Source organism: Tenrec ecaudatus, chromosome 4, assembly GCF_050624435.1.
Source record: "Tenrec ecaudatus isolate mTenEca1 chromosome 4, mTenEca1.hap1, whole genome shotgun sequence".
Classification (NCBI taxonomy): Eukaryota; Metazoa; Chordata; class Mammalia; order Afrosoricida; family Tenrecidae; genus Tenrec; species Tenrec ecaudatus.
In genome coordinates, this window is record NC_134533.1 from 30,125,326 (window position 1) to 30,269,504 (window position 144,179).

Below are 144,179 nucleotides of genomic sequence, written 5' to 3' on the forward strand. Positions count from 1 at the left end.
ACTGGAGAACGTGGTGGCAGTCTGCTCACATAAACATTACAGCTTTCACGGTGTCTGTGGCAGTGCTGCCTTGTCCAAGAAAGTTTCAATAAATTGGAATTTACTTGATGGCAAAAGGGTTCGCCTGCTTTAGTTACACCCTACTTAGCAAATTGCTAAGTCTTTCTTCCACAAGCCATTGGGGAGTTCAAACTTCCAAGTGTCGAGTTAGCAGGTGAGTTCTTCACCATTGAGCCACCAGGACTCACGGAGGAAGCAACACGGGGATTTAAATAGAATGCATATCAGGTCTGGGTTTTAGGAAGCTCGCCCTGGGAGTGCTGCAATCTTAATTGGATGGAGGGAAGAATGAGAAGAACAGCAAAGAGACAGTTTTTCTTATTACAAAGGGAAATCAAAAGGAAAGCTGAGAGAAGAGAGAAGATGTGAGGTTACTGCCCTCCATTTATTTGATTAACTTCAGTCAAGAAGGCAATTTCCAGACTTCATCACTTTCTTAGAAAACAAATGATAGAGTACAAGAAAAATCAGTTGCCTTCTTATTTTTCTGGTTACTCTGAAAGGGGTCAATTGAGGGTGAATAGTGTTACTTCTGAGGAGCTCTGGTGGCATGCTGGTTATTCTTTCTGTGACTAACTGTTAAGTCAACAGTTGGAAGCCAATGACCACTCTTTGGGAGAAAGACAGGGCTCTATAAGCCAATAAACAGTTACAGTGTCAGAAACTCGCAGTGGGTAGTTCCACCCAGAGGTCAGTATGATTTTGTATTGACTCGATGGCAGTGAGAGAGGCAGTGTTCCTTCTACCATCCCATAGTTGTTTTTTTAATCATTTTATTGGGGTACCTACAGCTCTTATCACAATCCACCCATCCATCTTGTCAAGCACATTTCTATATATGTTGCCATCATCATTTTCTAAACATTTTCTTTCTACTTGAGCCCTTGGTATCAGCTCATTTTCTCAAGTCCTTATGAACCCTTGATAATTTGTAAATGATCATTTTATTTCACATCTTACACCGACCACTGTCTCCCTTCACCCACTTTCTGTTGTCCGTCCCGCTGGGAGGGGGTTCTAAGTCAATCATTGTGATCACTTTCCTCTTTCTCCCCCACCTTCTCCTTCCCCTCCTGATATCAATACTCTCATTATTAGTCCTGAGGAGATTATCTGTCCTGGATTCCCTGTGTTTCCAGCTCTTATCTGTACCAGTATACAAGCTCTGGTCTTGCTGGATTTGTAAGGAAGAATGGGGGGGTCATGAGTGTGGGGGTGGACGCACTAAGAACTAGAGGAACCTTGTATGTTTCATCCGTGCTATACTGCATGCTGACCGGCTAGTCTCTTCCTTGTGGCCCTTCTATAAGGGATGTCCAATTGTCTACAGATGGGTTTTGGGACTCTACTCCACCCAACCCCTTATTCACATTAATATGATTTTTTGTTCTGGGTCTTTGATGCCTGATACCTGATCCCATCAATATCTCATGATCACACACACTGGTGTGCTTCTTCCATGTGGGGTGGTTGCTTCTCAGCTAGACAGCCGCTTGTTTTATTTAAGCCTTTAAGATCCCAGAGGCTATATCTTTTGATAATCAGGCACCTTCAGTTTTCTTCACTACATTTGATTATGCACTCATTATGTCTTCAGTGATCCTGTCAGAAAGGTGAGCATCACAGAATGCTGAGTTATTAGAACAAGGTGTTCTTGCATTGAGGGAGTACTGGGAGGTCCAATGTTTGTCTGCTGCCTTAGTACTAAACAACTGTTCATGGACCTATTTCCCTATTGTTATATATAAATATATTTACATATGTACATGACTGCATTTAGACTGCTGTAAATGTCCTTTGCCCCCTAGTTCTTTCCTCTATTTTCTTCTACTTTCCACTCTCATGTTTGGCCTTCCTTTGGGTTTCAGTAATTCCTCTGGACTACATTACCCTTGATCAAGTCTCACCAGGTGTCCTGCGCCCTCCTCACCAGAAATGTTAGATCACTTGTTGTTCCCTTGTCCCTGGATTTGTTGGTACTCCCTTTCTTTCCCCCACCTCCCCTCACCTGTGTCCCCCAGGAACCATCGTTCCTGTTATTGTCTTCTCCAGATTGTTTATCTCACCTATCTTATCTAGATAGACAGACATGCAGAGACAATAAAGAACACAAAAACAAGACAAAGCAAAACAAAACAACAAAAGAACCCTCCCCCTCACCCCCCCCCAACATCAGAAAGAAAAGCCTATAAATAGTTCTAGGTTTGTTTGTTGACTTTTATGAATGTTTTCCAGTCTAGTCTGATGGGGTGACATGCCCTAGGCCCAAAGTCTATTTTTGGTTTTCCTTGGGGAATTCATTGCTTTGCATCCCTTGCTGCTCCTGTTGTATGCCCTTAGTGTTTCTCCCTGCTGTGGTGGGGTCAGATCAGGCACATTTCTCCCACTGTCTCTCTAGTGTTGTTCCCTGTAGCACTGTGGGTCAACAAGGGACACCATGTCTTGTGATGGGGCTGGCCCTATGGTCCTCTCTGTGCACTGGCTGCTCTGAACAGGAATATTGTCCTCAGGACTTGGTAGGCCAGGATGTGTTCCACTCTCTCTCCCTCCCTCCTTCTTTGCTTGCTCTGTGTGCTCTGATCAGATGTGTCTTTCTCCCTGGGCTGTAGCTTCAGTGCTGTCCTTTGATGTGCATCCTTCTGGTTGTGGGATTCTTCTGAGCGTGGGGATGCCCACTTAGTTGGGATTTGGGCCAGCCCAGCAGATCTCTCTATTGGTTCACTGTTTCGTGCTGGTATGTAGCATTCATGTTTGGGCACACTGGGTTGAAATCTGGTCCCATGCGCTCTCTCCTGTGGAGATATAAACAATACCCTCCCCTTGGGTGGGTTAGTGCCCTGGTCCTCTGCTACCCATTTATATTTGTTTGTTTTTCTTTCTTTTCCCCTCCTTTTTTAGTTAACTGCCATATGTGTCTCTAGATTGGGTCTGACACCTGCCATAGTACCTGGACCTCACCCCAGGAATATCATCCCATGCTTCATTGTGCAACATCTTAGTTATTATTGTGCATTCCCCACCAATAAAAGGAGAAAGCTGTGGCAGTGTGAGACTCCTATGCAATCTTTTTTTACTGGGAGGCATTTACTAAATAACCAATATAAAACAGAGAATAACAATATCACTGTCTCTTAAATACACTTTGTTAACAAAATACATAATAAGTAGTTACCTGAATGAGACTGCTTTCAGGTTGAACCCCTTTTTGTCTAAAATAATGAAAATTTATTCATGCTTCTTTGACTTTTTATTTGTATCTCTAATGTACTATTTCATGTCCCACAATGAAGACCAATTTTGAGCAGAAGGTTTATTTTCCTTGCGTATTATTCTTATGATTGCAATAAAACATCAATTAAATCAATGAAATTTAGGGAGAGGAAATGATTTCAAAATACTTTTCCATCTGCCTCCTTCCTGTCAGGGGGGCAGTGTTTGTGTCAGAAAAGTAGTTGACCTAAGGCCTTTAAAGGGGGTGGGGGTACAACTCAAGCCCACTATTCTGATTTTTAACTACTTCACCTACTTCTTATTTTTTAGTGTAGTTCCTTATAAAGAAGGATGTGGGGATGGAGTTTGACCAACTCTGACTCATGGTGGGGAAGTAAAATCAAGCTCAACATTTGCCTAAGGCTGATTCCTATTACACAGAGTTCACACATAGTCCCACCCTCCACTGTTCATTACCAACTATTCCTCTTCTCAGGGCATGCTCTGCCTTTCTGCTGGGTTTGATAATCCACACAATGGTCACCCAGAGCTGATAGACCACATGCAGAATTATGAGATTGATTAAGGAAGCTTACAAGTTACAATTCTGGATCAGAAATGCTCAGGATATAGCACTTTTATCAGAAGTACCTCTTCTCATCATGCCCATAGGACACCCCTTTCTCTCTCTCTGACCTTTGGCTTCTCAGCCCTATTGACCTTTGGTATATGGCCTGGCCATGCAAAGCTCTCGTACTGGTGCTTGTGAACACCCCCAAAACACTCCACTCTGCCCTAAAGGAATCCTCAGCTCCAAAGTGCTAATCCTCAGCTTCTTGGGTCTGCAAACTCAGTTTCCCAGAAAAAATGCCTGAAAGAAAATCACTTTTTTTAAAAGGAAAAGTCAGAAGTAACCTTTTTAAAACATTTTTCATTTAAATTTTATTAACATTTTTATTGGCACCTAATCCACCTATCATTTAATTTAATAGTTCAATCATTCAATCATATCAAGAAGAATTGTAGGATCATTACCACAATCGATTTTTGAACATCCCCTCCCTTCCAGGGTTAAATCACCTTTAAAATCAGTTGTGTGATCACAATCAGTTCTGCACATCACCCTTCAAACAAGCCACCTGCCTAAACACTTCAACCCTCTGCTTCTCTGTCTCCTGTTCTTGGTTCTGCTACAGCTGCTTCTCTGTCAGTCTCCTGATATCATTTGTCATTTCTTTTTCTCCTGGGTGAGGAAGGTTCAGGGTAGGACACTTAAAGCCCCAAACATGATCCACTTCTGGCTCTTACTTCTCAATTTTGGTAAAATATCCATTCCTACTTATTAGGTGGCTCATTTTCTACTTGACAGGATAGGAAATTTCCCCTAGTTGTACTCCCTTACAGCTTATTTCAATGGTTTCATCCCCTACACCGAGTCCTGTACCTAATTGATATTATCAACTCCCTGCCCATTCTCCTTGATGGGTCACAAACATCTCACATTTGCATAATCCTGCAGAGTCCTCTGTTAGGAATTTAAGAAACAATTACTAGAGTAGTCATATCAAGCAATCCATGGCACAAGCTAATCTCCAGTGACGCCTCACACAAATACAGTGGGAGGCAAGGCACAGGGAAGGCTGCAGAGATGGACTTCTTTTCTTATCTCTGAATTCAGAAGCAGATGGCAGGAGTTCAAGGTCAGAATTACAGCTCAGCTTTACTGAACAAAATTCACTCTCATCTGGAACTTCCCTTTCCTTTCACGTATGTTTTCTCATAAACTTCTATTTTTCACATCTGAAGATGCTACATATGTAATGGACTTTTTCATTTGCTGGCTAATGCACTCATAACAGAGCAGTTTTGCATAAACCACCTGCAATGAATAATAACCACAACCATATGCAGTGTCCAAAGAATTGAATAAACATTGCTTGACATTTCCTGCATATCTAGGAGTAACTTCTCCAAGAACACTGAGAATATGAGTTGCAAGTGTCCAAGGAAACGAGAGAGCCATTGGCATATTATAGAATAAGACGGTATACCACCCAAAACAATAAATCCCAGAATTTTTTCAAAGCCATGTATTTTGTTTCTTACAAAACAACCTTATCACCTTCAAAGGTGGTACATTTGTCCTTTACTTAATACGTTTGTCAAGTCTGCAATTCCATTCCTGGAAACATTTGCAAACTCATCTGTTTGAATGGCTGACAGCACCTCCCTCGTTTTTTTCTTCACCTCTTCTGCTTTGTTACATTGCTGCCCTTCATGTCCTTCTTCATTCACAGAAACGAAAATGTCCGACAGAGTGAGGTCAGGTGAGTAAGGTGCATGGGGCAAGAAGAGGCATGCTGTGTTTTTGCCCCAAACTTCCATAGGAGATGGCTGCTTGAGCAGGTGCATTGTCATGTATCAAAACCAGTCCCCCATCTGCCACAAATCAGGTCTTATTTTTATTGCTGCACACCATTATACAATCTTTTCAGAACCCCCAGAATGAACTCCAAATGTACTACTAGTCAACATTTTCATCTGTTTGGGAAGTTGACAGGCGTCCAAATTGAGGTTTGTCATCAGTTGGCATTCCACCTTTTTCAGAAACGAGAAAATCACTCATACACTTGAGATTTTTCCATTGTGCTGTCCTCATAGCCTACGTTCAACATCACAACAGTTTCTGTGGCATTATTCTCACATGAGAAACAGATTTTCACAGCCACAGCTCTTCTCTTAAATCAGCCACCACAAAGAGGCAAGGTTTGAGTGAAACTGCTTCTATGAAAAAATTCACCGTGATCAGAAAGAAACCTTCTCAGGTGATGTCACTGGATGCACTCAGAGTGAGTTGCTTGATGCTTGTCTAGGGGGAAAATGCTTACTCCTAAAGCGTTTTGCTGTTGGGGAGAGGTGCCCCTTTGTATTGCATTTTTCTATCCTAAGCAGCATTGTTTCACGCTCTTTTCTCCCCTGGCTCCTCTTGGAAGCAAAGAAACAGACTGAGAACTAGGCTGTAGACCAGATCATTGTACTAAGGGGAGAGCAGTAGCAGAAGATGAGATCCAGCTCAGAATTTTGTGGGAAAATGTACTAAACCAAAAGACAAAATGCTATCCACGGGTAGAAGACTAAACTTCTAGTTATAGGGACAAATGCATACAGTTTATATTTTCACTAAATTTTATTAATAGATGACCTGTTGGGGTAGTTCCCTGAAACAATAGGTTGTGAAGAAAATTGAGGCTCCCTTTCGGCTTAGTGAAAGAATTGAACCGATGTAATAGAGGTATTGATCGTGTAACTGAGAATGGATACTGGAGACACCCAGGCGTTCATTCATGACCCTAAATCTGCTCCAAGCTTCCATTAATAAAGCTCATATATGAAGTGCAGAGATTCTCCCAATGTTCCTGAATTTAAGTAAGTCACCCAATGGAAGAGCCTACTCTAGAAGGTGTTTTACTGGCCCCAGGAAAGTGGTTAAGATACTAAGACTGCTAATGCCACGCATGCACTAGGAGAGTTTGAAATGATTTGTTACTCCAAATGAGCCATTCTTAGCTTAGTCTGGCAAGCTCAAAAGCAGACGCAAAGGTAGCTTCAGAGAGAAAGGAAGAACCACTAGCTTATTCTTTTATTATGGGCAAATGTTGGAGTTACAGCTCAGGTTTTCAGGCAGGAACCAGAGTTTTGTGGGTAGAGCTTCCCGTCAATAGTGGATTCTCTTACTGGCTTGCCTAGATGCAGGACAACAGGAACAGATGCAGCTGGTGACTTGAAAGCATTTGCCAGCAAACATGGAAAATAAGGAGGTCAGGTTTTTATTACAACAGCTCTTATGCTTTCACTTAGTTTATTTTTTACTTAGTTAACTAGATTTCTCTGTAAGAAGGATAAGCCTGGAATTTTCCTTTCAATTTTAGAACCTTAGGATGGTGAGAGAAGGGTTCTATCTTTAAAAACTGTGTAGCATTTGGTTATCGACATGACCATAACACTACTTTACCCAATGATACATGAGAGTATATTCAAAGATATTTTGCAGGGAGAGAGATACATCAATTAAGTAGTTGATTTTCCATAGTACTGGTCATCATATAAATAGGGAAGGGAGCCTAAGAATTAACAAGATCCAAGCTACAAGTCCTCCTAGCTTTCAGCAAGCAAGGCTGTATCATCTACATATTGAAGGTTGTTAATAAGCCTGCCACCTGCCCTGATGCCACAATCTGTGTCATATAAAATAGCTTCTATAATGATTTGATCAGCATATAGATTGAATACGTATGATGAGAGTATGCAACCCTGTCACACCCCTTTCCTGATTTTAAACCAGGCAGTTGTCCCTTGTTCTGTTCCCCCAACTGCGTCTTGACCCATGTACAGATTCTCCATGAGCACAATGAAGTGTCCTGGAATCCCCCTTGTTTTTAAAGCTATCCGTAGTCCTTTATGATCCACAAAGCTGAATGCCTTTGCATAGTCAATAAAACACAAACACAGAATACTTTCAGCCAATAACCATGTGACTTCAGCAATGATATTCCTTGTTCCTTGTCCTCTTCTAAAATTTGCCCTGAATCTCTGGAACTCACTGTCAATGTACTGCTGCAACAACTATTGGATGGTCTTCAGCACAATTTTACTGGGACCTGATATCAGAGATATTGTCCTATAGTCTGAGCATTCTGTGGGGTCACCTTTCTTTGGAATGAGCACAAATATGCATCTCCTCCAGTCAATTGGTCAAGTAGCTATCTTCCATATTCCCTTGGAATATGAGTGCTTCTGTTACTTCATCAGCTTGTGAAAACATTTCGATTCATATTCCATCAGTTCCTGAAGTCTTGTTTCTGGCTAATGATTACATGCAGCTTGAAATTCTTCTTTCGGCACCAATGATTCTTGCTCATATGCTACTTCCTGAAATGGCGGAATATTGACTGGTTATTTTTGGTACAGTGACTCTGTTTATTCTATCCATCATCTCTTGTTGCTTTCTGCATCAGTCAATATTTTGCTCATAGAATCTTACAAGATTGCAACTTGAGGCTTGATTTTTTTTCTTATCACTGAGGTTGTGATGGCGGGGGTGAGGAGGCCTCCAGCGAACAGAGGTATATTGAGTGACCCATTAGTGCTTTACTGCACCCTGATTGACTCATCCCCTCCTGCGACCCCTCTGTGGGGGGATGTTCCATTGTCCATAGATGGGCTTTGGGTCTGCGCTTCAACCCCCTCCCTTCTCACAAATGCATTTTTGTTTGTTTACTGTTTGTTGTGAATCTTCTGATGCCCATTGCTCAGTTTCGATGACACCTCACGATCACACTGACTGATGTGCTTCTTCCATGTGAACTTGTTTCTTCATGGTTGGATGGCCGCTTGTTTAAACAAGCCTTTAAGACTCCAGACACTATGTCTTTTAATAACTGGGCCCCATCTTCTGTTTTCATCACATCTGCTTATGCACCTATTTTGTCTTCAGCAATCGTGTGTGGCAGGGAGGGGTGGTGGAGGTAGGTGGAGCATCACATATGTCAATTAGTTAGAACAAAGTGTTCTTGTATTGAGGGAAGGTATGAACTGAGGCCCAAGGCCCATCTTCAGCTTCAGTGTATTGCCTTATAAATATATTTACATAGGCCAATACCACTAGTGTTAAGGATTAATGTATTTGCATAAGTGCACACCTCTGTTAATCTCCCCATCTATGCCTTTGTTTCCTAGAGCTTGCCTCTGTTTCCTTTTGCCTCCTCCTGCCCAGCCATCACTTTCCCCCTTCTTCCACCTCTTAGTGCTTCCTCTCCACTAGCTTGGTGTTGCTCTAATACTCACAGGATCTCTACCCTCTCCTAGATGCCGGTTCCTCTTCCCTAGTTGTTCCCCTGTCCATGACGCCATCCACTCACCACACCCTTCTCCCCACCTCCTTCTTCCCCCCCTACCTTCAGGGACCACTGGCCCCATTGTCTTCTCCCCAGGCTTCCCTCCTATGGTCCAATCCATATAATTAAGGAAAACCATCTATTTCCTAGTCCAAACAATAAGAAAACCTGCAGTTGACGAAAGAAAAGGAAAGAGAAAAAAATGAGAGAAAAGAAAAAAAGAAAGGAAGAAAGAAAGAAAGAAAGAACGAACGAAAGAAAGAAAAGAAACCTTACATAGATCTAGGTCTGTTTGCTGGTCACCATGAGACCCTTCCCCTGGTCCTGAAGGAGACCCGGGGGCTGCCCCTCCTTGCCTGAAGTCCATTCTTGGGGCTCCTCAGGGGCTCTGTGTTCAGCTTTACTCCAATTGCTGATCTGTTATGCCCCATTCCCCCACTGTCTCCTTGCCATGTGTCCCCATTATTGTCCCTTGTCTCCGTATGCTCCAGTTAGGGGACAACATGTCTTGAGCTGTTGGTAGTCCCACAGTCCTCTCTGTGTCCCAGCAGGTCCATGCAGGGACCTCATCCACTGGGCTTGGTGTGCCCATGTGGAGTCTAGGCCAACTGTCTCTTCCTCTTATTCCTTCTTGGTTTGCTTCCGCCTTGGTGTGGTAGGTCGGTTCTTTCCCCCACCAGAAGGTCTAGTGTCGTTCTCTGTGGCACACACTTCCACGGTGGGGTCAGGTTGGCCCTGGCTGGGCCATCATTTTCAAAACATTTTCTTTCTACTTGATCCCTTGGTATCAGCTCCTTTCCACCCACTCCCCCATTTCCCACTCTCCCTTCCTCGTGAATCCTTGAGACATTATTAATTATTACTTTCATATCTTATAGCCGCTGTTGTATCCTTTCACTCATGTTTTTGTGCTTGTCCCTGGAGGGGGAGGTAATACATCTATCATTGTGATCAGTTCCCCATTTCTCCCCTTTCTCTGTTTCCCCCCATCTCTCCCCTGCTTTAGTAAACACGATCTTTTTACTTTATTAGTCTTTTCTTATGAAATGTCCAAATAAGTAAGACAGGCCCCTTACATAACAAATATTTGTAATTGTCCTTTGCTTTCCAGAACTAAAATGCATGGTTAACAAGACATATTCCATATAATTAAATAATACATCAATATTAAAATATAACCTTTAAATTTTTTGTGCTGATAGGAAATAGCCAGACTCATTTATCTCAGAAACAAAACAACTCTCTGCCAGAGAATGACTGCCGAATTCTAACTACCCTATAGAGCAGAGTAGAACTGCCCTGCTCAGGTAGGTTTCTAAGACTGTAACTCTTTGCGGGAATAGAGACCCCAGGAAATAACAAAACAGGCAGATGTCTTAATTTAAATTTGAACCAGGTCATGAATGATAACTGGATCTATCAGTCCATTGAGTTGGTGACTTCAAAACCAAGAGTGGCATGATCATTTCGGATATAATTTTCTGAAATGATGAATTACTCCTAGTAAATGCTGAATGTAACATAGTGCTGTCTTCTTTTTATTTACATGACTTTGAATTGTTGGGGGGAAATCATTGTGTATTTAAAGTTTTCAAAAGTCTTTTAATTTGTATTTTAAAGTGACTTTAGCTTTAGATATTTAATAAAAAGTTTATTTTTTTCTTCTTCACCTGTTTGTATGTCTGATGGGACATCTTGGTTTTCAACAATTATTATGACAACCAAAGTTACCGCTACAATCATCTAAATGCTCCCAGGACCCCTCAGAATAGATTACTTCAAGTTTCTAGCTATAGAGAGAATGTAGTTCTACCTAGATAGCAGGTGCTTACTGACAATTTTTCATGTAATTTTTGAAAACTGCCAATTAAAACCAATTTTTAACAGGTTCTGTCAGTCACTGAAATTAAAATGCCCTCACCTTTCTAGCTTAGGTTTATTTAATGCTATGAAAACACTTTGCTCAGCGGAGAAAGGGAGACTAATGTCTGTTGGGGTTTGTTTGGCTTAATCAAATGGAGATTAGGGTCACCCAGTAAATATTGATGTGGATAAGACCATGATGTCCCGAATAGCTTGTGATGGAGAAATGGCAGCAAAATTTTGATCTGATATTTATAAAGCTAGTGATCATAGGCAATATATTCCAGATTTATTTTTGTAAAGGAAGTAGATACGGAGTTCAGGTTGGTGTAATCTTATGTCCAGAAACTACAGGAAAGGGATTGAAATCTATCTTAGACCTCAGAAGTGCAATTAATAAAAACACACACTGATTCTTCTACTGATAAAGAGTATGTGTAAACACACACACACTATATTTATGGTCTTGTTTATAAATTATATCTATATATCTCATCCCTCTTAATCTATTAGACATTGTTAATAGAAATACAGTGTGTAGAATCAAAGTTTTCTTCTTTGAGCATATCTTCTCTACCAATAGGTTTATATATTGTTAACAGAAATACTGTATCTAAAATCAAAGCCTTCTTCTTTGAGCACATCTTTTCGGCCATTAGGTTTATAGCACATTTTAAGATGATAGACTGAAACATGGCCAAAAAGGAGCAGCAGGGAGGAAATGGCCTGAAATGCCTCCGTGTGTGCTCTCAGAGGTACATCCACATTTCTGAAGCACGCAGACCATCCTGAAAGAGGGGAAAAGTCACACTTCACATTCTTACCATAACATCTCACCCAATAAGGGCAGCAGCCTGTGGTCACAATAAAAATGACCATATTTCTCATGAAAGCATGCACACGGGGGCTTCTAAGAATCCATAGAAAGATGGAGTAAAGAGAGAGAGACTTTCCCACCAACTATATAGAACAATATAGAATTATTAACACCTATATAAATAGACCCAGACTGCTCGCATTATGAATTATTGTACCTTCTTTAAGTCTCTGTATGAGACTTCACTTTTTTCTGAAATGTGTGCTGTCCTATAACAGTTCTCCACTTCTCCACTTCCCGTTTATTCTAAGCTGTCGTGACCCGGGTATCAGATAATCACTTAAGTGACATGTGGGTCTAAATTACAAGAAAATGGGCTCTCAGGCCTGAGCAGCTCTTCTGTGTTATAAAGTTAGCGCGCTTGGCAAAGTCCTTTTCTGTCACGTAGAGGCACAGACTACTGTATTCTAGGTTTTTAGCCACATTCTAGAGAATCGGTGTTGCCTGATTCTCTATACATTATCCATATCTGCTCATTAGCCTGTGCTGACATTTAGCTACCGTCTGCTAGGTACATGAGCTTTGCTTTTTCCATCAAGGCTGTTAAGATGGGTATTGGATTTTCTACATTAGCATTCCAAGTTTGTGTCTGCACACCTCCCATGTCGTGTTGCTGGGAATTAAACTCACTTGACTATTAGGACCGGAGCCAACACAGTCACAAGATGTGACTGAAGCCCAGGAAGCGAGGCTTGGCAGTAAGCAGTTCTTTTCCTTGCCTGCTTGGGCAGGTGCCCAGCTACCCACTTCAACTCAGACATCAATCTCTAAATGATAATTCATTTGGTAAATATCAAGAGTTGTTCCTGGTGTATTTTTTGGAGGGAGAATTATGCCCCAGTGGCTTACATTGTATGTTTAGTGTTCAAATGCAGATACACTCCTATCTGTGTCATTAGTGAAGAAGCCCTGAAGGCGTAATGGCTAAATGTCCGGCTGTTCATTGAAAGGCTGGAGATTTGATCTTCCACAGTAGAAAAGATCTAGGGATTGGATCATAACAATCTTTCCATCTAGGAAACCATCTAGGAAGTTTTACTGTGTCCCATAGGGTTCAAATGAGTCAACTAGCCAATTAACAGCATTGTTAATAATTGCCCTCAAGCATACTTCCTTTCTCTACCAAGTCATTGTCTTTTGCCAGAGTTCCATTCCCGTTAGTCAGAGTGCCTTTGGTGTCTCAGGTATAAGGTCTCACAATAATAAACAGAGAGTTAGATTGTATTTTGCCTTGGTCTTTTAAAGATCCTCCTTTCTTTTGGTCTGTGTTGTGAATACCCTTCTCTGGGAAGTCACAACCAGTAGGGGACCCAAGTGCAAGGCACATTCAAGCATTTCTGGGGCTCCTAAACAGAATAACATGAATAGCCATGAACAAAAGTGGTTATATTGTAATAATAATACAAATGAAATGTTTAACTTCTTACTTACAGGATGCCTTTCAATATCAATACTTAATGTATTACTGTGAATTATTTTACTTAAAGAAGACTCTAATTAGAATAAACTGTATCTGTTATAGAGTCTAGCCTTTATAATCACTAGGTGCAAATTCCATAAAGATTCTTGACTTTTTTCTCTTTCCTTTCTCACTTTGCTTTCAACTCCCATTATCCTTAATTTTATGCACTCTGCTTTTGGTAGCTATCTTCTTTAGTATTTGTTTTTTTTTCCTTTCTGTCTTACAATAACTTTGTGCAAATTTTTTCTTTCATAGTTACCAAAAGTGTATAGAGGGTACCTCCCAAAAACCTGGAATTGTGCAGGGTAGAGAGGAGCTTTCATAGTATGCATTTTTCTCGCTAGGCAACCATCAAGCAACTGGCTCTGAGTTAGTGCACCCAGTGGCATTACCTGAGAAAGTTCTCTCTAGTAACAGTGAATTTTATCATAAAAGCAATCTTGCTCTAACCTAGTGTGTTGTGATGGCTGATTTAACAGGACAGCATGCAGTTGTGAGATTTTCTTTCTTGCTCGGGGAAAATGCTGCAGAAACTGTTGTAATTTTGAACACAGCTTACAAGGACAGCACTCTGGGAAAAAGTCAAGTGTATGAGTGGTTTTCTTGTTTCAAAAAATGTGAAATGTCAACTGATGAAAAGCCTCAGTCTGAACCTCTGTCAACTTCCTGAGTGGATGAAAATGTCTACTTGTAGTGCATTTGGAGTTTGTTCCACCAGGCCAGACTCTTAATCAAGCTTTCTATTTGGAGGTTCTGAAAGATAGCATAACAGTGTGTGACAAAAACGTCTGATTTGTGGCAGATGGGTCACTGGTTTTGCTACCACGACAGCATACCTGCTCACACAAGCATCACAGTATGCCCGTTTTGGGCAAAAAAAAAAGCATGCCTCTCTTGTGCCACATACCTTATGCACCTGAACTCACTCAGTGCCACCTCTTTTTGTTTCCACAAATGTTGAGGGACATGAAAGGACAGCAATTTGGTGACATAAAAGAGATGAAGGGAAAAAAAATGAGAGAGGTACTGTCAGCCATCTAAACATGAGTTTGAAAATGTTTCCAAGAATGGAATCACAGATTTGACAAATGTATAAAGTTTAACAGAGAGTACTTTGAAGGTGATAAGGTGGTTTAAATAAAAATTTAATACATAGCTTTGAAAAAATTCCATTTTATTTTGACGCCCCCTCGTATTTATTATTTAGATTAAAAATATCCTTCCTTCAGTAGACTAGCATTCATTTTCACTTTGATTCTTTTCACATGAACACAATTTACACACATGGATTTTCACCTTTATCAAAGCTATACAGAATGTGTCTCCAACTGAGATTTCAAATGAGATTATCAGGATGGATCCCACAATATTTGTACCTGCTAAATTATTTTGTGAGACCAGCAGAGTACAATAATACAGCTCTGTTCAAAGTTTCTGAAACTTAGTACCCTTAGAAGTCATCTTACTTTTTTTTTTAGACAAAAGGGAGCTCTAACAAGTGTCCATTAAAAAATTTGTGGAATACAAAATAGAACATTTTATTTGCTATTAGAATATGCATTCTAATATATGTATTCTTTGGGTGTAAGAAATATCATCAAGTGTATTATTGAATAGAATCTTGCTAGTGATTCATGACATATTCATTAGAAACTATTCAAGTGCTTTATATAAATTTAGACCTTGATGAATAAGGCATGGATCTACCCATCCAAAAAAATAATGATATATTAAATGACTAAATTATAATTAGGTTTATTGTGATAATGTTGATAACATTAAAATTCAGCTATCAATTGGTACAAAATAGTTAGATGTGCTAGCTGAGTGAACCCTGAATTTGGTTGATCAGTGATTACCTGGATCATTTGGATCCAGATTTATCACCTGACTTCAGGCCTATGGAAGCATAATACCTGGATTTGCAGACATAGGAATATGTCCTTTCAAAAGTAACAAATAATTATTACCAATCAGATTAGGGGAATTGTGAGGCCTTTAGAAGAAGCATAAATGAATTTACGGTTCGCATAGCCAGGGGAGGAGGACATATTAGACTATTAAGGATCGATCTCTCATGGATAAGCAGTCCGAAAGAAAGTCTTAGAAAGAACAATAAAAAAACCCAAATGTATGAAGGTATAAGAATAAACAGCTCAAGCAAATAGTAAAGAGCCTGTAGTAGTGAGAATTGGGAGTCAATGATCCTTGACAAGGAACAGAAGGTCGAGATGGACATTCAGCTGAAATCAAGACAGCGGAGGATCTTGAAAATCGGGAATGAGAAAGCCCAAACAATGTAGTCATGTTGTATGGTAGGACATACCATTGTGAAAGTGACTATTAGGAAGATATATCTAGTGACAGTGCCGAGGCTAGGGTGCAGATAATCTGATCAGGGGATCAGTGTACTAACTTACCCTATCCGGGTTGGTGTTGAAAAATCCAAGTTGTATTTTGACAACAATACCTTGAGTATTTCCGCCTTTGACACCACTATGACATTTGTGTATATGACTCCCGCCTGATAATGATACGTCTATGATAAAAGTGATACGCTCCCGAGAATGTAATCAAATCAAATGGATATAAAAGTGCCATGTGCTAAATGTACCAAAGGAAATGTCTTATTTGTTCTACCCAAATGTCTTATTTATTCATGGGAGATTTATGTTAGCAATATTCCAGGTTCCAATGTGGCCTTGGGGAATACAGTTATCACCAATTTGAAAAGTTTGAATTACCTAGCAGATTAGGGTAGAGACATCTCTCTATAGGGTCTTCTAAATTTACTGCCATGATTCTCAGAACATGTAGGGCAGTGGGACTGCAGTGTCATAACACTTCAGGATACTTCACCAGGGATGTGACAGATATTTCTGCTAATCAAATAAGTGCCTTGCCATGATGTCAGCAGTGTCCTACTGAGAAACACTGAATACAGAAGTGCGTTTGAAGGTAGACTTGTAGGTAAGAACACTTCATGTTGGGCTCTAGGTGCATCACAATTTTCTGTGTGATTTTTGGTAACTGGAATAATCTCTCTAAGCCTCAGGTAATTCTTCTGTCATAAGAGCATAAAATAATTCCTAAATATAGTGGTTTTGTAAGGATCCAACAAGTATAGTACTAGTAAAAAAAAATTCTCGATTAGAATGGGAAGTGAGTGATTATAAAGTCCTGAAACTAACAGATTATCAAGAAAACTAAAACCCTCAGACTTCTAGGCTGAATCTATTTTAATGCCAGAAGGAGGGATGGAGACTTAAATGGGTGGATTATTGAGTGTTTATCAGGATTTGTCCTTGTACTGAATAGGAATACACTGGCCATGCCTTTTTTTCATCCAGACTATATTTTGCCAAGACATTCTGGGAGAGGAAATTCTCTGTTTTCTTCTTTGCTGGACCCAAAATCAATTCAAACATGGACTAATGTTAACATTGTACTGAAATGCTATTTGGCATGGGCCACAATAGGCAAAAAACCTGTTTTTTGATTCATATTTCTGGCCAAAATTCCTATCTATTGTTCAATTCTGATAAACTCAGTTTGGTCTAGTGGAAAACTTACATTCCTCTTTTACCTCTGTTTCTTCATTCAATCTTCCAACAGCCACTTAATGAATGCCTACTATAGAGTGCTATCACTATGAAGGTGTAGGAGATGCCTGCTGTACCAGGTACAGAGCCTCACTCCATTGAGCCAAAGAACAACTACAAAATGCTAGTAGAGCCATTAAACAACAAGAAGGGGCAACATGTAGGAAGAGTCAGGAATTTAGGCAGCAAATGAACTGCAGCGAAATTATCCTGTAGCCATCTTTCCTTCATGTCAAAACCACCACCTTCCTGGCTCCTATGGGTCAGTCCCAAATTGTGGTTGCTGAGAAGATTTGCATCTAATTGAAGGAATCTTTACATGCAATTAAAAACAAACAAAACCCCAATAAACAATAAACTTAGATAGATAGATGATAGATAGATAGATAGATAACAAAAGTTCCAATCTATAATAAATTAAAGAACATAAAAATCTTCATAGAAGATAAAGTGGGTAAGTTCATGAGCTATGTCTTGAAAGCGTAAAGGATTTGGGTTTACGGTGAAGATGGCAGAGGGCATTCCATATTTCTCTTTACAGTGAAAAAGACAGTTTATGGTGCCCTTTACTTTCTCACCTGATATTTAGCAGCTAATTATTTTAGTGCTTCTTATGTACCAGTCTGTGAGGTAGGTGCTTTCTCAGTAGCGAGATAATATATCGAGTGGGCATGGAGTTACAGCAGAGGGCTTTTGGTCTGAAACAACACCGGGTGATTCTTTTTTAATTGTTAAAGCAGAAGCTGAGCTAATCAAGTGCTTATCTTAAAAACATATTTATGTTAAAGGGAACAGCAACATCTTTCTGGTTTTGTCTTGTTTGGCTTGTAGCTGAATGTTATTGAGTATAAGAAAGGGTAAGTAGAGAAACTTCAGAATCTCTTTTCTCTCTTCTGGTCCCAGGCTCCTGGGAAGATAGTAAAAGTGATGCTTTTCTTAGTTCTAACACTAAAAATAGTTGGGTTTTTCAAATACCTTGTGTGGCCTCTTTTCTCTTAGGATGACTTCCCCTCTTATTTCAGAGGGAAATGCAGCAAAAGCACCCACGACTGACAAGTTATAAGGGAGCGCATTCTGAACCATGCATCCAAACAAATCAAAACAGCTTCTAAACTTTAAGTGATCAAACTTCACAATGAACAGCTGGCCCACAGACTTGCTTATAGGCTTGGTTGTTAAACGATTTCAAGGTTTAACATATTATGCAGATCATAAGCTCATCGTGCCCACATTCTTGGGCCCCCTTGCCTACACCCCCCTCTCTTTGTTGTGTTACTGTAGTCTGACAGCTAAGTCAATGTGTACAAGGATAGACAATGAGGGGAGTGATCTTGTATCAAGAGTCCCCACTTTGCTCCTTGCATAAAGAGGATTGGATAACGGCATCTGCGGCAATAGATTCATTTCTACTCTGAACAAGACTGTGGGACACGTGATGGGATTTGCCAAAATTAACTATTCATGGCATTAAGGAAAACAACAATAACAACCAACGAACCAACCAATAAACAAAACCAGGAAGATGCTGGAATAAATCTGTGCGTCTTTGTGGTAGAAGACACTGGGTGGCAGAAATGGTTAATGTCCTTGGTTAGAGCCCAAAGGTTTGTGGTTTGAATCCACCCAGCGGCCCTGAAGAAAGGTGTGTTGACTTGCTTCTGAAACGCTGACCATTGAAACCTTTATGGAAAACAGTTCTCCTCTGCCACGTGGGGTTGTCATGAGGCAGGATCGACTTTGGGTAATCATATTTTTTGGAAATGGAAACTAGGGATTCTGTCACTATGAAGTGATGTTTGAGTGAATTTTCAAAATATGGTTCTGAGGGACTTTGTGGTCAGAGTGGAAAGATCACAAAGGGGACTCAGAGTCCTCAGAGCAGTGGTTCTCCACCTTCCTCAGGTCACGACCCTTTCATACAGTTCCTCATGTCATGTGACCCCCAACCATAGAATTATTTTCATTGTTACTTCATACCTGTAGTTTTGCTACTGTTTTGAATCATCATGTAAATATCCGATATGCAGGATGTATTTCCGTTATTAAGCATGGAACATAGAGTGATTCATCACAAAACAATATGCAATTATATATTGTGAAATATTTATTTCTAATGACCAATAAATGAAAGTTTGTCTTGAAGCATGGTGTAGCCTGAGTAACAGTCTTTGTGGGCAGATGCATGTGGGCGGACCCGCCTGGAGACGGATAGGGGAGCAGTGTCTCAATTCCTAAGACCATTGAAAATACGTGTTTTTTGATGGTCTTAGGCGACCGCTGTGTAAGGGGCATTCTGTCCTCTGAGGGGTCACGACCCACAGGTTGAGAACCGCTGCCTAAGAGCTGGGACTGCAGACATTGTCCCTGATTGTGACCTTGTGTTGTGAATTGTTGTTAGACGTCATCACATGGGTTTCCACTCAGCGCGACCCCACGCACAACCCATCCTGTGGTCTTAGACAAGTCAATTAACCTCTCTGAAGCCTAGCTTCATTAATGCAGTGCAAATAGTTACAGCTATTCACTGATTCCAAGTACATACAATGGAACAAAAGGAAAAACATGCTTAACAAGTTCTCATTACCATGGTTCTTACGGTAGTTCTGACATAGTAGTCTCATGCTACAAAGTTTGGAAGTAACTTTGCATTTTTGTTCTTTTAATATTAATTATGTCTCAGGAATGAGAACGTTCACCTTTCAGTTATTTTTCACAAACAACCTAACTTTGAATCTTGCCTTTTTCTCAAAGAAAAGGTGGCAACTTCTTATGATCACAACTCCTGATTTTTTCCGTGGTTTCTAGGCTTTCAGTGACACAAACAGGAGACTTCAAAAAGTTTGTGGAACTGATGGAATTTTAAAAATCATAGAATTTTCCCATGAACCTTTGTTAACCCCCTGCTCTATCACTTTACTCTCCATGCTGACTTTGTTCACGCACAGTGGGAGTCTTGCCTTGCCCTGTGCTGATATTTCTTCCAGAGCTGATGGTTTTGTGCTGCTTCTGTGTTTCACTGGGAACACACATTTTTGGTGAGGATAGATGTATTCGATTCCTAGCACAAACTCAGGGCCATACAATGGAGTGTTGAATTCCCCAAGAGATCCTGAATATAAAAGCCAGGTCTCGGTAGGGTTGCGTTTCTCTGAAAGTTCTTGGGAAGAATCTTTCCTTGACTCACCCCAGGCTCTGCTGGGGGCTGAAAGTCCTTGATCTGCCTGGGTTTGTGATGGTTCCCTCCAAAATTTTACTTCATCGTTAGATGACCAGCCACCTTCTTTCTAGTTGCATCTTTGTTGAAATGTTTTTTCTTTTATTAAGACACCATTCCTTGGATTTAGGAGCCATCCCAATCTAATGTGACCTTGTCAACAGTTGACTACCTCTATAAAGTCTCTCCTATTTCATAAGGAAGGTCACATGCACAGAAACCAGGGCTCAGGACTTGAACCATATCACTGAGGGAACAGGATTCAACCCATAGCAATGGGCATCACATGTCTAGGAGTTTATGAAAGGACAGAGTATGTGTCGCTACCTACGTCCTCTGACTTCACAAGGAAGAAAAAGAGTCAAACTCAACATCTGTCCAAGGCCACTTTCTAGGAGCCCTGCCTCTACCCTTCACCCTTGTTTATCAAGTAGGACACTAACTGGCCCTCCCCAGACCCTTTCTCGTGCTCTGCTGGGTTAGAAAATTCATTCTATGGGCCACCCAGAACTCACAGAGAATGCTTGGGATTATGGGGTATTAGGGAAGTTATCAGCTTGCATTTCAAGATTAGATATGTGAAAGGTTCAATTTTTGGTTTAGTGCTTCTTCCCAATGGCACCCACAGGTACACCTCTCTCTGGTGCTTGACCTTTTAACTCCACAACATCTTATATGATCCATTTCCCAAAAATCAGCAATCAAAAGCCTGACAGTTGAACTCTGTCACACCATGAGTCAGAGTCTAACCAATGAGTCAGAATCTTTTCAGTGGAAGCTAGTCGAGTCATTACTCCATGGCTGGATTCCCCTTCCCCAGCTCCTTCTAGACTCTGTTGGGCATTTTATCCACCACCACAGTAGGTCAGCAGTAAACTTTTTCCCCCCTTTCTAGTTTTGCTCCTGAGTCTTAAGTAGCGAGGTAGCCAAGAGAGGTAGAATGGGCAGAGTTCCTAATTAAGAAAAACCTGAAATCAAAGCAAAACTTTGAAAACATTAGATTTGTCCCAGTTTCTTCATGTAAAATATGAGGGTAATGATTGTGCCTTCCTCACAGGAAAGCTGTGATAAAGGGTTACATATGATAAAGGACATAAATGTGCATATGGAATATGTAAGTCGGCTTCAAAAATTTGTAGAAAATCCCATTATATGTTCATTCCATTGCTGCACAAACTTTGTGGAGACCCCTCATACATAAACTGAAGGAGAGCTCACTGCCACCAATTAGATTCTGACTCATAGGTTGTAAATCTTGGGAAAGCAGACCCCCACCCCCACCACCCAGTGAATGGTGAACTTGAACTTCTAACCTGTCAGTTAGCAGCTGAATACTTAACCACTGAACCGACAGGGTCTTTAGCAAAGGGACAAAGGCAAAAAATATATTCGCGCTTATCTTTTTGTTTTTATCACTTAAACAATTAACATCTAAATGAAATAGCTTACTTTCTACTAGAGCAGTGGTTCTCAAGCTTCCTAATGCCGAGACCCTTTCATACAGTTCCTCATGTGGTGGTGACCACCCCCAACCATAACATTATTTTCATTGCTACTTCATCACTGTCATTTTGCTACTGTTATGAATCAGGCGATCGCTGTGAAACAGTCATTTGACCCCCCAAAGGGTTCTCGACCCACAGGCTGAGAACCGCCGTACTAGAGAGATTCCCTAGAATAAAGGAATTGGTTGGGCAGGTTAGTGGTCCATGAGCTAGAGAGGTATCCCTTGGAAACAAATCAGGCCAAAAGCTATGATGTTGAACGTGACCTGGATAGTATTTGAGCTTCCAACGCTTTAGCAAGTAAGCATGGTCCCCGTTGTTAGGGATGTTGTGTAATGGGAAAGAAGATGATCTGTTCATTTCAAAATAGATCTTTCTTCTAAAATTATCTTCACCTTGTTTTAATTTAGCCAAATCTGCATGGTGTTGAAGTTTTGAGTAGCTATAAAGGATTTGGTGAGAATGTCTCATTTTAATTAAAATGAGAAGGAGAATTCTCAATGTCCTTACGCAGGGGAAGAAACTACTGAAAATGAAACACACACCTCGAAACAGGTTTTACTACTCTGGACGCAGGAGTCCTGGCAGTACAGTGGATTAAATACTGAGCTGCTAAACACAAGGTCACAGGTTCAAACTCACCAGCTGGTCTGTGGGAAAAGGATAATATGGCTTGCTTTCATAAAATTGTACACTTTCAGAAACCCCAGCGTGCACTGTTAGTCTGCCCGATAAGTGATGATGAGTTGGAATCCATTCAATGGCAGTGGGTTGGGTTTATATACAGGAAACAGTCCAGAAAAGTCTTTAAATATCATATCCAGGCTACAGTTTAAGCACGTGAAGAGCCTTGTTATCAGAGATTACTGTAACTGTTTATGGTTGCTGGAACTATGGTACAATTGCAGACCAGGTCAGCAGACCTCCCTCTTGACACATCCTGAATTTGCTCTGGGTTTAAATATTTTTTGCTTGGTCCACAACAGAAATGTTCTCTCTGGAGTGTTTTAATATCCCTGGTGTTCTTTTCTTTCTTTATTTTTTTATGTTTTTTGCTATTGTTTCTGTTATGATTCTCAGTTTATGAAAAACAGAAACAGTGGCTGCACAGTAACAATAACTGATGGAATATTTTATTGAGGCTGTAGGAGGGAGGTTGAGGGGAATTGGGGAGCAAATAACTCCTGAATACAGGAGTGTAGAGGAGGCACTAGAACAGATTGTGATGATATATTTACAATCTTAAAAAATATAACTTAACTCTGGAAGTGTATGATATGTACTTTTTATATTCATAAAACTATTGGGGAAAATATCACATCCACTGCCTTCATTTTGAAGATGGGGAAATTTAGCTGTAGAATAGGTTACTATTTTGCCCAGAATTACGCAGTATCAGAATATGGGTCCTACAAACCAATGCCAGGCCTCGCACCCGTCTCCATTCTCTCACTGCCTTCTCTATGTTTGTGTGTTTGCTCCTTTGTCACCATTCAAACACACACACGTGTGTGTGCACACGTGCTAACGTAGATATGCATATGCACATTTTAGTTAGTTGCCTTTGAGTTTATTCAGATTCATAGCAACGCCAGGTGTGTAAACAGATACTCTTCAAAACTTTGTCTAAGCCTGGGTCATTCAGAAGCTGATTGCCAGGTCTATCTCCAGAGACACTGTCATCAAGTCTGATAATGTTATAGCTGATACGTATGGCATATAAACATACGTGTACATGTGCTCATGTATGTATGTGTGTATATATAAGTCTAAATATGTATATGTGTGTGTTTATATATATTCCCAGTGATGCATTGAGATGCTAACTGCATGGTCACTGGTTCAAATTCACCAACTGCTGTCAGGGGACAGATAAGTCTGTTTGCTCTCATGAAGGTTTAAAGTCTTGGGAAACATAAAGAGATAGTTTTACTCTGTCCTATGGGGTCACTCTGAGTCAAGATTAACTGGATAGCAGTGAGTTTGGTTTTTCAGATTTGTGTGTTTGTATATGTGTGTGTGTGGGCGCGCGTGTGCGCGCACGCACGTGTAGATGTTGTGTAAGCACGAAACAGGGGAAACTGCCAAGAGAAGTTATCATTCCGTACTCCTGAAGCATAATGTTTGATAGCGTTCCTTAAAACTCTTTAACCCCAGGTAGCTCTTCGGATTGTCTATGTAGCCCTGGTCATGAGCGTAGTCCCATGCTGAGCTCTTCTCAAACACTCTCTTTCTCTGTTTGATCTCTGTTTGTGGAGTGTCTCTGTGGCTTCGCTCCTCTCCACCAGCCCTGAGAGTGCAGGCTGTGAATAGCAAAGCAGCCGAGGCTGGGCCTGGCTTGCCCCATTGCCAGTTGAAAAATTGTAATTTGTATTGATTAGTAAATTTACTCTCTTCAAAAGCCATATCAGAAAGACCCACCGGAGTCGGAGTTTCTGCATTATTAGTTCAAGGGCACTCCTGGGAGCAGGAATATGTTTTTAGTGAGATTAAGTACTCCATCTGAAAGAAAAGGAAGAATGTCCTGAAGTGTTGCTTAAAATAGTCAGCATGCTCTCATGCAAAGACAAGATACACCAGGCAAACGGGCTCACTCCTTTTAGGTAACAGGGCTGCTGTTCGCCTTTTATTGAATCAGAACCACGCAGACAATGTGTAGTCCCAGAGTGAGGGCAGGCGGGGCTGCACAGTGCTCTGGCACACTGGGAGAACAGATTTCCTGGCTGCAAGTTAGCAGAGCAGAGAGGTGGCCTTCAGGCTGCTATTGCTTCAGAGTGAAAGGGCAAGCCCCTGAACCTCAGCCTCCTGCACTTCATTTGTATAAGCACAGTGCTGTTCAGAAGGCTGTGAGAAAAGCTCAGAATGTTGTGGAAGCTTCTTCTCTTGGAACTGTTTACTTAGGATCCCCGGGGGCCTAGTGGGTTATGCATTGGGCTGCTAACTGAAAAGTTAGAGGTCCGAAACCACCAACCACACCATGGGAGAAAGATGAGGCTTTCTATTCCATTAAACAGTTCCAGTCTCGGAAACATCTACCCTGCCCTATCAGGTTGCCATGACTCAGAGTTGACTTGATGGCAGGGAGTTTGGAATTTACTTCAAATGTTCCCTGGGACCCCAGATGTGGTTCCCTGGCCAGTAACACCAACAGCACCGGATTGTGTAAGAGGGTGTTAGCAGTGTGAACTCTCAGAGCCCATCCCGGTTTATCCCATGGAGAATATGAACGGGAGAATCTGCCCTTTGTGTTTTAGCTTCTACAGAGCTTCTACAGGGCCCTGGTGGCATAATAGGTCAGGGACACCTCCTGCCTAGAACGTGGGCTTCGTGACAATGTAGAGTCACCATTGGAAGCCCTGCTCCAGCACTTCTGGCTTACTGTGTTGCTCTGGTCCAGAGAGTCACTCAATGACAAAAGTACAGTCATCCCTAAGTAAAGGCAGGGGATTGGCCCTCCTTCCACACAAGTCCATCCCTGCCCCAGCCCCTCCCCTCGGTGGACACCAAAATATGCCTTAGTTCCTTATGTAAAGTGGCATGGTGTGTCTCTAGGTGGCTTATAACACCAAACACCATGTAAATGCTATGTACATTGTACTTTCTGGCCCCTCTTAGATTTGAAGGATTGCTTTGACCATTTAATCGCATCTTAGGAGCAATTTTATTTTCTATTTACGTGTTGGTTGAATCTGTGGATGCAGAGTCTGTGGAAAAGGAGGGTTGACAATCATTTGAGGACCAATGTCCTACTTAACTGCACTTTCTCCTATATTTTAGCTCCACTGCCATCCTCAGGAAAACCCTCTCTGCTCAGATATCATTCTCTCAGAAGGGGCTATTTTGATGCCCCTTTTAACCTTCCTTACCATATCGTGTACATGAATTTTCTGATGAGGTGATTGCTCCATCAGGGCCCGGCTTATTGTCTGTGGGGACCCATCATTGCACTCCCATGGTGAAAACACAGTAACCATTTGTTATTTCGATGAACGTGATCTTGAGTAATTTATTTAAATTTGGGAAGGCTCATTTGAATTTTCCTTAAAATGCGTGTAATCAAATATACTTTGTGAGAGGAAGCATGCGTGAGTAAAATCCTACTGTGCAGGTATAGACTCAGGGACCATCAAGGAAAGAGGAGAAGTGACCCCTTTGGTTTCCACGGCTGCCGTCTTGATAGCCTGTGTATTCTGCTCCTTACTGTGCAGCCAGAAACTCGATCTCTGGCACATTCTTCGTCTTCTATGTCTGTGCATGCCTGTGTTTCCCCACATTGCTCTTGTGTTTTATAACACGCCAAGGTGCTCTACGGTAGGATTAGGAAAATATCAAGTACCGTATATACTCATGTATATGCCGAGGTTTTGTTTTTTTTGGCACATTTTTTACTGCAGCGTTTGTGGTAGAATTAGGTGCCTCGGCTGTTATTCGGGTCGGCTTAGACTCGAGTCTGTATGGTATTTTTGGTTTAAGCTACAGTGGGAGTTACTAAAATACCCATATTCTCCGCCTATACGACGGGCCCTTAAAATCACCTGCCCAAATCTCTGCTGCCCTCTGCCTTGCACAGTTCTTATATATCTGTCTGAAAAGCAGTTCATGGCTGTACCTATTCCAGCCCACTCTGTACTGCGATCTTGCCTTCTCTGCAGGGCTTTGGCCAGGGCATAGGGTTTCTTCTGTAGAAAGCAGACACCTCTGTGCTCCCACCCCATCTCACATCCATTCTGCTCATGGAGATCGCTTTATCAATGGGCCAATTTTCCTCTCTTCACGTGTCTGGCTACTACATAAACATACCCTTTGAGTATCTCTCCCTTGCCGTTAGTTTGCCATTGCCTCTCCTCTACTACAATAGGTAAGTCTCTGATCTGGGATTTCAGGGGATGGAAAACCAGAACCAGGAAACTTATCAGGTATTTTAAGTTGTTTTTTTTTTTTTACCCTGACTCATTTTTTTCCCTTCGAGAATGGAATCATGTACTAATCTTAGTGCCTAAGACTTTAGATATGGCGTATATGTACATATTATGATCAAAACAACAGCTCACCACCCAAGCACTTCTGAATTGGAGCCATTTGTGCCACTGTGAGACACTGGCAATATCTAGAGGACATGTTGAACTGCCACTCTAAGAGGCAGGACATGTCCCTGGCATCTAGGTAATAGAAGAAGTTGGGCATGCTAAAGCATCTGACAGCACACATGGTGTCCCCTGTCCTCTCAAGGAGTGAGCAAACCCACAATTCTAATCGTGCCAGACAAAGACTGAGAGATCCCACTACATGTGAAGCTATGTGAATGTAACAACCACTCTGAAGAGTGTGTGGCACCACGCTGGTGTATAATAGATGGTTATTGGCCTCGAAACTAGGTTTCTTCCCTACACATTGGAAATACCGCAGCTACTTCTGATCTGGTACTAAGTGTAGTGCGAGGCACGAGGCCCTAGGTTTCTGCCACATTCCCAGAGAGCACACCAGGTCCCTCGGTTGTTCTTACTTCCTTCAAAGCTCTACATTGCACTCTGGCCGGATGGAGTACTTGCTGGAGAAAGTGTGGGCCCAAAGAACAGGAATTTCACGTATCCACAAAGAGAAACCGAGATCCTGCCAAGGAATTTTGCATGACGTAGATTAATATGCGAGGCAAATGCAGTGTTAGTGAATCAGAGTGGAGAGAACCGATCAACACCATTGGAAATGTGCAAGGAGCACATGTGGATGAGGGGCATCTTCAGTGGGATTGAAAGAAATTACAATACTGAGTTGGTAAACATAGGTAGGGAATTCTTACTGTGGAGATGAGAAGCAGTGAATATGGGGCCAGCATATGATGTGTCCAAGACAGTGATGTGTTAGTCCAGGTAAGCTAGAGAAACAAATCCACAGAAAATCATGTTTTTAAGAAACAGCTTTATATTCAAGAGCAGTTCAATATTGAAAAAACATCCCATCCCAGTCCAGGCCAAGTCTATAAGTCCAATAATAGCCCATATGTCTGTACCAATCTATAAAGTCCTCTTCAGACTCACAAAACATATGCAATGAAGATCACAGGCCATTGACTTGGAAGTCTTACAGATCCAGTGGCATTGTAAGCATCTCAGTGCTGGCAGGGCTTTCCGTGTGGCTTCTCCGGCTCCAGAGGTCTGGCTCCATCAGCCTCGCTCCATGTGTCTTCTCCACAGTGATGTCTCACAGGGAGTGAGCTAAGAGAGGATGTATCTCCCGCCTCCAAGGATGAAATACAGGAGTTGTCAGAATTATCAGGAGAGGACCATCCTCACACAGAGGCCTCACTGGTTATGACTCAATTGACATACTAGACTACACCTCTTCACTCTTAATCCTCTCAAGTCCCAAATGGACACAAGATTATGGAACTACCCCAAGCGAGATAAGAAAGGTGATTATGAATTGATATCAACTTAATACACTTAAAAACAAAACTGAACACATTTGTAAGCCTTTGGTGGTTCAATAATGAAACTCTCACTTTCATGTCAGAGGTAGAGCCACCTCCTTCTCTGGTGGACATAGAGTGGCCTTTTGTTAGGAATCCCCATGAAAGCTAATAAGCTAATAAGAGACAGGCTGGCCATAAAATTAGTGGGACTTCGTGTAAAAGAAAAATCTAGGGCTTTATGCTCAAGGAGTGGGAAAGATGTAGCATTGAAAGGTCTAATACAGTTTCAGCAGTCTCCCTTTCTGCAATTGCTCACTCTGTCTGGTTTACTTTGTTCTAATTTGCTATGTATTGGTACATAGGTAGCATGAGGCTACTCACAGAATAAGTACCTATGTTCACAGGCACTCAAAAGCCTTGCCCTCTGACTGCAGGGTGCCTCTTTCCACCACCTCCTTACATCAGCACTCCATGCCCCAGCCAGGGGTGTTGGGGAAGTTAATCTTCCTTCCAAAGGGCCTGGCTTCCCTGTTCACAGCAGCACCATCTTCTTAAGAGACTGCGATCTTATTGCACGGACACACGACACACTCAATATAAACATAGAAGGTGTTTGAGAATGCCCCACTGAATATCAGCTACCTGTAACCTAAAACTAGTGGCTTAGGGTGGGGACAGTTAATGCCTAGCCCCACCCACCCCAAGATGCTTAAGTATGCACACTCTCAATTTAGGGCCTACCTGCTGCTGTGCCCACCTGGAGACAAGGGAAGTTAAGACTCCTCCAGCTACCTTGGTCCTGATTGTCTCTCTTGGAAAAGAGAAGCAGTAATCACAGGGGAGCTAGGTGACCGGGCAGCCCAAGATGTCAAGGCATGAGTGAGAACAGGGCCAGTCTGAGTACCAGTGAGGAAATAGTGGAGCTGCAATGACAGGAAGAGCTCTTGTCTACGGTGCTACCCTGAATGGAGACTCCAATCCCAAAGTTCCATTGTCCTATCTGCTTCCGCCTACAAAACGCTTTCAAAGATAGACCTGCGACCAATTCCAGGACAGTCACAGCAGACCATTAACCTCAAAGTTAAGATCTGCCCTGCACTGATACATGAAGTCAGTGCTGGGGTAGTGTTTGTTTGTATTCTTGGCTGTGGCCCTAGTTAGATAGAGAGGGAAGAACCTAAGAGCCAGGACAAGGAAACAGGTAGGATCTTCGGAAAATTCTTAAGTAAATGTAACATGTTTTCAGGCCAGACATAACCTGAGAGGGATTGATAATTGAAAAAGAAAATGAGTAATGGTATTTAACTGAGCTTGAGATGAATGTCTGATTCTTCAAACAAATAAACAAAATGCTATGCATTGATACATAGCATAGGTTCCCAGCCGTTTTGGGCCTACCTCTGCCTTTTCAGAGAATAAAATGGTGCAGCTGCTATTGGCAATTAAAAACGTTTGTACTATATGTAGCCCACAATCCGTTTTGCAGCCTTTCTGAATTGTTCCAGCATCCCCTAGGGGGCGGTATCGATCAATTTGGGAAACACTGGTCTATGTATAGGTTGCTAGGCTGAAGTAAACAGCCCATTTATTTTCTTCTAAAATTTAACAATTTTTACTATGTAGGAAATCATTGTTTAATAGTACCTGTCTCTTGAAATACATTTCTAACAGTGTTTTATAACAATGTATGTATAAATTTGACATTAATATCATTATTATTGCTTTTAAAATTAATTGTATCCAAACAGTTTGGAAAGTACATCAAAATCTTAAAACCTCATCTAAAAATAGAATTTGTTTCCTTTGTCTATGTACAACAGTGATAGTTTTACAATATTTAAAACAAGATATATGAGGGATTTTTTTTTCATTTAAGCTTTCCATCGACTACGAACGAGCTAATAAAGTTCATGGGGGAAATCTCACTCTTAAAACCATTTTCCACCAACTATTTGAAGACCCCCTTGGATCTCCTGCCTCGGTACCCAGTTTTAATGTCCACCGTCTGTGCTTCCATGTGGTTCTCTATCTAACACACATGTTCTAGTGTGACGAAGCCACTCCCCCATTGTCAGGTAATTAGATTTCCTTTCTTGACATCTCAGACTACATACAGAACTTCAGGAAGCATTAATTATTCACCCAGGTAACTTAATTCTTCTTTTTGATATGTGGTCACTCTTTTGTGAGTAGTTTTGTTGGGATTTCCCAAGGGAGCACATATTTCTTAAAAAATAAAAGCCAACGAGAAGGACTCCTGATGCCAATATCCAAAGCAAAACAAAAGAGAACAAAACAGATACATGAGCAAACAGACAGACAGACAACACACAACGAAAATCAGCAAGTGGGAAGCCTACCTAAAATCACATACATTTAAAGTAGAGAGTGTGTTAACGCAACTGAAGGCTAGTCCCTGAAGACAGTGGTGCCAAATCACCAACATGTTTAGAAACGTTCCTACTAAAGCAGTAGGGCTCAATGTCCTGAAGGTGTTCTAATCATCAGGTTTGCAAACGAGACCTTCAGGTTTATAGAAAATAAATTAGCAAAGAATTTGCGCTCAGGGAGTTATAGTTTTCACTGGTGTTTCTGGAGATTAGCACATTGCCACTGGAGGCTGCGGTTTTCTGTCCGGGTAATTAGCCACTTCAGATTTACCAAAGCACATTTTTCAAACCCCAAAGATAATGATTTCAGAGAAGAGGAAGGGGTGGGGGAAGATTCAAAGAAATAAAAATAAAAGGGTTCAGGCTTGATACATGAAGGAGGTAAGCAGTTTACAAAACTATCAATATTGCTGCTTGCACAATAATTCACTGGAACAGTCTCTGCGAGGGCAAGGTCATATTTAAGTGGCAATAATACATCTGAAAGAGTTCATTTCACTAGAAGAAGCAGTGTTACCATATCCAAGGTAGCTATCAAAACTTGTTTAACTACTTCAGAACAAAATATTGAGAGGCAAGGATTTAAAGTGAATGCCCATGTATCAAATTCTTCATCAAATGAAAGTCCTGTTTATCCAAGTTAAGATGTTTGAATTGGACTCTCATCAATGCCATAAATTTCATCAGCAGCAATTCTTGTTGAAGTACTGAGCTATTCGAGATTCGAAAATTGAGGATTTGCCTTTTAATGGGAAACCTACATCTGCATTTCATTGCAAAGATAAAACATGCCACAGAGTTACTCGATGAAAGGGATTAGCTTATATATTTATTTATTTATGGTTAGGGATACTTACAAAGTAGAAAAGCTAAAGATTATTGCGAACTTATTTTGGGAATGAGAAATTTCAGATATTTATTTATACACTCAGGAGCAGCACGGGTGTACTTAGCACTCAGAAACACCTGGTGAAATCTGAAGGTGCCAAGCATTCTCTATGATTGTGTTTGCCCCATCCTCTCCCTTGTCCTTCATGAGCTAATGTAACAGTATACAGCAATGGTGATATTACATAGGCAACACTGAGAGCTTTCTTGTTTATTAAAAAAGTCCCAGAACATTTTAGAATGTTTTCTTATAAATCAAGAACAGATTGCTGCAAGTCCAAGTATGTTGTTAAATTTCTATGATAGTTCAGTTATGTTTCTCTAGGGGTTGACATTGACTGCAAAACGCTGCAAATATTTTTAAGTAGTTTGTACTATAATGTTTCTTTACCAAACAAAATCCTCTGTCAAGTATTGAATTGTGATGCATAGTGATTCCTCTATAAGTTTTATTTAGATGGTAATAATACGGAAGGGGTACCCCCCCAAAAAAACCAGTATTTTTTCATAGCTATGTATTTAAATCTTTTTACTAAGCAACCTATCACCTTCAAAATATTCTCCATCATACTTAATACATTTGTCAAATCTTTGATTCCATTCTTGGAAATATTTTTCAAACTCAACTGTTTGGATAGCTGACAGCGCCTCCCTCATTTTTTTCTGTGTTGTCATCTTGTCTGTGTCGTCATCAATTCACTGTCCTTTTGTGTCACTCTTTATCCATGGAAACAAAAAAGTTTCACAGAGTGAGGTCTGGTGAGTAAGGTATGTGGAGCAAGAGGGGCATGCTGGATTTTGTGGGGTTTTTTTTTTTGTTGTTCTAAAACTGGCACACTGAGATGGCTGCATCAGGAGGTCCAATGTCGTGGTGGCAAAACCAGTCCCCTGTCTGCCACAGATCAGGCCTTTTTTGTCACACACTATTGTGTAATCTTTTCAGAACCTATAAATAGAAAGTTTAATTAAAAGTCTGACCTGGTGGAACAAAGACCAAATACACTACCCACCTCACATCAAACAAGTGAGCATTATCATGATCTTTGATTTCACTTGATGAGCTTTTCTTTGGGTGAGGTAGCAATGTCTTCTTCCACTGGCTGGATTGATGGTTACTTTCCAGGTCAGAAGAATAACACCATGACTCTTCACCAGTAATGACCTTGGAAAACAAGCCTGGGTCGCTTTGGGCCTATTCTTTCAAAACAAGGCATGTTTCCACTCGGCGCTCTTTTTCCTGGTCAGTGAGAACCAGAGGACACATTTCGCAGACACCCTTCTCATCGCCAAACCTTCCATGAACATTTGCCGATAGTCCAGATAAAGTCCCCATTTCTTCAATGGTCCATTGTTGACCTTCGAGCACAAGGGCACACATTTTCATCCATTAGGAAAGTTGATGGACGTCTAGAAGGAGATTTGTCATCAATCAACATTTCATCTATTTTGAAATGAGAAAACCATGCGTACACTTGAGTTTTCCTCTAGCGCTGTTCTTGTAAGCTGTGCTCCACACCACAACAGTTTCTGTGACAATTTTCCTGAGCAGGAAACAAAATTTCACAGCCGCACACTGTTTTCTTCAATCGCCTCATCACAAAAAATGAGATTTGAGGGGAAAAAAATTCACTGTGACCAGATGCTCAGCTAGTGGGAAAAATGTGTACTACAAAAGCTCTGCCCAGCAGAGCTATTTTCCTTATTTGTTTTTGGGGTGGTACCCCTCGGACATCTGAAATATTTCCACAAAATGAAGCATTGATATGAACACCAGCCTTGCTGCCAACGGTGTTTGATAAATAGTTACAGAAGCAGGGGTGCCTCATCTTTCTCCTGAAGAGCACCCGATGAATTTGAACTGCCAACATTACGTTTAGCAGTCCAAAGCTTATCTGGCAACTCTACCAAGCTATTGAACTTTTCTAGAGAGGCTAGTGTAACTCATATAGACGCTTTAGTAGTTTGGTTTTTTTTTTTATCATTATATTGGGGCTCACACAACTCATCACAATCCATATATCCACTCATTATGTCAAACACATTTGTACCTATGTTGCCATTATCATTTTAAAAACATTGTCTTTCTACTTGAGCCCTTGGAATCAGCTTGTTTCCCCTCCTCTCTCACCTTCTCACCTTCTCTCCCTCAAGAACCATTGATAATTTATAAATTATTTTTTTTCTTGTCTTATACTGACCGATGTTTCCCTTTACCCACTTTTCTGTTGTCCATCCCAGATGGGAGGGGATTATATGTAGATCATTGTGATCCATTCCCACTTTCCCCCCACCCCCCACCTTCCCCTTCCCCTCCGGGTATCTCTACTCTCATTATTGGTCCTGAGGGGTTTATCTGTCCTTGATTCCCTGTGTTGCAAGCTCTTATCTGTACCCATGTACATGCTCTGGTCTAACCTGATTTGTAAGGTAGAATTGTGGTCATGATAGTGAGGGTGGGGGTGGGAAGCACTAAAGAACTAGAGGGAAGTTGTGTGTTTCATCAGTGCTAGGTTGCACCTTGACTGACTCATCTCTTCCTGTGACCCTTCTGTAAGGGATATCCAGTTGCCTACAGATGGGCTTTGGGTCTCCACTCTGCGCTCCTCCTCATTCACAATGATATGATTTTTTGTTCTGTTTTTTTGATGCCTGATACCTGATCCCATCAACACCTCATGATCACACAGGTGTGCTTTTCCATGTGGACTTTGTTGCTTCTCAGGTATATGGCCATTGTTTACCTTCAAGCCTTTAAGACTTCAGCCAGCTTTCTTCACCACATTTGCATATACACCCATTTTTTTCTTCTGTGATTGTGTGGGGAAGGTGCACATCACAGAATGCTGTGTTATTAGAACAAAGTGTTCTTGCATTGAGGGAGCACTTGAATAGAGGCCAATGTTCGTCTGCTACCTTAATACTTAACATATAAATATATGTATATAAATCTACTCCCCAATCATTATATATAAATATATTTACATATTTACATGTTCATATTTAGACCTCCATAAATGTCTTTGCCTCCTAGTTCTTTCCTCTATTTTCTTTTACTTCCTTCTTGTCCCACTCTCATGTTTGGCCTTCATTCTGGTTTCAGTAATTCCTCTGGGTTACATTGCCCTTGATTGAACCACACCAGGCATCCTATGCCTCCTCGCCATCAATTTCAGATCACTTGTTGTTCCCTTGTCCCTGGGTTTGTTGACACCCCCTTACCCTTCCCCCACCTCCCCCACTCCCATGTTCCCCTGGAACCATTGGTCCTGTTGTTTTCTTCTCCACATTGTTTGTCCTCCCTATCTTATCTAGATAGACATGCAGGAATAGTAATAAGCACAAAAACAAGACAAAGCAAAATAAAACAACGAAGGAAAACAAACCGAAACAACAAGGACATAAAAAGAAAAACCTATAAATAGTTTGTTGACCTTTAGGAGTGTGTTACCATAGTGTGGTGGGCTCATATCAGGCACAATTCCCGCACTGTGTCTCCAGTATTGTCTCCAGTAGCATTATGGGTCAGTGAGGGATGTCGTGTGTTGTGGTGGGGCAAACCCTATGATCCTCTCTGTGCACTGGGTGCTCGCTCTGAGCAGGAATTTCATCCTCAGCGCTTGATGGGCCAGGGTGTGTTCCACTCTCCTTTCTCTTAGTTTGGTCCCGTGTGCTCTGATCAGATGTGCCTCTCTCTCTGAGCTGTAGATTCATGTCATCTGAAGTGCATTCTTCTGGGGATGGGGAGTCCATGTTTTTGGGATTGGGGCCAGCTCCACAGACCTCTCTACTGGTTCCCTGCTTGTGCTGAAAGAAATCTAGCATGTCTCATCTACACGCTGAAAGAATTAGCTTCTATTACCTGGCTCCTATTGCCTAAAAAGCCATTACTGAATATCTTGGCTTAAAATATTAAACATTTATTTAGCTCATGATGTGGTGTCAGCAAATTGAGCTCAGATTAGCTATGTGATTCTCAACTGAGCTTCCTCATATATTTATTGTAAGGTGATGGGTCATTTCAGGGAAGGCTTAATATATAAAATTAAATAGGATGGGGAGGATAGATATCCCACACTTCAGGAAAGACCTCTTTAAGGAATTAGTAATTGGACCAGATTTTGAAAAACAGACAGGTTTAGTTGTGAAAAAAGGGTTTGACAATCTTGTATTACTGTTACTTAGTATGAAGTCAATTCCAACTCAAGAAAGCCCATGTATGCAGATGAGAATTGTTCCATTAGAATTGCATTTGCTGATTTATTGCAGGTAGATCACCAAGCCATTTTCTTTCATCTAGATGCTTCTAGGTTGAACTTCCAACCATATTTCAGTTGGAAGAAAGTCGAGCATGTTAACCAGGTACCCCACTCAGGAAATACAAGTATAACTTAGATATCAGGAAATAAAAGATTTCGCTTTTGCTGGGGAATGTAGAAGATAGCTGTGAGATATGAGAGAGAGGTTATCAACAGGAACTACCTCATTCTCTTAAAGCATTGGGGTGTAAGAGGAAACAGCAACTTAATCTAAAACAAAATGACGGAATCTGGGAGACATGACTCATTCTCTGTGGAAAGAGCTAGCTACTTGGCTCCTAGAAACCTCACAGGTTGGACGACTGCTTTGAAGAGCTTGTGGATGTAGATCTCGTGTCCTGTAGTTACCCTTCTATGTAATTGCAAAAGACAATCCCAGAGAAAACTTTTCAGCCACATAAAAGATGGCCCTCTACAGTGAACTTCAGTATCCTGAAGTAACATGCTTCTCAGAAGAAGCAAAGGGCAGCATCTTCATGAAAGCAAGGTTATGAAAGATTCTATAGGCAAACAATTGAATAACACAAGACGTATCAAGAGAAGATGGAAAGAATATACAGAGTCGCTGTACCAAAGAGAACATTTCACCATTTCAGGAGGTAGCATATAAGCAAGAACGAGTGGTGCTGAAGGAAGAAGTTAAAACTGCACTGAAGTCATTAGCCAAAACCAAGACTCCAGGAATCGATGAGATGCCCATTGAAATGTTTTGGCAAGCTGAAGAAGTACTGGAAGCACTCAATTTCTATCCCTGGAAATTTGGAAGGCAGCTATATGACCAACTGACTGGAAGAGATCCTTATTTTTGCCTATTCCAAAGAAAGATTACTGAACATAATGCCCAAACTATAGAATGATAATGATATCACACACAAGTAAGATTTGATTAAGATCATCCATCAATGATTGCAGCAGAACGTCTAGTAGAAACTTCCAGAAGTTTAGGCTTGATATAGTTAAAGTTTATTGTGCCAACCTGGCCGATAAAACATGTGGGGTTAATTGAAGGGTGGAGAGATAAATGGCTTGGTCTCTCAGACCAGGGTGCAGCTGCCTGAGCTGCCTCCCTGCTTCAAGCTGGCAAGGTTCATTTCCTATAAGACATCCCCAAGGAGAAGCCGCATGGACCTACCCTGATGCAGCCCTGGGTGCTGGAGCAGCTGTGTGGAGACCCCTGCTAGCCCTGAGATGCTTACACATTCACTGTCTCGGCTTTCCTCCTGCAGTTGGCATCATTCATGTGTTTTGTGAGATGGAGGAGGACTTTGTGAACTGGTGTTAGACAAATGGGTTAATGTTGGACTTTTAGGTTTTGGCAGCACTGGGTTGGGATGTTTGCTTGATATACACTTAACCTTTATATAATACTCCCTCTTACACATATGAGTTTCTGTGGATATGTTTCTCTAAAGTACCCAGATTACCACAAGGCTTGATTCAGAAGCAGATGGAAAAAGGGCTATTATCATTGCTGATGTCAGATGTATCTTGACTCAAAGCAGAGACTACCAGAAAGGTGTTTGCTTGAGTTTTGTTGACTATGCAAAGGCATTGAATGGTGTGGACCATAATAAACTGTGGATGACCTTGAGAAGAATGGCGTGGACCATAATAAATTGTGGATGACCTTGAGAAGAAAGGGAGTTGAGGAACACTTTGTTGTGCTCATTCAAAGCTTGCACAAGCATCAAGAGGCAGACGTGTGAACAGAACAAGGGAATAATTAGTGCTTGATTGAAAATCAGAATAGGTGTGCATCAGTGTTGTATCTATATTTATTCTATCTGGATGCATCAGAGAAGCTGGCTTATAGCAAGAAGAATATGGCATCTGGATTGAACGAAGACTTATTTACAACCTGTGGTATTCAAATGACACACCCTTGCTTACTGAAAGTGAAGAGGACCTGAAGCTCTTGCTGATGAAGATTAAGGATCATAGCCTGCAGCGTGCATTGCAACTCGATGCAAGGAAGACCAAAGCTCTCACAATTTGACCAATAGATAACACCATGAAAAATGGAGAAAAGGTTGAAGTTGTCAAGGTTTTTGTCTTACTTGGATCCACAATCAATGCTTCAAAAAGCAGCCATGAACAGATCAAAAACTGTATTGCATTAGGTAAATCTGCTAAATAAGACTTCTTTAGAGTATTGAAGAGCAAAGATGTTACTCTGAGGACTAAGATGCACTAATCCAACCCATAGTATTCTCTATTGCCTTATATGCATGGTTAAGTTTGACATTCATTAAGGAAGACTGAAGAAAAATTGATGCATTTGATGTGTGGTGCTGGAGAAGTATATTGAAAGTCCCATAGATTCCTAAAAGGACAAACTGATCTGTATTGGAAGGTATATGGCCAGAGTGCTCCTTAGAGGAAAGGATGAACAGACTTCACCTTGCATAGTTTGGATATATTCTCAGCAGTCAGTCCCTGGAGAAGGATGTCTTGTTTGGTTAAGTGGAAGGGCGGAGTAAAAGAGGCAGGCCCTCAATGAGATGGATGGACACAGTGGCTCCATCTCTGGTCTCAGGCATAGGAACAACAGTTAGCATGGTTCAGGGCCATGCAGGCTTTGTTCTGTTGTGCTTTGGGTGGCTACCGGTCATTGCCAATTCGATGGCACCTCACAACAACAACAAGGTTAAGAAGTCACAAAGGGGCTGGAAAACTGGGTCAAGGAAAATTGGGAACCCCACTTGGAAACAAGAATGTTGACACATGGGGTGTGAAACCAATGTCGTGAGACAGTCTTCATATCAATTGGTGAATGGGAGACAACTTTGCTACTGCTGCACAAAATATAGAAAGAATATATCAATGATATGGTTCAAGGCTTGAGAAGACAAGAGTTCTTATGCAAAGGAGAATCCAGATAACAGACACACACACATACATATTAATGTTCTTACTTTTTCTCAAACACACCCGCACATTTCTATGACGTGATAAGAAGGGGTACAAGCTTTCTAACACCATTCACTGGCCCAACGAGACTATCTGATTCCAAATACAGAAATGTGAATCAAACCAGCATCATTTTGGAACGCTTACATTGTAAATGATGCAAGCCCAGAGAAATCAATATTTGGGAACTCCAATTTCTATTCACTTCCTACCACACAAGACCTCTTTAGGATCTTGAAAAGCAAGGATGACACTTGGAGGCCTAGGTTGTTCTGACACCAGTCGTGCGGTTTTCAAAGTCTGTCTCAGAAGAACTGTAGTCCACATGCTCCTTAGAGGAAACTCAGGTGAAGCATCATTTTATGCGCTTTGGGCCTATGGCCAGGAGAAGCTAACCCCTGGATTAGGGGCGCTTGCCTGGAAAGGCAGAGGGGCAGCAAAGAAGAGAAAGCCCCCAAGGACAAGGTGTGCACAGTGGCTGCGACAATGGGCTCAGGCACAGGAACAATCTGGAGGATGAAGGTGGTGTTTTTGTGTTTCCAGTAGGTTTCCTATGGGTGAGAACCAGCTGAATGGCTCCTGAGAATAACAACAAGGTCACAAAGAGCACAGCTTACAACTACTTCACAGCAATTCACTTTTAGAAAATGTCCTGATAATTTCATCAGGTAATAACATTCTTTCTGAAATTGGCATTTTTCTCCAAAAGCCTCTTTGAGGGAGTTTAGAAAGTCACTAAGAATTTGGAGTTCGGTATGGCTGCACAGTGGAGCGTAACCATGAGGATGATCCCTCCATTCAAGAGACTAAAGATGGCAAGAAAGTGGATCAACCTCTCCTTGCACTTTGAAAAAGTAGGAGGCACACTTTATGGTTTTATGATGTTCGTTATTATAGGAAATTGTAGAGGAAATCTTTCAGTTTGTTTCCCTAGAGAGCAGGACTGCTGTTGATTCCTTCAGCTTCAGCCGGGGCTCTGAGTAGTTGATAAAATAAGGTAAGCTTCTGTCTCTAACACTGGATTGTGAGGGTGATTGCACAGCTCAATAAATTAACTACGAACTATTTAATTGCATATTTTAACTCTGTGAGTTTTATACCTTCACACACCTGTAAAAAGTTCCTGGTGGCTGCATTAAAATAGAAGCCGTGCAAATGGAGAAACATCAGTAAGCTGAAGGGACATGAGAGTGAGTCAAAAAGTACTGCTACTGAGTCATGGAAACATTATATATATATATGGTTGATTTCTCAACATATCCTCCACCTAGGTGTATCATATACTTCTAAACAAAGTCTTTCTATCTCGCTAACTTTTCCGTGAAGAATACTGTGTTCTTTGATTTACAACATGTTAAATGGCAGTTTTGCCGACTGCATGGGATTCGATTGAGTTCCTTGTAGTCTTCAGGGTATGGGAAGCAAACTACGTCCGATGTGGCATGATCGAGACTAGAGGGTGAATGGGTACGCTTCTCTAACGACATTCTCATAGGAAAGCCCTACCTGCCCACAAAGATCAAGGAGATGTTTTGTGATGATGGAAAAATAATTCCCCTAAACAACATGCCTGCTCTCTTCACCACTGCAGTTTTCAATTAAAAAAAAATCTTCCTAATAAGCCTCCAATATTATCCTGCATCCTTCAAGAAAATAAACCAATGTTACTCTTTTGGAATCCCAAGTAGCAGGCTCTGTTATCTTTAAAAAACAAAAACAAAAGCAGTTGTATTGGCATTTAATTCACGTATCATACAATCAATAGTTCAAACCTATCAAGAAGAGTTGTAAAAATATTACCACAATCACTTTTAGAACACGTTCTCTGTTTTTCCCCATGGATAAATCACTTAAAGGTGAGTGGTGTAATCACTATTCGGTCTAGTGTTCCCTTCCCCCTCCCACATGCATTGTTTGCTCCCCACCCCCACCCTGCCCTCCTGATTCCCAGCCCCCACACCTACCTCCCTTATAAACCCCTGCCACCGGACTTATCCCTATGATCCACTCCTTCCCTGCTTCACAAACTGGAAAACTCAACAGAAACAATATAAAAAAAGAAACAAGATTAAGCGGTGAGGATAAAATTATAATACAAAGATAAAAATACAACTCGTTTAAGTGAGAAGGATGAGGCCACCGTGAATCTTTAAAAGGGCCGGGGGACATTTTTGCCATGCAGCTAGCAAGAAGTCCTTGTACTTAGCAGAATTTCAGGATAGTTCAAGAGGGAGGTCAACTGACCGAGTATCAGTTTTGATCCAGCATGATCATAGTGACAGTGATCCCTGTCTGATCTTAAAGCTGTGTGAGACCTTTGCCTAAGGCTGGTGGGGAATCTGCCAGCAGTTAAACTGACTAGATCCTCTGCAGATGGGTTTAGGATCTGATACATTTCCCTTTGTCATATTTGAATTATGCTATGGTCACTTTTGGATCACACAAGCTGGTGTGCTTCTTCCTTATGGGCTGAGTTGACTCTTCCCTTGGACAGCTGCAATTCTCTTCTACGATGACCGCTCTGCCTTGAGTTTAACTGGTCCAGCAGCTCCCTTCAGAAATCACTGTTTAGGCTACCCTTGACCTGAAGGTACCCTAAAGAGACTAAGAAAATTGTGTGATTGAAAGAAATTGTCCACAACATCCATTGCTCTGAGAGGTGCATTTAAACACTCCTTGTTTAGAATAAATCTGTTCATGTTGAACTACAACCTTAGCTGCAATATTTCTTTTAATGACCCTCATAGTTAAAAGGTGGAATTGAAAAGTTTCAAGTTTACTAGTTATAAAGTCCAGACTATTTCCCCGTAGCTCTTTAAGCATCATCGCATCTCCCATGCGCTCTCAATGCTGATTCCATTTTCTCTATGACCCTTCTTTTTACCTTTTATTTACTTTTTCATAATTTGAAATATTATTTTATTTTTCTTACTTTTCTCGTGTTAGTTATCTAACACTACTATGACAAATATTTGTTTTTTTGAATTGTTTTATTAGGTCCTCATACAACTCTTATCACAATCCATACATTCAGCAACTGTGTAAAGCACATCTGTACATTCATTGCCCTCATCATTCTCAAAATATTTGCTCTCCACTTAAGCCCCTGGAATTTGGTCCTAATTTTTCCCCTCTCTCCCTGCTCCCCCCTCCCTCATGAACCCTTGATAATTTATAAATTATTATTTTGTCATATCTTGCCCTGTCCAACATCTCCCTTTATCCACTTTTCTGTTGTCCGTCCCCCAGGGAGGAGGTCACATTTAGATCCTTGTAATCGGTTCCCTCTTTCCAACCCACTCTCCCTCTACCCTCCCAGTGTCGCCACTCACACCATTGGTCTTGAAGGGATCATCCGCCCTGGATTCCCTGTGCTTCCAGTTCGTATCGGTACCAGTGTACATCCTCTGGTCTAGCCAGACTTGTAAGGTAGAATTTGGATCATGATGGTGGGGGATGGGGGTGGGGGAGCAAGCATTTAGGAATTAGAGGAAAGTTGTATTTTTCATCAGTGCTACATCACACCTTGACTGGCTTGTCAACTCCCCTAGACCCCTCTGCAAGGGGATCTCCAGTGGCTGACAAATGGGCTTTGGGTCTCCACTCTGCAGTCCCCGCTTCATTCACTATGGTAAGATTTTTTGTTGTGATGATGCCTGATACCTGATCCCTTGAATAAAATGCATAAAATGAATCTTATTTGCCACAATGACAGATTTTAAGATGACAGATTTTCATAATTCAATTATCCACTCATTCATCAATTCCCAAACATTTAATGAGCAGCTACTATATATTAGACAGCGAACTATATGCTAAACCTTATTCTGATTTAATTCTCAAAAATGAAAAAGCATGGTCTCCACTCATGAGAGTGATGTCTCCTTGTAACACAAGACAATCATAGGGGGAAAGTTCTCACTCATACTACCATATGATGACTTTATTTCTAATAAAGTTATATCACAAGTTCAATATGGAGACATAGAAGGGAACAAGAATTTCACCCAAGTACAGAAAGGACTCATCAACATAAGGACTGAGTGGAGCGTGGTTTGAAATACACAGACAGATGTACTCTAAAGCTTCTGGTCTGTTCTATTTTGGAAAGTTGACCTGTCGTAAATTCACTCTATGGAAGACTCAGAGGATGTGGGACAATTGCATTAATCTTTTCTCAGGGATCAATTAGTTAATACCCCTAAGCACCCTCCAATAATAGTATAGTCACTGAGGGATGCAGACTTCGCATTGAAGAAAGTGTCATGTCATGGGCAAGGGATCTAGGGCAAAACGTAGAAAACGAACTGTTCTCAGAGTACATAGTTCAGCCACAAGAATAAGACTGTGACTGAGGGACCTGATTCTAAATGCTGAATGGTCCCGCCATTTGGCTTTAAAACGCTGGATGTTGAAACCCATCGCCCTCAGAGTTTACAAGTCCCCTCAGTCTGGGGGAGCAGTTACTAATCCACACACATTTTTCATATATTCCTCATTTCTATGTCAGGGACCTTTGTTTTGATTTACTTATTTTTCTTCATAAAATTAAAATAACAGAAATATTTCTAGAGTCCCATTTCAGGGTCATTTGCTTTATTGCTCAGGAGGCAAGGGAATAAAGATAAATTGGAGGAGAATAAAGATGAATTGGAGGAAAATAAATGAAAATGAGAACGTGGGAAGGAGAGCTGGGAATTGTCTTCAATGTTGGATATATTACACCCTCCACTGGGACGTAATGTCATCAGTGCACCCATTAAATTAGATTCAGCTAACGATGCCACCACATCTCATAATCCTCCCAGCCATATGCCCTAAACCCACCTCTTTGACAAGTTTTTCTATCTCCTGCCTGAGTGTTATCCCATCCACTAAAACCTACTTCTACCTAGTCTACTCCAATCAATGGTGATACTAAGTAGGATTTCTGAGAATGAACCTTTACGGGAGTAAGCAACCCCATCTTTCGAAGAAAAATGCTATAGCGTATAAATATTATCCGGAGGAAAGTAAAACCCTATTGTACCTCTTATTGCTTCCCATTGATGAGCTGGTGGTGTAGTGGTTACATGGACTGATAAATCCTCAAGGTCAGCAGTCGCAAACCACCAGCCCTCTCTGCGGGAGAGAGACAGGGCTTTCTCCTCCAGTCCCGATTGACAATCTCAGACACTTGTAGGGGAAATTCTACCCATTCCTCTAGGGTTGCTATAAGTAAGAATTAAATTGATGGCAGTGAGACATTTTTATCATCTAACTAAGGCCCCTTCGTGTTTTTGTGGGTTCTTAATATCTTATACCTTGGAGGAAACAAAAATGCTCAAATTCAAAGATTGACTCCAACTAAAGAGGTTTAAAATCACACCGTCCATGAGCCATGAATCTCAGTTTAGAAATCAAGAATTTCTATATCTGAGTCTGTGCCTTTTCTGATACTTATCACCTGCTGTTGTTAGTGGCAGGCAAGTTGGTTTCAACTCTATGTACAACAGAGGGAAACGCCAGTAGGTCCTGTGCTGTCCTCACAATTGTCCTTGTGTTGAAGCTCGTTGTGGGAGCCACTGTGTCAAGCAAACTCCTCAAGGGGCTTCCTCTCTCTTGCTTCCCTTCTACCTCTCCAAGCATGCTGCCCTTTTCCAGGGACTCGACTTTCCTAACAGCCCGTTCCAAAGCGCATGAGATGAAGTCTCACGGTCATTGCTTCTAAGGAGCATTCTGGTTGTACTTACTCCAAGCCAGGTTGGTTTGTTCTTTGAATAGTCCCTAGTACTTTCAGTAAGCGTCACTAGCTCCATAATAATTCAAATGTATTGAATTTTTTCAACCTTCCTTATTCAACATACATGTTTCACATGCATATGAGGCGAGTGAAAATGCCACAGTTTGGGTCAGAAACACCTTAGTCCTCAACGTAACATCCTGACCTTTCAACACGGTACCCTGGTGGTACAGTGGCTTACATGTTGGACCGTTAACCCCAAAGTCAGCAGTCCAACACCACCAGTGGCTCCATGGGAGAAAGACGAGGCTTTCTCTCCCCCATGCAAAACTATGGACTCGAAATCTGAGATTTTCTTTAATTTTAATCTGTTTTCTTTTATTCATACCTTATTCTGAAACTGTTCACTCTATTGCTGTTAAACATGCTCAAGAGGAGCCCATTATGTTGGATTTATGCTTTGGATAACTGTGCTTTGGACATTTCCTGGCTGTCTATGGCCAAGAATGAGCAGTTTGAATATCAAGAGGATATTCCAACCCAGAGATTATATGCCCAATCCTTTTAGGCAACTCCCGAGCTACTGGGCATCCTGAAGATCCCTGATTCAATTTCTCAGAGTCCCTTCTGGGCCATGCACAGAACTTTGCACCCCTGGTGTGGACCTGCCCAGGTTCAATGTGGCTGAGGGGGCATGTTTGCAGGGCTCTGTAACTGTTGTCTGCAGTATTCTGGGTCGAAGGGAGAGAAGGAGTTTGAATGAGTACGCAGGCGGTGACTGCATTCCTGGGTACCAGTGTCCTGGTGGTAAGGGCAGGAGCCAGGGGCAGCCAGAAAAGGGAGTTATGGCATCAAACCAGACCCTGCACCCGAACAATCTCAATTTACGCTTAAGCCTTCCAGAGTAGTATGAAGGGGGCATCTGTCAAGGGAGGAGACTTGAGCATTTTATTTCACAGTCGGTTAGTTTGATGTATAATCTTTAAATATTTACACATATGGTGTCTGGGTATGCATTTGATCAATTGTCCTAGTCTGTGTAACCCTAAGGAGAGGATCTTTTTATTGTTTTCTCGCAAGTCAAATTTCCTTCTGATATCACCTCTGGGTGTATTTTCAAATGTTAACTTTCTGAGTAACACCGTAGCCAGATAAACAGGGCAGCACACAGGCCCCTGGATTGCAGGCTTTTTCTTTCTTTCTCTCTCTCCTCCTTTTCTTTCTTTCTTTCTTTCTTTCTTTCTTTCTTTCTTTCTTTCTTTCTTTCTTTCTTTCTTTCTTCCTTCCTTCCTTCCTTCCTTCCTTTCTTTCTTTCTTTCTTTCTTTCTTTCTTTCTTTCTTTCTTTCTTTCTTTCTTTCTTTCTTTCTTTCTTTCTTTCTCTCTTCCCGCCTTCCTGCCTGTTTTACTTTCTCTCCTTCTTTCATCTTGGATTAATTACTCGGCTGTGCCAAAAGTTCCACAGAGCTGATATAGAAAAGAGGCTTGGGTGTTTGTCTGGTGGTCTTCTTATTGAAAAACCAAACCAATAAAACTCATGTCATTGTGCAGATTCTAACTCAGAGTGACCTTTGCAACAGAGTAGAAGAGCTCTGTGGATTTCCAAGACTGTAGATCTTTATGGGAATAGAAAGCCTCCTCTTTCTCCCAAGGAGTGGTGAGTGGCTTTAATCTGCTGATCTTGATATCAACAGCCCAATGCATTATCCATTTTGACACTGGGACTCTACTTTTTATAGAAAGTAAATAAAAATTTTATTGTCACCCAACAGATAAAGATGGATGAAGTTGACATATTAAGACTGATGTAGCAGAATTCATCAGACAGCTATGAATGAATTGATTAGAATTCATTTCTCTGGGGATAGTTATTATTTTTCCCTGATACTTCTTGTATCAGCAGGATATTTCACGCTTTATAACATATGAATTGTTTTCTCATATCTATACCCACTCTCTTCAGCCACACATATTGCCGTGTCAGTAAATTACTGAACAACTTTGAAATAATTGGGGCACTGACATTGAGAGCTGCCAGAGCCCTGCTGGGCTTACCTTGGATCCATGCGAGCCAGCACCCCCTGACCTGTGATCTTCCTGCATTCTGAATTAGTGCATGTGGCTCTGTGAGGGTGAAGAGGGACAGGGGGACTAGTGTCAGACTTATGGACTTGACCGTTTCTTGATGTATAATTACTTCTTGATATAAAGTTATGTCTTATACATATATGAGTGTCAATGGATTTGTTTCTCTTGTCATCCTAGCATAACAGAGAAGGTTTTCTGAAGGGCCACAACTTGATCTGAGTCTGAGAAGAAGAAACAGGTGCTATCTAAAGTTGATGAGGTGGGGACATACCATATATACTCGTATATAAGCCAAGTTTTCCAACACGTCTTTCATGTAGTTTCTGTGGTAAAATTAGGTGCTTCAGATGATATTGGGGTTGGCTAATATTCAAGTACATACAGGAGTTGTGTGCAGAGGTAATTAAAACCAAACACTCACAGCAACCTTCTATTAGATTTCTGTGGCTCTAAGTGTCTTAAGTGGGAGAAGATAGCCTCATTTTTCTCCCCAAAGAGTGGCTGGTGGATTCCAACTGTAGACCTTGTGATTGGCAGCCCAGTAGGAAACCCACTAAGCCACTAGGGCTCCTCTTCAACACTTAGGGAATACTAATCACTTTGCTCTAGTCAGGGAACCATAAAGAAGGAACAGGTGAAACTTGTTTTTAAAAGACATTTGAAAATAATAAAGACAACATTTATGATATGAAAAGAACCAGTTATAAATCTGCCTTTAGAGGTTCAAATGTATACAAAACATTACTGCCTGAAGAATGGCAGGAAGTTTATTGTTCACTTTTATATCTTTAAGTGAAATGAGATCAGAAGACCTGATCTTTGAGTTGAAAGACTTATGCCATTGTCCTGAATACTGAATCCCAAATCTATGGTAGTCAGGATTGATAATATTGTTTTATCTTATCTTAACTGGTTTAATAAATAAATTCAAATCCAAAATGAGTGAACATTCTTTAATTGAAAACTGGAATTTACTGAATTGTTCTTTAATATATGAAATGAATGTGGGATGAGAATGTCTATCTAAGAAGATTTATAACCATTTTAACTTTTGGTCATCATTCCACTTGATGAAAATTACTATTTTAATGGAAAATATTGCTTTCAGTTCTGAGTATAAAAGTGCATGTGTATTCTGAAATGTGATTGAGTTCTTATAGTAGAGTTAAGCCATCTGTGATCATCCAATCTCAACCATTTTGGTCCCAATTCTAAGGCCAGTCCTAACTTTATGAGGAAGGGAATGGGTGTCAACACTCTTTAGTGACTTCCCAATTTAAGGACACCAGCCTTTGTTGCATCCAAAATACCAAGTCCCCTGTTTGCGTTCTACTTCTCATAAATAGATGCCCATGTTAATACCTAGGCCTGCCCCTCTTTCCTCACCCCTCTTCTTCAAAGATGTTTTACTGCTATCTAAACCTCTCCCTGTAATTCAACTCCACTTTCTTTCTACACTTTTCCACCACCCCTACTGATATTCTTCATCTAGCCATCATCCAGGAACCACATTCCTTATAGATTAGCCCTTTCTGCATGCTAGAGCACAGTACCCTGTATTACATCTCCCCGGTGTCAGCTGTCACTCTCTCTGTTGGACAGTGTTCAGCTTGATGATAGGATTAATTCTGAAGCCCAAGTGTGGGTGTAAACCATTAGTTTATTCCAGACTAGTGACTAGTGACAAAGTACTATTACCCAACCTATCCTGCCTATTCTCAAATGTAGTCAATCCATTTTATTTTTTTAAAGTATTTTAAACAATATTAATGTACTCCATAGTAACATACAGGTGTGTTCCTTAGACCGGTCAATTTATAAAAGGTAGCATCTTTCTCAGGAGGTAAACAGGATAGCACTTTGTAAACAAGGGTAATGTGCCACAGTGGGGTTTAGGGAGGAACAGAGAGAATGCCTTGAGACCTTTGTTCAGGAGGGAACTAGGCACCCAGGCAGAAGGGGTTAAGAAAACTCACTTTCTGTCTGTGGTACTAAGACTGTTCATCTATCCAAAAGGTACATGTGTGCCAACACTGCAGAGCAAGTGGTTGTGTGCCAAATGATTTAGAAAACCTACTACGCTCCCCCCAACTGTTTTTATTTGGTCTTATAACTGACTTTCTGAGTTTCCCTGGGTCTCCTTGATCACAAGAAGAAGTTGCCTCCCCCCCCAAAAAAAAATAAACACACCAAACCCTGAAGGCTCACTTTGGGAAAATACTCAAAGCCACAGGGAATATGTAAAGATCTATAATTGTCAGGAAGAACAGATGGGAACACAATATACTGGAAAGGTTGGAATCAGATATTGTTTTATTTAGAAAGAGCCTCTGAGCTCTTTCTAATTATAGACAAGGGAGGACAGTCTACACAGTGATCATGGGCTGGAGGTCAGAAGCCCTGTGCTCCAGTAAGACTTTTGTTTTCTCTATAAGGGGACCAAGAAGGTACCCTTGACTAAATCATCTGTGTGCTGGACCTCAGTTTGTGTAATTTTATATTAATGGAACACAAATTTTAGTTTAATTTATTTTTATGTAGTTCTGTTCACTCTGGAAATTATTTAATTTGTTATTTTAAGGGAAAAGGAAACCCCAAGTTCAAATTTGTTATATGTTGCGTGGTTGTTGTTCTCGTTAGGTGTCATCACGTCCCATTGTGCTCACAATTGTCCCAATGCTTGAGCCCATCCTTGCAGCCACTGAGTCGGTTTATCTCATCAGGGACCTTCCCCTGTTTCACTGTCCCTCTGCTTTACCATCCATGATGTCCTTCTCCGGGGACTGGTCGCAACTGAAAACGTTCAAAGTATGCAAGATGCAGTTTCATTACCCTTGCCTCTAAGATGCACACTAGATATTTTTCTTCCAAGGAAGATTGGTTTGTCCTTTTAGCAGTCCATGGACTTTCAATATTCTTCTCCAGCACTGCAATTCAAATGCAATGATTCTTCTTCAGTCTTCCTTATTCAATTTCCAACTTTCACATGCATATGAGTCATCTGAGCATACCACGGCTTTGATCATGAGCACATTAGTCTTCAAAGTAACATCCTTGCCTTTCAATACTCTAAAGAGGTCCTGTGCAGTAGATTTACCTAATGAATTATATTTTTTTCATCTTTTGCATACTGTTACCATGAATATTAATTGTGAATCCAAGCAAGACAAAATGAATGATGTCAGTATTTTCTTCCTTTATCATGGTGTTACCAATTTATCCAGTTGTGATCATTTTGATCTTCTGTACATTTGGGTTGTAGTCCATACTGAGGGCTGCAATCCTTGATCTCCATCATTAAGTGCATCCGGCCCGCCTCTCTCTCAGCACGCCAGGTCGTGTCATCTGCAGATTGCAGGTTGTTCATAAACCTTCCTGCAGTCCTGGTGTCACATCTCCTTCATACAAGCGAGGTTCTCTGATGATTTGCTCTGAAGAAAGACCGAATAAGTATGGTGAGAGGATACAACCCTGATGCGTACCTGTCTCATTTCTAAACCATGAATCGTTCCTTTTCTCTGTTCATACAGCTGTCCATTAATCCATGCACAAACTCCACAGGCGCTTTTTGAATTCTGAATTTCCATTCTTCCCAAAGTAATCCCATGTTCATTCATCCACACAGTTGAATGCCCTGGAATAATCAATACAACACAAGTAAACCTATTTCTGGTATTCTCTGCTTTGAGCCAATATTCATCTGACTTCAGCAACAATATCCCTTGTCCCATGTCCTTTTCTGAATCAAGTCTGAACCTCTGGGAACTCTATGTTTTTGTACCGCTACAGCAGTGATTGACTTATCTTTAGTAACATTTTACATATGATATCATATGATAACAATGATATATTTCTATAATCCCTACATTCTACTAGGTCGCATTTTTTGAAATGGGTAAAAATATGGATGTCTTCCTGTCAGTGTCCTCGTAGCAGTTTTACAAAGCTCTTGATGTGGACATGTAAGTGCTTCCATTGCTTCATCAGAGTGCTGAATCATTTCAATTGGTCATTCATTTGAATACTTGTATAAAGGGTTAGATAGAGTGGGTTAGATAGAGACCCATTTGTGAAGTCAAACATGGGACAAAGCCAAGGCAAAGAGAATACTTCATGGAGATGAACGGACTATCAACAAGAGGCCACAATGATGTCCAAGAATTTAGACTGAGGAGACCGCATAAATAAGATAGGGAGAACAAAGAAAACTATTATAAAATCAGTATGGACTATAGATCAATTCACCAGGCAAGACTACAGAAGAGGGACAGACACCATGATTGAGATAAGAGCACTATTGATTAGAAAAACTTACACGAGTCCTTCAGGACCAGCTTATCAAGTTAGTCTGGGCAAAGCTCATGATTATGTAACTCCATTAGCTCCATTTCAATCAAGAGCACACACAGACAAATCCCGAGGGAGACTGCACCTCCATGAACTGGCGACTGGAGTGGTAGTAATTCACTTTCCAATACATTCTGACTTTCCACAGGGCAGGCCAATGGTATGTACAACTTTAGTAAAATGGAGATTAAAAAGTCTTGCTCAGGTCTTACTGATCCCCATGGTCATATGTCAATTCTTAATTATCTATTGGTGTACCATTCTTTTTTCATTCCCGTTAGCTGATTATCATTTATCTATTTATGTATATAAATATGTCAATGTGTACAGAGAGCCATGATGGTGCTGTGAGACGAAGTATTGGGCTGCTAACCGTAAAGTCATAGGTTCAAACCTACCAGCCACTTCTTGGGAGAAAGTTGAGGTTCTCTGCATCTATGCAGATTCAGTCTTAGAGCCTCCATACATATTCAAAATCCGTCTGTCACAGTGGCTTTGGTTTCATTTATTTTAGTATGTGTATAAACAGAGAAGGAACCCTGGTGGCACTATCATTTACATGTAGGATTGTGAACAGCAAAGTTGGTAGTCCAAACCCATTATCACTTCAACAGGACAAAGCTGTGGCTCTCTGCTTCTGTAAAGATTTAGAACCACAGAAAGCCAATTAGTGATCACTGTGAATAGAATCAACTGGATGACGTTGCATATGTAAATATATTTACATATGTAAATATATACCTCTGGGTGGTTTTCTCTTCTCTTTGCTCTGGTCTGTTCTTTCAAAGTGGCCCACCTCCCTGGAAGATGAAGCTTAGTAAAACCTAGATACCCAATTGACTCTATTTCTGAAGAGAAACCTGACTAAAGCCTCATCTCTTTTATTATAAAAATCAATTGACTTCTGCCATCCTTTTTGACCTTGTTTAGAACTCATATTCTCCATTATGTTCAGTTATAAGAGCCTTTTTCAATCGTTATATATCTGTATTATTTCCTTTTTAGGGTTGTTGTGTGTTTTTTTCTATCTGCTTTATTTTCGGTAATATCTTAGCATCATTAGCTCTTCTCCATTAGTAAATGGTGTGACCCAAGAGATTTTCTTTGTGTCCTTGGGGTCATGGTTAGCTAAAAGGCAGGGATCACACCTCTAGCAAAGCCGTTCTGTGTATAAGAGCCATCTGGAAAAGTAGAGAGAAGTCCCAGGCTTTCAGAAGAGGAGTGCTTTGGAGAGCTCTGTCTGACCAGAGACACAAGAGACTGTGGCAAGGAGACTAAGTAGCAGAACAAAGGATCTAGAAAGAGACCCGAGGCTGAGGCAAGGAAGCCATGAGACAGACCAGAGGAGCAGTGCCATGGCTATGAGACTGTTAGGCAGAGGGACAGGTAGGCTTCTTGACCCATGGAGGTAGAGGCCAGGAACCACACACCGAGAGACTGAGGGCTGGAGAGAGACTTGGCTGCTGCCTGAGGAGAGGGTTTGCTGTGTGTTCTTACTGTTTACTCTGGTTAACTTGTGGCATCCTCTTAACTCCCCCAGTCAAACCCCATAATTGTGTGTTTTCTCTGTGAATTACGTGTAGCCATTGCAATGAACTTGACATAGAAACAGTGTGTTTAGCATCAGAACAGATAAAGAGAGATGGAAGGTGGATGTATATCTGATCTCGGCTTCATGGCAGTAGGGAAACCAGAGGAGGTCAGATCTGGCTCTTCCCTCCATCTCATTTTCACGCCCAACTAGAGTAACCTTTAGTGTTTAATCCTCTACATTCTGATTCTCTTGTCATTTTGTAAGGTATCTATCTATATCTCATGTGACAGTCTGGGCTGAATTGTTATCTGACTGTTCTCAACACAATATGAACCCCATGTTGGCAGCTCTTTTATCTTGTTCACTGAGGTTTCTCCAGTGGTCAGACTAGTGCCTTGCATGTTGGCATTTCCAGAATAGTCATTAAATGAATGGATATGTCAATGAAAGGAATTCAGCCTCTAATAACACAGAATAAACCATGTGAATACTCTTTATAGAAACTTCAATTAAATATAACCGAGTATCCCATTTCACTATCAACACAACTGCATTCTAATTCAGTTATAACTTTATGAGACACTTTCAGATACAAAAAAGGGTAACAACAGAATTTTATATTTATAGGATGTTCCTACCTGTGTGGTTTAGCATCAAGGAAAAAATGTATCAAATAAAAGAAAATTCTAAGGAAATTATTTATTGGTACATTCAAAGATCTTTCTTGTCATTCTATGTTTTATATTGTTTCTTAATTTATAAATTTTAATCTTTTAAATTTTCTGATTATTTTCTTTTTTATTTAACAAATGTTATACTTGATTGCATGCTTCCCCTCTCTGAAATATTTAATATTCATTGTCCCTCATAATTTGGAGAAAAATTAATTTCAATTTCAGAAGTCTTAGAAGACTGGGGTGTGTCTTTTGAGCAGATGTAATAAAGAAAGTATCTCTGTTGTCTAGAACAGTATCCAGTCAGTTCTATTTGGTGTTTCAAGCAGGGATTTGAAAGTTATGGCCTTTGGGATTGGGTTTGCACTCAATCTCTACTTAGTTTCCCCTTCTCTCTGCTTCTGTCAATTTATTTTTGTCTTCTCATAGAATGATTATTAATAAAACCTATGCAAATGATTAAAAAACAGTATAATTTAAGCTCCTAACAAATAAGAAACAATGTGATCCATATTCTCAACTTCTGTGGATTAAGATACCTACACTTGTGTTTTTAAATAGGTAGATATGAGCACACATCTATGCTTGGCATTTTCATAAGCATTGTTTTGTTGTTGTGTTTTGTCGTTGGTTTTGCATTTTTAAAAAATTTTATTGGGGACTCTTACGACTCAAGCCAATTTGTACATATGCTGTCTTCATTCTTTTCTAGACATTTGCTTTCTATTGAGCCCTTGGTATCAGCTCCGCTTAACCCTCTCTCATGACCCCTTGATAGATTGTACATTGTTATTATTTTCTTATCTCACACCGACCTCTGTCTCCCTTCCCTCATGTTTTCTGTTGTTCTTCTCCCAGCAGAGGGGTGTGTGGTTATCAATCAATCATTGTGATCGGTTCCCCCTTTCCCCCTTCCTCTTCCCCACTCCCCCTACCCTTCTGCTATCACTATTCCCATCTCTTATCTATACCTGTGTACATGTTCCGGTCTAGCCTGAATTGAGAAGCAGAACTGGGGTCATGGTTGTGGGTGGGAGGTAAGGAAGCCCCAAGGAACCAGAGGAATATTATGTGTTTCATTGATGCTTTACTGCAATGGCAGAAATAAGGGGAAAGTGATGGTGGAGCAGGAGGAAGGTAAAAGGAAACAGAGGAAGGAGCTAGGAAGAAAAGCAATGGATAGAGGTATAAACACAATGGTGTACAAATGGAAATACATTAATCCATAAATATAGAGGTATTGGCCTCTGTACATCTATTTATACAGCAATACACTGAGGAAGGGGTTGGACTTCCGGTCTCTTCTCATATCCTTCCTCAATACAAGAACACTTTGTTCTAACAATTCAGTACGCTGAGATGTTCACCCTTCTGACACAATCGCTGAAGACACAATGGGTTCACAAGCAAACGTGGTGAAAAAGGTGAATGGTGCCCAGCTATTAAAATATATAGCATCTGGGGTCGTAAAGGCATGAAGTTACACAAGCCACCATTCAGCATAGAAGCAACAAGTCCACATGGAAGAAGCACACTGCCAGTGGGATCATGAGGAGTCCTAGGGATCAGGTAATAGGCATCAGCATAACAAGCCACAAACATAACAAACAAACAAAAACATATTTTTGAGAACAATGGGGGGTGGAACAGAGATCCAAAGCCCATCTGTAGACAATGGAACAATCTCCCCACAGAGGGGTCACAGGGAAGGGATGAGTGATAAGCATTATTAAATTTAATCTTCACATCAGCATCACTGAGTACTGTAAATCTATACAGAGTAGAGAAACGAATCTTTCTCCCTCGGAGCAAGTGTTTTCAAACTGCTGACCTTGCATTTAGTCGTCCAGTGTATCATCCACTATGCCACCAGGGCTCCTAATAGAGTATTAGTTAAGTGAAAATTTAGGCTCAGATTATCTTGCTACAAATTAAGCAAGTGGCAATAAACTTTAAACCATTTTCAGTTCAAAAATTGTCATTTTATCCTAATGTACTATTTTTTAAACATTTTATTAGGGACTCATATAACTCTTACTATAATCCATACATATACATACATCAATTGTATAAAGCACATCCATACATTCTTTGCCCTAATCACTCTCAAAGCATTTGCTCTCCACTTAAGCCCTCTGCATCAGTTCCTCTTTTTTTTCCCCTCCCTCCCTGCTCCCCCCTCCCTCATGAGCCCTTGATAATCCACAGATTGTTATTTTGTTATATCTTGCCCTATCCGGAGTCTCCCTTCCCCCCTTCTCTGCCGTCCATCTCCCAGGGAGGAGGTCACATGTGGATCCTTGTAATCAGTTCCCTTTCCGACCCACTCACCCTCTACTCTCCCAGCATCGCCCCTCACACTCCTGGTCCTGAAGGTATCGTTCACCCTGGATTCCCTGTGCCTCCAGCTCCCATATGCACCAGTGTACAACCTCTGCCCTATCCAGTCCTGCAAGGTAGAATTCGGATCATGGTAGTTGGGGGTATTTTTTTATCGAGACTACGACATGGAAGCTTACTATCCTCCAAGAAAAAGAGAGGGAGAGAGACTGAGAGAGAATCTTTTTGTTTGGGGAACCCAAACCCAGAATCAATGTGCAATCACTTGAGCCATATTCAATTTCCATTCATGGATTGTATTCTATGTGTGTCAGGAGGTGTAGATCAGATTCGAGAGACAGAATGCAAGAACATGGAGCTCACTGAGGGTCACTTTAAAAGTTGCCGACAGACGAGACAAAATAAAGGAAAGAAATGGAATGTGTCCCCTATAGGCTTCTAGATGCATTGTTGCAGAGACATCACTTGAATCATAATTGAAGAATATCACTTTCAAGGGAAAGAGGGGTTTCCCAAGACAAAAACATGAGAGGAGGTTACCCTCAAAAAGTAAAGACGCAGAAGAATGAAAGTTCTGAGGCCCATGCATTTGAATGAAATGGGTAGTTGATCATATGCTGAAGTAAATAATCTGATAGGGCCAGGTTGGAGGGCAAATATCAAGTCTATTGACTTTGGGAAGAAGGACCATTGCTTTTAAATGACGCCACATTATTTTTCTAGACCAGTCACTATTAGTCAAACTTTATGATAGAAGCATAGGACTAAAGAATCATACAGCTTATCTTGGTTTATGAAGAAAGAGCGAGGTTGAATAGCTGAAACATCTGAATCCAATTTCATCCATTTATCAGCTTTATCCTCAAGTCCTTTAACATTACTAAATTCAAGCATCCATAGCTATAAAATGGAGCAATTACAATTACAATTACCTTCTACTGACGCTGGAAGGATTAAAAGAGATAACATTTGTGGAAGCATGTCGTTCAATGCTTAGTATATAATAGACACTCACTAAGCCTTTGCTTGGCTCTCCTTGTCCGTCTCCGCCCACTTTCCCCCTCCTCTGCCTCTACTCAGGCTTTCTCTGATATTATCACCATAAACAAAATAAAAAAAAATACTAAATAGCAAAAGTAAACAAAAGCCAAAACAGGATGAAAACCAACTATTATGGATAGCATGGATTTCATTGTATCTCTTAAAATGTGTTGTAATTCCTAACCTCTTTGCCTGTAGTTGCAATCCCATTTGTGGATGCAATTTTGTCTCTGTGCTCGGTCATGAGGCAGAATAAGTGTTTAAATCGATCACTTTTGAGGTATAAAGGAGATTAAACAAATAAGCAAGAGTAACATAGATGGGGAGGGCGGTGCATGATACTTTCCCAGCCACAGGAATATCTCCTAGTGCAGAAGCTCAGAGACCAGAACCTTCCTCCAGAGCCAAGAGAAAGGAAGCTTTCTGAAAGCTTGCTCCCACATTCAGACTGCTAGCCTCCTAAGCTGGGAGAAAATAATTGTTGGTTTGTTATGACCATCCACGTGTAATACTTCTGCTAAGACACCAACTTAAAAAACTGGACAAGGAAAGTTAGTCATTTTTATCATTCCAATATGTAGAATTCATTGTTTAGATGCAGAAAGTTTAAGGTTTGTAAAATTAAGATAAAGGTATCTTTTGATTTTAGTTTACTTATTTACTAAATGTACTGCACACGACACACACTCAAAAGATACTTACTAATCAAGTGTTATTTTACCGTGCTTTCAAAAGCAATGCAACATGTCTGAGGGTACAAGTGGCACCACGGGTTCCACAAAGCCAAGGAATGATAATGAATGCTAAACTAACAGCTGGTTACTTTAAGTGACTTAAAAATCCGTGTCTTTATTTTAAGAGAGACATTTAATACCTGGACTAATTATAGATACAGCACTGCCTGACACATTGCAATTTATGGTTCTGTTCTTATTTCTTCTTTATTTAACAAAATGTGGTTCCTTTGCAGGAGCCATACTATGTATCTGAGATTGTTGTGAAAAACTCTCACTAAGCTCCATTCTAATATTTCAAAAATATCTCATCAATGATGCTGCCTTAAAACTTCCTTGCCTTAGGAAGAAGAATCTCTCTCTCTCTCTCTCTCTCTCTCTCTCTCTCTCTCTCTCTCTCTCTCTCTCTCTCTGTCTCTCTCTCTCTCTCACACACAAACACACACACACACATTTAAATTGCTGGTGAATTCTTTAGCAATGAAAGAACATCTCTCAATGGCCGAGGAAGGTACAGGTGGTGTCTGAGAACTGGACAGTAAAAGAGGGTTTGACCTCTGTCTCAGAAATGATCCTTGGCTCCTGTGGAGTTGGATTCTCTGTCCACATTGTGTATCTAGAGGAGGTCACACATGGCCTAGTGACATCACCTTGAAAGAGGATATCATTTTTTCAGAGGAATGAGGTTAGCCAAGGAGAGCTTGAATGTTAATTTAGGAAATCTTATGTGATCCTGAGTCAATCCAATTTCCAGTGGCGAATCGATAGTGTCTTATATATCATATCCCCTTTGTCATTATCTACATTTAAAGATCATGTGCCATCATCTACTTAATCATTATAGACTTTATTAAATTTCTATCTTATTCTGATACATACATAGACACAGCATTCAAGGTATGAACACCATATTTTGGGATTCTTGAGAGCAAATTAGATCCGTGCAATTTGTTTGAAGCGTTAAAAGGAATTATGGCTTGAGCTGTCAGTAGGATGTGCAGACATTGTACTTATATAATATGTGATCCTAGTTGAATATTCAGCATGCAGTCTTCAAATTTGTCTTTGTAGATCCCTAATTTCTAAAAGAAAAGGTATGACACGGTGAAATAAAAGGCGTCAGTGAAGTTTTAATAGACAATAATTTAGAAACTGTGCACCTCAACTTGGCTTATCATTGATATTACCTAAGGATCGGATACATACAGACCTCTGGGTTTTACTCTGGGAAATTCTGATTATTAAGTTGCAAATGGAGCCCCCATTATCTGTAATTTTACAAGATTCCCAGGTGATTCTAATGATCAGCCAAGTTTGGGAATTTAGGATTTAGAAAAGGGGATATTTGGAAAGAGACTCATTGTTTTAAGGAATATGTAAAACTTAGTAGAATAAAAAAGAATTTTCACAAATAGTTTGTAATGGGAACATGAAAATATTTGAAAATCACTGAACTTACCTACATCAAATACAAAATAGTTGAACTATAAAGTGGGAGGTTTTCCAAATGTGGTGAAGAAAGCTGATGGTGCCCGGCTATCAAAAGATATAGCATCTGGTGCTTAAAGACTTGAAGATAAACAAGTGGCCATCTAACTGAGAAGCAACAAAGCCCACATGAAAGAAGCATACCAGCCTGTGTGATCATAAGGTGTCATGACACCAGGTATCAGATACCAAAGATCCAAAACAAAACAAACAAACAAAAACCATATCAATGGGAATGAGGGGGAGGGCAGAGTGAAGACCCAAGCCCATCAGAAGTCAATTGGATACCCTCTGTCAGAAGGGTCACAAGGAAGAAATGAGCCAATTGGACACCCCCTGTCAGAAGGGTTCCAAGGAAGAAATGAGTGAAATATGTGAAACACACAACCTCCCTCTAGTTCTTTAATGCTTCCTCCCCTCTACTATCATGACCCAAATTCTATCTCACAAATCTGGCTAGACCAGACATGTACACTGGTACAGATAAGAGCTCGCAACACAGGGAATCCAGAACAGATAAACCCCTCAGAACCAATAAGTGGAGCAGTGATACTAGAAGGGTAAGAGAGGGCGGGGGCCGGGCAGGGGGGAGGTGAGGGAGGAGTAAGGGAGAAGTGATCATAATAATCAACATATGGTCGCCCTCCCAGGGAGATGGACAACAGAAAAGTGGGTAAAAGGAGATGGCAGTTGGTGTAAGATATTGGGGGAAAAAAGAAAAGGAATAATTTATAAATTATCAAGGGGACATGGGGGAGGGAGGGGGAAAATGAGATATACCAAGGGCTCAAGTAGAAAGAAAATGTTTTTAAAAAGATGATAATAACATATATACAGATGTGTTAGACACAATGGATATATGTGTATGGATTTTGATAAGAGCTATAAGAGCCTCCATTAAACTAAAATTAAAAAAAATACAGTCCAATAAATGAATAAATAAAGTGGGAGTTTTTCATAGAAACTATGTTTTTACGATATGTGAGATGTATTTTGATCCTTGAATAATGCATTCATTTGGGATAGCTAAGAATTGAATCTAAAGTCATGATTAGATTACATATTTCAAGAGGAAACACCTTTGAGGAGAAAAGGTGGGAGGGGAGCAGAAGCAGCAGTAGACAAGGAAAGTTACAAAGACTAGGGAGAGAAGAGCCCTAATAAGTAACTGTTTCATGGAATCTTTCCCGCAAATCCAAGCTACAAAGTGTACCTGTGAGAGAAGTGAGAGGAAAATGTAGGTGTGGTAGAAAAAGCATTGGGAGTCAAAGCTATTGTGAGAAGGGAAGTGAATGGAGAGACCACCGCAGAGACGGGCATCAAGGAATGCCATCTTGGGGAAGGATGAGCTGATCCCACCCTCTCGCACCTTTGGAGCCCAATCTTTGAAGACACGCAACCTTGGAAGATTGAGGCCTCCCCATGAAATCTTGCAGTGAGGATTGTAGTGGTGTGCTTTAATACATGCAGCAAATTTTTTTGTAAAGGGCATTCTGAATGGCAGAAGGACATCAACTGCCTGAAATCTCTTGGGTTACAGCCCACTTTCCCAACCAGTCCTCCTGGTTTCTTAGGGGCTTCTCCTCCTGAGAGGAAACTGAAGATGACAGCATACAGATCAATTATGGCTCCATTCCTAAGTACTAATATTGTGCAACAGCTTATCTCAGTATCTTGAATAATTTCAATGAAATAGCCAGTAACTATGTTGGTTATAAACATGTGTACTTTCTTAGGCCTATGAAGCATTGCTTCATAATGAGTCTATTATGGAGTAACAGAATACAACTATCTGTCAGCTTCAGCTCCATTAAAGATTTTATGAAGAAAATCACAACTAATGCTACCAAACAACTAATTTTCTGTTTTTGATCAATACTTTATTAAATTGTTTCAGTGTGGTTGTTTTTGTTACCGATGTAATCGGTGTATTTCTCTAACCTCCTTTTCCTTAAGGTCTATGCGTTTATTAGCAACAGCAATCTGCAGCCTTAGAATAATGATACTAATGCCTGCGTGAGAAGGTAAATAACAGATTATGAGCTGCTAGAGCTGGAAGAGACTCTAGAAACATGCATTCTATGCCTCCTGATTCTATACGCATGTGGAGAGGCTAACCAATTTGTCACAGGTGATTCCGGGACATAATAATGGGGTTCAGGACACATGTCCAAGGTTCCCTGTCCTCTAGAATTAGACGCCTTCATGTCTATGTATCTTCTATATGGTGAGCATTATGTTAAGCCAGCTGAGGATTATTATAGAAACTCAGAACTTCCATCAATTTCTCAGATTCAATTTATGTTGGTATTTTGAAATAGCAGATCTTAAAGACAAAATAATCTTAATATGCTAATGCGTTACATTTAATAAAAGGCAACTAATATGTATTGAGCTCTTACTCATTCTGGGTTGTTTTGTGCACGTAACACCATTTGTTTTCCTCTGTTAAGGAATTCTCCCAACAATGTGCATTTACTGATATGTCCAATTGCATAGATAAAGTAATCAAGTGTTATGAAAGTGTTGTGTGGTCTGTACATGGGTATATAATTAATAAGGGCAGATAACCACCCTCCCTCCCTCAAACATGAAATTAAACTAAGAACCACTGCAATTACATAGATGCTGATGCATAGTGATAGTATAAGATGGAGAAACTCTCCTCCAGAAGATGACTGCAATTGTACAATGCTAAGGGAGCTGACGGCCTTGTCATTCTCACTGAGTGGCTCATGGATTCAGCTATTGACCTTGGAGTTAGCAGCCCAATTTATAATTCCTATGCCACTAACTCAGATTATTTGTGACTTAAAAATTATGTCTCTGCTAATTATAAAAAAGAATATCAGATTGGTAGATATTAGACTAAATTCAAACAATGACCTTTGAGTGTGCAAATCAATGGTGTTGGGCTCATGTCCCTGAGACAAAGGGTAACAGGGCTGGCATGCCTCAGGCCAAGTCACCTATGGCCGATGTACAGAAAGACAAGGTCACCCAAGTGATATCACGAACACATTGTGACACAAGTGTTCCAGCTAAGATGAAATCGAGATGTCTATGTGAATGTTGGAGACAATAAGGAATCAAATTTTAAAGATCAGTATGTTAGTCAAGAAGACTTGCAGCTACCAAGAAAAGATTGTGTGAACTGTTTTATATCCCACTCAAAACATAAGATGGCTTCATAAATTGCATATCTTTATTTCTTTCTGGTTTCTCCAACTCGATCCACTTAAACAATTTATCTAAGATCAAAAGATGCCAAGGTCTAAGTTCATGGACACGGTAGGCCAACTTGAGACCCTCAATAGGAGACAGTACACGTTGGTAGAGGCATCTAGTGGTGACAAGAAAAACAACTCAGGTGAGTGGAAGCTTTCCTTAAAGAAACTTTTTCTCCAACAAGAACTACACTCCAGTGGCAGGTTGCACAGATTTTAAGGTGATGGATTGGGTTATTATTTTTAAAAAGTATGTAGATAATGCTGATATAGCTATAGATCAAGATCAAGTTTAGGCAAAGCAAATACATTTTCAAAATTACTGTGTTTGTGGAACTCTACCTTCTGAAATCACAAGATACTGGACAAACAAGTCCCTAAAAACAGGGAAGAGAAGATCAAAGTGGAGGTCAGAAGAGATTCAAACTTGCTTTGGCTATAGAGGATTAATGGAAGGCACATGGAAAAAATGATAAAGTAAAAGAACTTAACAGAAAACTCCAAAAGGTAGCTCAAGATGTCCTAGTAAAATATTATAATGAAATGTGCAAAATCCAAGCATTAGAAAACCAAAAGGGTCAGAATATCTGAACTCAAAGAATATAAGAAACATTTTGAGCATCGAGTTGTAATATTGAAAGATTCTATAGGCAAAATAATGAATGAAGCAGGAAGCACTCAACAAAGATGGAAAGAATACATGGTAACTGTACCAAAAAGAACTAGTCAACATTCACATGTTTCATATGCGCACAATCCAATGGCACTAAAGGAAGAAGGCCAAGGTGTACTGAAAGCATTAGCCAAAAATCAAACTCCAAGAATCAACAGAATATCAACTGGAATGTTTCAATAAGCAGATGAAATACAGGAAGCCCTCATCTGTGCCATGAAATTGGGAAAATAGCTATTGTCCAACTGAATGCAAAAGATCCATATTTGTACCCATTCCAAATGGTGACCCAAAAGAATGCATAAATTATAGAACAGTAATTGACATTACATGCAAGTGAAGTTTTGTATAGTCAATGAAACACCAGCAAACATCTTTCTGGTACTCTCTACTTTCAGCCCAGATCCATCTGACATGAGTTATGAGATCCCTTATTCCAATCTTACTTGCTAAACATGAAGAGAACCGGAATCATGAAGACTAAGGATTATAAATCTTAAATCTGGATTAAACTCAATAGAAAGAAGACCCAAAATTCTCCCCACTGGAACCACAGGTAGCATCATGATGAAGGAAGAAGAGTGAAGTTGTCACGGATTAAAGATTGCTTGGGTCCACATTCAGTGCTCACGAAGGAACTGTTAAGAGAGCAACAACAAAGACATTGCATTAGATTTGCTGCACAAGTTGATTTTACAGTTTTGAAAACCAAAGGCGTTACTATGAGGACTAAGGTGCACCTGACTCAAGCCATGCTAGTACAGGCCTGTGAAAGTTGGGCATTGAATAAGGAAGACCGAAGGAAAAGCCATGCATTTGAACTATGGATTTGGTGAAGCTTACTGAAAACACCATGGGCTGCCCAGGAACCCCAAACAGATCTGTCTTGGAAGGAGTACAGCCAGAGTGCTTCCTAAAGGCAAGGATGGCAAGACTTCATCTCATGGACTTTGCACATGTAATCAGGAGGGAACAGTCCCTGGAGAAGGACACCATGCTTGGTAAAGTGGGGAGGCAGTGACAAACAGGAAAGCCCTTGATGAGATGGATTGACCCAGTGGCTGCCAAGACGGGCCAAACAGAACAATTGTGAGGACGGAGCATGGCCTGTCGGTGTTTCATCTTTGTACATAGGTTCACTATGAGTTGGAACCTATTGATGGCATCTAACATCAACACAGAGGATCTTTCCAAATAGCCAGCCTCCAAAGCAGGACATTAAAAGGCTTGCGTGTTTTAAGAAATTGTTATTGTCTCATGTATGATTCTTTTTGTTCATTTCCTACAGTCATTTTAATTCTAGTGCCTAATAAGTTGTGGGCTTTTCATTTAGCATTCTATTCTGTTTGAATATTTAAACTTGTATTTCTGGGCAATAATTACAGTGCAAAGCAATTACCGGAGCTGATGTTCACAGACAGAGATCTTTTCGTGAGAAATCCAAGTACACAAAATGAATTATTTTTACAGCAGGCTAAGATTGATCATGATGGTGTTGCCTTAGCATATTCTAGGGGTTTAATTATTATTAATCTGGATAAATTTTAACTTCAAAAACGATCATTTAACTCACGAGGTCTCCCGGCTCATTAATCTCCTCAATAGTTGCCACTTAGGATAAAAAGGCTCATCAAACAATGGTGATTCGATCATAAATGGACGCAAGAGCAGCACCAGTGGAGGCCCATCGCACCCAAAGCACGTTACACTCCCCGGCAGCCCTCACTTCTAATACCATTAGTCATTGTTGGGGGTTCTCCCACGTCATTAGATCATGATAACCCATTAGCATGAATGGTATTATTCACCCACATGCATACACACACCACTCTGGAGAACATAGAAATGCCAATAAGATATGCTCTTTCTCCTTCATGAAACTGGGCTTCCTTCATGCCTTTGTCTTCAAAAAAAGCATTTGGAATACAAGATTCTGAAAATGACAGAGTCCGAGGAACGTAAGGCGGTATCGTCTTTGTTGTTTTAGGGTAATGTTCTTAACATCAAAGATAAGTTTTATGTTTGATAATCATAACCATGCTAGAAATGATTACGGTAATCTGAATACATTATTCAAACTCTCCACTATAACCCAGTCAGGCTGGTGCTATCGTTTCTAGGCTGCACCTGAGGGACAAGAAGAGACCAAGGGACTTGTTCATAATTGATAACAATTAAGTGGTAGAGCCTAGATTCACAGCCAGATTTTCTCCTAAATCCGTGTCCTTTCTCCATGCTATTCTGGATTGTTCCTTGGCCTGAGATGCAGTGAAAGTCTTATCCTTGTAATCAATTGTAATCAATCCTTGATACAAACCATGCATTGTTGTTAAATGATGGACACTAAAAATAGCAAGGATTTTATTACACTCTTAACATGTGCTAACGGCTTTGCATAAATCATATGAGTTAATTCTTAGGGTAGCATATGATCCTTCTCTTTTTGTTTGTTTTTTTCACTTTTAAAGATCAGAAAATGGAGTATCAGGGAAATTAGTAATTTAGTATGCCCTAAATTATATTTACAGCTAATGTGTGACATGAATGGATTTCTAGTCCTGATCTGTTTAACTCAGAAGCTCCTACTTTTAATCATCTTATTGTAAGAAAGTGCTCTCTAAGCCGAAACATGCCTTGCAAACGCTAGTGTTATTATTCCAATTTGGATTTTTGATCTCTTGCCTATTGTAATTAGCTATTGACTCGAGCTGTTGATGTGGATATCAACTCCTTTGTGTGAATTACTTTATCCGGATTTTCTTCAGCTCTGGTTATCATGCCAAGTCCTTATGGCAGAGTGTTACAGCCCCAGAGAGAACTAGACGTGCCTGGTAGTTCATCCAAAAAGCCCTGCTCCAAGGAGAAGCCTGTGATTTACAATCAGCAGTCAGCACCGAAATGTGAGGATCTGCTGAGCTTCAGACCCTATTGAGACATGTACAAAACCCACTTTCACACATGATTGATGTCATTTGGGACAAACATCAGATAGTCTTTCAGAGGCTATAGAGCAGACTTTTTAGTCCAGTCAATGATAGTGTCTCAGGATTTATTCCTCTAGATAGCTTTCCCCCCTATTTTTATATCCTTTCTGTAGTGTTTCAGTCTCTCTAAGGAAAATATCTCTGGCTTCAAATTTATCATAACAAACAGAAGTTGGTAGAAAAGCAAGAGCCATCTGTTTCTAGAAATTAAATGCTTCTATTAGAGACCCCTACAGGATATATGTGTCAGAAAGGCATGGCACATTTCGTTATATGGAAGAACATTCTTTCTTGCAGTGATTTAAATGTACAAGTCTGAGATGTTGCCTCTGTATCAGTTCTCTGTCTCATTTGTTTTCTTTAGATGTAATGGAATTACTTCTTTTGCAGATAATAAGTCTGTGAGATAGACAAGATTCCAACTGGGAAACATGGCTGGGGAACTAAATAGAGAAGGAGAAGGATTTATTACACTCATTTTTTTATATGGGTCTGAAATGAAGAGTTTTATTTTCTTGGTTTTTACATTATATATGCATATATATAATTTTAAAAATAATGAATATCAAGGTTTAAGTCTTTAAGGTTTTAATATTGATGAAATCTTCTCGATGAAGACAAAGTTAATTTCTAAACCCTATAAATGTTACCAGTAGCTTCCTTCAAATTTCAATAGGATAGTACCTAAGTCTTTCTTGAAAATTGACAGGAGAACTGCTATATTAACTGCTGTTGATGCTTTTGAATTGTGGGCTGGAGAAGAATGCTGGAAGGCCCATGGACTGCTAAAAGGACAAACACATCTGCCTTGCACGAAATATGGCCAGAGTGCTCCCTAGGGGCAAGGATGCCAAGACTTCATCTCACATATTGTAGACGTTTTCAGGAGAGACCAGTCACGATCGCTGGAGAACGAGGTCATGTTTGGTAAAGTAGAAGGGCAGCAAAAAAGAGGACATTCTCAAGGAGATGGATTGACACCGTGGCAGTAACAATGGCCTCAAACACAGGGACAATTGTGAGGACAGGTCAAAACTGGGGCATGTTTTGTTCTGTTGTGCACAGGGTTGCTATGGGTCCTAACTGACTCCATAGCACCTAACAACCACATCAACCGCTACTCCTCTAAAGATTTACAGTCTCAGAAACCATATAGAGGGTCGTTATGAGTTGGAATTGACAACTTGATATCAGTGGGTTTATAACTCTTTCCAGCACCAGTGACATTAGATTGGATTGAGAAATGTAACACACAATTCAGGTCGTTAATTAATGTGGGATGGCCATAGGTGGGATATAGTATTCCATCCTTTTGCTGGTCTGTTGCGCTACATTTTAGTTCTTTTTTTATTGGGAGTTTTGTCTCTTGGTGTTTGTAATATGTGGTGGACACACTAACCCCTGGAATTCTGGGAGGCACACTCCTCCCAAATAACCATGGAATGTCCTCGGTTTTCTACCTTCTCTATTGCCCCCTTTGCCCTTATCTTAATTAGACCTTTTTCATTTTTATCATTTTCCCATCTCTCTCCAGACTGGTCCTTCCATTCTCCATAAGAATCCCCAGGCTATTCCCCTAAACTGTACAATCATACAATAAATGTTTCTGTACAACTGGAACATTTACAAAATTGCTTTGTGTATAAAGAAAGAAATTCATATTTCTTTTAGAAAATTGGAAAATGCAGGATGGAATGTTTACAAAAAATGTTCCCTACTCCCACCTCCAGAGTCTTCTATGCCTGCTGCCACAAGAAAGGAATATTTAAGGGTTAAGGTTTTCTGAAATGTATTATTTCTTGAGGTTTCGTATGTTCTATTTTGTGGTTTCAGATGAGATGGTAAAATGTTATTTGGAATATTTCAGACTCATTCCTCGTGACATTTAAAAAATTCCCTCTGCCAGAATGGAAAGAATTATATTTATTCACAGGTTTTTCTAGTAATATGAGGATATAATAAAGACAAAAGATTAGAAGGTACATTCAACATTAATGCTTCTGTTTTAAAGATATATGATGCAAGAATCTAGGGAGATATTTGAAATTCTCCTTGGCTATGTGGTTATATAAAATAGTCTTTTAATACAAAGGTCTTTTAATGTAAATCTATTAAAAAGCAAATCAGGGATGTATAAATGTCCCTGCTTCTGACAGATTTTTAATATGTATATATATGTAAATATATGTATGAACACATTCAACATCTTCATTATCAAAACCTGACATCTCTATTTTAATTTTTCAAATCTTAAGTCAATTTTAAATCTCAAGAACATTATGGTTTCATATGTTAGGACTTTGATGAAATATTGGATTTTTAATTAGAAGCCTGATAATTCAGATTACTATTTCTCAGAGTGAGAGAAGTGCTAATGCTCTTACATTCAACTCTATTTAAGGTTAGAGGCTTCATAATTAGATATCAAATCATTTTGGCTTGTTGTATGTTTGTTTCTTTAAAAAAAAACTATTCACCTTCTACCAAGGAGAATGTTACATATTAATTAACAGCATTACTCTTTCTGTGTAGGGCAGTTGTTGCCAGATCTCTGAACTGTCCTCACATGCAGACTCCTGTGAAATGCCCCTGTCTACTGGATATTGAGGTCCCCTGTGGGCCTGGCAGTGGAAAGGGGCTCCAAAAATATGCCCTGATTTGGACTGGACTCTGAAATATTATATCTTTTCTTAAGCTCAAATGTCCATCAGTACTTGTCTGGGAACCCATTGTCACCGATTGTGGGAGCTGGTATGGTATAGAGCACAAGGCCTATGCTCTGATTTCCTTACATAATTGGGTTGAAATTCTAGGGCTTTTACTACTTGTTTGTGAGACATTAAGACAGTAGCATAATTTTAAACAATTTCATTTTCCTAAAAGAGACTGATCCCATCAACCATTTAATAAAGGCGTTTTGAGCTCCTTTGATGAGTCATATACTCTTGTCGATGCTAAGTGTCAATCAGTTAACAACACAAACAATAAGCCTTGCCATTTAGGGAGATTATTTTACAGGCAGTGATGAGTAATAATAATACAAATGAGAAATAAGTGAAGTACGATAACTGATATTTCTATAATGGGAAACACGTTATGAGACAATAGCTGTGGGTCAGGGTGATCAAGAATGAGATGTGTGGATGAGGACGAAATAAATGAGAAAAGACTAGAAAGGGGAGAGTTAGCTAGATACCTGCAAACAAAGTATCCCAGGTAAGGGCTAATCTAAATGAGCTAGTTCATTTAAAATCCCTTGAATAGAATGATGGAATGAAGCAGGTGGTCATTAAATAGGATTTCTTTTTCTTTTACTATTACCAAGAGAGATGAAAATCAATTCCATCGTGCTTGGAAACTTGGAATACTAGAGTGGGACGACATCTTTGAAATTATTTTAGTCAACCTCGCCATTTTACAGTTGGACAAGTGAAGGGCAGAGAGGGGAATGACCTGAAATTAAAAATTTGGTTTATGACAAAGCTGTGTTGTGTGTGTGTGTGTATAACTTCTGACTCTTGGATTTTTGTTTTGAATGTTCTACCATAGATTTCTTAATGCAAGACCTAGGATCAACTAACACGTGTTAATTTAATAGTAACCTTAATTTTCTAGCTCTTCAGTGGCATGCATATAGGAATATAAAGGCTACAATAAATTATTAGCAGGGATCAGTGAAAGCCCTGGCCAAGAAAGGTGCAGGGAGCTCTGTCATTCCTGCCAATGTGCCAGGTAATTGACCAATCAGGAAGTCAGGACAGAAACAAGCTAATTTCTTTATGCTTTCTGGAGAGAAACATCATCAACAGAATCCAACAATTAGCATTCTCCAATAAGGGGATGTGTTCTTTATTGATGACATCTTATTGATGCTGATTTCCCCCACTTTATTCATTCCAACAAGTACTTTGTCTTTTCTACCACCAATAGCTCTACATTGATCCTTCCTGAGTCATTAAGTCAAGGACAAGGCCAGTGAACCTCTGCCCAAACGGCATTCTGGAAGTCACCTCTGTGTCAAACTATACTGACTGCTCGTGAAGCTGGGTTGAGGGATCCTCAACGGCATTGTTCAGGTTTGTGAACCTTGATTAATATTCACCCATCTGTCTCTCAGTACGTCCTGTCTCCACTTATGCAAATTTGGTGGTCAATTAGTCTAGAAGACCGCAGACCATTCACGGGTCTTTTGTTGAACTGTGTTTGGAATATAGAGACTTGTTTCCTTTTGTTAGGAAAGAGCCTCATGGGACCTGAGACAAACTCTACAGTAGGAAACAGGGACAACCTGTAGTAGCAGCAGAATGGGTCTCCGCGTCCACAGCAAAGACGAGATGTTCTGAGGAGATACAGTTGCTGTGCGTTCTGTTTCAACCTCCCCGGCAAAGGACAGAAGAGAGGCAGACATGGGATCAAGGGGCAAGCATTGAAAGTCTGCCTCAGTGTCATTATTAAATTATCTAATTAATATGATTTAATAATGCATATTAACTAATTCAGAGTGAATAAGCTTGTTGACCTCTCACTGTATAATTTCCACATCAGGTCCCTTGATATGTGTAACCTATTAGTTTTATAGGCATGCCATCATTAATATTCAATTAAAATTCTAGGTGTCTTTGGGAGACGTGAGAGGAAAATGTTAATTAGGTTAAAACATGGCCATCACATTGTTATTATCAGATAGACAGCGTGTCTTTTTAATTTGGGCTTTTAAAGTTTCCACATCACAGAGATTTCAAGAGAGTTTATAATCTGATATAGTTTGCTACAATACCATGTGTTTAGGTATAGCCTAATGAAATTACAGCCTAAAATTACACGGGTTAATATATTCAATAATATTTACATACTTCTCCTTCCAAGATCCCTGCCCCATATATTTTCCACTTGACCCTGGGGTTCTTAACTCACTAATTGAGTCTATCAATGACGTCATCAGCGTTACTAGCTGCAGTATGGAAATTATCACGTGAAGGAATCTATTATTTTTCTTGTTCTCCCAGAACAGGGGGCACAAAGTTCTTATTTCCATGCACAATTTTAACTGATCATTTATAAACCATACCCCATACGTGCAAGTTCTGGTTCCTGAATATGAAGCTAGTTTTCTTACACATATACTTGAACCTGAATGAGTCCATAAACTCAGTTCAAATCGTCCTGTTTGAGACACTGTAGTGATATTTTCTGATAGCATGATCGTTCCTGTGCACACTTAAGCAGAAAGTTTCTTAATGGTCTATTTGCTGTATCTGAGCATGGCAGGGTGAGGAGGGCAGGTGGTTTCTCCACTTTGCACTGTTTATTGTTTCAAATTAATTCACCATCACATTACTGTGGTGTGAGAACAAAAGATGGTTCCTGAATGCTGTTTCATGGAGAGGGTTCCAGAAATAGTCTATTCCTTATGCTATCTCCCCTCCGGATTGGATCCTGAGCATCATGACCTACCTATTAATAGATGAGGAAGGCAGAAACATTTAGGAAATTGTAGTTTAAACATTATAACTACCCTTTATATACATGCAGTTTGGAGGAATGTGTACTTGATTTGAAGTCAGACACAGTTGGTCTAAGGTAGCTTTTGGTCAATTGTCAGAGAGAATTTAACTCTCTAGAATTCAGTCACTTTAGGAGACAGGGAATACACACACTCACAACAAGTCCATTTCACTCACTATCTCTCACATCCTTTGGACATGTAGGAGAGACCAGGCCCTGGAGAAGGGCATCATGCTTGGTACAGTAGAGGAGCAACAGAAGCGAAAAGTGGAATGAAAGGAGATTGATACAGGGGCTATAATGGTGGGCTCAAACAGAACAATTGTCTGGATGACACGGGCCGGGTGCTGTGTTGTTGTGTTGTGTATAGGGCTGCAATGGGTTGGAGCTGACTCAATATCCCCTAACAACAACAGCGTCAGCACATCAGAAACTTCAAATGAAATGCAGCGGTGGACGTATTTTGCTCAGCACTCAGTGCCATGATAAAAGAAGTGTCAACTTATGTGAATGATGCCAGTGCTGCCCTCACACAAAGGAGCCCTGATGGGGCTGGGGCGTAGGCTGGGTGCTGTTGACTTTTCCTTTTCTGATTTGATTTATTCAGAAGCACAAACCACCATGGACACACTAGGGATTGATGTAGTTGTTTGCCTGACTCCTTCCACTAGAACAAAGGAACAATGGTCCTTTAAAAGAATGATTATTATTGCTGGGTCTTTAGTTGTGACAACACATAATGGTGACAGCACCTAATTTAGTTGTGACTGAACTTAATTGATTTTCAATAAAATGTGGGTGAACGGATCTTGATATAGGTTCTGTGTCTCACTGGCCCGTGCAAACTCTTATTTCAGTCTACCTCCTCTTTCCACTTGTTGCACAAGTAGACGAGAGCACACATCGTTCCTTTAGAGGTTTCAATAGAAAGCCATTGTGGAAGAGCCCTGATGTCTCATGTCATGATACAGTGCAAGGTATTATATATATATATATATATATATATATATATATATATATATATATATATATATTTAATTTAAAGAAAACCAGAGGCAATACAGATTTAAGGCCAACATATATTTGATCCTTACTTCTAATGCCAATGCAAGGTTTTATGATGGAAAGCCTACTCTTACTTTCAAAAGCACAGAAATAACGTCGAAGAGTCAGATACCAGGTGGTCATGAGAGCACCCCAAGGCATTGCTCATCTCTCAGGTGTTCCCAGTATGGGAGCTTGTCTGCTCACTACGTGTCAGCCTAGAAAGGACACTAGAATAGTTATATTTCTCCATGTCGAATGTGGCTTCACAATCACTTGTAGTATTTTAGCCTTGGTGCCAAAGGAAATTAAAGACAGAATTTGAGGGTTTGTTCCTATTTTGGTGACCCGGGGCCCCCAAGATTTTCCCCAGCAAATGAAGCTCATAATGGTGCTGTGACAAAGGAATCTGTTATTGCGTGCTCTGAGGTGAACAGAGCTGCGGTTACTGTTGGCTGCTATGCCTTGGGAAAAAGACATTTCAGAAAGTACTAAATCCACACATAGCATTGTTGTCATAAAGCAACATTTAGCAAAAAAAGAAAAGAAAGGAAAATCAACTTTAGGAATGCTTAGTTAAGGCTAGAAATGAAATTACAGGGAGGCTATGAAGAATTTATTATTATAATGTCATCTGTCTATAATGGATTCAAGTGCTGCCAAGGTGAGGTGTGAAATCAAGCTATTATCATTTTCTGGTGCAGGCTGCATGGTATGCTGAAACGAACGTGGGTTTGTAAGTCTCAAAATGTGAAGTTCATGTCACATACTAACTCTTTGTAATTGTTCAAGTTTCTGTCTAAACGTGTATTTTTCCATTGCTAAAATGAAATTAGTTGTATAAGGCTGAGTTTTCCAGAGGAAAAAAGCTAGTAATGCACACAAACACACACACACACACACACACACACACAGACTTTATATGAAGAAAATAATTTATATCAAAAAGTTGTCCAATGGAATTCAATTGACATCCATGGATCCAGTTAGAGCCGGAGTTCTCTTCAGACCCATGTAGCTGCCAGTGGACAAAGCAAAGCAGGAAGAGGAAATGAATATGGGTCAGAATAGGTTGGTATATGTGGGTCCAAGGTCTGCAGGAACATGGCAAGGCATCACAGCTTCCAGGGCCAGTAGGCTGTCAGGACTGGCTTCCAGCCCCAGCACCAGCCATGAAATCCCGGCAAGCAGGAAGACAAAGAAGGGCAAGAAAGAGAGAAGTTCCGAGTGTCTTTCTTATACAGAGGCAGCACCCTCAAAGGACCATCATACCTCCCCTACTTCCACAGAGGTATCATTAAATTGACATAAAGCTGACATAAAATGTAGCCATCAAAATATGTGGCCCTTATACAATCTCCTGTCAACTTGCGAAGGGGTGGAGCCTAGCCTGTCAATCAAACATGTGGGTATGGCCTTGTCCTGAGGATTCTGGGAACTCTGGTGTTCTTCCCTGGAGGTAGGACACACTCTCTGCTTGGTCTTCCTGCGGAGAAGACACCTGGAGCTACACTAAAGCCCTGGAGGTGTAGGAGCCACGTGGAAACCCCTGCCAGCACTGAGATGCTTCCACTGCCACTAGATCCACAAGATTTCCACCCACTGGCCTGTGGTCTTCCTGCATTCAGCATCATTACGTGTTTTGTGAGTCTGAAGAGGACTTTATAGCTTGGTATTGGGCAATATGGGCTAATATCAGACTTATGGACTTGATCTGGGCTGGGCTGGGCTGGTTCTTAATATGCAACTGCTCTTTTGTATAAAGCTCTTTCTTATACACATAGGCGTCTCCATGGATTCGTTTCTCTAGTCAACCCAGACTAATATAATCAAAATAGTAGTGTTATATTCAGACACTCTTGTAAGAATCAAATAAATTTAGGGAGACCACAAGTTGATTTAATTTCTTCTATTCTAGTCATTGGCACTATATATCTTCCATTTCTTACCCATATAACTATGCCTTATTTCTCTATTTCAACACATTGTAACTATTACCACAGACTCGGTGACCACAAGCACATTAGTTAAATTCAGTTTTCTTATCTGCAAAATAAGAGATAAATGATAATTATAATTAAAATACCAAAAAGCACTATTGCTCTTGAGTTGATTCCAAAGCATAGTGAGCCTACAGGAGAGAGTAGAACTATTCATTGGGTTTCTGAGGCTGTAACTCTTTACAGGGCTGACGGCTTCATCTTTCTCTCAAAGAGCAATAGTTTAGAAGCCCAAACCTTAACCCGTTCATCACCAGGGCTCCAGATGATCGTATTAGCTACCAAGTATGGATTGGCCACTGTAACTAAGACAATCTACTATCGCTACAAGCAAGTGAAATTGGTCCTGTTGTGCCTCTGTTTTACAGATAAGAATAATGTGGCTCAGCAAGTTTAAGTACCTTTCCTAAAATATTACAGGTAAAGTGTGGTATAGATGTAACATACTCAAAATAATATCTTGTAGAGCTGTAACACCATGATCATTACTATCATTTTCCTATACTGAATGCATGTGGTTCCCTCATACATCTGCCATCACATCTCTGACCTATTGACAGTGAACGCAGAGCTTTCAATGCGTAACAGGCCTGGCCTATTAGCGATCGTGGTTTTTGTTCAAAGTGTGCCTTTTTGCGGTGTGCTTGCACAAATGAACGTAACAACTAAACTGGTTCTCTTTGTAACGACTGCCAAGGTCCTCAATGCACAGCCTTAGGCAGAACGCCCTTGAATGAACCCCAAAAGATTTTCGCATCATTATTTCAATGAAGATTCGCTACACCGAGATTCTCAGCTGCTGTTTGGGGTCGGGGATAACTTTATTATAATCAGGGATGAGAAATGGCTTTTGGAAGTTGAGGTCTAAGGAGGATTCATTTCCTCATGAATCTGTGCTTATGTAGTTCCTCTGTGTCTGTAACGGTTGTGCCAGAGCAATGGGGGGTCAACTTTTAGCAATCCTGAAAGAGTAGACTAAAATATGTATGCCATGCCTGGCACATCTGTGTCCCCTGAATTTACAGTGACTTTACTTATTTGTGACATTCTATGTTCATCCTCTACTTTCAGTTTCAAAATAAATGCACTGAAACATAGGAGAGGCATTCAGTAGGAATACATTTTTTAGTGAAATGTCAAGAAACACTTTCAAATAATGGGGGGACATGTACATTCTTTTTTTAATATTTGTAGTCAGGTGTTAATTCTCAACCTCTTACAAGAAACATTGTATGAATTCAAAATACTAAGTTCTGAACTTAAGGAATGATGGGCTAGTTACAATGAGGGAGACCAGAGCCATACACATGGGTCACTGCTTGTCACAGCTAAGCTGGATGACAACTTGGCTAGCCTGTGATTCTCAGTGGCTTGGCAGTAATGATGTAGGCATCCTCTCAGATAGCACCCAATATAGCGTAATACATCCTTTGATGAAATATGCTTTCAGTAGCCCATCCACTGAAAGAAAGTTTTCCTGGAGCTGTGGTCTGTTATTAAGATATGCGCACATTCTGGAAAAACTCTCATGGTTTTTGATGAATCTGGACTCTGCACCTTGCTCATCATCTTCTGATCTCAGGTCTGTGTATTTGAGTCAGCAGCCTAATGCATTACCTGCCTATTCTGCAAGTAATTAGCTTTAGCAGCCTGTGAGTCGGCAGTTAGTCATTGTACCTACCAACCTTGGATTCATTTATCTCCCAAGCCAGCAGACTGAAATCTGACTTGCTAATTTTGGATTCTTAAAGCTCTTGTTAACATCATGAGTCAGAAGAAACCTCCAATTTGACATCGGAACCATAGACTTGGTACTTGACGTCCTTTGCAATCATGTGAGGTTTTTTTTTTAGATAACTCTCTCTGAATGTCAACCGTGACACGATTATGAGAATGAGACAGGATTGGATGGTGTTTAGTTCTGTTGCACCGGGTTGCTATGAGTGGAAACCTAGCTATCACAACACATATGCAGATATAAGCTTCACTTACGTTGCATTTCTAGAAAACCCTCTCTCAGACACTATCTCAAATCTGAATCCCATTTCATCTGAAAAAATTATATGTGCCTTCAAATAAGCAGAATATCAAACTTAGATAACTTTAGTTTAGGTTAGATAGGATTTCATTCAATGCAGTCTTATATGAAAATCTAGACTTTTGAAACCATCTTATCTAGGAAATGATGAAATGACCAAGTTTGAGGTAAAGAATGAAAACTAGAGACCAGTAGCCCTATCAGCTCTTTCCTTTATAATCCCTTGAAAAATCCATTTTCCAGCAACATAGAAACCCACATGCTAAAAAAAATATGGAAGAACATTTTAAGACAAAGCAAATATTGCCATACAAAATAGAATGATAATTTAAAATATATCACTTAGCTCATATGTAAGTAAATCAATGCTCAATATCAGAGAACCAATCATCAATAAATTTGGAGATTGAAAACTATGAGTTGACCTTTTGATTAGGTTATGGTGGAGAGGAAAGGCTTAACGTTGGAATAATTGTGTAAGATCAGCAGACTGCGCTTTGGGCTCAGATATTTCAGAGGTGGTTTAAAGACACCTACATGAAATCAAGCCGATAAAAGGATGAATAAGAATAAACACGTTAGTTGGTTCGACATGCGTCTGTCCGGGCATGCTCTGGTGCAATTGTAAAGGAAACAGGAGGCAGAGAGAAGCATTTCCCCAATGAACCCAGACTTGGTGCGTGGGAAACTTACAAGTCAGGAAATTATGATGAAGTGCGGTCCCAGTTGTTATTACCTCAGTCAAAAACAAAGAACCTATAATCTGGATCTTTAAAGTTTCATTGAAGGTATAAACCCATGTAAGGTACACTTATAGCCTAAAATTATAAATCATAGTAAAAGACAATTTCTTCAGACCAAATAAGTCGCAGGGTCAGATAATTGAGATTTCACCTAACAGAATTTTTAGATAGAAATGAAAAAAAAACACAACTGAGGACTAGCATATTCTTGAAGCTAATCATAAAGTCACATGTAAATTCACAGTGATAACACTGTGTTAAGGGAGAAAACAAAAACAACCCCATCACCACAATACCATCAAAATCCCACCAAATTCACTGGCAGGGAGTTGACTCAGACGCAAAGCAACCCTGTAGGAAAGGGTAGAACTGCCCCTTTGGATTTCTTAGACTAACTTTTTATGGGAGTAGACAGCCTCCTCTTTCTCCTCTGGAACAGCTGGTAGTTTTGAACTCGTAACCTGGTGGTAAATTCAAACATTAGAGTCTAATCTAAAGTGAGTAAAGACACATTATCTGGATGAAACCCTCAGCTTTAGGCCATAATGTTGTCCACGGAGTTGCATGTAGCAATTGGACATTGACTTAAATAGGTCATTGATAACCGAGAAAACTAACCAAAATCCCCTGAGTGGTGGCAGATGAATTAAATTACTAATGCAGGCAAGACTACAGAGGAGAGAAAGGAGCCATGATAAGATATATACACTATAGCAGATTAAAAACATGCTTACACTGTTGGTTCAGGGCGCTCAGATCAAAGCAATTGCAATGGTAGAACTTTCAGACTCCATCCCATGAGGGAAGGCTGAACTTTCCAGGGCTGGCTAAGGAAGCGTTAGTTATTTTCAAACACGGTCAACTCAAGGAAAGAGCTTTCCCTATTGCAATAACAACTAAATCTATGGTGGGACTCAAAAAACGGGTTTAAGACTTCCGCTGTAAACCGTACCCACCCACAAAGCTATTGTTATGAGACACCATAAAGCCTATTGCTATCTAAGCAGCCCAATGCATACAAGAATGAAACAATGCCTTGTCTTGGGCCGTCTGCATAACGTTCGTAATGTTTGAGTCCCTTGTTCAATCAACTGTGTCAATAAATTATTGAGGGACTTCTTTTTCAATGACCTTTTACTTTACAAAGCCAGATGTACTTTTCCAATCATTGACCTCTCCTGACAAGTACCAAGTACGTGAGACCAATCTCCTCATCCTCGCTTCTAAGGAGCATGGTACTTTTTCCTGACAGTACTTTTCCTAAGACAGGTTTGTTTGTTCTTCTGTCAGTCCACGGCACTTTTAATATTCTTTGCCAGTATCATTATTCAAATGCATTTATTCACCATTCCTCGGTATTCATTGTTAAACTTACACATGTTTGAGGCAATTAAAAATACCATGGTTTGGGTCAGGCCCACTTTAATCCTTAAGTGATATCCTTGCTCTTTTACTCTTTAAAGAGGTCTTGTGCCATGGATTTGCACAAAATAATAGTTCTTTTTAAATTGTGTGGCTGCTGCGTCCATGAGCATTGACTGTGGATCCAAATGAATTGAAATCCTTCCAAATCTCGATATTTTCTCCATTTTTCTTGATGTTACTTGTTGTTCTAATTGAGAGTTTTCTTTAATTGGTTCCTTTATATTGAATTTAATCCACACTGAAGGCTTCAGTCCTTGATCTTCCTCAGCAACTGCTTTAAGTCCCCCTCCCTCTCAGAAAACTAGGTTTTACCTCAGTGTCTTGAAGGCTTTAATAAGCCTTTCTCCCATCTTGATGCCGGCTGCTACGTCATGGAGTCCAGTCTCTCAAAGCATTTGCTCAGCGGGCCGATTGAGTAAGTGTGCTGAAGGGACACCTTTCCAGAGTTTAAACCACACCGTCAGTATTCTGTTTGCTCCTTCGAAGCACTGCTTGTTGCTCCACGTGTAAGCTCTGCACCTGCACAATGACGTTTCCTGGAGCTCCCGGTGTTCGCAGCAATAGCGAACATGTGCTATATCCACACAACTGAGCACCTGATCACAGTCAATAAACACAATGAATGCTCTTTCATGTAGTTCCTGTTTTCAGCTAAGATCCATCTGATGTCCACAGTGGTAGCCCTCATGCCATGTCTTCTTCTGAAGCCAGCTGGAATTTCTGGCAGCTTCCTGTTATAGTTCCTTGGGCAACCATTTTTAAAATCATCTTCAGCAAAATTTTACTGGCATATGATATTAATAATATAACTAATTGATTTCCAACATCTTTTGTGTCACCTTAATTAGGAATGGGCAGACATTTGGATATTTTCCTGGTAATTGGCCAGGTAACTCTCTTCCAGATTTCTTGGCACAGAAGAATGAATGCTTCCATTGCTTCATCGGGGAGTGCAAACATTGGAACTGGTCTTCTGGCATTTCCTGGATCCTTGGTTTTGGCTAAGGCCTCTTTGCAGCTTGGGCTTCACTCTCCAGCATCATTGATGATAGGCAACCTCTCGAAATGGTTGTATGTTGACCACTTCTTTTGGGTACAATGACCCTGCATACACTTTCCATCTCCTTTAGTGCTTCTTGCGCTCATAAGTGAAGCTTTAACACATTTATTCTACTGCTTTTCTCTTTTGCAAGGGGGGTCATGAAGAATGAATATTTTGTGTGAAATTATGCAGCATTTGTTTTGATTCCTGAACGATCCTAGAACCTCTATTTTTTGGTTCTAATATTACAGAGGTCTAGAGAAGAGTAATTATATAAAGGGATGTGTCAAGAAAGCAAAAGAAGAAATAAATGGGGGCCAATATTATTTAATAGCACTTTGTGATAAAGAGAAAAAGGAAGATCAGTTATCAATGAATACATGTACAAAAGAGCTGGCTAGAATATTAAGATTTACACCTCAAATAAATAAATATGAATTTTAAAAAAGACATACACTTACACTGTTTCTACAGGAGGAAGAAATGCAAACCAATAGCATTGGGTTGTCTTTCCCATCCATAGCATTTTTGTCTTTATATGAGGATGCTACAAAAATTTCATGGACAAATATCATGAAAAATACTCAGATTTGCCCACAAATTCTTTGAATCCCTCTTAAGTATTTAACTAACCTTTCCTAGCACTTACTATGGACAACTCCCACTTGTCTGGTTGTCATATTGTGGTGAGTCAAATATTTCTATGATGCTGGAAGGAAAGCCAGTGACATTTTTATTCTATTTTTTCAGGTTTTTATTGTGAATTGGGTGAAGGCATCAAGGGCAGCTCATAGCACCTCCATGAGATAGTTCACGCGCATTTTGTTTCATTGCATCAATTCCTGTTCCCTCACTGTACCATCCCCGATCTCACGTTCCCCTGGGCTTCCTTCATTCCTAACACTGTCAACTTTGTCCGTGTTTCTACTTCCCTTGAAATGGTTGAATATTTGAACACAGGAGTGCATTCCGTTTTAACCTGAAAGGTGACTAAGGGCTATCGCTAGCCTTTGGGATCTCTATCTGACCACTAATCCTGGACTCTTCTATAAATTTTGAACTTTGCTCTACTTTTTCTTTTCACTGTATTCAGGACCTCCTAATTGGATCCTTTTCAGAGTAACTTGATAGAGGTGTCCAGGAACCATCTAGCTTGTCTGGTCTCAGAGTTGTAGGGATTCATGTTTTCCACTGGACTGAATGATTCCATATTCTTATGATTGTAATTATTTTATATTTCCTCCAGACCAAGAGAAACCAACCTCTGATGTCTGCTCACAAACTTTTAAGACCCCAGGAGCTAGTCACCCAAATAGGATATAAAAGAATTGTGACCTATGTTATGCCCATTAACCTTTGATACTATGATCTGAATCCAACAAATAATTCCCTGAAGGAATTCGGTTATTTCAAAAGGTTTTCATAGCATCCCCTCCCCCACCCATTTGCTCTTCCACAGTCATCAATGTAGTTTCAGCAATACTGACAAATATCATCTGTTAAATCTATATGTTTTCTTGAGTATACTTCCATCCCATAACTGTTTGGCTGGTATGTTTAGCCTATCATTGATTTATTTGTAAATCACTACCATTGCAGGATCGTGTTTATCACAGTGGTTGTCTCTGTTGTCTTTAACTCTCAAAGCCTTTCAAGACCAAAATCGTTTTTTACTGACCTCCTTTTTATTGAAAGTAGCTTTTTCCCCTTCACCAAATTGACAGCTATCCTTCCTCCACCTAGTGATTTCCTGTCCTTCTTTTCCCACCCATGGTAACTATCAAAGAATGTTTCTTTCATTGTGAAATCTCTCTCCCCCCCTTCTTTTTATAAAAGGAGGGGGGGCTCATACAATATTTGCCTTTTCATCATTGACTAATAACATTCAGCATAAGGTCCCCATGGTCATCCAAGCTTCACAGATTCATTCTTATTATTTAATGTTTAATAGTATTTCATTGCATGTAAGTACTAAAAGTATTTTTCTAGCCAATTTTCCATGGATGGACATTTAAATAACAACAGGGTCACTCATGGTTGCCTCATAGATTTCAAATTAAGGTAGACTAGGAAGATTGTTCTGGTAATCTTACAAAAGTCATCCAATGAAAATCCTATGGAAAAGTAAAACCCCAAACTAAAACAGAATGTGCTCTCAAAGAATGCTGGAAGATGATCTTTCTAGGCTGAAGGGACTCAGACTACAGAGTGGTCACAGCAACAGATGTGAGCATGTTGAGATGTGGAAGTAGGTACACCGTTTCATTGTATTGTACATGTGGTCATCAAGTGTTGGAGCCAATTTAGTGAAAACTAACTATAGCAACAATAGACAAAATATCAAAGTCAATCAGTGCTAAAGATAGAGAGATAATTAAGTCATGTACTGTCATTTGAGAAATATGAAATTTAGTGGTGTGCACACATACCTGAGGGAGTAAGGCAACAGGGTAGGGAATGTGTTGTGTACAGGTTGGAAGTGTAGCTAGCTAACCAGCCTTAGATCTAAACAGGACATTGGAATTAGAGACCATGCTAACCCATACAAAAACCAAGCCATTGTTTAATTGAAAATGATATAAATAACCTGATTTTCCTAAATTACATTTGCCCGTCCCTCTCAATCTGAAATTACGTGAAAGACTGCTCTCACCACATTCTACAAAAGGACCCCAATACAAAAATAATAAATAAAAATGAGGAAAACCTATTAGCTAGGCTTTGCTTATAAATTCTCTAATACTACTAATTATTGCTTCTTTAAGCATTGCATTTTATTTTGGTTAGAGAAATGGTGAATCCTTTCAGCAACGTCTCTCAGTAGAAACTTGCAATAAAGTAGTTGATGCCCTGTTTCACCTGCAGGCACTTTGCCATAGGCATGAGCAGCGGGAATAATGTTGCACCGGCACAGGCTCCCCTCTGTGCGGGCTGAGGCAGGCTTCGGGGACAATCACTGTCAACTTTCCGATTTGATGCATGGCTCCAGCTGGAGTTACTTGAGCATATGCATCCCATTTACAGGAAGAGACTAGGAACTCTATCAGAGAAGAACCCCCTTTGAAAAGTTATGTTTTAGACAAGAATAACTAGAGCCAGCATCTGTTTGAAATTACGTAAGGGTCTTTCTCCCAGGAACCTCGAAGCTATCATTGTTAATGTCGCCCAAGTTGAATCAGCCTCATAGTGACTCCATGTGACAGTGGAGCTATCATATAATCATTTGTTGGCTGCCACCTTAAGGGAAGAAGATGACTAGGATTTTCTCTGGCAGGCCCTTTGGGTGTATTTGAATCACCAATGTTTACATTAGTCGCAGAGCACATAATCATCCAGGACCTTGGTTGAACAAGGACATTCCTGAGTGGTGCCGAGTTAGAGCGCTCGACAACTGGCTTGACTGCTCTCCAAAGTGCCTCACTCTCCAGAGACGGCCTTGGCAATCTGCTTCTGAAAGGTCACAGCCTTGAACGTTCTGCGGAACAGTGTTGTTCTGCACACACTGGGTTACAATATCTAACGACAACAATAATAAAAACACATGAACAGGAAATAGAGAAAAGAAGACATATCTATTTTGATATATAATGTTCACGCGGAGATAATGCATGCACTCCCATAATGCTGGCAGGCACACAGCACACATAGGAAACTGACACACAAAGGGTTGCTTGCTATAAAAACAGCATGATATATACATTGTTTGTGTAAAATTATAATAAGTACATATACATATACACATATGTGTATAGGAAGAGGCTTCATGGAAAATGGAAATAAATAAAATAGGATATCTTTTTAAAACTCTTCATAAAGATTTTCTCCAATATTCTAATAGTCTCTCTCTATTTATATACATACATACACTTACATATATATACATACATGCCTATAATATGTACACATATATACTATAAGTGTGCATATATGTATGTATAACACGTGAACACATGCACACATATAGTGTATATATGTATGTGTTATAGGTGTGCATATGTGTGTATATACACCTATAACATGTACATATACACACACATAGTGTGTATATATGTGTACATACATTAAGGGACTTAAAATACGTGGAACACTTTTATTATATTGAAATTCTATATTTCCACGAACTCTTTAAAGGTCTTTTGTGTACACATGTATACTCCCTCTCCAACACACAAGATTATAAGTAAAAAATGAATGTACATATGCATGCATTTATTTAAACTAAATAGGTTTAATCATGTCTTTGTGATCAGACAAATTATTTCAATAATACATGCCGTTGTTTCTTATAATGCATTCAGAAAAGGTCTAGTTGATATGGTGGTTTCTGATCAGCTTTGGTGTGCCACTCTGCTAAAGGGAGAGAGGTCAACTCCAAAGCTTAGAGAGACGTTCTCTTGCAAATCCTAAGATGTCATTTTAATGCATTTTTTGCAGGATATGGAATGATCACTGGGGGTTATTAAGGAATTTTAAGAATATTGAAAACTATACTGGTGAAAAGAAGGCCAGGTAATTTCTGCTGAGGAGTAATGTTTCTTCATGATAATGCACCTGCTCATTCTTCAGTGGCTGCAAGGGACAACGTACAGGAATTTTATTTGGAAATAAAGCTATCAATATCAATAATACCCTATTAATTGTCCATTTTGACTTCTCATTGACCATCAAATAAAACCACATTTGACGAAAACAAACTTGGGTTTCATGGGGATGCTATAAACTACCATTTTGCTGCAGTATTAATTAAAGACCATAGAATCATTTGGGGAAAGATTAGAGAGAGGGAAACAAGGCCTTCATAAGTCTAAAGACCTAAATAGAAGATATGTGGAGAATCAATAGGCTACATTTTTATACTTGATTTTAAGGAATGTTTAAGTTATTTTTAAGAAGTACCTATTGGCTCATTCTCATATATAACATGTGTGTGTGTGTGCTGTTAGCTGAAAGGTTGGGAGCCCCATGAGAGAAAGATAAGGCCGTCTTTTTCATCAAGATTTACCACATTGTGCATCATTTGAAACACTGCTTCTCTGTCTTACAGGGCTGCTATGAATTGGATTCATCTTGCTGGCAACTGTTGTCAGGTGCCGTTGAATTGGTAGTTAGGTAACTAGGTAGCTAGGTAGGTAGGAAGGATAGACAGAGAGATAAATAGATGATATATAGATAGATGATAGCTATACAGGGATTGTTCAACAAGTTTGGGGAAATATCCAATTATCTTTTAATTCAAGTTTTCTTGAAATTTTTATGCACATGTATATGCAGATATAGATTTAATAAGCAGGATTGAAATTGTCAAAGTGATTTATAAAGAAGACTCTTAACCCAAATTTCAGAACACGGTAGGTGGAGGTGTCAGGGCAGCAGGTAGCTCTGGTTGACTTTTATCCCCATTGAGGTCTCCCTGCAATTTCTAAAATATTTGGTCAGGGTCTACAACACTCCTAACAAAGGAGCAGCTTCAGAAAGCCTTTTGAGAAGAATGCTGGGCTGCTATAGGGTTTGGAAAATAGAAGCCAGAGGTGAGGTTGGCAGGTTGTGTTGGGGGGAAACAGACAGAACTGACAGTTTATTTTTAAGCATTTCAAACTTTGGGGGATCAATTTTCTGAAAGGGCTTCCTTCTGATTGTTCTTTTGAAAGTACGAACTGCCAGGGCTACAACAGAAGTTGACACCTATTCAGTTCAGCACTTAGAAAAAGCTAAGAGGGAAAAGAAAGACTTTCAATTCTTGTCCTTTATATTTATCGAGGTGTTCAAAGCACTGAATAGTAGAGTTGGGGTTGAAAAGCATTTTTCATTATATCTACTGTGAAGTCTCAATGAGTCTCAACAAGTAGGGAGTCAGGAAGTAAAACTTTTTTCCTAACCACAAGAGCTTGAAAGTATATTTTTACAGCAAACTAAGCTGGACTGTCTGAATCGGCCCTAAACCTACATGATGTTGTCATTGTGGATAGGTTCCACCCAGTTGGTTTTGACTCGTGGGATGCTTTGTACAACAGAAGAAACACCACCCAGCCCTGCTCCATCCTCACAATTCTTCTTCTGCAAAACAAATAAAATGATATGTTGAGGTCAGTGCTCTACCACAATATCACTGAACATTGCATGATTTTTTAGAACAGATAAGTTTGCTATCTTATATCATTCAGGAATAACATTTGAAAAGTACTGCTATCAGTTTACCTAAGTGAATCTATGTTTCACTTAAATCTAAGAAGCGCTGATGGCCTATGTAGACGATGCAGTGAACTGCCTACCACCGGGCCACCTGTTGGAATCTACCCATTGCTCTAGCATGTAGACAATTTCAGTCATAGCGGAGTTTGAGAACCAGTGTGTGGTGTGTTGCTTCTTACACTGTAATCTGTTTACAAATCACCTGGGACTCTTGCTGAAGTTCAGATTCTGACTTTGTATATCTAGAATGGGGATGACATTCCCTATTTCTTACCAGCTCCCAGGTGAATAGCAAGGGTCTACTGAAAACCCAACAAAAAAACCTCACTGCCATCAAGTTAACTCCAACTCAGAGCGATCCTACTTAGGAGTTAGAAAACATCCACTGGTTCAACCTTCTCACCCTTTTCCAAGCTGTAAGGCAAAGTGTTGATGGCACCGTACGTTTCTTGTCTTATCAAGATCACTATTTAGGTTGGAGGGAAGGAATCTGGGGGGAATATTTGTTTTTGTTTTTAAAAAAGCTCACTGTATATATTTACACAGCCCATCCCAAGAATCAAAATCAACACCAATATCCTGCTAAATCCATCATATGTGTGGTTCTCTGTCTCATCATCCCCCCAATGTTCTTCCTTTCTGCCTCAATGTCCTACCTGTCCCTTCCCCTGTTCCTGCCCCTGGCCATTGCCTCCTTGTGGTCATCAGAGTCTTGTCTTTTGATTTATAAACCAGATGCCTTTTTTCTTATAATAATGGTGTTACTGAATATTTATCTTTGTAAGACTGATGGTTTGCTAAACATAATGTTTTTTCCCATATCTTAATGTGTTTATGAGAAAATTGCCATTGCTTTTGATTGATTCCTAATATTCCATTGTAGTAAATTTTATTTTAATAACTGGAACTTGATGGTTGGACTAACAGGTTGAAAAGAATACATCAAGAGAGATAACTCCTTTTAACTATGTGTTCTAGTTCTGAGGACACTTTTAGGCCACACTTTCTAGATCTCCTGGGCCCGGGCCCATGTTTATGTATATACTTTTGCTTCTGCCTCTTTCTGCCTTGCCCACCTTTGTAGCGTAGTGGTAGAAATATGTGTGCCGACAGAGCATTGCAGATGACTTTTGGATTGATTCAAGGTAGAGGATGGAGACAATGATATGTTTGCAGGATATATTTTTCTTTAGAAATGGTTTCTGATGTGGAAGAACCTCTCCTCTTGAGTAGAGATTGAAACTGCTGCTGCTGTGTTAGGTGCCGTTGAGTCTTTTCCATTCAGTGTGTCCCGAATGTCCAGTCCTGTGTCATCCTCACCATTGCTGTCATGTTTGAACCCGTTGTTGCAGCCACTGTGAATCCATCTTGCTGAGGTTCTTGCTCTTTTTGTCCATCCCTCTGCTTTACCAAGCCTTTCCCTAGCATATGAATAGACCCACCAAAGTGGTTCTTATGTCATAAAAGTTTTCAAATATCTCAATGTTTCTTATTGCATATCTCTTATAATAACCTTTTAAAAAGAAAATGAACTTTCTATTTAACAGACTTAAACATAGACATCTTTTTTCTTTGAAAAAAGGTATGTGAACTTGCAATAAATTATTAAACAATTAATTCAATGTAATCTCATCGACTAACTTATAGTTCTTGATCCTATAGCAGTTGCATGTATAAATACACATATATACACATACATGAGCCTCTATAATTTCATTTGTTCCTTATAAGATTAAACCCGTTTGATTCATGAGCATGCACATGTTATCAAATCAAAGTGGAGCTCCTAAAGAAAGAGAACATCTATGTGCACCCCATCTAAACACCACCCAGTGGTAAAATATATATATGTTTTAACAACATTGTCATAGCAGGCCCTGTTAGACCAGTTAAATACTACACATTTTAAAAGGACTGTCTGGCAAATAATATAAAAGCAGTTTGTAAACAGAGGAGGGAACCAGAAAATAGTTCTGAAGTGAAGAAGAATTTCCAAACCAGAGGCTCACTTACCCCGTTGAGGAAGCACGTAGGGACGCTCGGGGGGGGGGGGGGGGTCTCCATTCTGTACTGGCCGATCCGCATGTCGCCTCCTGGGGGTTAGCCTCTTGGATATAGGAGCAAGGCCACCGTGTTTCAGAAGTTGAAAGAGCCTGCACTCACTGCCCAATTTTCTCAACACATAAATGACGGTAGGCTAACGCCCCTTTAAAACACTCCAGTTCAATGTTGTATTCTCCATTGCACGTTAACAACATTTTCAATCCGAGCAGAAGAGCAGGAAAGGCAGTAACCTTTAGGACAAGCTGAAGGAATCTCTCCCTGCACTCCCTTGCCCTGGCACAGAGAGGGAAAGGTGCAGTGTCTTGAAGTCGGAAATCGCTTTAAATCAGTGCTTCACTCCTTTCTGGACAAGCCTAGTGAGCCATCCTCAATTTCTTTAGGGATAAAAGCAAGCCCCACTGCATGTTGCTTCTGTGACTGTCGACCGAGATAGTGTTTACACTGCACCACAGTGGCACATAGTACACGGTTGACACTGAGCCTGGACTTTCATTCGAGAGGAAGAACCTAAACTGGAATGGCCCAGGCGTTCGAAAAAGTGGGAAGTCGAATTCGTAAGTTAAAATTGTGACAGTTCTTTGTGAAATAAATGATATAGGTTTTTTTCACATCTATTTACACCCTCATTCCCCCAGGAATCCTCTTGGTTGCTTTGAACTTGACTGGCTTCTCTCACGTATTAAACGTATATTCTTTAAATACCCAGTATACGATGATACTGCTCTAGCTGCTGGAGAACTGCGAATATAAGAGACCAGAAGCCCTCCCGTCATAGAGGGCATTCTGGAAGAAGTGTCAGACAGTGGGATACAAGGAGGTGCGATAATCTGCCAAATGATTATTATAGGTGCTCTGGGGAACACTGAAAATAGGAAAGGTGATTTAGAGACCCAGAAGAGGGTAGGAAAGTTTGGCAGTGAGGTGGTGATTGATAGTCTATAGAAGAATTAGATGAGAAAACGTTTCTGGGATTTGAAGGAAAGGGAGTCTAGAAAGCAGGACTAGAAAATACTAAGGTCTTTAGGTCAGGGAAGTCTGGTCAACTCAAAATAAGGAACCAATGTGGCCACAGCTGAGCAAATGCGTGGGAAAAGGAATAGCAGGTGACCTGGAGCAGAAGCTCTCAGACCTGAATGCTTCATCAGCATCACCTTGGGTCTTTTGAGCCCGTGTTCTAGATCACTGATTGTTGAGGTTGGAAAGAGGCAAATATCACATAATTCTAATGAGCGTGCAGGTGAGGGAATCCAATTAGTGGGGGATCCAATGGGAATCACCGGATCAAATGGTAATAAAGGCTCCCAGTTCATGCTAGATCTTACAGGACATTATAAGGGTTTGGTTTTTACTCAACAAGTGAAGCAACTGGCAGGTTTTCATCAGAGTTATTACTGATTCCGATGCAAAAGTTATTCAAAATGATAAAATATGATAAGTGAGGTCCTCCACATGTTGTGAAAGTTATCAGGAAATTGAACTTCCAAAGCCACCTTGCAGCTTATCTTTTATAATCTGCAGGTTTATGCTTAACCTGCTCATGTCTGGTAAAATGAATTGATGTTATATAAAATATTAAATATAAGAGTGAATTAGTTTATCCTGGTTCCCATCCAAAGTCAACCCAGTACACATATAAACTGGGTCATTCAACAACACATAATTTATTTTAAAATCAAGCAACCACGCAAAAAGAAAACACATTTTACATAAATAGTTTGACATTCTGTAGACCAGGTTCTAGCTCTGACACCATCACTATTGAAGTTACTTCACGCCAGGTTAATTAAGTCCCTCGGTGATGCAGATAAATGTTGCTATGATCATCACTTCGTTGAACTTTCCTGCTATCTTTAATACAATGGCACATTTAGGAGGGTACACCTCCTTAAGAGGTGAAGAAGAAAATTAACACTGTCAGATCAAACTATCGTTTGGTTGTTTGATGTTGTGATGTCTTCATGCAATACTCTTTATAACACCTTTATTTTATATAGCCTTGTTAGAAGCAAACTTTGTATTATAAACATAGATTCAGGGTATTTTTCATGAACCATCAAGGTTGGCATTGTAGTTGAGTATCTCTGACTTATTTTGCTATATGATTATGTATTTGTTTTTTAATAATTGTATCTACAAATAATAATTATAAACATTGCACTCAATTAAACTTTATTTTAAATGTCTTGTTTGTCCTACCAAAGCCTATTTTTTAAGATTTGTTCTTTACCTTTTTGGCTTTGGATTAAAAAAAAAGAAGAAGAACATTACTTGGGACCCAACTCCCCAAAGCAGATGATGATAACTCAAAACCTAGGTAAATGTAGACCTATAATGCGCTCCCACCCACCTACCTCCACCCCTCGCCTATCAGTTTGACCTACTGTGTTGCTATGAAACTGGAAGCTATGTCCCTGGGTCGTCCAGGAAGAACAGGTTTCGGTAAACCTGCAAGGCTAAGAATAAAGATTAGCATTGGCCACTCAAAACCTTAGTAGCAGCCGAACATGGTATAACATAGTGCTAGAAGATGAGTCCCTTACATTGGAAGGGATCCCACCTAGGACCGGAGGAGAACTACCTCTTCAAAGTGGAGTCAGCCTTAAAGAATCCGATGCCGCAGAGCTCTTAGAGCTTTTGTTGACTAACAGAGCACCACCCAGAGGATAACAAACAGCTGCAAAAGTCTTTACTAATCAGAAAGGGAAATGTTCAACATCGTCAGAAATAAATGCAACGCATAGAGATCTACACCCTTCACATCATTGAGCAAAAGTGAACTAGCAGGGGCCATTTTCAGTCTGACAATAATATGGTTTACTGTTCTGGGAATGACAAATTCAAGAGGAAATGCATTGCATCCAGCATCCAAAAGACTATTCCAAGATCTGTCTTGAAGTACAATGTTGTCTGTGATAGGGCATTTATACACCTACAAGGAGGATCAGTTAATACAATTATGATTCAAATTTATACACCAACTACTAAAGTCAGTAAACTCGATGACCTAACCAGCCTTAAATTGATCAAGCATGCAATCAAAATGAATTGATAATTACTAGTGATTGGAATAACAGAGTTTGAAACAGAAAGAAAAAATCAGCAGTTGGAATATATCGATTTGGTGATAAGAATGATGCTGGAGGTGAGCTTGATATAATGTTGCAGAGCCAACAACTTCTTTATTGTAAAGACCTTTGCTAGCAACATAAACTTTATGTACATCACCACTTTAGATGGCAGACACAGGAATAAAATTGACCACATCTGTGCAAAGAAGTACTGGAGAACCCAACATTATCAGCCACAACAAAGCCAGAAACCAACTGCGGAACAGACCATCAATTTCATGAAAAATAAATCCATAAGAGCTAAAATATGGACTTGAATATATCCTATCTGAATTTAAATACCATCTCAAGATGGAAATTTCAGAATACTTCGATGAGCCTGCATGAAATTTTCCTATAGACAAAGAAACAATGGTTGACTGGAACAAAAGAATATGCAATGGTTTTAAACCAGGAGAGTGTGTACTAGGATTATATCATTTCACTGTATTTACTCAGTCTCTATGCTGAGCAAATAATGCAAGAAATGGACTACATGAAGATAGCCACGGAGTCAGGGGTGGAGGAAGGCTCACGAGCAAAGGGAAGCAGACATGGAGCACTTCGAACCTTCAGGATGGCCTACAACTTCCTGTAAAGAAACACAACCTACTCAAAACTGAACCCATAGACAACTGCATGATCGACAAAGAGTAGTGAGAAGTTGTCAGTGACACCCAGTCAGTTCTCCTGGAAACATCAGTCAAGAAATCAATGTATTACACTGAGCAAATCTGCTGCACCTATCGTCTTTAAAGTGTTGAAGATGAAGGATATTATACTGAAGACTAATTGTGTCTGTACTAAGCTATGGTCATTTCCATCACATCAAATGCATGTGAAAGCTAGACAATGAATAGGGAAGATTGGATGCATTTGAATTATGGTGTTGGAGAAGAGTAGTGAACGTCCCATGGACTGTCAGTAAAACAAACATATATTTGAAATAAATACAGACACAATGTTGGTTAGAAGTTAGAATGGAAAGACTTCCTCTCATGTCATTTTAGTGTGGACGTGTTATTAGGATACACTAGTGCTTGGAAATGGCATGGGGATTGATAAAGTAGAAAGTCAGTCAAAGTGAGGGACCTTCATGGGATGGGTTGCTATAATGAATGAGCTCAAGTGTATCAGCAACTGTGGTGAGGGGTCAGCGCTGGGCATTGCTCCTTCTGTCGTACGGGGGAGTCTCTGAATTGCTGCAGACTTCAAGGCACGTCGCCTCCACAACAATCCGAGTCCCCTAACTTTCTAGGATACTGTTTTCTGTTTTGTTTGTTTTTCTTCAGTATGTAGCATTTGTTCACGGGATCACTTTGCCAAAGCGCTGCATGCTTTTACTGAAATACCATTCTCCCTAGAGTGCATGCCTAGGCACTAAAATCACAAGGTCCCTCCGACATTAGAGATTCAGTGTTTGCTCTGCTGGCTCCTCTTGGTGTTAACTCCTGCAAAGGTGTGTGTGGTGATATTTAATTGTAGTCAAATGCCTTCTTTCTTCATAACTCGCCAATGCCATACTCTCCAGGTTTCTGAATTTTGAATAAGCTCACAATTTACCTCAAAAGCAAGGGGCTTAGCAATAGTAGCTAACATTTATTGAGAGATTACTATGTGCCAGAAACTGAGCTTTATGTGTCTGTACTTTATGACATTTTATCCTCATAATATCCATCATGTAATGGACTCAAAAGAAAAATTGCCTAGACAAAAGTACACAACAAGGAAGCAGGGTGGTCAGTAATCTATCTGAAATTTGACTCCAGAGTTCACACTCTTGACCTCTTTTTTCTTCCTCAAATAAACTCAAAATGCCAACAACAGCGAAAGGAAATCTGCTACTATAATACTATTATATTCTTTATCATCATCGCTTTTATCAGCATTATTTTTAAGTACATTGCCTATAAGGCATAATCTAAATAAACTAGGAAAACCTGGCACAATGAAATGATGTTGTTAATTATAATACCAACATCAGTAGCAGCCACAAATATTAAAGTCTCATTAAACACACCATATATATTAGTCAGGTTTACTCCATGTTATGACCACTCACATTTTGAGGGGTAGACATTATTATTCTTGTCTAAGAGATAAAGAAAATGAAAATCTACCTAATTACTCCATTAATTCACTTATCTAATATATGGCTGACGTATGATTTGCATCGCAGAAAGACAACACATGACTTACAATAGATGCACTCTAAAAATACTGATCAACAACATTATTGAAACACAGAGTTCTTCTATATCAAAGCAATGGTTGACTCATGGTATTCTAGACCCTTCAGAATATAGCTACAATTATAATGTTGATATTCATTATTTTTATTCAAGCCAAACTGATACACATGTGATATAATAGCTCTACTGGCTAAAGATTCACCTGGCAAAGTATAGGTATCTCCCACTACTTCATTTCAATATTACCTTTTCTCCCCAACAAAGTTCAAAAGCCACCTCAATCTAGTGCAAAGAAGAATCAATGCATGTGAATGATGGTGTTGGTAAAGAATATTGACAGTTCCCTGGGCTGCCAAAATAATAACCCAAACTGTATTAGAAGTACAGCCAGGATGCTCTTTCGAAGCTGTAATGGTGAGGCTTTATCTCGTGTAGTCTGATCATGCTTTCAGGAGATACCAGTGCCTGGAAAAAGTCATCATGCTTTGTAAAATAGAGCGGGAGCAAAGCAAGAGAAGTGGATCCTGGGCTAGATGGATTGACAAAGTCAGCGACCTGTGTGTCTAAAACTGTTACTGCTTACAGAGTAGGAAGCTCAGTGTTTCTCCCTCGGACCTGCTGGTGGTTTCAAACTGCCAACCACGTGGATCACAGCCCAGTGCATAACCAAGGCTGTACACCAGCCTCGGAAACTCTATGGGTGCAGTCCTACTCTGCCCAGTGAGTCTCCTGGGAGTCAGAACCACGTCTGAGGGTAAACTTGAGGTGCAAGGCATGCTTACAAAAGCTTTAAACATGCTATCTTATTTATCTGCTAGACATTTTGAGAAAACCCATGTAAGAGATGAAGTCGCTGCAACTTTTGCATACTTGTGCCATTGTCAAGTGGCACAGGAGTTAAAGCGAGTCCTCGTGCACGTCTCAGCTTGTATTTGACCACAATTCCTTTTTGCAGTGAAACTTTCTTGAGGGTCTCGGATGTCAGGGTACTCACTTTTTGTGATTTCTCCCCCCCCCCTTTATTTTAAACCTAATTCTTGCCATTTACCACTTCCTACCTTTGTCTCTAGATACTTGCTATAGTTTATTGTGCCAGCCTGGCCGATAAACACAAGTAGGATTAACTGAAGGGCAGAAGGATAAATGGCTTGGCGAGCCTCACCTTGGTTGTTCTGTGCCTCAGTTTAAGGGGTACACTACCTGTGGGATGCCTAGCCTATGGACTGTGTCGCTGTAAGTTGAGGTCCCTTTAAGCCCACATGATTGGAATGTTCATCTCTGGAGCTGGGGACTGACAGTTGATGACAGTTGGGGACCTGCCTTGCTGTTTGCTGCCTGGGTATATATAGCCCAGCTCTCTCTACAGAAGGGGATTGGCAACTGGCAGCTCTCAAGCCTTGAAGGACTGCTAGTGTCTCACTGCTTTATAATTTAACTGTTAATTTCTTGTATTATCTATCTGTATATAATTTAACGGTTTATTTCTTGAACTATACATCTATCTTTATAAATATATTTATATATAGTTACTAGCAATCTGGTTTGTCTCTCTAGAGAACCCTGTCCAATACAGTACTTGAACTGTTTTCACTCAGTCCCTAACCTAAATGTTGGAAATCTGAGCACACACCATTAGTGACACAAAGGAATGTGTGGGGAACTGCTTCTGTAAAGATTACAAAGTAAACCATTTTTGAGACAATTCTACTCCATAATATGTGCCATCTCACCAATGTAAAATATATATATTTTTTAACATTTTACAATTTCTTAGCCAAGGTACAATTTCAGGGGCATACATCTGAATGATGATGCATCTTAATAATAAGATTTAAAACTAATTCTATTTTACTGAAAATAGATCTTTAAAATTCTTGTAAAGTCTGTACCCTTTCACCTTAGAAAATGTCTTTTTAAGGATGCTAATTCTTGGCATTGCTTTTTATTATGCCTGGCCTGAAATATTCAGCCAATTTTTCCTATTTTTAAATCACTCTCCAAAAAACCGGTTTGTCAAAACATGCACTTCAAGGGTCTCTGGTTTAAGGGAAAACTTCCATTGTGTTTTGATTAACTGGCTTTATTTTAGGAAACTACAGTTGAATTGTAAGCCGACAACTGAAACGTCAACCTCTTCAATGTCAAGCCTGAGCCTGTTTCCTTAGGGAAACATTGGAAGATGGTCATCTTAGAGTTACTAGGAAGACAAATTATAAAGAGATTTGATTGGACTCATTCTCCATTCTGAAAGGGAAGGGGTGGGTTGGGATATGTTATTTTATTTGCACTCCATTAATTTACATATATTCACACTGATAGTTAATAGGACAGAAAACCTTTCCTTTATCATTCAAGGAATATATCCTCAGCAGTCTGAATGGACCCTTTCAATTCTCATTGGTCATCTCAGCAGCAGTGACACTGCTGCCATTTCCTCTCATTGTAACACTTTTCCATCCTTTCCCCTCAGATGATTCTCCTTTTTCTCAGCTCATTCTTCCTGGGTGGCCATTCCTTTTATGTCTTAGGTGTTGTTCATTCCATTCTATCCTTCAAAGTTCCTCAAGGCTCAGCCATAAGCTTGTTGAAATTCTTCAAGGTTCAGTTTGCAGTCTTCTATATTTTAAATGTGATTTAAGCTTTACTCATGCCCATAGATTAATAGTATGAAATTTTGCATTTCTAACCCAGAGTTCTCTTTGAACTCCAGATCTCTGAAATCGAGACTCATTGTCTACCTGAGTGGATCACTGCATTTTCTTTCCCCCAAAGCAAACACTTAACACAGTTTCTCCCTCATTTTTCCCTTGGAGTCTTGGTGTTTAGGCCTGTTCCCAGGGCTATTTGGGGAACTGGTGATAAAATTGCATTGGCTATACTGCCTCAGCTCCGTTTTCTTAGATATGATATTCTACTAGTTTTCAGCTTTTAAATTGTACTGTTTTATTAATGTATAATCCTTGTTTTAAATATCAGAAGAATTCACACCCATCAATTACAGAATAAGATAAAAAATGTAATGAATATTTGGGAAAGATTAGCTATTTGGGGACTTGCAAGGGAAGCTCTATTGGACCCATGGTGGGTGGCTAGTTGGTTATGCACTAAACTACCAATGCCAAAGTCAGTGGTTTGAACTCAACAGTCATTCTACAACCTCAAAACTTTTAAAGGTTTGGAAACCCAAAAGGGCAGTTCTTCTCTATCATGTAGGGTCGCTAGGAGCTAGCATCACTGAGATGGCAGGAGGTTTTGCTTTGTTGGTGTGGGAGGCTGTGCAGTAGTATATGCAGAGACTACAAGTCAGATGCTGCAAAGACGGAACACAGCTTGAGGAGACTGAGCAACGCAAAGGAAGACTGAATAGACATATATATGGAAAGTGTGAGGGCAATTAAAGTGTCAACACAGAAGGTATCATCACATTTTTCATAATACTTGGGATCTCTAAATTTTTGTCCTTCAAATTATACAGCAAACACTTCAGAATACATTTTAATACATAGATGTCAATGATAATATATTCGATGTTTCAGAGGTGAGAGTTATTCCATACTCCTTTATAAGTAAAAAAAAATGAGTTTCTGTGCACAGGTGGAGAATGTGTACCATCTTATAATAAGGTTGGAAATTTTTCATTTTAATAGAGGACTTTCAACTCTGGCAGACCGATTTTTAGGGTCAGAACGCTTGCATCTCCTTTGATTGTACCAAACTCAGTACCAGACAATTACAACCCATAGCAACCAATGGGACCAAATGGAACCTCTTCTATAGGTTTCTGAGGCAGTAAATCTTTTTTTGTTTTTAAGGGGGCGGTGGGGGGTGGGGGGAAGGTCAGAAAATCTTATCTTTCTCTTGAAGCTTGGGAGGATCAAATAGCTGGCCTTATGGTTAGCAGCAGTCAAATACATAGCCCACTGTAGCATCAGGACCCCTCATTTACTGTACAGTAACCCTTACTTCTGCTTCAGCAGGAAACTGGTGCCATATTTGGAATCAGGAGGTCAAAGATACCCATAAGCTGGTCTAGCATTTGAGACACCAAAATGTATGTTTGCCTTCCTTTAGGCAATGTGATTCACTTTGGTACTTGGTTTTTGATTTCCCAGAGTGGGGTATCGGTATCTACCCATTTGTTGAAATCCTAAAACATTTGATTTTGTCAACTATAACGAATTATGAATTACACTGTGAAGAGTGGGGGTGCTAAAATACTTGTTTTGCCCATGAGGAACCTGGATATCAACCTAGAGTCAGTCTGTTGAATGGAACAAGGCTCTACCAAATGGTTTAAGTCAGAAAAAGTGTGCTCCAGGGTTGAGTTCTACAATTTTTATTCAGTCTGTGGAACAAATAATCTGGGTAGCTGGACAACCTAAAGAAGAATTCAGCCCAGAATTGATGGAAGGCTGAGATATGTGTATGTGCTGCCACCTGGTTTGCTGAAAGTGCAGAGGACTTGAAACATTTACTGATGAAGTGCAAAGACTGCAATATGGATAACATAAGGAAATGCAAAGTGCTTCCAATTAGACCAGTAAGTAACATCATGACCAATTGAAAGCAGATGAAAGTGTTCACGGATTTTATTTTACTGGGATCCATCAACACCCATGGAAACAATAGTGAATTAACCAAGTGGAATAATGTCTCCGATATATGTGCTGCAAAAGACCAATTTAAAATGTTATAAAGCACATACATCACCAGGAGATTAAGGTACAGTTGACCCACACCCTGTTTTCAGTCATCTAATATTCATGTGAATGATGGACAATTGATACAGAAGGCTGCAAAATAATTTATGTAATTCAATGATGGCAATGCCCCAAATATTGAAACCACCCGAGATTGCTAGAAAAATGAGCACATCTCTCTTGGGAAAAGGACAGCCAGAATATTCATTTGAAGCAAGGATGCAGGATTTCTTATATTATCAACTTGTTATCAGGAAAAAGCAGTCCTTGGAGAAAAACATTGTGCTTGGTAGTGTCAAGCATCGCAATAATAGTGAGAAAGGTTCAGGGGTGGGCAGGATTTTGAGTTGGACCTACTCAGCTGCATCTAACAACAACCCTTGCACATGTTTGGTCATATGAACACTTCCAATGCGAACCGTCCAGCTATTACTACTGTTTGTCGAATAGAGGGTGTGTCTCCATATCATCATCTATAAGGTCATACTTTGTTTAGCCCTTCTTTGATATCTAAATTATACATTGCATTATTTTTTAAGTAAAGTATTTTATTAAAATATAGCATCCTACTGAAAGGTGTATAGCTTGATGAGCTTTCATGAAGTTAATATATCCACATGCGATGCAGTGAATTATTTCGCAGAGTTCATCTAGTGAGAGCCTTTGTAACTCCCACCGTCAGAACTTTTCCTGAGAGGTCTGGGTAAGAGCAGGTGGATAAACATACTGGATAGGATGCAGTTCTGAGATACTGTTGATGGAAGAAGTCAGATCACAACACCCCCTGTCCCATTTCATGGAGCTCTCAGATCAAGAAACAAAAGCTCTTGGATTCAGAATTTCCTCTGCTATCTTCCTTGGTCATCCCCTACCCAACAAAAGAGCGACCACTATCCTGACCTCTATGTTCATTGATTAATTTGCCCGGCTTTTAAATTTTATACAAGTGAAACAACAACAACAACAACAAAAACTGGATAGTATTACAATGTCGGGCTTCTTTTGTTCAGATTTAATATTCCTCTGGTGGCATATCAGCTGACTGTGCACGTATAGTTTTATTTTTATGAGTATCCTAGTCTATTAATCGATGTGTTTATTCTTGCATAAATAATACAATGTTGTATATAGCTAATAAACTCTTCTTTCTGTTGCTGTATTGTATGAATGTATACCACACTTTTAAAATTTACTGTTGAGGGAAAATTGGGTTGTTTCCAATGTTTAGCTGTTATAAATAGTGCTGTTACAACCATGATTGTCCATGTCTTTTGGTAAGCATACCCATGCTGTGCTGTGGGTTTTACCTCTGGATTTATGGCATACATAGGTTCTGTTTGAGTACATATTTACACTCTTGCCACCGCTGTATCAGAGTTGTAATGTCCCAGCTTTCAGTATTTTTCATTCTTGTCATTTTAGCAATGACAGGAAAGTAGCTGTGCAGTAACATCACATTAGGTTTTAATTCATAGTTCTCCAATGACTAATGAAGTTTGATGACTTTCTTGTGTTCATTGGCCATTTGACTGATGCGGCTGTCTCTCCCTGTCTTCTCATCAATGGTTTTGGGCCAAAGTTGCCCTTTTGGTCCTGTGAGCTGTTTGTTCTGAGAAGCACATTCTTCACATTGTTTGTTTTTTAGTGCATTGCACTAATTGCTTTCTTAAAGGTTTGTTTTTCTTTGTTCTTCTATCCTCTAGGCAGAAAGAGGCCAATACTGCTTCTTAGATGACCACTGGCAAGTTTTTAACCATAGATGCGCATTTACTAGAGCACTGGCTAGAATATTCAAATTTTTAAAACCATATTTTACCAGTTGAGCTAACTAGGTACTATCCAAGGCTAGGGTCATCGTCCTTCATAGACAGTGATATTGACCTAATATCTAAGAATATTTCATAACTGAATCCCTCTCTATTAGTTACGGATACTTGTACACACTTGTATTACTTTTGTCTCCAAGGTTTAGTTTCCCCATGGACCGTGTGTTTCTTACTATCTGTCTTTCCTAAAGGCTTTTTCTTTGCATGAACAGTTTCACAATTCTAATCCCAACTCATTTGTGAAATCTCCTATCTTCAGAAATGCCTTTTTCAACTACTTAGGTAAAGGAGCTGAGAATCTGGCTTCTGACTTATTCTGACTGCACAAGAGGGAAGGAAGTAATTGGCTAGCCCAGGGCTAACTCCTATGAGGCAGAGGTCAGATATGCCTCCACCCTTCGATTTTTCTTACCCTATTCTTTTTTCATTTTATTGGGGGCTCTTACAGCTCTTATCACAATCCATACATACATCCTTTGTGTCAAGCATATTTGCACATATGTTGCCATCATCATTTTCAAAACATTTTCTTTCTACTTGAGCCCTTGGTATCAGCTCATTTCCCCACCCTGCTGATCCTCCCTCATGATCACTTGAGAATTATAAATTTTTATTTTTTCCATGTCTTGCACTTACCACTGTCTCTCTTCACCTACTTTCCTGTTGTCCGCCCCCCTGGGAGGGGGTTATATGTAGATCATTGTGATTGACTCCCTCTTTCTCCCCCCAACCTTCTTCTTCCCCTCCTGGTATCACTACTCTCATTATTGGTCCTGAGAGGTTTATCTGTCCTGGATTCCCTGTGTTGTGAGAGCTTCCCTGTACCAGTGTACATGCTCTGATCTAGCTTTATTTGTAGGGTAGAATTGGGGTCATGATAGGGATGGAGGGAGCATTAAAGAACTAGAGGAAAGTTGTGTGTTTTGTCAGTGCTATACTGCACCTGACTAGCTCTTTCTTGAGACCCTTCTGTAAAGGGATGTCCAATTGTCTACAGATGGTCTTTGGGTCTCCACTCTGCCCGCCTTCATTCACTTCTATATGGTTTTTGTTGTTGTTGTTTTGGATCTTTTATGCCTGATACCTGATCCCATAGACACCTCATGTTCACAAAGGCTGAGATGTTTCTTCCATGTGGGCTTTGTTGCTTCTCAGCTAGGTGGCCTTTTGTTATCTTTAAGCCTTTAAGACCTCAGATCCTATATCTTTTGATAGCAAGGCACCATCAAATTTCTTTACCACATTTGCATATGCACCCATTTTGTCTTCAGTGATCATATCAAGGAAGGTGAGCATCACAGAATGCCAGGTTATTAGAACAAAGTGTGCTTGCTTTGAGGGAGGACTTAAGTGGAAGCCCAATGTTCATCTGCTGCCTTAATACTTAATGAATAAAAATATATAGATAGATCTATTTCCCTATCATTTTATATATAAGTGTATTTACATATGTACATGCCTGTAGTTAGGCATCTCTAAATGTCCTTTGCTTCCCAGTTCTTTCCTCTATTTTCTTTTACTTTCCTCTTATCCCACTATCATGTTCCACCTTCGTTCAGGTATCAGTGATTCCTCTTGGCTACAGTGCCCTTGAGCAAGCCCACTAGGCATCTCATGGCCTCCTTGCCATCGATGTTAGATCACTTGTTGTTCCCTTGTCCTTACTCTGTTCTGACACCAACTCTGACCATAGCACGCTACTATTCTTCTGCTTTCACTAATTTCTTCCAGTGGTCACAAAGAACTCAGACACTACTCACAATTATGGGATTTCTTAGGGAAATGAACCCCGGTGGCCTAGTAGTTACTCATTTGGTTGTAATATGTGAGGTGAACAGTTTCGAATTGCCAGCTGCATCTCAGGAGAACTAAGGGGTTTTCTATTCCTGTAAACAGTTATTGTCTCAAAAACTCACAGGGGCAGTTCTACCCTGTACTCGACTGTCACTGTAAGTCAGCATCAACTTCATGTCAGGGAAATCATTGGGGTTTTCTTTTATGGCAGGGAAGTGAACAGATTTCAAGTCAGGATAAGACATGCTCAGGATACAGGGGTTGAGAACAGACTCTGCTTAACCATGCTCCCCGGCACCTCTCTTTGGCACTCAGTCGTTCAGCCACATAGCCCATTGTCCTCTGCTCTCCTTGGGGAGTTATTTTAAAACTCTCTTAACACTGATAATTGCCCAAAGGATACCCAAATTTGCAAGTCAGCTACCTACACGAAGGTACTCACTTAATTTGTTCCTGTAGGCTGGGAACTCTGACACTTTGCCTCATGCTCTAGGTATTGATTCTTCTTTGCTGCCTCTTCTCTGCAAAGGAAACTTTGGGTCGAAGGACACACTGTTTGGGTCGAAGGACACACGCTGTTTATCACTTGTCCTTCTTGAGAGTCCTGAGTTCCCTCAGAAACTCTTGCTGAGATGGCTCATTTTATACTCAGCAGTATGGAAAATGTGACTAATCTCCATGTTAGGGCATGTGTATCTTTTTTGCGTGTTCTGACCCAGTCATTTGGTAGCAATTATGGAGACTCTGCCTGGAAGAGCCTACAAAAGAATTCAACTCTAGCAAAGTCTCCATATTTAATCTCTTACAGGACTATAACCATCTCTCATACTATTTATCATAATTACAATTTAGTATTAATGTATGTAACTATGTGACTAGTGTCTATAGATGTCTGTTTCTATTCACTGTATGATCTTCAGGGGCTAGCAAAGCACCTGGTCCATATTTGAGCCCAAATAAATATTGAGTGAATTAACAAATGAGCTTTAACTCTGTCCCAGAAGGATGACAAGATGAGTCAAAGAAATAAATCCTTGGCCCCTTTCCATTCCAGAAACGTTAGTTACTTCCTCAAAAAAGTCAACTCTTCTGATAGGAATGATTCCAATTGTTTGGTTCTCTGACCATCTCATACCTTCTTTTTTCTCCAACACCCTTATTTGACGTTAAATCATGGTTATTTTTATTTTTACTATAGGAATATTACATTATGGTTTTCAATCCATGCAGAAGCATATGGGAAACTTCAAAAGGTGTCTGGAATAATAAATTTGAAATATAATAGAATTTTCCCACAAACTTTTTGAAGCCTCTTGTATACTCTTTCAGAAAGAAGTTCAGTGAATTATAGAGATCTGACCCCATTTTATCATTTTTAACAGGGAATTAATTGAATTGGATAAATTTGTGTAGAACAAAGACTCCTGACATCATCTAATCTTACCTGAAATGAAACAATGAAGCATTTGCAATGGCAGGGATTATTAGTTTATTCTTTTCTGATGCATGTGGCATTGATAATGAACTAATAATTATTTGCAGGAAGAAGTGTAAGTAACAGTGACATGGATAATTAGGCAAATATAGGAAACCAAGTCTTACTTCAGGGTTACTTTTTGGAGATATGGGTATGATAACTAATTGCATCCTTCTCCTTTCTGAACTCAAGAAGCAGACAGAGTCATCAGGTAGGAATCAAAATACCAACTTTATTATTCTTATGTTTAGATTGGAGTCTTACTTGGCGTGGAGCAGAAAATCAGACTTCCTATTTTATATTGTTGTGAGATGCCTCCAGGGCGTTTTCAGCACTTAGAAACCCAGTGTGCAGCAGAACTAAACACCACCTGGCCCTGCACCATCCACACTTTCATTCTTATATTTGAGCCCATTGTTGCAGCCACTGTGTCAGTCCATCTTGTCAAGTCTTTCTCCTTTTCACTGCCCCTCTGCTTTACCAAGCTTGATGATTTTTTCCGATGACATGTCCAGAGTTCATGATATGTAGCTTCCTACTACTTACCCTTAAATCGAGACCCACCTGAGGAGAAAATGTGAATCTAAAAATGTTCTATTTCTCTAGATTGAGAGGCTATGGATACATGGGCAGAATTATAAAAAGGTATCTGTATAACTTCGAAATTCTTGATTCCAACCAAACAACTAATGGATGTTCGATTTTCACTGTTTTATCAATCCTATAAACTAGTCATCTTTCCTAAGAGGGGAATAAAATATGAGGAAAGGAGAGTGAACTATTAATATGTTTCCTCTGGGTAGCAAAGTAGACAGCCATCATCTCAATGAACCCAAGTATAGGCAAGTGGCAATCTATTTATCATGAGAGAGATGCAATACATATGAAACTAAGCTAGTGTGCATAAGAGAAGCCATGCTTTAATGAGATGATCAAGGAAGGCTACCCGATGGAAATACATTTTAAATCAAAATCTAACTTATAAATAATTATCAATATATTGTCTAGAAAAAAGAACAGTTCATCTGAATTTCTTCATATGGGAAGAAACCCATAAAAAAGCTCGTAGATGAAGAAAGAGCATGGCCTGGTCAGAACTCTGAAGCATAATGTGGCTGGAAAGTTACTAACAAGGTGAGAATGACAACGGATAAGATTGAAGTGATATAAAAGGACTTATCATCAGTGTTAAACACAGACATTTATGCATTGGTGGTAACTTAGTGTGTCTGACCCGGGGCATGGTGTTTTCCATTGTCTCGTATGCATGTGAAAGTTGGACATTGAATAAGGAAGACTGAGGCGAACCCGTGCATTTGCATTGTGATACTGACGAAGAATACTGAATGTAGAAAGGACTAAAATGGACAAGCCAATTTTTCTTAGAAAGAGCAAGGATGGCAATACTTCCTCTTACATCCTATGGACATATTATCAGGAAGACCAGTCCCCGGAGAAGGAAATCATGGTTGGTACAGTGGAGAGGCAGCGAAAAGAGGAAGGCCTCTCGATGAGATGGATCGACACAATGGCTACAAGAGCTGCCTCTGATCTAGCAATCCTTGTGAGGCTGGTGCTGGACCAGGCAGTGTTTTTCCCTCTGGTGCACAGGCTCACAGGGTGGTGATGGGAGGGAACTGACCGAACTACACCTAACAACGATGACACTCAGGTAGAAGCGGTGCAAATGGTTAAAGCATTTGGCCAGGAAGAGAGGATGTGGAGAGTCTACTGCACTCAGATGCACCTAGGAGGAAAACCTGGAGGTCAGCTTCTCAAAGATCAGCCTCTGGAAACCCTATGTGGCCCAGATCTGCTCTGACATACGTGCAACAGCCGTGAACTGGAATCAACACGTCATCAACTTGATCATGTATGGGACTGGCTTTTCCTGTAAATGTTGTTTCTCCTCATTTGGGTATTTTCTACTTGAGATTAGCAAATTAATGTAGGGTCTGATAAATCCCTGCTACTTTATCCAAAACCGTACATGTCAATGCTATTTCGGATCATCACATCTGTGAAGGGATTCTGATAGCAGAACATACAATTGCCTCCTAACTCTCTTAAGTATTGTTGATTACCATATTTAAGATAAATACTGATCTCTAGATATTTTTCTCTAGAAAATAAAAAATAATTCTAGGAAGGGGAAAACATTAGGTTAGGCCAGTAGCTCAAGAGAAGATCTAGAACTGAAAACACATTTTAAACCTTTATAAGCATATGTTATAAGCAATTCCACAGAAACTAGTTCCAATTGCTTATTTCTTTCTCAAACGGAGAGAAAGTGTCATGGACCCTGCTTTTTTCCTTACCTCTTTCATCCAGAGAGCAATAAGAAAGGAAATGTAGGCACCTGTGTATATACAGATAGCAACAATAAGGGCCTCACAGTATGGAAAAGATTACACCAACATGCAAATAAAAATGTGGGCCTGCAAAGTTTGCAATGCTGCAGAAGATCCCAGCTGATATTCAGCTTTGCCAATATCTTGCTAAAAGACAAAAACTGGATATTTTTGTAGAGTTTTCATAATTGAAAGGATAATTGTCTTTGTTAATTTGCCAGGGGAAAAAAGCTTTAGGCTCTTTGTTTTCATTGTGAAGAAGTGCGTTCACATTCTCCATCTTTGGAATAGTAGAGGTTTTCATCATTTAAATATAAGATTATTGAGAATAACGACTATTCAGCTCTTGGGTGGTAAAGACCAGGTATGTTGGCCAGGAACCCTGGGTGTTAGCCTGTGCTGGTTGTTTGGTCTTTGTTATGGATGGTAATGATTACTATCAAATTACCCTGGTATGATGTACACGTTTCTACAAAAATGCAAAAGGTTCCCCCTTACATGGAAATGCTGCCTGTCAGCATGTTTGATCATGTTCTTTCCGTGCCCCACAGTCTTCCTGAAAAAATTCAGTTTCCAGTGGAAATATTTCAAAGGTTTCTTCTTAGAAGCCCCAACGTTTCAATACATCAGAGAACCAGTAAGAGTTCAATAAGACACAAAGTGTCTAATTACTGGAAAGTTTTTAATTTAGCAGAACTTTGGCAAACTATAATTCAGGGAAAAAACACTATGTATACCTAATTTAAAAACTGACTTCCATCAAGTCAGTGCCAATTCATAGCAACTCTATAGGGCAGGGTAGAACTGCCCCTGTCAGTTTCTAAGACAGTAACTGTTTAGGGAGTTGACATTCCCCTTCTTTCTTCCTCAGAGAGGCTGGTGGTTTTAAATTGCTGACCTTGAGGATAGCAGCCCAATTTGTGTCACATAGTCACATTATCTACTTTGAAACCACAAATTATGTCATTGGCAAAATGGCATTGTAAGTGAATAAAGAAATACGCTTTATTTAATAGCGACTACAGATTTGATACGACTCCCAATATTGTTCAATGGCCTATGTTAGGCATGCCTCCATTCTTTATCACATTTATGTACTTGCACATCATGACCTCATTTAATCCTCAAAGAACCCCAATGGAATACAAATGTATGTCTGTTTTACAGGTAAGGTAATGAAGATTGAGGTCTTATACATGAAAGAACTTAGATTCAATATTAGATATTTGAATTTTCTGTAAAAGGATTTATCCACTAATATTCCACAGCTACATCCAATGTTGTCTATTACTAATGGTGAATTCTAGTCTTTCTGCAACCCGTTTTTCAGTTCTTGGTAAGTAAACAAGCACCTGTCTGTATGTATCTGGGTAACTCTGTTGACAAACTTCCTAAATCAAATAAAGAGCTTTATTGGAATTTTAGACAATTAGATGGACTACTTCTCAAGGAGAACAAATATGTTAAAATCCCAAGCTATTTGATGATTTTCTCAAAAAGAATATTGAAAACCAATGTGGTTGGTTTTATATTCCATCACTGCAAAAAGCAATGTCCGAGATTGCTGTCATTTTTGTTTATTCGACACTGATTCAAAGTGATACCGTGGATGACATAACAAAACATTGTCTTGAAAGAAAATGTTTTGAAAAGGATGATGGCGACACATGTACAAATGTGCTTCACACACTGAGTGGATGGATGGATGGAGATGAGGGCTGCAAGAACCCTCAATAAAATTATTTTTTTAAAAAACAAGAACAACATATTTTCTACTACTGTACCATTTTCACAAGTGTTAGCATGTTCAAGATCATAGTTGTGCGATTGTGTATTGTAAGTGCCTTTCGGGCTAACGGGCTCATCTTTCAGCACTATATTACGCAATATTCTATTGTGTTCCATAGGGGTTGTTTTGGCTAATTTTTTGAAGTAGATCACCAATGTAAATTACTTATCTCCCTTTCCTGCCAACTCCAATTTACATGGAATCACCAAGTGCTCCCTCTACTTGCTCTATGCATTTCCGTCAATTGTTTGTCCCGATGTGAAGAAAATGGCCCATGTTGTGTTCTGCCAGTTGACTAGAGAAACACATCCAGCGACGCTCACCTATGTGCAAGAAAGAGCTTTAAAGCAACAGATATGTATATATATCAAGAAAACATCCCCGCCCAGGCCAAGTCAAGTCCCCAAGTCTGACACTGGTCCTTAAGTCCCTCTTCAAACTCCCACAGCTGCATGCAAGGATGCAGAACACAGGAAGAGCACAGGCTGTTGCATACAAAGTCCTGTGGATCCAAGGCTGATGGAGACATGGCAGGTCCATGACAGTGCTCGGGGTGGCCAGCAAGCAAGAAGGTCAAGGCAGAGATCATGTGGTAGGTTCCCTGGGCTCTCCATATGAGAGGGCCATGCCCACTAGGAGGCACCATCATGTGCCCTAATTGACAGGTTGAATATCACCTCTACGCTTTTATGTATCTTCCAATTGATATAAAATTATGTAACGGCTACATATGTATCATTTATTTGTCAATTTATTGATTTGCTTATTTGTTATAAGTTCTTACAAGTAGACGGTATGTGATTGTATGAACAGGGCAGTAATAATGGATGCTTTATTAATTGTCCATGTAGCTAGTTTAGTGTTTTTCACATAAAATACACTCAATACTTAATCAATGAATGAATCAAAGAAATGAATGAACAAAATGAATGGATTAATGAATAAATAGGATGGGATAGTGATTGTCTATAGAATCATGATATCCTGAAGAAAGCTGATTATTATAAATGCTACAAAGAAAATGAATCTCCCTCATCGATTGCTTCTCATTAAGAGTTATTAAATGCCTCATCGTTTCACCATTATGTGTCAGTGCTTCGAGGCTCCTGAATCCTTGTTTTCTGAAATTAAAATTTAACTGGAGTGCAAGCTATGCAGATATTTTGTCAATTTTTACTTTCTGATGTGCTTTTCATCAGAGTGAGCCTGATTGTTTTGGACATTGATTCCATATCAGCTCCCATTTTGAAACACGGTTTCGTTATTCTCAAAATTGGAGGATAAAACCATATTTTCTTCACAAATGGTCCCTGGCTTTATTTGCACTTGTTGGATTATTGTTTTTCCTGCTTATGCATATAGGCCTTTATGTAAACAATTTTTTTCCTTTTAAACAATGACTTATACTAATAGTTAAAATTATACAAGAGGTCCAATAACCCCAGTACCTAGACTGAGTGCCTTTTGTCCATATACAATGGAATGACTAGAAAATAAACCAATTATAAGTCAACCTATCTAATAACACTAGAAAGTAATTTTAATCTAATTAAGTAGAAGAAGAGCACAAGAGTTGAAAAGGGAACGACATTGTCCTGAGCACTTTCTGCCTCAGGTACATCACACACACAGCAGTGCATCCTAGATAAAGCCACTCTCAGTGGGAAACATTATGTCCAGAGTAAAGGTAAGGGACATTATATTTCATTGAATTCAATTTTCAGAGGTCATGTGCTAGTAAATGCCTTATCTGAGATTTAATCTCAGAGCAGTCTGATTTTATTATACTCCCAGGAATTTATACTTTCTCAGCCTTCCCTTATACTAGACCTTATGTATAAAGATGGATAGATCTAGATACCCATCTATCAGTGTGGTCAGAATGAACCAGGCGTTAGCCTTTAAGTGTCCAGCTACAGAGAAGGTGGGAGAGGTCATTGCCCCTTCTGTCTTCCCAAAGGTTCATCTAACTTAAAAAAACAAGAAAACTCACTACAATAAAAGACATTCCCTTAGGTAATTTATGTTTCTTTAGATATTACATATTTGAAATCATCTGCTTTCCTGGTTGACAGTCTTTTGCTGCCTCCAGAGTAGACATTATCAAACAGCACTGCTCTACTAGAAGTCTTTGAATTGATGCCTCCTTGACATTGAAAATGTATGTGAATGAAATGGGATTGTAGTATACTGGGAAGACATTCAGTGATTAAGTTAGGCTGGGTTGTCTAGAGAAACAAAATTAGTGATAATCATCTCTATATTGGAAAAAACTTTATAGCAAGACATTTAACTCATCCCATTGGTCTGATGCGAGCCAGTGTCCTTTGTAGACTCCCATAGATGCAGGCCGATGATGCAGAAAGGAAAGGCAGCAATCAGGAAGCTCACAGGCAGGTGAGCACAGAGTCTGTGGATTCTAGATCTGTGGAAACATGGGGAGGAACCAGGAGTTCACAGGGCCAGGCAGCCCCTGTGAAGGTGCCCATGGAGGCAGATGGAGTGGCAGCAAGCAGGAAGTGAAGAGGCAAATGATAGGGGGAGAGTCCCCTGTATGTATTCTCTAAAAGGGCCACATCTCTCCGGAGGCATACGGGGTGTGACCTGATTGATAGGTTGGACTCAGCCCTTGCATTTTGGTACCAATTCAAGTTGACATAAAATCAAACTACCAAAGTGGTGGAAATTATTATGTACTTGACCCTAGCTGAAAGGTATGTCATTAGAATCCACGCAGATAATTTTTGGAAGATAGGATTGTGAACTGCTTCCACAAGGGCAGGGTCATGGAAACCCTTTGGGACAATTCTACTCCACACACATGGGTTCACCAGGGGGCAGAATTACATAGAAAACAACTAATACCAGATAATAGGGTGTATTTCGATTATTTAATGCATACATTAGCATATTGTTTTTGCTCGATTATACTTTGGAAAATATGTGACATTATGCTTCCATCAACAGCCCTCGAAACCTCATGGTATAGTTCTAGTCTGCTCTCTGGGATGGTCCTGAGTCAAAATTGACTACAGGGCAATGGTTTTTTTAAATTGTTGGGTCTTATTGATGAGGATGCCAACAATGAAATCAATAAATTCATAATTTAGCCCTTAGAGTATTTGCTCCCATGTGAATGTGTAGTCTTTCAAAATCTTCACAGACATAACGCATTCATTCATCAAAATAAAAACGTGTATGCTCCTTCTCAGAGAGAGTAGCTTTCGGAATGTTACCAATGGAAATAGAGCCTAGGATGCCTCTCGTGCCTCCCTGTCCCGGGCTGCTCAGCCTTTCATTCTGGCCAAGTTGTAAGAGACAATGCCCTGCTCTGAACACCGCTCTATGCAGCGCAGACTTTCAAGAAAATGCGCAGCACATCTGTTTGGCACTTTTTTTGACCAAATGCCTAGTGAGTTACAAATAAGATCTGCCTTAAATAGAGCTTAGGGGTAATTAAAACATGGCTAAGGGGTCCAATGTCCACTCTAACCCTGGTTGTAAAAGATCAGAAAGTCATTTGTAACTTCCTTTAGAGGTTACATTATGTAGGTGGGAAATTGAGTTAGATTCGGATGTGTTTTTGCCCTTATTTGAATAACTCTGTTTCTCATCTTGCATGTGCCCTGGCTGATTTCATGCAAAATTATGCCGAATGAAGGAAAAAGGGAATATTCCCCAGCCATATGCCTAGTTTGCTATAGATTCTGTCCATCCTAGTTATTAGAAAGGGTATCATCACCTTCTTTGGAATTTATTAAGAGAGGCAAGGAATTAAAAAAAACTCATCCAATGTATAGCCTATTTTTAAATGGCTAACAATGTCAAGCAGAATCATACTACTTACAACTCTGTATTCAGTTAGTTTAGCAATAGTGTTCTCAAATGAGAGGCAGGGCGGTGCAGTTGACAATGACGTTCTTGGGAACTAGCAGGATTTAGGCTTCTTCCTGACTCGTCGCTTTGTTGCAAAATGACCTTGGTCAAGTCCGTAGTTTCTTAATTTGTAAACTGAAATTAATTACCCGTATCTTATAAAGTCAAAGGCTATTACATAAATAAAATACACAGAATACTTCCCATCACACTGACAGCAGCTAGGATTATTAATTAACATCACCAGGCCAGTCGATGGCACTATCGTGAAAGAACCAATTTGTCTTCTCAATGATGCTTTAAGAGAAGGACCTTCCCCCAGATTCTTTGCTCAGCTGAAGATTTCTTTGCAAGGAACCATGAGGGCCATCTCCAGTCTCTTTTATCAGAGGATCTGAGTGAATCGGGTCTGAGTTAATGAGGTTTTGTTCCATGTGCCCTGTCGTGAGTAGCAGGGACTATGATTGAGAGGCGGAGCTACAACAATCTCGTATTGTACTCTCCCATGAACTCCCCTTAGCTAGAAACAGCACGTGTGCAACACCTTTGGTTGGCTCCGTGCTTCATGCAACCTACCTTGCAACTCCTAAGAGGGATAAAAGGAACAATGACTTCCCCAAAATGGTTACATCTTTTGCTTTCTCTGGAAATTAGCTGCATAAAATAGGTATATTTCATTCCTGATAAAACACTATAGATCAATTATTTTAAGGTTTTTTGTTGTTAGTAAATCTTGCATTCTAGGATTAAGGAAAGCAGAAGGAAAAAGAAATAGAACCTTATTCTTCAAAGTAGAAGGAATAATCCTACCTGATGAAATCAAATATTATCCCAATGGTCAGTTGCATCAGAATGGCTCACAAGATAAAACTGGGTGACATGAGCACACTAATACAACGCTCTTTCCAAGCCTGAGCGAATAAGTGTTCACCATAAGGTTGGATGACACAGGCTGCACAATACTCCTTCCATTGGTGCTCGCATATCGAATGGGTTACTGTTATCCCCAGACTGCACTTGAAATCATTGGAAAGTTTTCATGAAATGTTTTCAATCTTTAATCCAAACACTGTGATTGGGTTTCTTATAGCATGTTTATGTAAATACATAAAGCTGTCCCTATATTATTAGGTAAAAAATATGCTTGGGATAGTCAAGTGTCCCTTGTACTATAAGGGAGAAAAGGTGAAAGGAAGGTAGGAAGGGAGAAGGGAAGCATAGAGGGAGGGAGGGAGGGAGGGAGGGAGAGAGGGAGGAAGGAGGGAGAGAAAGAAGGAAAAAGAGAGAAATTGTTAGTTTTTACCCAAAAGCAAGCCAGTTGCCACGAAGTTGCACCTTAGTGCTACCGCCTGGCCTGTGTATCTGCGTGAATTTGTCCTCCAAAGAATAACTGATGTTTTCATGTTCTGGGAGTCAATCACCAGGCTCCTCTGGGTGGAAACAAACTTCCAACCTTTTGGTTAATAATTGCGTATGTATGTGAACTTCTGGCGTCACGCAAGGCCTCTAGTTTATTATTGTATGCCAATGCAATGCTGCAAGGCATAATTGTTATGACAGGGCTTATGGCTACATTAAAATACCACCTATAAATGAATGTAGTTTGTTTATTTTAGGTTATAAAATAGTTGCACTTGTTGACAGTAAATTCAGAGATATAATAAAACAAAACAGAGCAAATAAACGGACTAAAACCTCACTTCCCTTAAGTAAATGCCAACGCCTAGTAGCCCTATACGACGGAGGAGAACTACGCATGCGGCTTCCTGAGACTAAATTCTTATGGGAATAGAGAGCCTCATCTTTCTCCCTCAGACTAGCTGGTGGTTCGAAATGCTGACCTTATGGTTAGCAGTCCAGCACCAACCTGTTAGCCCCACCAGAAGTCCTTCCCTAATAATTGAAAGGACACCTTGAGAATGGACATGATGTCCATCTCATGGTTGATAGGCATTCAGCAGACAACTTCTGCAAAGAATATTCTAGGACAATTGATGAGTATGCTCACTGAGAATAGACAAGCAGAGACTACAAGAAGTACTCTTGGCTGACACTGACTTATAAATGTTTGATAAATTCTCAGATTTCACATTCATTCCCTATGCTTCAAAATCTTATTTTGACTCTGGTAAATATCTTTCAGATATTTTAGATGCATGGCTTATTTCTTTGATTTAACCATTTATCTTGTCTACATTTTGAGGGCAGGGAGCGGAGAGGAGAAAGTTTATTCACAATTACAAGAAAAAAGACAGTATGTGGAACACAGTTCCCAGTGAAGGAGGAAATAAGAAGCGAATAAAATTTGAGTCCTAATAATGTTGATAATAATACCACTTACCAGCTTCGTAAATGTTGGCTATGTCCCATTTTCTCTATTAAGTTCTTTCTGTGGCTCAGTCAAGTGACCCTCAAAAGGCCATTTTCAAGCAGATATTGAAACAGGTGCTCTGAGACGGTACAGATACTTGCTCAGGGTCACCGTACGAGTAGAGTGGGCCGGTGACATTCCTGGGGTGTTTGAATTTGCAGTCTGCGTGGGATGGCGCACTCAGGAAGGCGGGGTGTGGGGGGCTGCACACCAGAATGAGTGTCTATGGAATTGCTGTGCAAGGTTTCAACAGAAATGGCTAGCATCCCTTTCCTTAATTATAACCACAAAAATAATTTTCATAGGCCCAGCTGATAAGTCTCCATGTGCCTACCCAAGCTAAAGCACTGTGGTAATTTACGTTTGAGCTTTCTAATGCACCCCCTGGTGACATAGTGCTTACCCATTGCACTGCTGGTGGAGATCAACAGCATCTTCCCAGGAGAAAGACTACATCTTAAAGTGTTACAGGCTCAGAAACCCACACGGGTAGTTCTGCTGTGTCCTATGGGGTCCCCAGAAGTCAGAATCAATTCAGTGACAATGCATTTGGAGTTCTGGGAAGCACTCCACTCTGGTGAGCGTTGTACTGCTAACCTAAGGTCTGTGGTTCAAACCCACCAACTGCTTTGGGGAAGAAAGATCAGCCGGTCCGCTACAGGACGGATTTTGCAGTCATGGAAACCCTACAGAGATTGCTGAGGGTCAGGATCGACTGGGTAGCATTTTTTGTTGTTGGTATTTATTTGCTTGAAAGGCACTCTGGCCAGGAGTGTCATTATTACCAAATTACAGGGAAGCTTCAAAACATCATCTGCACTCTGTTTTCGTAGTTGCTGATTTTGTCAAATTTTCTCATGTGTTTCCTACAAAATTGTGGTAATTAATGTTTGTGAACCTACCTCCATAACTTTGAGGGACTGAAGTAGTCATTAAGGAAAAGAGGGTTACAAAATTAAAAAGAGTGGCCACTCAGTTACTAATAATATAATTCAATATAGAAGATCTTATAAAGCAACTTTGTTGTTAGTACTTATAAGTTTGAGACTTGTAAGCATTTAACACTGCCTTTGTCATATGGTTATTATGAGTAGAACTCACTCAATGGCTGTGAGGTTTTTTATTAGTATTAATTTTTATGTATATCATGTTAATTTGAAATTGAAGTTGATAATTAACATTATTAAGGTTTCCATGTATGGAGGAGCCCTAGTGGTGCTATTGGTTAGGCTTCGGGCTGCTAATGACGATATCCATGGTGAAAACCTACCAGACGCTTTGGAGGTGAAGAGTTCTGTATTGCCTGGAACAGGAGGAGGTCCATTTGGTACTCAATCAACACTAATCCGAGTGATGCCCAGGGGTTGGCACTGAACCAAGTTTAATATTCCAGTTGAGAATCAATTAGGAATTGATTCCCCTATTGTATCACTTAACCACGAGTGTGTTCTTACTGCATTGGGCTAGGCCCTTTGTACATGTTGCCTCACTGATCTGCTGAGAGACACGGGACTTGTACTATGAGCCTCTTTTTATTACCACATGAAAATACTGAAATTGAACTACATTATAAAGGATGTCAGTTCAACGAGAAGAGCCAGAGTTTGAACCTTGTTCTCTGTCACTCTCTGATCCAAGGTTCAGTTACTTCAGTTTTGGTGAAAAGGTAAATAAATAAGCATATTTAGGGTTTGAGCTTAAAATAAGCAGAGGAAAAGAAAAACCTCAGGCCTCCCTGTTTCCCTTAGGAGCGACTACAAAAAGATTTGTGATATAGATGAAGATTCTCTGGATGAACTGTAAGTTTAAAGTGAGTCAAATTGAGCTACTTGTCTGTCTTTTAAGATATGTATTGCTCCATTTGATAGGCTTTGGTCATCTTTTCCTATCAGTTGTTTGGGATCCAGAATCACTTTTATCTCAGTAAGAAGGAGAAAATAGAAGCCAGGAAACTGATTAGAAAAGAAATCTACACAAGCCTGTCTCTCATGAATCCAACACTCCTAAGAGATATGAGATGGGGGAAGAAGCTCACCTCTCACCCGGCGGATTGTAATGTCTTCTCAGTTAGAACACAGTGATCCCCCCAGGCCTCCCTCTGATCCACTCTCCATGTCGCAGCTGAAAGCATCATTAAAAAGGCCAGGATCGGGTTGTCATCTCCTACTTTTAAAAACCTTTCTTTGACTTCCCATTGCTCTCTAAGAAAGACGGCGCAGAGCTCCCACAAAACTTTCACCCCATCCCTTTAGCATGTTGTTAGCATCCTTTTAGCCCTTTGTCCTGTTTCCAATTTCTGATACTTGTTATAGGTATCTGGGTGTTGCAAACAAATTGAACTCAACTAATAGTTGACAGTCCATCTTGACAGGGTAGCTGCCACATGGGTGCCACTATACAAGGGTGAGCCTGGAGCAAGAACTGATCGTGTTTTGTCCTGTTCTACAGAGGGGGGCTCTGAGTTGGATCACACTCCAGGACACATAACAATGACAGCTTGAATACATCAGCTATGCCCCTGAGGAAAGGTCTGGAGATTGGCTTCAGTTAAAATAACTTATAGCTGCTCCCTCAATGCAAGAACACTTTTCCATAACAACCCGGCATTCTGTGATGCTCACTTTCCCTGACACAATCACTGGAGACAAAATGGGTGCATAGGAAAATGTGGTGAAGGCAGCTGATGGTGCCCAGCTATCAAAAGACATAGCAACTGAGGTCTTAAAGGCTTGAAGATAAACAAGGGGCCATCTAGCTTAGAAGCAAAAAAGCCCACATGGGAGAAGCACACCAGCCTGTGTGATCACAAGGTAACGATGGGATCAGGTATCAGGCATCAAATACCCCAAACAAAAATCATATTATTCCCACTCCTGGTCCTGGATTCAGTGTGTTGTGCATCCCTGTGTCTTTCCTATAGCTGTGCACATGCTGTGGTCTAGTCTGAATTGAGAATCAGTACTGGAGGGAGGAGGGAGAAAGCGGGGAGAGGAAGGGAGAAATGGGGAACAAATCAAAATGATTGACACATAACCATACAGCCCTCTCCAGAGGGAAGAACAACAGAAAACATGGGGGAAGGGAGACAGCAGTCAGTGTAAGAGATGAAAATAATAATAATTTATAATCTATCAAGGGGGTAAGAGGAGTGAGTGAGGGAGGGAAAAATGATAATCTGATACCAAGGGCTCTGGAAGTAAATGCCTAGAAATGAATGAAGGCAACATATATACAAACATGCTTAATGCAATCAATGTATGGATTGTAAAAAGAGCTTTAAGAGTCCCCAATAAAATCATCATTTAATTAAAAAATTGAGAGTTGAAAAAAATCATATTAATGTGAATGAGGGAGAGGGTAGAGAGGGGGACCCAAAACCCATCTGTGTACAATTGGACATCCTCTTACAGAAAGATCACAAGGAAGAAGACGAACCAGTTAGGGTGCAGTGTAGCATCAAAGAAACATACAACTTTCCTCCAGGTCTTTAATGCTTCCTCTCCTCGACTATCATGAACCCAATTCTATCTTACACATCTGGCTAGATCAGGGAAAGTACACTGGTACAGACAAGATCTCTCAACACAGGGAGTCCAGGGCAAATAAACCTCTTAGGGCCAATGAAAGTAGCAATACCAGGAGGGGAAGGGGAAGGTGGAGGCAGAAAGGGGGAACCATTCACAATGATCTAACTGAAACCTCCCTCCAGGGAGACAGAGAACAGAAAGTGGGTGAAGGGAGACAGCGGTTGGTGTAATACTTGAAAAAAATAATAATTTATAAATCATCAAGTGTTCATGAGGGATGGGGTGGGGGAAATGAGTTGATGCCAAATGAGTTGATGCCAAGGGCTCAAGTAGAAAGAAAATGTTTTGAAAGTTTTGATAGTAACATATGTACAAATGTGCTTAACACAATGGATGGATGGATTGTGATAAGAGGTGTACAAGCCCCCCATAAAATGATTAAAAATAATAATAAGAAAAGATCATGGACAGCCCAGAAAACATCTTGGGGGAGCACACAAGTTTACCACCAGCAGGAATAGCACTGTTTATTTAGCTCATCTTGCAATTATTTGAAACATTTTTTGAAAACACCAATTGGAAGGTACTATATACCAACCACTGATTTTCTGTTTCCGAAGTGCAACAGAAATCTTCTAAAACAGGAATGCCTTAAGCAATTCCACTGCAAGTCTGGAAAGCAAAAACACTGCTCTTAAAGCCAAAGGAAGCATCTGGGAATACCAGGTCTGAGCTGTGACACGTAGTCACAAGACAGCAAAACCACGCTTACAACTTGGAAATCAATTCCAAATCACTGTCAGAGGCTGTTATGCTTTATAGGAACGGACAACCTTGTTGTTCTCCAGAGGAATGACTGGTGGGTTTGAACCACTGGTCTTGTGGTTAACAGTCCAGTGCTTACCCGAGATATATAACAACTGCTCTAACAAAGACTAATTTTCACTCCTTATACACTCTCTAGACATTATCAAGAGCAAAGTCTTAGCTAGTCTTTACGAAAATAAGTAGCAACTAACCAGTAAGTCCTGTATGCCTATATCCTTATCTGTTCAACAAAACTGCATTTCATGCCCATAGACTTTGTAATTTATCATTGAGTACGTGTGTGGGAAAGAAAATGATAAGTTGACCATATTTGTAGGGTAATTTGAAACGTGACAGGCTCTTGTTTCATCAAACATATCTCCCTTTTTGGTCAGAGGAGGGAAATACATCAACGCTTAACTTCTGAGCACCTGGCTTGAAAAAGACTATGGGAATTCGTGAAAGCCCAAAACCCAGTTGCAGAGTCCCCATGGGCACGAAGCCTCCATTGCATTCCCTCGGACCACAGACCAGGGATGTAGAAAGCCCTGCCCGCAGAGAGAGGGCATCAGGAAGTAAACTAATGCAATGTAGTTAGGTCAACACTTACCATCTTCTCCGTTGGTTTCCCTTGAAGTCTTTCTTAATTTCTTCTCTTTTTAAAATAAAACTGTTTTTTGCTTTCTCTTGGATTGAGACTTCTCACTCTTGCATTGGTGGTTTATTGATGATTTTCTTTATACAGAATGCAGGCTAGACACATCTGAAGAAACAGTAACTAAATTCATAGTTTCTTAGGGTTGCCAAAAATCAGTATCTACTTGATAGCAGTGAGGTTTGGTTTTTGGTTCTTGGGGGTTCGTTTTTCCTTCTTTCTCATTTGAGGGTCATGGCAGGGAAAGTTGGTGGGAAAAGAGGAGCTAATAACTATGAGTACAAAAAGGATGGAAATGTTCTCTAATTGATTGTGGTGACGATTACAGGACTCTTAAATTATATTCAAAGACTTCATTGTATTTGAATTATATATTAGTGAAGCTTTTTAAAATTCCCCCTTTCCCATAAAATTTTATGTGCAAATAAAAGAATGCAAAAAATTGCATTAGCTCAATACGCATTGTTGCTGAGCACTGTGAACTGCCCTGAATAAAGAAGTCGTGAAAGTATCATTCATACCCTGCATTGCGCCATGACACACGAAAACAGACCTGTGTAGGGTTCAGCTCCAGGGATTCAGACCAGACTTTCATCCCACTGGTCAGTTCTCGAGAAAACAGTTTGTCTTCTCTTCACTTGGAGAATGAATTTTAATTTGGAAAAGAAAGAATCCTGAAGAAGACGTAAGATGGCCACAACCTTACTATTTAAATAAACCATTAGTAGTTTATTGAGGAGCCCTGGTGGTATAGTGGATTGCAAATTAGACAGTTAGCTGCAAAGTCAGCAGTTTGAAACCCCCAGCTGCTCTGCAGGAAAAAGGTGAGGCTTTCTACTCCTGTAAAGATTGATAGACTCAGAAATCCACAAGGCCAGTTCTACTGTGTCCTATAGAGTGTCTAGATTTACAATGGACTTGATGGCCCAGTGTTTTTGAGTATAACAGTTTGTTAAATTCCTACATAGATAATTACCTTTTCATCCTGAGTACCAAAAAAGTATTTCTTCAAAAATATTGTATCATACAAACTTTGTTTAATATTTTTATTTGATAATATTTCTTGAATATTATCTTATTTCCTACAGAAATGTTTTCAATAAGGAGAAAGAACTCCATAGTTATTTAACAAGTCTTATGTTATTGGCTATTTTATCATTTCTAATTTGTTTCTATCTCATAATTATGCTGGAATGAAATAGTTATATAAGAATTCCTCAAGATATATTCTTAGAAAGGCAATTGCTGATTCAGTAGGTCTGCGTGTTTTAAGTATGTTAACACTTATTTCCAAGTTGCCATCTACAGAAGCAATCATTTTTACTCCTCCACAATACTGCATTTATCAGGGTTTTTTTTCTCTCCTTAAACTCTGTCAGTTTGATAGGCCAAAAGCAGTATGCATATTTCCTTATTTTAATTTAATAGCTACAATTTTTAAAACTCATGGTTATTACTTACGGTGATGTTTTTGTGCCTTAAGCCAAGAGTTGAACAATAATAATTACCTTGTATGTACCCTTTGACAACATTTTCACATTTATTATTTCACATAACATCCCCAGGAGCCCTGGAAGATAAATAGTGGAACCAATCATTGTTAAACTGTCACAAAGCATAACAATTAGTTCCGCATGTATTTTCACACAGATCTCCCTGTTTCAAAATTAAGGGGAATTTATCCCATAAGACCTGCTATTGTCAGAATGATATGAGAGACAAGGTTTATTTTCTAGGACTTATCTTTGTTGAATAAAGGTGCTATTTTATCCTGGCCTGATGAAGTAACTGCTGACGATATAGTTCATTTCTTCTCACTCTAAGGCTTTGGGGCAGCAAAAGTATTTTCAACATATTTTGAAATATAACCTTTCAATGGATAGAACATCACATCACTGTGTTGTTCGGCTTTGTTAGGTGCTATCCAGCTGGTTCTAACTCAAAACATCCTATGTGCAACAAATGAAACATGGCCCACTCTTTCGCTCTCCTCACAATAGTGATGTTTGAGACCATTGTTACAACCAATGTGTCAACCCATCTGGATAACGGTCTTCCTCTTTTACACGACCCACCTATTTTACCAACCACGTTGTCCTTTCCTAGGAATGGGCATATCAGCATCTCTCCTGATAATTGGTCCAACGTGCATGAGCCAAAATCACAATTCTTGTCTCTAAGGAGCATTCTGGCAGATATGTATGTTCTCTTGGAAGTTTATAGAACTTTCAATGTTGCGAACCATCAAGATCACTTTTATTCCTGGCAGCCTCGTGCTCAACAGATCATTTAGTGCTATGCCATATCAATCGTCTTGGATATATTTGGATACCTTGTTAAGGCGAGATTTTTAAATTTTGGACCTCCCGATAATGCTGTCAGGCAAGCGCTGGACTGCTACTAGAAAGTTTGGTGGTTCAAATCTACTAGTTGCTGCAGAGAAAAATATGAACCACAGAAACCACATATACACATACTATATATGTGTGTATGCATAGCTCATATATTACATATATACTTATTCACTGATATGAGTTGGACTATTAGGAGGTCTGGTGACATAGGTCAACAGCTATGTGAGCAGTTGAAAGCCACCAGAGGCTCCATGAAGATATTCAGTCTCAGAGACTCACAGGAGTGGTTCATTCGACTCTAGACTAGAGTGTTGCTATAGGTTGAGATTGACTCAATGACACTGTAAGGTCCATGCGAATCTTGGCATGCTTTCACCAAGCCTTTGCTTTGTTTTATTACACGTTGATGTTACACATTATTGCAGAAAGTAAATTGCACAGTATTCCATTACAAAGATATAAGAATTTAAACCTGGCCTATCACTGGTGACCACTTATTTTCTGTATTTCCTCATCATCTCTGTTGCCAACGTTAAAGTAAGCTTTCTTATAAAATCAGTTGCTATAAACTCCAATTTAGGTCACACTATAGAAATCTGATTGATGGGGCTTCCAATGGCTTGCTTTTCAACAATAGATTTCCAAGCCTGTCTTTTAGAACACCTCTGGGTGAACACAAAACACCAGTTTTTCATTAACCTGAGCCTATTAACCAGTTACACAACAACAGAGACAGCAAGCATTCTGATACACAAATATGGAGAATAAATATAATCATATTGATAATCAGATTCTACATCATACATGTATGAGTTTATCCTAAACAAAATTCTTTAAAATAAATTTTCATGATATGTCCCTGGCTGCAGATCAGTTCTCTCAGAAGTACACTTGTCTTAGTCATGTGTGTGTGTTTTAATTTTAATTTTATTTTTGGGGGGGATATTACAGCTCTTATCACAATCCATACATACATAAGTCCATTTTGTCAAACACATCTTTACATATGTTGTCATCATCTTTTTCAAAGCAGTTTCTTTCTACTTGAGCCCCTGGCATCAGCTCCTCATTTTTCACCCTCCCTGCCTGATGCCCCCTTGATAATCTACAACTTACTCTTTTTTATTTTGTTCATATTTTACATGGTTGGTGTGTATGTTTTAGTGATTTAATCAAAACAATACTTTACTAAAGGATTTGTTAGACCAGTTAAAGTAGAGTCAGAGACTTATTTGGGGGAATCCAAAGGAGTATTCCTACGAGATTTCATTGAAGGACACAGGGTGATTATGGTGGTTTATTATAAATAAATTTTAAGAAAATTGAAACCACACTGGTGAGAAAAAGGTGAGAAATATTTTGTTGATTTCTACCACTCCACCCCTCCCATCAAGAAAATGTACCCGCTCATTCTTGGAAGGTAGTATGGATTTTCCTAGTAGAATTCCTTTAGGAACCCTTACTCCCGTCTACCAAGAATCCTGATCTTTCCCTCCAGACTTCTTTATGTTCCCCAAGCTCGGAGGGTGTTTCAAAGGATCACAATTTGAACCCCTCAAGGATGCCCAAGCTGCCATTTGGATGTGATATAAATTGAAGAGTGAAATAAACACTGGGTGGTAATAGTGGGGGTGGGGTGGGTTAGAGGTGTAAGCACAGCCTTCTGAAGCCTATAGACCTAGAACCATGAAGAACCAATAGCTTCAAATTGTGATATTTATGTTCAAGAAAAACCCATGATTTTTATAGCAATTTCTCTTTAATGGATCTTTATATGTCTAGGTTCCATTGCTACAATAGGTCTTTAAACAACTAAAACTGCTAAAAGCTGACTCACATTTATAATTTTGACTGTCATTACCATATTGCTTTTCAATACATATACCCAGCATAGCCCACAAGAGTGTCAGTGCCCACACCTTCTCCAACACTGAATATATTCAATAGTTTTTATTTTTTGCTCATCCTGATGGTGGAAAAACCTCACTGGTTTCATTTGCTTTTAATTATCATGAGGTTGACTATCTTTTTATATATTTAGAGCTATTTGGAGTTCACTTTTAGCAAACAGCCTTTTCATTGTCATTTTCTGGTTTTCAGTTGGATTTTTAGAATTTTCCTCCTGAATTGTGAGCTCTTACAAAAACAAACACTTTTTCTGATCATGTGTTACAAATGTTTCCTAGTTATTGTTTGAAAACTATATATTTTTAAAACAATTTTAATAGTTTTATGCTGCCTCATGTTTTCTGTTTCTTGTAAAGTTTTCATTTTCCCCATTATGGCTATGAAGGCATTCCGTATTTCAAGAATATTAACATTAATTCTTTTACTTCTTGTGCTATCACAATAATTTATTTCTCATAGTTCAGCTTCAAGTCTTGGTTTTAAGAAAAAATCTGTCAAATTAACCATAGAGGACAGTTGGATAAGTATATCCAATCCTAATGTTTTACTAATCTATTTAGCTACCTATATATGCACACATACAATCTTATACAGAAACACAAACTTTTCTAAAGTAATAGTATCACCAGCTAGATTTGACCCAGCTGTAAGTGGTGCTGGTGTGGTATTTATCAAATTCTAAATTACTTAGTACTTCCTCAGTGATTTAAAATGACACACTGATTATATTCCAAATTCTTTTTTTAAAATCTTTTTATTGGGGCTCATAAGGCTCTTATCACAATCTATACATACATCAATTGAGCAAAGCACCCTTATACATTCATTGCACTTGTCACTCTCATAATTCACCTTCCACTTGGGTTCCTGGAATCAGCTCGGTTTCCCTTTTTTTCCCCCCATCCCTCTCCCTCCCCGATCCCACCCCTGGTCCCTTGATAGTTTATAAATAATTATTATATCTTATCTTACACTCCCCGGCGTCTCCCCTCACCCGCCTCCCCATTGCCCATCTCCCAGAGAGGAGGTTACACATAGATCTCCGAGATCGGTTCTCCCTTTCTACATGCCCTTCCCTCCTGGTGTCGCCACTCCCACCGCTGGTGTTGAGGGGTTCGTCTGTCCTAGATTCCCTGTGCCTCCAGATCCCCACTGCACCACTGTACATCCTCTGGTATAACCAGGTCCGCAAGGCAAGGTAGAATTGGGGTCATGATGATTGGGAGGGGAGGAAGCATTCAGGAACTAGAGGAAGGTTTTGAGTTTCATTGTTGCTACACTGAACCCTGAGTGGCCCATCTCTTCCTCACTACCCCTCTGGAAGGGGTGTCCAGCTGTCTACAGGTGGGCATTGGGTCCCCATCATGCACTCCCCCTCTTTCACGGTGATGTGATTCTCACCACCACCCCACCTTTGTTGTTGGAGACCTGGTCTCCTCTGTCCATACTCCTATGATAAAGTGCATTTAAAGAGCCTTTGGTGGCAGAGTGTTTCAGCACATGACTGGTAACAAAAAGGTTAGTAGTTTGAATCCACCAACTACTCCTAAGAGAAATATATAGAAATATTTTATAAGGATTTACAGCTTTGGCAATTGGGGGGGGGGCGCAGTTCTACCAAATAAACATGCAGTTGATTTGAAATATAGATTTGTAGTCCTAAGTGATACAGTTATCATGCCTGGCTGCCAACTGAAAAGGTATTTGGTAAAGGGATTTTGGAAGAAAGACCAGAAAATACAGTAACCAAAATTAAACCACTGAGAGTCTTATGGAGAACACATGAGGTCACTGTCTGTCCACATTGACTCAATGACAACTCTTTAATATTCATGTTCATACATTGGTTTATTTTGGTTCTAGTTTCTTTTTTTAATTACTATGTAAATATATATTAGCAAATGTATTTTTATTTTGAAGTAGGTGGAGGCTTTATATTTCAAACCATCAATTCTGCATCCAAGAGTTGAATCACTTCATCAATACCCCCTCCCTTGGCATCCCTCCTCCACTGATTTCTCTTCTCCTTGTGGATCACTGTGCTACCTGTCACCAAAGCCAATGTCTGTCAACCTCCTACCGGACTGCCTCACCCCCCACTCTAACCCTCCCTCCACTGGGCTTTCCAGAGTCTGTTCCCTCTACTATGCAAGCCTTTGTCTTGGTTTAGGTCTTGAGAGTAGTGGTCTCTTCCTATCTAGGTTTATCCATGTCATGAGGTGTTTGGTGGTTTTGTCATTATCTTTGATCAAAGCCTGATATCTCATTGTGTGTACGCACTAAAGTTTCTTAATCCATTCTTCTACTGATATGAATCATATGAATCCGGGCTATTCCCAATATCTTGCTATTGTGAACAGTGCTGCAGTGCATTGCATATAACAAAGAAGTGCATATATTTTGATAGCATATTTTATATCTAGTAGAGATAATTCCATCCAATTTTATTCACGGGTTTGTTTTTCTTTATGGCATTTGGTCTCTAGGTGACTTGACTAATAAATAAGTATTGACTTGATGGTAATGGGATTAGTTTGGCTTTTTAGATAGGCTGGCTTGATGACGAAGGCTTGACTATTCGCGCAAACCCACCCATAGGGGCCTTGGAAGACAGGCCTGGCAATAATCTGTTTTCGGAAAGCCATATCCTTGAAAACCCTAAAGGCAGCCTGTTGGCATCGTAATTTTCCTTCGGACTTCTCACCACCAGCTACTCCTGCTCCACGGGAGAACAGAGTGACATCTGGGTCTTGGACACCCACAGGGGCAATTCTGCTCTTCCTTACAGGATTTCTATTCATCAGAATCGAATCAATGGCAATGACTTAGAGGGGAAAGCAGTCTCACTCAGCACTCATGGAGTCATCAAGGGTTCAAATCACCTTGATGGCCACTAACAACAACTTTCTCATGGTATTCTTCCAGACAAATCTTATACTATGTGTTTTTCTTTATTTAAAAAAAACAACTAAGATTTTCACAACTGAACTTTGGGACAGCAGGGAAAGAAAACACTTAGTATTTCCTTTGGCCATGTTCCCATTAGCTGCTGAAGTAGATAAAGTGTTTAGATTTGCAGCAACTTGCTTTTATCTAATTGTTTACAGTTTTATTCATTGCTAGCGATTTCACTCATCAGAGGGAATTTTCATGTCATGAAATAGGCTAATTCAGTTTACTGAAGCCGTGTGCAGGAAGTAAGAAGACAAATGTTCATTCAGTAGGATAAGTTTTTGCTCAGATGAGAAGCCGCACAGCTGCATGTGGTCGACAGGCTCTTGAATTCTCAGAAATTGAAAGAGCAAAGAAGCAACCTGTACGGAGAAACTGGGGAGTGGGTGCGTTCCACTCCCACTCACCATTACACATTGAACTAACTGAATTAGATGGTACTAAAAATCCCAGTTTTTTGGGTTTTTTTTTTTTAAAACAAGTCACTGGGACTTTTTACCAAATGCCAGTAAAACTGTAGAACATAATAAATATATGGCTAGTTATGTGTATGTATAAAACATTTCTAACAGGCACAAAGTGCTTGGGCTCTAAAGAATTCACTTTCAATCTATTGTCTAAATCTTTGCGTGTGTGTATATATATGTATATATATCATTATTGTTGCCAATCTTATACCATCCAAAGTATCAGTTCACTTACAATCCTGTAATTCTTTCCTCTCAAGTGGAGTTGTACAGTCACTATTGCTATCAGTTCCCCTGCCCTACCCCCTTCACTCCCCTCTCCTCCTTTATTCTCAGGGAATCATTATTCCACTTACTATTTCTGAAGGGTTTATCTATCTTGGATATCATGCTTTGTGCAACTTTACTGGTGCACATGAATATTCGGCAGTCTAATAAGAGTAAGGAGGTAACACTAAGGCCATACTCATATATATTAGAAATTTAATAGGATTTAAAGGACTAGAGGATAGTTATGTGTTTCATCAGTGCTATACTGCACCCAGGATTTATCATCCCTTCCATGTGGCCCTTCTGTGAGGGACTGTCCATTTATCTTTGAGGTGGGATTTGGGTCTCCAGGTAGTCCACATTCCTTCGCAGCAATTTGATTGCTTATTTTCAAACTTCTGATACCTATTTCCATTAAAACCTCATCATCACAAGGCTAGTGTGCTTCTTTCATCTGAGATTTGTTGCTTACCTGCTAGATGGCCACTTGTTTAACTTCAAGCCTTTAAGACCCAACGCCATAACTTTTAATAGCCCTGTACCATCAGCGTTCTTCACCACCTGTGTTTATGCACCCATTTTGTCTTCACCATTTGTGTCAGGAATGTATCATACATTGTTACATTATTAGAACAAACTTCTTACACCAAGATAAGATTTAAGTAGCGATCAAGAGTACATCTTCTTTCTTGTTGTGTTTACACATATATTTATTTGTAGACAAATACACCTACCTGTACATATTTATACATTAACATATATAGAAATCTATATTTATATCTATATCTATATATAATGTTCACTTTCTTGTTCTTTCCTCTTTTTCTTTTTCATGCCCCGCTATCATGTTTACCCATAGTTCACCTCTCAGTAATTCCTCTTGGTTACATTTCAGTTGACCAACATGACCACAAATGCTACACCTTCTTCACCTTCAATTTTAGATCCCATACTATTCCCCTGTTCCTGTCATTATTGACTCACAGCTCCCTTCCCCCTGCCTTCTCCTCTCCCATGTTCCCCAGAACCATCAGTCCTGTTGATATCTCTTTGAGATGGCTTATTTTGCTATCTTATCTAGGTATTCTATTGCCCATATCTTAACTGTATCCAGTCATTGTTAAAAATAAGTTTATTGGGGGAAGAGTACTCTTCTGGGAAGAGTACTAAACAACAGATGTAACATTCCAAGGCCAAATGATCATATGTAAATTTTCCAAAGAACTGAAGGCGAAGCAGGATTGTCTCTGGGAGTCTTAACATGACATAAAACATGAGAGGATAGAATGTGAATAAACGGGGAGGGGTGAAACTTTTTTTTCTCAAGAGAGCTGCTGTAGATATTGGAGACACCCAGTTTGTCTTTGAGCAGACTGTAAGGGTGTGTGCTTTCCCATCCCAGCCTCATCAAAATGATTTCAACAGGAACCCCCAGATCATACTGAAAAGTGTGTCTGCCACGGAGGAGCCTGAACTGGGTACGTATCTTGGAAAGTCGAAGCATTCTCTGAGATGGGACTCGTGATCTCCTTAAAGAAATTCTGTTTGGCAAGAGAAAGCAATCTAGTTGGTGGGTATGTTGGTCTGGGTACTTTAGAGAAACAAATCCACAGAAACTAATGTATAAGAGAGAGTTTCATATAAAGGTTAAATGCATATCAAGAAAACATCACAAACCAGTGCTGCCCAAGCCCACAAGTCCAACAGTAACCCATATGTCCAACACCAATCCACAAAGTCCTCCTCCATCTCACAAAACAGACAAAATGATGCCAATTGCAGGAGGAAAGTTGAGTCAGTGAACGTGTAAGCATCTCAGTGCTGGCAGGGATCTCCACACGGCTGCTCCAGCACCCAGGGCTGCATATGGGTAGGTCTATGAGGCTTCTTCTCAGGAATGTCTTGCAGGAAGTGAACCTTGCCAGCTAAAGCAGGGAACTGGCTAACACAGCTACAACCTGGTCTGACCAGAAAGAAAAAGATCCAAGAACTCGAAAGGCAAGGCTCACTGAACCATTTATCCCTCCACCCTTCAACTAACCCCACATGTATTGATTGACTAGGTTGACACAATAAACTAACTACGTCAGTGGGGCAAATTAAAGTTTGTACCCTCAATGATGTTGATTTTCATTTCTAGAATTCATAGGCCACAGGTACGCTAGAATGTCCCCAGTGCTTCCCAACTCAGCAAGAAGGTGGCTTGGATTCTGTCCAATGATTGCCTGCACCAAAAGAGACAGGTTAACTGAAATAGACCGGAAGTCTGTTTTAAGACTTAGACAAAGGAAGATCAGAGATTTGTATCTACTCAGACCAGGGAGAGATCTAGAAGTCCAGCCCGAGGAACCAATGGAAGCCACTGCTCCTTTGAAATATGAAACAAAATACAAAATAGGCCAGTACTTCAGGCTCACTGATCTTAACTACTTGTTTTGTACAATAACCATTCATCATCAACCAAATAGAAGTGCTTCTATTTTCATTTCTATTCTTTCTTCCCTCTCTCCCTCTGCCTAGCATTCCTTTACCCAGTTTTGACCTTATCAAACAATCAAATAATTCAATAAATAGGAAGTATTGTAAAAAGGCTTAGTTAAGAACAGGAGAAGGTGGTGGGGAGGGAGAGATGAAATATTAGGGAAAAAATGAAATATCAGGATAAGAAATGTGATGTGGCGGACGGCTTCCATACAGATTCCTGTCTTAGAATCCCTATTGGGCAATGATGTTCTGTCCCAGAGGGACTCTATGAGTCATAATTGACTCAATGATAGTGAGGTTTGAGAGGAGACTTCACATATTCTGTAAGAAAATTCCATTATCTTTTAATTCCATGTTTTCATTCATACTTTGTATTTGTCTGTAATTTACAAAAGCCCAGTTACGTGTATATAAATGTAATTTATAAAAGAAATGATGACAAGAAAAATTTATCATAACAATTATTTGGATAGGGACTTTGAAGGACACACTATGCTCCTCTTGTCCACTAAAAGTCAAGGTTTACTGTCTGTATTCATCTGGGTACTTTAGAGAAACAGGTCCACAGAAACTCATGTATAAGAGAGGGTTTTATATAAATGTTAAGTGCGCATCAAGAAAACATCCCAACCCAGTGCTGCCCAAGCCCACAAGTCCAACATTAGCCCATGTCTCCACAACCAATCCACAAAGTCCTCCTCCATCTCCCAAAACAGACAAATTGATGCCAACTGCAGGAGGAAAGCCAAGTCAGTGAGCATGTAAGCATCTCAGTGCTGGCAGGGGTCTCCACACAGCTGCTCCAGCACCCAGGGCTGCATATGGGTAAGTCCATGTGGCTTCTCCTTGGGAATGTCTTGCAGGAAGTCAGCCTTGCAAGTTGAAGCAGGGAACTGGATAAGGCAGCTGCACCCTGGTGGGACCATCAGAAAGCAAGAGACCCAAGAACTAGAAAGGTGAGGCTCACTGAGCCATTTACCCCTCTGCCCTTCAATTAACCCCTCATGTGCTGATCAGCCAGCTTGGCACAATAAACTAACTCACCATCCAATTCGAAACAAGGAATTTATAGGTGGTTAGCCAGAGGCTGCACAACCTACCCCATAGAACATTCCAGAAAGATACTGAACGACTCCTACCTCTTTTCCCATGCGAAGCAACACTAATATTTAGGCATCTACTTATTGGAGAACACTGATTTGGTACTATAATTGCATCAAAGGAGTAAAGTCTTCTCAAAATCTTTCCTTCAATTACTTCTTTCTGTCCAACGAACCCTCGAGTGCATAGAAATCAAAAAGTGAAAAGCATAGCAAAACAGTGCAGCTAAGAAGTTGGGAGACTCAAAACATGTTTACACACTTTCATCACAGGAACATGAATCCGTATATGAGGAGCAGAAAAGCTTATAATTGAATGAAGAATTGAAGCGTGTGACCCTGGACTGTACTCAACCCTTTAAAATCTGAGAATGGGCTTGGTGGGGGAAAAAACATCAGTTCATTCAAACCAAGAAAATTTGTTAGAAAACATTTTTTTTTTAACAGAAGCTCAGTGTCTAGATGTTTTTGCTCTTAGGTGCCATCAAGTTGACCTATCATGCCCCATATGACAGAAGAAGCCTGCATCATATATTTTTCTTGCCTGTAATCTTGATGGAAGCAGGTCACCCAAAGCTAAAGATGGAGCTTCTCCCAGAAGCCACTGGGCGTGTTCAACCACTTGTGTCTCCAGGGTAACTTTGAACTCTCTAGAGAGGCTACGCATACATTAGTTAAGTGTTGTTTATGCATTGATCATTTATAGACCATGTATTATAAATGGTTGGACATTGACTATTGTGAACCTCCAGAAGAACAAGCAGATCTTGTTTGAGAAGTACAGTAAGAATGTTCCTTAGAAGGAAGGATCGAAAGCCTTTGTGTCATGTACTTTGTAATTGTCATCAAGGGAGACCAGACATCATGCTTAGTAAAGTAGAAGGGCAGGAAAAGAAGAGGAAAGCCCTAGATTGTAGCTGCAACAATGAGTTCGAATGTGACACTGCTGGCGAGGAAGAACCAGAGCATATTTCATTCTGTTGTACACAGGGCTGCTGAGCGCTGGAACTGACCGAGGGACACCTAACCGCCACAGGAAAAGCTACATGCTAGCATTGCTCCATGAGCTTAAAATGCACTGATTAACACTGTTGCATTCTCTAATGTAGAGTTAAGAAGAGGTGTTTTAAATTTGTAGAGGCAATTTGTTGTGTTTTTTTTCCTGCAAGCTTGCTGAAAGGCTTCATGGGAGGGTATTATCTGCATTCTATCTTGACAGAATTATAATTGTTAGAACTACCTAGCAGCAGAGACAGTGTTCAGAGGGTAAAATGGAAAAGGGTGGAACAGCATGGTGGACATGATGGCATGTTAGCAGGCCAGCATGGTGTTTCAATAACCTCTTAATTTTTTTCTCAAGTAGTAGGGATCATGAATAAAACATACCTCATTTATTTGACATCATTTCTATGGTACTTCTTCAATGCCTGCCTGAATTTTAAGTTAGTGAGAGGTCTTCTCATCTCTCCTACTATCTATCCCTTTTGGTGAAGTCAGGGAGAATACTTTCACTGATGCTTTAGTGCAAAATCTTCCATCAAGACAGTTCCTCTATTTCTTTGTAATCTGTGTTATTGTTCTGGTTAGCACTTATCAATTAATTCTTACACATAACAATCATAGATATAGGTGATATATAGATAGATATAGATAAATAGAGAGATAGTGGTATATAGATAGAGAGATAAGATGTACATATAGATTAGATGTTGTTTTTTATTTTGTTACCTTTAAGTTGACATGTGACACTATAGACAGACAAATATTGCCCTGCCCTGTGCTTCACCTCATTAATATTTGTAAGACTGATGCCAGATTTCCCGCATCATAGCATCATGCAAGCTATCGCAGTAGGACAAAATGACAGATGAGTGGTCGATAGATATTCAGCACATTATTTGACATTGTTGCTGTGATATAAATAAGCTTGAAGCATGTGAAACTCAGTCAATCAATTAACAGGCAAATTTTGCAATTCTTTTCCTATCTCATAGAAGGTTGTAAGGGACATTTTCAGTTGCAATGAATGATAATAGCTATTCAAATAAAAACTCCTACTTCAGATCAGATGGGTAATGTGTGGATTCACAGGCGTCATATGACATTTGCTAAATAGGCTGCTAAAGCATGTTCTGATTCTGCCAAGGCAAAGACATGCTTGCTTGCCTGGTGGTCAAACAGAAGTTGTACATGTGAAACCGAAGGCTTTGACTGGTTATTTATTTGGGCAGCATACCCAGGAAATGCTTTGCACTGAAGCACTCTTATGTTTCAGTATTGAGGGTCCATAGTCTCTGTTAAGACTGATATTTCATTTGTTTCTTTTCTCTCAAAAATAGTGAGTTTGCCCCATCAGTCCTGCCGAAAGTAGCTCATTTAATTGAACTGGTATGTGATACCTCTTTTGAGGCAGGAGACAATTTCTAAATACTTAGTAACAATACCTTCACCTACTGCAAAAAGCAGAATCCCTGATAGCCCATAAAGTGTGCCCTCGGTTGTTAACCCCTTGGTTGGTGATTCAAAGCTCCTACTTCCCGGGAGAAACGCAGCTCCATGAGAGAAAGCCCGGCAAACGCCTCCCTTAAGCATGACAGTTTTGAAAATCCTATGGGTCCATTTTGTTTTGTTACCTGAAGTTATAGTCATTTGAAATTGACTCTATATAACAACACTTACTACAATGAAAACGTTTCCAAATTAATAGTATAGAATTAAAATTTCACTAACCACATGGAAGGGGGAAGGGAGACTATAACTTGCAATCACCTGGAAATTTGAGTTGCTTCAAAACACTCTGTTTAGTGATTGGACTTATTTACAATCCTCTGGAGTATTTCAAAGACTTTTATTTTTTCAGCAAATCTCACTTTACTCAATAAATATTTTCCAAAACCCTCTTGTATTTATATTTCTTGTGAATAAAATCATATTACAAACATCCTAAGGGACTTAATTAATCAGTTATGTCATCATTGTTCTCAACATTGTGTCACTAATGCAATACCTGTTTCATGATAAGAAGTTTACATATAGTCTGAGTCTCAATTCTTGCCACAACATTGCCATGCGACTATTGCAATCAGTTTACTTTGTTTATATAAAAACAAATAGCAAAATATCTCCAGGTCCATACACCTAAAAGGGGGGATAGGAATTTTTCAAGGTGTAGTAATGCTGAAAGCAGATAGCATTTCAACACAACGCTTTTCAGGACTGAAATGTTAAAAAAAATTAAAGTATTTGTAAAATGAAATCTACAAATACAAAATGTTACTCACAGATACACTTGACATGCCCTTTTAAATGTTGTAGCTTTTTGGCAAATAAAAGTAGTATAGGGAGAAGGAATGAAGAAATAAATATTTTTAATTGAAAGCTGCTCTAGGAGTTATTAAAATCCATTATATTTTAATATAAGTTCCAAGTTTTTTGCCCAGAGATGTTAATTTATTGGACTAATTCCACGTATTCTTCATGGGGCAATATAAAACCATCCCCCAATGCTTTTGACTCGGGGTACAAAGCACATTGAACTTGAACTGTAATCACTACTCTCATAACTGCTCAAATTATTGCATATGCCTTTTCTTGTTGGGGAAAAGGATTAATCAGATAGATAAAGTTTATATTTTGTTTCCCAATTGATTTAAAATGAAATTTTGAAAGTAATATAAAAGGATAATATACTTTTATTGTAGATACATTTTCTTATGCCATAACATGAATAGCCTGAAATAGTGTCTATAAAACAATTTTTTTCTTTCAGTTTTATTTAGTTTTCACAAGTATTTGAATTTTCCATCCCACTGCTTAAACAAAGATTTGCTTTTTGTAGTTGGACCTAAAGTCTGGGCATTTCATCTTAATTTTCTAAATGCCTTGTGAGGACCAGTCAACAAGTTGTCTTCATATTCATTATGCTCCATGAAAACTTATGTAAGTCAGAGTTGCACTGTATTTTGGGTGGTTTTCAGTTGCTAGATTTTTGGAAGAAGATCATCAGGCCCTTTTCAAGTATTTTCCAGGGTGAACTTGAAGCTCTAAGCTTTCATGTAATGGCAAAATATATTAGTCTAGGACAATGGTTCTCAAGCTTCCTAATGCCACAACCCTTTAATACAGCTCCTCATGTTGTAGTGATTCCAAATCATAAAATTATTTTTGTTGCTACTTCATAACTCTAATTTTGATACTGTTGTGAATTGTGTGACCCCCATGAAAGGGTCATTTGACTGCCAAAGGGGTCGCAACCCACAGGTTGAGAACCACTGGTCTAGGGAATCCTACATTAAGAGGAGAGGCAAACTACCAATAGAGACTGACTGTTGATCATTACCACTTCGACATTCCCAAGTACATAAATTAAAATCACAATAATTTGTCTTAATTAATATTCCCTGCATGTAATAGGATCCATTGCAGTGGTTACACAAAACTCATTACCAAAAATCATGATTAAAGGGTTCATTAACAAATTGCAATGCCACGAGAAATGCTCAGGGTTGATTTGTTTATCAGGACATATCACAAAGTTCTTTCACTTATGCTTCTAAACGCCCAATGGGCATCCCATCCCACTCAGCTGAAAGCCTTAACCCACAGGCCTTTAGCTCAAGCTCCTTGGAACAGCAAACCCAGCTCCCTGAATTAAGGGCCCAGAGGCACCCCACTCCAATGAGTCCCAGCCATACATTGCTCAGTTCCACTTCCATGGGACAGCAAGTCCAACTTCCCCAGTTACCTTTCCAGTAGCACCTCATTCTGCAAGCCAGCCTCCTGCACAAAAGCACTCAGCTTTTCTTGCTCCGTGGGTTGCTCTTCCTTTCTCTGGTTCCTCCTAATTCAGCTTCTGCTCCTCTGACGTTATAGTGATCTTCTGGATTCAGGAGACTTGGGAATCTTTCGGAGATGAGTGCCGCTCCTGGCTTTTACAGGTCATGAGATCCTCTCATGCTCTTCAGAGAATCTTGTTCACATTTACAAGGGAGTCCTACCAGTATATTTCCCCACCTTCTTCCGAGAACGATGAAGGAAAAGTTCATTTGGTGGGAGTTAGAGACTTGGGCTAGAGGAGACACATTAAAAAAATCCACTGCACATACGGTCAAGTTACTGTGCAAACGGAATTCACACTGGCATGACTTTTCCATCCACTCACACCATCCAAAATTTTGAATGATCATGAAAGATGTGATTTCTCACAGCCCAGGACAGGGCCTTCTCTCCCACAAGTCAACAGTGCCTCATCTTTTATTTTCCCTTTTCCATTTGAACTTCTTTGTTTTTAGGTTGGACAGTCTTCAAAGACTTCCCATCACCATCACTTTTAAAAATCAAACACGCACCCGAGATATTAAAACGCCAGTGAAAATAACCTGCTAAAATGTTGTTGACATATACTCTCTCACTAAGTGGATTCATTTAATCAAGTTTGACAACTTAAGGCAAACCCTTCCCCTGCCTTCCCTCCTCTCTACCTCCACCTGCTACTTCCACATCAATGATGCATGAAAAGACCTGAATAACAAATGGGTGCTGAGGAGAAGGATGTTCTGGAGGAGCCAGGAGAGAGCAAGATAAACCTAATTTGTTTAGCACTTCTGCCTCCAGGACAGGAACCATCAATTTCCAGAACATTCATATCGCTTATTGGAATTGGACAGGAGTCTGAGCTCTAGGGATCTCTAGTAAATTCAAAACAAATAGAAGATAGGAGTATATGACCTTAACTGCCAATCTGAATGTCAAAATTCAAGGCAGATTGTGATTGGACTACCATGAAGGCAATTGATCACATACAAAAACACATATGACAGTGTGTCTAAGACAGTGGTTCTCAACCTGTGGGCCACGACCCCTTTGAGGGTTCCAACAACCCTTTCACAGGAGTTGTGTGATTCATAGCAGTAGCTAAATTATAGTTATACAGTAGCAGTGAAAATTAATTTATGATTGGAGTGTCACTACCACACGAGGAACAGTATTAAAGGGTTGTGGCATAAGGAAGGTTGAGAACCATTGATCTATGACATTGTGCATATGCTTTTTCCTCCTCAGTAGGATACCAGTTATTCTTCTTGGCACCAATGAATGTGCATCAAGTACCTTAAATATATATGGGGCAGGAAAGCAGGAACTATAATTTGAGAACTTGTTGCTTCTTCTTCTTTTTTTTAATCATTTTATTGGGGGCTCCAACCACTCTTATCACAATCCATATATCCATCCATTGTGTCAAGCACATTTGTACATTTGTTGCTATCATCATTCTCAAAGCATTTGCTTTCTACTTGAGCCCTTGGTATCAGATCCTCAATTTTTCCCCTCCCTCCCCACCCTCACCCATGAACACTTGATAATTTATAAATTATTATTTTTGGCATGTCATACTGTTTGATGTCTCCTTTCAGCCACTTTTCTGTTGTCCGTCCCCCAGGGAGGGGGTTACATGTAGATCCTGGTAATCAATTTCCCCTTTCTACCCCTTCTACCCTCCATCCTCTCATTATCACCACTCTCACCAGAGGTCCTAAAGGGTTCATCTGTCCTGGATTCCCCGTGTTTCCAGTTCCAATTTATACCAGTGTACATCCTCTCATCTAGCTGGTTTTGTAAAGTAGAATTGGGATCTGGGGAGAAGCATTAAAGAGCTAGAGGAAATTTGTATATTTTACCATTGCCACACTTCACCCTGACTGGCTCTTCTCCTCATGACCTTTCTGTAAGGGGATGTCCAGTTGCCTATAGATGCACTTTGCATCCCCACTCTGCACTCCCCCTCATTCACAATGATATGATTTTTTGTTCTTTGATGCCTGCTACTTGATCCCTTCAACACCTCGTGATTACACAGGCTGGTGGGCTTCCTCCATGTGGGCTTTGTTGCTTCTGAACTAGATGGCCTCTTGTTTACCTTCAAGCCATTTATGACCCCAAGACACTACATCGTTTGATAACCGGGCTTCATCAGCTTTCTTCACCACATTTCCTTATGCACCCATTTGTCTTCTACAATTGTGTCGAGAAGGTGAGCATCATGGAATGCCAGTTTAATAAAAAAAAGTATTCTTGCATTGAGGGAGTACTTGAGTGGAGGCCCAATGTCCATTGCTCCCTTAATATTAAACCTATAAATATAGGCATAGATCTATTTCCCCATCATCATATATTTACATATATATGTGCTTATATTTAGACATCTATAAATGCCCTTTGCCTCCTAGTTCTTTCCTCTAATTCCTTTTACTTTCCTCTTGTCTCACTATCATTCTCAGCCTTCATTTGGATTTCAGTAATTCCTCTTGGTTATATTACTCTTGATAAAGCCCTACAAGGCCTCTTACACCCTCTTTGCCACTGATTTTGTATCATTTATTGTTTTTTTGTTCCTGAATTTGTTAACACCACTTCCTTTCTCCCACCTCCCCTTCTCCCATGTACCCCTGGAACCATTGGTCCCATTGTTTTCTCTTCCAGATTTTTATCCAGCATATCTCATAGGGATAGACCTGCAGAGATAATAATATGCACAAAAATAAGGGAAGCAAAGCAACAAAAGAAAACAAAACAACAACAAATGACCAAGAAAAAGAAAAGCCTATAAATAGTTCAAGGTCTGTTTGTTGACCTTTAGGAGTGTTTTCTGGTTGAATCTGATGGGGTGTCAAGCCCCGGTGCCAGAAGCTATCTTTGGTATTCCCTCGGGACTTCCTTGCTCTGCTCCCCTTGCAGTTCTGTTGCATGCCCTTAGTGTTTTGCCTCAGTGTGGTGGGGTCAGATTGGGCCCAATTCCCATGCTGCATCCCCAATATTGTCCCCTGTAGTTCTATGGGTCAGCGAGGGATGTCATGTCTCATAGTGGGGCTGGCCATATGGTCCTCTCTGTGCATTGACTGCTCTGAGCAGGGATATCGTCCTCAAAACTTGGTGGGTCAGGATGTGCTCCACTCTCTTCCTCCCCCTTCATTTGCTCCTGTGTGCTCTGATCAGACATATCCCTCTCCCTGAGCTGTAGCTTTAGTGCTATCCTATCAAGTAAATTTGTCTGGGGGGAGGGGAAGCTGTCCATGTAGTTGGGGTTGGGTCTGGCCCCTTAGACCTCTCTATTGGTTGCCAGCTTCATGCCAGTATATTGCCTTCAAATCTTAGAGTGCCGGGTTGAAGTCTCATCGCTCTTTCCCTGTGGAGATATAAACAACACCCTCCCCTTGGTTGGGTTAGTGCCCTGTGCCCCCACTACTCATTTCATTTCTTTTTTTTTCTTTTCCCCTCCTTTTTTAGTTGTCTACCGTGTGTATCCCTCTATTTGGTTTGGCCTTTGCCAGACCTACCTGGACTTCACTCCAGGAATGTTTGCATACAGTAGCTTTTTCCCTATGCCCCTTTTGCACTTTTTTTTTTAAGGCTTACCTCAGTGGACTCATGTTTTACTTGTCCTTTTGTGCTTGGCCTACTTCACTTAGCATAATTTCCTCCAGCTTTTCCCATGCTGCGATGTGTTTCAAGTGTTCATCATTGCTTTTTAGGGATACGAAATACTCCATTTTATGTATGTACCATGGTTTGTAATCCATTTGTCTGTTGATGGAAATTGGGGTTGTTTCTAACTCCTTGCGATTGTAAACTGTGCCTTGATGAACATTGGAGCACAGATGTCTGGCTGTGGATTGTTTCTTGCCTCTTCTGGGTATATGCCCAGTAGGGGGATTGCTGGGGCATATGGTAGCTCGATTTCCATCTGTTTTAGATATCATCTAATCGATTTCCATAGCAGCTGCACATACCTACTGGTCCGCCAGCAGTGAATGAGCATTCCTATCTCACCGCAGCCCCTCCAACACTTATTGCTTTCTGATTTTTTTTTTAATTGGGCTACCTTTGAGGGTGTTAGGTGATATCTTATTGTCATTTTAATATGCATTTCTCTTATGGCTCCTGGTGAATTCTTTTGATGTACTCAGGTGTTTTATCTTCAGTATATCTCATTTGTCAATTTGTGACTCATCTGTATTGGTGTACTTCTGATTTCTGATAGCCTATGTATTTCCTGAAGCAAAGTTTTGAGGTAGGTCCAAATTCCTTCATTGATGGCCCTAACAGTTTGGGGGTTTACCTCGAGGTCTGTGATCCACCTTGAGTTTATCCTTGTGTATGGAGTGAGATAAGGGCTTCTCGCTTCATTTTTCTGCAGGTAGATATCCATATTTTCCAGCATCAATTGTTGAAGAGGGCATCTGCTTCCCATTTGATATTTTTTTTGGCCCTTATTGAAGATGAATTGTCTGTAGGCTGGTGATTTTATTGCTGGGTTTTCAGTTCTTTCCACTAATCTCAGGTTCTGTCATTATATGAATACCATGCAGTTTTGACCACTGTGGTTGTACAGATGTGCTAAACTTGGGTAAAGCAAGCCTTCCCACTGTGTCCTTCTCTGGGAGTTCTCTGCTAATTCTGGGCTTCTTACCTCTCCATATGATTTTGATAATCAGTTTTTCCATTTCTTTGAAGAAAGATGAGGGTAATTGTATCAGGATTGCATAAAACTTATATGGTTCTGCTTTGGGCAGAACTGACATGTATATTTTATTGAGTCTTCCAAATCGCAAGCCTGGGATATTCTTCTATTTATTGAGGTCATTCTTGGTTTCTTGTAATAGTGTTCTGTAGTTTGCCTCATATAAATCTTTTGTTCTTTTGGTCAGGTATATCCCTAGATATTTCAATTTGTGTTTGGCTATTGTGAAGGGTGCCACCTTTTTGATCTGTTCTTCTGTGGTCTTATCTTATGTGTATAGCAGTCCAATAGACTTCTGTTTCTTGATCTTGTATCCTCCCACTCTGCCATACTCCTCTCTTGCTTCCAGTGCTCCCCTAGTGGAGCTTTTGTGACTTTCCATATATAAAATCATACCATCTGCAAAGAAAGATAGTTTCACCTCTTCCTTCACCAGGTGAATACTTTGATGTCTTTTCTTTGCCTTATGCTGTTAGCTAAAACCTCCAGTACAATGTTAAATAAGAGTGGGGACAAGGGGCATCCTTGTCTGGTCCCCCTTTTCAGTGGGATTGTGTTAATCTATTCTCTACCACATTGACTGTGGTTTTCTTATATAGCTTGTATTAACTTGAGAATTTTGTCTTCCCTTCCAATCTTCTTGAGTGTCTTAAACAGGAATTGGTGTTGGATATTGTCGAATGTCTTTTCCACATGTATCCATATTATCATGTGGTTCTTATCATTTTTCATGTCAATGTGGTGAATGATAACAATGGTCTTTCCTATGTTGAACCATCCCTGCATCCTTTGTATGAATCCCACTTGGTCATGGGTGAATTTTTTGTTTTATATACTTTTTTATTCTATTGGCCAGTATTTTGTTAAGGATTTTTGCATCAATGTTCATTAAGGATATTAGTCTGTAGTTCTTGAATCTTGTGGGATCCCTGCCCGGTGTCAGTATCAGAGATATACTAGCTTCATAGAAGGATGTGTTAGTATGGGCACATTAAAGAAACAAGTCCACAGAAACCCTTATGTAAAAGAGAGAGTTTTATATAAATCCTAAGTGCACATCAAGAAAACATTCCAACCCAGTGCTTCCCAAGCACATAAGTCCAACCTTAACCTATATGTCCAATACTAATGCACAAAGTGCTCCTCCATTCCACAAAACACACACAATGATGCCAACTGCAGAAGGAAAGCCAAAGCAGTGGACGTGTATGCATCTCAGTGCTGGCAGGGGTCTTCACAAGGCTGCTCCAGCACCCGGGGCTGGATCTAGGTAGGTCAATGTGGCTTCTCCAAAGGAATGCCTTGAAGGAAGTGAGCCTTGGCAGCTGAAGCAGGGAACTTGCTAAGGCAGCTGTACCCTGGTATAATAATCAGAAAGCAAGAGACCCAAGAGCTATAAAGGTGAGGCTCACCAAGCCATTTATTTTCTGCCCTTCAATTAACCCCACATGTGTTTATCAGCCAGGTTGGCACAATAATCTTAACTATCTCCAAGGAGTTCGGGAGTTTGCCGTCTTTTTCTATGTTCTGGAAAAGTTTGTGTAGGATTGGTGTTAGTTCTTCCCTGGATTCTTGGTAGAATTATCCTGTGAAGCCATCTGGAATAGGGGATTTTTTGGTGGTAATCCTTTGATAAATTGGCTGATCTCTTCTGTTGCTGAGCCTGTTGAGATTCTTGATGTCCATCAGGGATAGTTTAGGGAGGGATTGTTTTTCCAAGAATGTTTCCATTTCTTCCATGTTCATGAATTCACTGGAATACAGTCATTTGTAGCACTGTATAATTATCTTTGTTGATTTCATTATGGTCTGTTGTAATGTCCCCTATTTCATCCCTCAATCTTGCAATTGAAATTTGTTTCTTACTTTCTTTGGTTAGGTTTGCCAGGGGTCTGTTGATTGTGTTCATCCTTTCAAAGAACCAACTTTTAGCAGCATTAATTTTTCCCATAGCATTTTTATTTTCCCTCTCCTGAACCCCAGCCCTGATTTTTATTATTTCTTTGCTTTTGCTATTAGTAGGATTGTCTCGTTGACTCTGTTCTAGTTGCTATAAATTTGGTGCCCACATATCAATCATAAGTCTCTCTTCCATTTTCATGTGTGCACGTACTGCTATGAAATTTGCTCTGATAACTGCCTTTGCTGTGTCCATAAGTTTTGGCATGTCATTTTCTCATTCTCATTGGTGTGTAGAAATTTCCCAATTTCATCTCTAATCTGGACCAATACACACTCTTTTGCAATAGAGCATTATTCATCCTCCAATTGTTGGCACTTGTTTTCTTCAGCTTCCTTTTGTTGATTTCTAGCCATATGGCACAATGGTCAGAGAGAGAGATCTATATGATATTAATGTGCTTAAATTTATGCTGATTCACCTTATGCCTCAGCATATGATCTAACTGCGAATATGTGCCATGCTGACTTGAAAAGAATGTGAATTAATTTGTAAAATCTCTGTAAATATATTTCAGGTCCAATTCCCTAATTGTAATGTGTTTAGATCTCTAGCCTCCTTGTTAAGTTTCTTTCCCCGTGATCTGTCTTTCTCAGAGAATGGTGTATTGAAGTCATCAACTGTAATTGTTGAGGCTGTGATTTATGTTTTCCTCTTTTGGAGCATTTGGCTGATGCATTCAATGGGTCTCTTGTTTGGGGAATAGATATTTGAAATGTTTAGTGGTTCTTTTTCTACCATTTCCTCAAGCATTCTATAGTGCCCCTCCTTATCTCTTTTTGTAGTTTGCACTCAGATAAATTTTGTTTGAGATTAGGATTGCAGCCCCTGATTTTTTTTAATTGCTGTTTACTTGGTAGGCCTTTCTCCAGGCTTTGATTCTTAGCCTATTTTTGTCTGTAATCTTGAGCTGTGTGTCCTGTAGGCAGCAGATTGATGGTTTGTGTTTCCTAAGCCAGTTTGCTAGTCTCACTCTTTTAATGCCTGAGGCTATCATTACTCAGGTTTATTATCTCTATCTGTGGACTCTGTGATGTCATCTTATACCTTTTGTGTTGGATGTTTTTCCATCTCCCTTTATTATCAGTGTGTTGTGCAAGTGTGTGTTTCATTCTTGACTTTCTTTCCACCCTTAAGCCAATGCTGCCTTGGGGGCTGTTTTCTCTTTGTTGCCCTCTATTTGGGGTTGTTCTATGTGGTGGTCTCTTATTTATGCTTGGTCAATGTTGTTCTTCTGCCCATACTGGTTCAGCAAGGGTATTGTGTAGGATGTTTTCTTCTAACGTATTCTTTGAGTATTTCCTTGTCTGGAAAGAATCTTACCTCTCCATCTATCTTGATAGATAATTTGGCTGGGTACAGTATTCTTGGGTTTACTTTATTTTCCTTCAATTTTTGGAATTTATTACTCCACTCTCTCCTCTTCTTCATAGTGTGCTCTGATAGATCTTATTTGGGAACCTTTATATGTGATTGAGATTTTTTCCTTAGCTGCTTTCATGATTTTCTCCTTTACCTCAAAGTTGGATAGTTTAACTATTGTGTGTCTTGGTGACTTTCTCTTGGGATTCAATCTAGCTGGTGTCCTTCCAGACTCCTGAATGGTTGCCTGGTTTTCATTCATTAAACTGGGGAAGTTTTCCTCCAAGAATTCTCTCACTATTGTTGTTCATGACTTATTTGTTGTGTCTCTCTTTGGTTATCCAATTATTCTAATTTTTTTCCCATTCATAGCATCAGACATAGCTCTTAGCTTTTCTTCAGCTTCTCTGATAATCATATTAGGTTTTTGTTCATGTTTGTTAAAGTCCTCTAGGTCACTGGTGTAATTCTCTGCCTCCTCCAGTCGATTGCCCAAGTCTGTGAGTCTGCTACTGGTTTTTGTTATCTCATCCCTAAACTCTTGTATTTCCCTTTTGTGTATGGACTTTATATTCCCTATCACTTCATCCTTTTTTCTGTATTGTTTGCCTCATATCCTGTATGAATCCAAGCAGCATTCTGAAAATTTCTTTCTGTGGCAGATCAATGTCTGTTTCTTCTATGCATGTCGTTAGGTTCAGGACATCTTCGGCCATTACCTTTTGTTTCTCCAGTTTTTTTGTTGATGCAATTAGGGCTGATGGCTGTATGCATTTCGTTGTTTTAGAGGAGCCATTTTCCAAGAGTCAAAAGGCACTGACTCTCTCTGGGAGACTCGTAGGAAGGCTTCTTTGAACTGCCTCCTGCTAATTTCACTATGGAATTTGACTACCACTTTATCCTCCTGTGGCTTCACTATTTACCTAGTCAACCAATATTCTGTTATTTGGAGGGTAAATTGGATTATCCTCTCAGGGTATGCTGGTTGGGTTGTTGTGGACCCATGAGGATGATGCCATACTGAGTGATCTCACAAGAAGCCATGATGGTGTGGCCCACAGTAGCTTGGGGTGTAGCATAAGGCATGTTGGGGTGCCTGCTGCAATGAGAATGCCACAGAAGGCTGGTGGCTTGCCCACTTTGGTGTAGAGCACCACACATGGTGGATGGAATTCCCTGGTCAAGTAGATCACTGCAGAGGTTGGGTCAAGTAGATCGCTGCAGAGGTTGGGCAGAGGTTCCCACTGCAGTGTGAAATGTTGGTGAGTGTTGGCTGAGTTTCCTTAGGCCATGTGAAGCACTTTGGCAAGCAGGAAGAAGTTCCCTCTGTCTAGTGGGACCACGGAGCATGGATAGGAGATCCCCCAGCCATGCAGGCAGGATTTCCCCAGCCAAGTGTTCAGCACTGCCAGGGAGGGAGAACAGGTAGGATTTCCCCTGGGAAGATATTGGACCGCATATCCCCTGGCGGAGGGTGGGCGGGCTTTCTTCAGCCTCAGCTTACCCTGCAGAGTGACTCTTTTGTGCTTATGTCTGAAGACTCCCTCTGGTTTGTGTTACTCAGTTGCCATCTTCCCAGAAGTCCTTGTTGCCCAGTCTTAAAAAAAGAATGCATTACATGGATTTGGTGTCTAGAGAGAACAATCCAGAATGTGAAAGAGGGTCAGCAAATAAGCATAATATGTTAGAAATTATGCCATATTTTCTCACAGGACAACTTATACGAACTTTTGGTCAAACCAGAGTGAACTTTGGAAAAAGTTCTTGCCTGTATTAGTAGGGCTACAGGAACAGATTAAAAACAAATCATGTAGGTAAGCAAGATGAATGGAC